General features: G+C 36.2%; 13 protein-coding genes, 4 long non-coding RNA genes, 2 other non-coding genes and 1 pseudogene across 22 annotated transcripts; 7 read left to right on the forward strand and 13 right to left on the reverse strand.

Annotated features, from left to right (window-relative positions):
- The first annotated feature begins 642 nt into the window (after positions 1–642).
- On the forward strand, positions 643–2,490 carry LOC106402073 (CLAVATA3/ESR (CLE)-related protein 45). Its single transcript, XM_013842715.3, has one exon. The coding sequence runs from the start codon at positions 1,640–1,642 to the stop codon at positions 2,129–2,131; it is 492 nt and encodes a 163-aa protein (XP_013698169.2). The 5' UTR covers positions 643–1,639; the 3' UTR covers positions 2,132–2,490.
- A 1,383-nt stretch (positions 2,491–3,873) lies between these two features.
- Positions 3,874–4,988, forward strand: LOC106402071 (60S ribosomal protein L34-2-like). The gene is made up of 4 exons (XM_013842714.3): positions 3,874–4,057; positions 4,147–4,226; positions 4,539–4,648; positions 4,742–4,988. Exons 1-4 carry the CDS (start codon positions 3,979–3,981, stop codon positions 4,833–4,835), a joined length of 363 nt encoding a protein of 120 aa, XP_013698168.1. The 5' UTR covers positions 3,874–3,978; the 3' UTR covers positions 4,836–4,988.
- On the forward strand, positions 4,370–4,461 carry LOC125589493. The gene has a single exon (XR_007325680.1). It is a non-coding gene; the product is annotated as a small nucleolar RNA snoR110 (small nucleolar RNA).
- LOC106398842 lies at positions 4,859–7,330 on the reverse strand. The gene is made up of 5 exons (XM_013839344.3): positions 7,085–7,330; positions 6,826–7,001; positions 6,466–6,748; positions 6,187–6,353; positions 4,859–6,080 (listed from the first exon to the last, which is right to left on the reverse strand). Exons 1-5 carry the CDS (start codon positions 7,264–7,266, stop codon positions 5,878–5,880), a joined length of 1,011 nt encoding a protein of 336 aa, XP_013694798.1. The 5' UTR covers positions 7,267–7,330; the 3' UTR covers positions 4,859–5,877.
- A 4,313-nt stretch (positions 7,331–11,643) lies between these two features.
- On the forward strand, positions 11,644–13,814 carry LOC106397850 (cyclic dof factor 5). The gene is made up of 2 exons (XM_013838470.3): positions 11,644–12,065; positions 12,623–13,814. The coding sequence occupies exons 1-2, from the start codon at positions 11,895–11,897 to the stop codon at positions 13,607–13,609; spliced, it is 1,158 nt and encodes a 385-aa protein (XP_013693924.1). The 5' UTR covers positions 11,644–11,894; the 3' UTR covers positions 13,610–13,814.
- Positions 13,815–13,978: 164 nt separating this feature from the next.
- LOC106399343 (putative RNA-binding protein Luc7-like 1) lies at positions 13,979–15,579 on the reverse strand. Of its 2 annotated transcripts, none has more exons than XM_013839818.3 (5): positions 15,368–15,579; positions 15,135–15,284; positions 14,889–15,057; positions 14,514–14,758; positions 13,979–14,329 (listed from the first exon to the last, which is right to left on the reverse strand). In XM_013839818.3, exons 2-5 carry the CDS (start codon positions 15,175–15,177, stop codon positions 14,184–14,186), a joined length of 603 nt encoding a protein of 200 aa, XP_013695272.1. In that variant the 5' UTR covers positions 15,178–15,284; positions 15,368–15,579; the 3' UTR covers positions 13,979–14,183. The 2 variants fall into 2 exon arrangements, with proteins under 2 accessions (XP_013695272.1, XP_048616085.1); XM_048760128.1 differs by having other exon boundaries at positions 15,135–15,280; positions 15,368–15,549.
- A 4,007-nt stretch (positions 15,580–19,586) lies between these two features.
- LOC106398840 (transcription factor MYB105-like) lies at positions 19,587–20,935 on the reverse strand. The gene is made up of 3 exons (XM_013839342.3): positions 20,500–20,935; positions 20,055–20,426; positions 19,587–19,948 (listed from the first exon to the last, which is right to left on the reverse strand). The coding sequence occupies exons 1-3, from the start codon at positions 20,924–20,926 to the stop codon at positions 19,746–19,748; spliced, it is 1,002 nt and encodes a 333-aa protein (XP_013694796.3). The 5' UTR covers positions 20,927–20,935; the 3' UTR covers positions 19,587–19,745.
- Positions 20,936–22,866: 1,931 nt separating this feature from the next.
- LOC111201908 lies at positions 22,867–25,608 on the forward strand. The gene is made up of 4 exons (XR_002654842.2): positions 22,867–23,588; positions 23,694–23,776; positions 23,882–23,951; positions 25,352–25,608. It is a non-coding gene; the product is annotated as an uncharacterized LOC111201908 (long non-coding RNA).
- Positions 25,609–42,484: 16,876 nt separating this feature from the next.
- LOC106397518 (putative methyltransferase-like protein 7A) lies at positions 42,485–45,186 on the reverse strand. Of its 2 annotated transcripts, XM_022694846.2 has the most exons (4): positions 43,469–45,186; positions 43,079–43,175; positions 42,953–43,015; positions 42,485–42,869 (listed from the first exon to the last, which is right to left on the reverse strand). In XM_022694846.2, exons 1-4 carry the CDS (start codon positions 43,556–43,558, stop codon positions 42,670–42,672), a joined length of 450 nt encoding a protein of 149 aa, XP_022550567.1. In that variant the 5' UTR covers positions 43,559–45,186; the 3' UTR covers positions 42,485–42,669. The 2 variants fall into 2 exon arrangements, with proteins under 2 accessions (XP_022550567.1, XP_048616086.1); XM_048760129.1 differs by having other exon boundaries at positions 42,953–43,175.
- Positions 45,187–57,923: 12,737 nt separating this feature from the next.
- On the reverse strand, positions 57,924–60,116 carry LOC111202258. The gene is made up of 4 exons (XR_002655155.2): positions 59,690–60,116; positions 59,260–59,610; positions 58,579–58,970; positions 57,924–58,494 (listed from the first exon to the last, which is right to left on the reverse strand). It is a non-coding gene; the product is annotated as an uncharacterized LOC111202258 (long non-coding RNA).
- Positions 60,117–60,577: 461 nt separating this feature from the next.
- On the reverse strand, positions 60,578–65,001 carry LOC106398837 (annotated as a pseudogene).
- A 5,210-nt stretch (positions 65,002–70,211) lies between these two features.
- Positions 70,212–71,453, reverse strand: LOC106397396 (NAC transcription factor 29-like). The gene is made up of 3 exons (XM_013837981.3): positions 71,142–71,453; positions 70,782–71,062; positions 70,212–70,692 (listed from the first exon to the last, which is right to left on the reverse strand). Exons 1-3 carry the CDS (start codon positions 71,308–71,310, stop codon positions 70,324–70,326), a joined length of 819 nt encoding a protein of 272 aa, XP_013693435.1. The 5' UTR covers positions 71,311–71,453; the 3' UTR covers positions 70,212–70,323.
- Positions 71,454–80,061: 8,608 nt separating this feature from the next.
- LOC106397115 (protein argonaute 7) lies at positions 80,062–83,739 on the forward strand. Its single transcript, XM_013837671.3, has 3 exons — positions 80,062–80,560; positions 80,965–82,189; positions 82,267–83,739. The coding sequence occupies exons 1-3, from the start codon at positions 80,218–80,220 to the stop codon at positions 83,642–83,644; spliced, it is 2,946 nt and encodes a 981-aa protein (XP_013693125.1). The 5' UTR covers positions 80,062–80,217; the 3' UTR covers positions 83,645–83,739.
- A 4,617-nt stretch (positions 83,740–88,356) lies between these two features.
- On the forward strand, positions 88,357–90,641 carry LOC125588514. Its single transcript, XM_048759893.1, has 5 exons — positions 88,357–88,483; positions 88,588–89,228; positions 89,310–89,551; positions 89,660–90,196; positions 90,386–90,641. The coding sequence occupies exons 1-5, from the start codon at positions 88,357–88,359 to the stop codon at positions 90,639–90,641; spliced, it is 1,803 nt and encodes a 600-aa protein (XP_048615850.1).
- On the reverse strand, positions 88,803–88,909 carry LOC125589531. Its single transcript, XR_007325712.1, has one exon. It is a non-coding gene; the product is annotated as a small nucleolar RNA R71 (small nucleolar RNA).
- An 11,516-nt stretch (positions 90,642–102,157) lies between the features above and the next one.
- On the reverse strand, positions 102,158–105,940 carry LOC106401650 (probable protein S-acyltransferase 22). 2 transcript variants are annotated; one of them, XM_048760131.1, is made up of 10 exons: positions 105,722–105,940; positions 105,415–105,612; positions 105,233–105,346; positions 104,632–104,991; positions 104,480–104,548; positions 104,316–104,387; positions 104,105–104,233; positions 103,940–104,020; positions 103,686–103,874; positions 102,158–103,227 (listed from the first exon to the last, which is right to left on the reverse strand). In XM_048760131.1, exons 2-10 carry the CDS (start codon positions 105,454–105,456, stop codon positions 102,517–102,519), a joined length of 1,767 nt encoding a protein of 588 aa, XP_048616088.1. In that variant the 5' UTR covers positions 105,457–105,612; positions 105,722–105,940; the 3' UTR covers positions 102,158–102,516. The 2 variants fall into 2 exon arrangements, with proteins under 2 accessions (XP_048616088.1, XP_013697650.1); XM_013842196.3 differs by having other exon boundaries at positions 105,415–105,460; positions 105,722–105,933.
- A 440-nt stretch (positions 105,941–106,380) lies between these two features.
- LOC106398834 (cell division topological specificity factor homolog, chloroplastic-like) lies at positions 106,381–107,000 on the reverse strand (the record flags this gene model as incomplete). Its single annotated transcript, XM_022693968.2, has 1 exon — positions 106,381–107,000. A coding segment is annotated over one exon (594 nt), but the record flags the coding sequence as incomplete, so codon positions are not given.
- Positions 107,001–109,687: 2,687 nt separating this feature from the next.
- LOC125588611 lies at positions 109,688–115,880 on the reverse strand. Its single transcript, XR_007324743.1, has 2 exons — positions 113,899–115,880; positions 109,688–111,506 (listed from the first exon to the last, which is right to left on the reverse strand). It is a non-coding gene; the product is annotated as an uncharacterized LOC125588611 (long non-coding RNA).
- A 12,463-nt stretch (positions 115,881–128,343) lies between these two features.
- Positions 128,344–130,296, reverse strand: LOC125588612. The gene is made up of 2 exons (XR_007324744.1): positions 128,904–130,296; positions 128,344–128,691 (listed from the first exon to the last, which is right to left on the reverse strand). It is a non-coding gene; the product is annotated as an uncharacterized LOC125588612 (long non-coding RNA).
- An 845-nt stretch (positions 130,297–131,141) lies between these two features.
- Positions 131,142–133,253, reverse strand: LOC106397603 (chorismate mutase 3, chloroplastic). The gene is made up of 6 exons (XM_013838218.3): positions 132,919–133,253; positions 132,110–132,335; positions 131,957–132,043; positions 131,705–131,848; positions 131,530–131,622; positions 131,142–131,450 (listed from the first exon to the last, which is right to left on the reverse strand). Exons 1-6 carry the CDS (start codon positions 133,071–133,073, stop codon positions 131,211–131,213), a joined length of 945 nt encoding a protein of 314 aa, XP_013693672.1. The 5' UTR covers positions 133,074–133,253; the 3' UTR covers positions 131,142–131,210.
- Positions 133,254–142,284: the final 9,031 nt, after the last annotated feature.

Here is a 142,284-nt window from a genome sequence, read left to right on the forward strand (position 1 = left end):
GCGGGCTATGAGGCACAGAAGAGGCTGAACCAGCAAATGATGGAGATGATGCAGAGGATGTACCCGAACGAGGTGTTCCCGAACGTGCAAGACTTTTTTTCAAAAACTCAGAATGTTTTATTTTTATTTGTACAACTTTGAATATTATCTAATATGTTTTCAATTTTAATTTTAATTTTATATTTTCGAATTTAAATTTCAAAAAAAAAAATTTTTAAAAAAAATAATTTTTTTTGAAATTCCGAGGAAATGAACCCTCGGAAAATTCCGAAGAATGAGTCCCTCGGTATTCCGAGGAAATGTTTGTCGGAAATTTCCGAGGTCTCCGCTCCTCGGAATTTCCCGATGAAAATTCCGAGGAACATTTCGTCGGAACTTCCGAGGATTGGACCATCGGAAAGTCCATCGAAATATCCCGAGGAAGTTCTCCCTCGGTATATTCCGAGGAGCTTTCCGACGAACTGGTGGTCTTCGGAGTTTCTTCGGAAATTCATTTCCTCGGAATTCCGTCGGAAATTTCCGAAGGATTTCCGAGGAAAAATGAATTTCCGAAGAGTTATTTCCGAGGACTTGTTTCGTCGGTATGTCGTCGGAATAACGTTATTCCGACGACATACCGACGATTTTTTCCCTCGGTATGTCGCTGTTTTCTTGTAGTTACTCTGTTTTACCTTTGTTTTACCAAAGTTTAATACTTTATATGAGTAGCTTGCTCCTGTAGGCTGTGGTAATGGAATAGTACCAACGGTTTGCACGGCCCACGGCTCCGGTCTTCTGTGTTCCTGCCGTTTAGCAAAAAACCCAACAAAACCACTTTCCTTAACAACAAAGGAATTATGACATAACAAGAATCCCACAACGTAAAAGGGCGTAAACTTGAATGATTAGTGTAGAACCCATTGTCTCATAAAGTTAAAAGGCATTTTATATTTCCAAGTACCAATTGTGAATCAAGTAAGAAAGCATTTGATGGGGTGAATATGCCATATTTGAAACCATATAAAAAAAGAAACCATGAAACCGTAACGTAACTTTTTCATACTAGCAATTATGAGTTGGCCTATTGGTTAAAACTATCTGATAACAGCTTAGAGAATTTTGGAGGTCACATATTCATGCTGGGAAGGGTCTATGAGCCAAAAAACTCCTAATCATTAGAAAAAACCTTTGTCATGTTGTTTTTGTTTTTTCATAGGTTATAACCAAAGCTCTTGATTGAGCTAGGCAGTTTGTAGATGGTGAGTACAGAGAATCTCACAAAACGTGTTCACTGCAAAAGAGCAAGTGTTCATAAAAGTACTACAAGACGTGGATAGTTAAGGAAGGTCTCTCAGAAACCCCAAATTGGCCAATTATCAAGTCAAGATTGTTGGAATCAATGGAATGAGAAGGATATTGGTTAGACAAAAAGCAAAGGACAAATGTAGAGTGATGTAGGGAAACCAATGAAGAGAGATACTTAACTTCTCTTTTGTACAATCATTATCAGATTCTTCCAATAACAGCCTTAATCTTACTTAGATTTCCAAAGCAATGTTTTGTTTAAGTGAATCTATATTCCCCAGGGACCCACTGTCCTTTTGCACTTTTCAAGCTTCTCCCTCCAAATCCCAATAACTGATATATATCTACTGGACACATGAACTCAGAAGGGATACAATCTCATTCTCATTCTCATTATCCCAAACCCTCTCTCATTTCTTTGAAGAAAAAAATAAAGATACTCTTAGATTCTTCTTGTCTCCATATAAGAGCAGATATGATGGGTTCCAGTAAAAGGATGATGTTTTGTCTTCTTGTCTGCATAGGATTATTATCAGACAACAAATATAAGGTCTCAGCGTTGAGTAGAGAGTTTTTCCTCAAAGAAACACAAGGAGACAAAGCTGGAGTTCATCCAGGTGATATTGCTGAGCTGAAGAACATGGATATTCATTTTAGGTACAACCGTGAAGAACACGGAATCCTCAGCGAAAATCGACGCATTCTTGGGGAGGTTAACAAGGATAAAGTTAAAGCTGAGAAGATGCAAGCACAAAAGAATCAGACAAAGGACTCATTGCAATCAAGCAAGAGACATGTAAGACGAGGATCAGATCCTATCCACAACAAATCGCAGCCATTTTCTTAACTGGCACAACAAGAATGAGATACAAGAAAAAGGCAGTACACTATAGAAATGCAAGAGGAGGAAGAAGACGAAAAGGCGCAATAATCAAGCTGGAGGTAGGCTAGTTGGGTTTTTCTTGCAAGTATAGATTTGATAGAACACAGAATATTGGCTAATGAAGCCATCGTGGTATGCAGAGCAGCATGATCTGTTCAGATACACCAGGATAACACATGATTAGTTTTTTTTTCAACATATTTCTTTGGACTTTTTTTTTGCATTAGTTATAAGTTTCTCGATAAGTTTTCTTCTTTCTGCATTGCTTTGAATCCACACAAAAACATATCTCATGTGTATACAATATCTCAAAGTTTTGATCATCTGTAACTTCACTGTGAAACCTCTCTCTGGACTTAAAAAGGTAACCACTTCTGTCTTTCTAACAATACCAACAAGTAAAATGAGTATCCAGGAAAATACAAACCGCCTCATATATCTTCAGGAAGATCTAGATGTGTGACCTTACCAGAGATAAATCATTATCAGCTTAATTTATTCGTTAGCCCCAGTCTATAAAGTAAATTATTGGGGTCTATTCTTTAAGGTGTTTCGCTCTAAACTCTCATCAACAAACATTGGGATAAAATTATTTTAGTCTGGTTTGTATTAGTAATGTAATGTTTTACCACCTCGATTCTAATTTGGTAGTATGCAAATTTTCTGCAGAAAAACAATAATTGTTATAATTAACTGGTAAGTAACGTTTATGGCGTGGATAACTTTCTTCAAACTTCACAAGATAAAAGCGATGATGTGTGGGATAATTTTAAAAGTAAGGAAAAGCTCAAACCTCAACCATATGTTATTTGTGCATATGTATACATCTAATATAAATTTGTCTGAGTGGTAACAGAAGAACATGGTTTCTTCCATTTGGATAATCAAAGCATCTCTCCCATTTGGCAATGCTTTCTCTCGACCAAGCGGTGCTTCTGATAAGCTAGTTAACTCGTGTGTTTAAATTGTTTTTTTTTTTTTTTTTTTTTTTTTTGACTAAAAAAATTGTTGTATTGTCTGCTACTGTTTTTGGTGTTGCCTCTTTTCCTATTCTCTCGTTGTTTAACATTTTCGGTCTTATCCGTTACTAATTATTCCTGTAGTTCAGTCAAAAAAAAAGTTTGGTATAAAATTTAATACAGGAAAAAACAGAAGAGCATATGGTGCAAAATACAAAAATAAATATGCTTGAAGTGGAATATACGAATTATATTAAAACAAACGGTGCATAACACATGGAACAAAAACGGCTTAGAAGCATTAATAAAAACAACCTTAATCAAACAACTACTACCACACCTAGGCTCTGGGAAAAGAAATCTGATATCCAAACAAATCCGAACAAAAAGTCTGAATCTAGAGTCCATTTCTGAAATGTAGAAATATCGGAATGGATCCTATAAAAATGTATAAAATATGTAAGTGTTATTAGCCGAACCTATAAGAAGCTAAGTCTGAAAACCCGATCCGAACCCCTGATCCCATATGCTTAACCACAGCGTCCAACCATTTACAAGGAAGAGAACAGTACGTGGGACTAAACCCGGGCCTTAACTCGTCATATATGGGCTTTATAATCTCTAGAAGAAGCTAAGAAGAGGAGATGGACTAAGATGTAAAGCCCAAACAAGCCCATAATCTAAAACAAACTCACGAATTGCGTCCGTTGATTAATCAAACTCTAAGAAGATCTGATCCGTCAGATCTAGGGTAATAGGGTTTTGGAAGTGGAGAAGGCTTTATATACATCTATTAGGTTAAAACAAGCCTCCTCAGCGTGTGAGCGAAGAAGCTGCGGGAAAAAAAAAAGAATGGTTCAGCGTCTTGTATACCGCTCGCGTCACAGCTACGCCACCAAATCTAACCAGCACAGGATCGTCAAAACCCCAGGTCTGCTTAATCAAGAATCCCTCTTCATCGATCTATATGATGCGTAAATGTTAAATATTAAATCTTGAATTATTGTGTTGATTTCGCAGGTGGTAAGTTGACTTATCAGACCACTAAGAAGCGTGCAAGTGGACCCAAATGCCCCGTTACCGGCAAGCGTATTCAGGGTGTAAGTCTTCTTTTGTCTGGATTTGAGTGTTGCAAATGAACTAGTTTGGTTTTAGTGTAGTCTTGGTTGATTTGTTCGTGTGCTTATTGACGGTCTTGTGCTGGTTAGATTGAATCCAACACCAGGACATAACTTTATCATAAGCTACATTTAGTGCCCATCCTTGTCTTTTCAAAGTTGTCTCCTTTTTTTTTTATATTAAGGACATTACTGTTTTACTTGGTGGCAGAAACTTTAATCATCTTCCAATTTGATACATGTCTTGTTCGATGCCTAGTTCTAATTTGTTTTTTTTTTTTTGTGTTTGTTTAGATCCCTCACTTGAGGCCTGCTGAATACAAGAGATCTAGATTGTCTAGAAACAGGAGGACCGTGAACCGTGCCTATGGTGGTGTTTTGTCTGCTTTGGCTGTTAGAGAAAGGTTAGTTCTTGTCTCATTTCTGTAACATGGTTTTTGTTCTTTGAATAGAAGGCAGTTTTATATGTTCTAACTGATTTTTTTTTGTGTTGACAGAATCGTTCGTGCTTTCCTTGTGGAGGAGCAGAAGATTGTGAAGAAGGTGTTGAAGCTTCAAAAGGCTAAGGAAAAGGTTGCTCCCAGGAGCTAGATAATTCATATTAGCTTCTTTTGGAAAAAAAAAATGTTTAATGGATCTGTTCTAGCAAATGGTACTGGTTGCAGAAGTTGAGGGAAATACTTATTGTTATCCGTTGAGTTTTGATTCTGAAGACATTTCTCAAATATTGCGTTTTGTTTTCTCTTTCACGTTATCGTCTCTCAAATGGGAAGTTAAAGCTGCTTGTCTCGTAAGGCGCAACAGCATCATCTATGAGGCTGCACACAAAATACCGACCTCAACGCTTTCATCGGTTATTGTGTCTGTAAATTTTGATACTAATAATTAACTAAACTTGTTTGGTGTACAAACTAATACATGCAAAACAAAAACCAAATGGTATAACAAGAAGTCAATGATGTATATAAACGAATTTGAAACTCTCAGCTAATTACCCCGTGAGAAAGAAAGGGAAAATGCAAACCAGGCTGGTTTCTGATTGAAAACTACATCTCCACGACACAAGTGATAGTTCTTCTTCATCTTTTCCTCTGTTTTTCTGGGAAAGTTCCCATGGTTTCTCATGTCATCAGTCATCACTGTTCTTGAGAGTTGAATTGTTGTTTCATGAACATCATTTCAATGTGTGATTCATTTATTTTCATCGATTACGTTTTCCTTTATCATTCCCATATTTGTTGTAACCAACACTCCTGTATGTTCAAAGTGAATGCAACGTACATCTTTAAGGGAAAAATATTTGTCTTACAACGACAAAGACGTCACTATCATATTATCGATATCTATCCGATTAATTCTGTTTACCAACAACCATTATGGTAGTATTTTATTACGGTGTCGGATCCCAATTTTTTATGGATTTTTTCTTTGTTACCGGGGTCGACCCCTAATTGTTGTGATGCTTAGTTTAACAAAGCGCAAAGGGGAGTTTTCTTTAAAAAAAACCAAATTTATAGGAAAAATTCAAATTGTGCTTAACAAAAACAATGGAATTCTAAAAGTAATGAAAATTAGAGCTTTAGACCAACTCTGCCCTAATTTATTAATGAAAACAGCCTAGAATCTAATTTATTTAACTTTCTGGTGTTAATTGAACCCAGTCCTTTTCAAGTGGATCCGCCTCTTTGAAAGAGTATTTGGTCTCAGAAACAACTTTAAATTCGATCTCAACTTTAAGCGCGTCTTCCTTGTCCAAGTAAACCTTTGGAAGTTCTGCTAAAGGTAAGAACTGAGCCCAACCCCAAGCCGGGGTTTGTTCTGTGTACCACGTTTCCACTGCGAGTAAAAAATTATATATCTCAGTAAATTATCTGTAGTCTGTTGTTTAGTTAGGTTAGTAAGAAAATAGAAAAAAACAATGTAACTGCGTTTTAAAAGATACATGGATATTCAAAGTGATAGGATCCAACTGGGTTAAGAACTCGGAAACGTGCTTGCACGAAAATCTTCTCATCAGCTTCTGGTTTATCACTATCGGCTAAACACAGAAAAATGGATAACCATTTTCCATCTGCTCCTAAGGCTCCCTTCGGATACAGCGCTAGAACCCTACATAACATTAAATATTATGAACTTGTTAACATTCATATGCACAAACACAAATATATATATGTGTCTGAATACATAGCACTTGTTATTACAATATAATAGATACTCTCACCATTCCTTTCCTCCCCTTGGAAAACTGTTTGATTTCTGGACATCCTCTTTCAACTCAGAAAAATCTTTTATAGTCCAAGAGAACTTAGGATCAAAGTATTTCTTAGTAAAAGAGAGGACTTCCCAATTGGTAAGGGATGGAGCAACAATGACATCAACACCAAACTCACATTGACCTCCCTCAAAGATGTAACCGTTGTCAGGGTTATTGAATGTAACACGTGGAAGAACTTGCTGCAAGCCCCACCTCGTTTTAAGTTCACTGAACGGTTTTACTCCCACATCTGAGAACATGTATATATATTGGTGACTATTATATGTGAACTTATATATATAGAGAGAGAGCATGCATGTAGCTTACCTTGAATAGTAAAGTACTTGTTTTCTTTCTTGTTATAGACAAAGAAACGAAGTTCCGCAAAAATCTCTGTAGGTGGTGTGAATAGCATCAAGCTTTCGCTATCTATTTCCACGTACATGGAAATAAATCCTCTCACATTGTCTTCTCCGTTCCCTTTTGGGTATATGATCAGTCTCCTGTTCTTATAAACAATGTTACATTAGCTTGATATATAGTGTGTGTTTATGGTGCTAAAAGACCAAATGAATAATCGTCGTACCAGTTATATCCACCATAGGTGAAAAGACGAGATTGGTATTTATTATCAGATAAGGCAGTCGACTTCTCAAGTTCGGAGAAGTTGTGAATCTTAAGGGAATAAGACGAAGGAGGATGCTCTCTCCAGTGCTTCACAATGGTAGAAACTTCTGTTGAAGCTGCGGTTGACGAGTTTGAACCCATTTTCAAAAAAAGAAAAATATTTGGTAACTTTCTTTCAGTTATTATTTAAAGTGAGAAACAGAAACTGGAATTTTCTGTGTATTGAATGAGGAATACGATGTTTCCTATATACAACTCTAGCTCCCAAGATATAGGAGTATCCACACTAACACAAGACTAGTTAACAGATGCTAGAATATCGAGAATATGACAACTACATGAAGGATATTCTTATCCCCAATCGGTTTGTGTAACCGGATGTAAACCCAACTCCAATATTATTCAACGTCGAATGGCAGAGGCCGCTGCCGAGAAATTGGGGAATCAGGCTGCTTCGCTCGAAGCTCGTCTGCGAGTTGTGAGTAATGAGAGGAAATCGGCCCTCGAGCAAGTTTCCGTTTTGGAAGCGAACCGCGACCTCGGCGAGACCTCTTCGAACTAGATTTTTTGGTATGGGCTTCAGCTCCCTAAGGCCCATGTCTTTGGTCCACAGAACACCGTGCAGCTTTTCGTCCTACCTTTCTTTCTTGAGGTCGAGTGATCTAAACCAACAACAAACGTACCCATGTACAAAAATGGACTTTATTGATGAATAGAATCGAATACAATAAGTTGAACTAGATCGAATTACACAAGTGAGATCGAATATATATACAACATAAACGATCATATTCCAAAAGTATAACTTATCAAGATATATCTTAAAATTTTATCGGAATCATCTCTGACTGACCTCTTAAGTATATCACAACAATAAAAATAAAAAGTATCACAATATGATATTTACAAAAGTTCAAGAAAATATATTTCACAACAATAAGGTTTGGAACTTTGGATTTTATATATGGACTTCACTTAACAAAAGTGAAAAACAGTAACTAGAATAATTGAATTATATAACAACTCCATGCATGGTCTTGACCCAAAAAAAAAAAAAATAATATATATATATATATATAAGCGCATGGTCCACAAATGTATCCAACAAGATACAATGGGGCAGAAAGATATGGCTAGGCTGGGCGTTCGGGTCTTCGGATCGGGTTCGGGCCGGTTCCTTTCGGGTCCGGATCTTTTCGGATCCTAAATATTTAGACCTAATAGGTACTTAAAAATTTTCGGTTCGGGTTCGGGTCGATTTTTCTCGGATCCGGATCGGTTCGGATCTATAATTAAAATACCCATAAAATACTCGTAATTTTTTGGGTCCATATCAGGTCCGGGTCGGGTTCGGGTATTTAGGATCTGAAAAGTACATGATATATCCAATTCCATCAACTTTAGTTGAATATTTGTCATATATATCTAAAATTTTTACAAAACAACTTAAATGAAACTATTAATAATTAAAATAAAACATTTTAAAACTCTAAATTTTACATTTTAAAGCTTTATATTACTTTAAAAATGTTAAAAAATAATAACAAATGTTGTTAACAAAAGATATTTCAACTAAATCATAAATAATATATATAAAATAGAACACAAAAACATCATAGTTTTAGATATACATGTTTTTAAGTCGGGTAAAAATCGGTTCTTATCGGATCGGGTCTATTCGGGTCGGTTCTTTTCGGGTCTGGGTCTATTCGGGTCGGTTTTTTTCGGTTCCGGTTTTTCGGGTAAAAAAAATTTAAACCCAAAAAGTACTTGTAAATTTTCGGTCCGGTTCCAGATCGGATATTTTTGGGTCGGTTCCGGTTCGGGTCTTCCGATCCAGGTTAAAATGCCCAAAGCCTAGATATGGCATCCCAACACTGTATGTTGAAGTTCTGTAGTCCACTTCAGAGGAATCTCTCAGGTATTCTCGCATCTGCATTTCTTGTAAGTTTTTTATTTAAATGTATGTTGAAGTTCTGTAGTCCACTTCAGAGGAATCTCTCAGGTATTCTCGCATCTGCATTTTCTTGTAAGTTTTTTATTTAAATGTATACTTGAAATCATTATTCAAGTATTATCTGTCACAAAATATCAAAACACGAAATGTCACAAAATATCAAAACACGAAACCATCATTTCGTTAGATCACGACTAATAAGATTTCCTGGAATGGGGTTTTTAGCGGAATATAAGAAACCGTTTTTTTACTTTTAAATAAAAAAACTAAGAATCGATTTTTAAATAACCAAGAACCGACTCATTAATCTTGCTTTAAACTTAAACGTACACAAAACACAATGTTCTACATTAAAAGAAAAGGAATTTTAGAAGGAAAAAGTAGTCATAGGAATTTAAAGAAAATATTATTATGATATTATTTTCAGCACTTTTGAGAATACCGTGGAAGCACATATTTCATGATCAGCATTGTTGATCCCGATTTAGTATATTTGTATTCCCATACTAGTTAATAAACAACACTCAATCCGTTTCTGAAAGTAAAATTTTATAGAGTTTTCACGTTTATTAAAAATATAATAAATATTTACAATTTAATTTATAATTTATTCTTCAATACGTTTTTCAATAACTATCCACCAATAAAATTTAATCAATTCAAATTCATAATTAATGTTTCTCAAAATTATACAAAAATACCTTAAATTTATAGAAAAACTATTTTCGTGGAACAAAAACAAACTCAAAAAAATCTTACTTTCGGAAATGGAAGGAGTATAAAACTTAGCAGAGTTGTTTTGTAAGTATAGAAACTTAAGAATTCACAAATAAACCGAAAAATCAGAAAAATAATTGCCAAAATAAACAATCCGCTTGAAAAAGTTAGAAAAATGCTGTGTGGGTGCCTAAATTTTTGTATGTTGCTTTCTGGAGGGGACCATAAGCCTTGATTCTTTTGATTGTTTTGGGGGCTGGTTGTTCCTCGCTTAAGATGTTATGAGCCTTTATTCTTTGAGAGGACTTCAAGAATCTTATTCAAATTTCAATGCGCCTCAATACGAAACTGCAGTTGGGCCTCCATAGTTTTGACTTTTTTCGTTTTCGTTTCAAGGGCCTATAATATTAACCCCTACCCCCCTATGCCCAGGTTTATGGTTTTGGAAATACGAAGTCCATCCTCAAAATTAGGAGCCTCCTCGCTTAAAAAATCACATTCTCAGAAGCATTTTGTTCCAAAATTCCGAGGGGAAAATGGTATATGAAATATGATATAACCCTTTTTATGTTTACTTGCTTCTCCCAAACAACAGAAAGGAATTGAAAAATAAAACTAGAAATCATTTGTTTATCCAGATCAAGGTTTTCCATAGGCACATAGCCGTGATATAGTTTTCAAATCATCGTCTTGTTTTTAAACTAAAGACTAAAGTACAGTCGTATTCACAAGTATATGAAAACATTGGACCTTAGAATTAACAAATGTTATCCATTTTCATAATGTCAATCATTTTCGTCGATCACTTATTTGTTCTTGCTTTTTCTCCTCACTGCACATCGGAAAGTAAGCACGCAGGCATAGTTGAAGTTTGAAAAATACGAAAAACGGCATAGGAAGAGACAAGACGATCCAAAAGAGTTAATGGGATAAGAGAAAAATGATATGGTCCAGTCTTATCTCATTACCTGGAAATCCCATGTGTCAGTCACTACCAGAACATAGTTTTTCTGACTACCACAGCTTTTCAACAAATTTTTATTAATTAATTACTTTACTTTTTAAAGAGCACAACGATGCACCTCTTGGATACACTACACTACACTACACTACACTACACTACACATCAACTTCTTTTTTTTTTTTGGTCAAAAACACTACACATCAACTATGTTCCTCTTCTTCGGACACCTGTTGTATGTTTATTGGTCACATGCGTGACTACAACAAGATTCTGGCAGACGAACATTTTAAAGAAAATGGACCGATCCGCACGTGCTTTATTATAGCTGACGTGGGCAAAGAATGTAGGGTGTTTGGAGACGATGTGGGGCCTGTGCCACGTGTTACACAGCTTGGCACTGACAGGTTATGCCTTGTCGGATTACGTCCACTCTGTTTTTTTTAACAGCCACATCTTGTAATCTATTATAAATATATACAAAGAGCATTGATCGGCAGAAATTGTTAACCAAGACTATGCATACATACGTCAATAATAAATTTGTAACGTCGAGTTTGGTTTATTAGTATGAACTTGAGTTAACAACCAAGCAGTCAATTCATAGGTGTAAACCCTTTTCTTCAAATGCTTTTGTTTATTAGTATGACTTTTTCATATACTTACATCTGACTTTTACCATTTGCTTACGTTTCTCTTTTTCAATGCATTTACGTCATTAATTTTTTTTCAGACACAATTTTTTTAATAAAGAATTAATTTTTTTTATAAATATTCTGAAAATGCTTTTTTTTTTGTGTGTTAACCAGACACCAAGAACCAAGTGTTTCTCTTTTTCATTAAATAATAAAGAAATCCGACGTGGCAAATCTTTATAGCGGCACTAGAACGGGGAATCAAAAAGAGCGTGAAACAGATCTTTAAAAGCCCACTTTGTAAAACAACATGTGGCTCTCGAAATTTCACAGGTCTCTCTCTCTTTCCTACGCACTATCGGTCATTTAATACCAAACCTCAACCCCTTGTACTCTCTTCATATTGTCTTTTTTATTCCTCAATCTGATTAAAAAACAGAGAAAACGATTCAAGACCAACCATATTTCTAGAGGAGCTGGATCTCTTAAGTTGAAAAAGATGTCTAAATCTAGAGATATAAAGTTGTTTGGTACGACAATTACATCTCTTTCATCTGTGAATCATTATGATCCGTCGCCGTGGCCCGCAGCTCATGGTGGTTCCGACCAGAGCAAGGAAGCTTCTTCGTCTTCCTCGTCTTCTTGTTCTCCCTCTATCAGACCAGACAGGGTATGTCACGCGAGTTCTTGTCCTTTTTTCTCTCTTCTGTTCTGTGTTAAAATAACTTATAACGAACTGAGATTTGAATCAAGTTTCGTTAGGTCAACTTGAAAAGTTTTATAGGCAAAATTTAGAGATCATAGGATCAACTGACACTTGGAGCGGATTTATTATTACACGTAGCTGTTTCGGACATAGGAACCAGAACTGGTTTTGGGCATAGAACCAAGTGAAATATTCGTTAAAGGCAGCTTAAATATAATCATAAGCAACCAATTTATTTTTAAAAGTTTACCCAAATCCTTGCTATTGTTTAGTCTTCAAAATATTTGGGTTGGATTAGGAGTACGGATTTCTCGGCTCGGAACTTGTTGATTATTAAAAATATATACTGAGCCTGGCTAACCTGGGGGTTCAAGAGTAGCAAATTTAACGGTCACCATTTTTACCATGCATCCATTACTAATAAAAGACAAGAATTGGTTATTTGCTTGACTTTTTTATAACCCTAACACATGGCTATTGGCTATTGCTAAACCCTAATCAAAATTCTGCAAAACTTTCAGGTTCTCGCTGCCAAAAATGGGCAAGAAAATAGCAGATTCAAGGATCCTTACACATTATCCCATCTTAACGAACCGCCAAAAGCAGCATCTGAGATTTTATCACCAATAAGCTCCAAGACTAACACCGATCAACAGAGCGAGCTCACAACAACAAGTACATCAGCAGCTGATAAACCAACAACTCTCAAGAAACCGGACAAGATACTTCCATGTCCGAGGTGCGAAAGCGCAAACACCAAATTCTGTTACTACAACAACTACAACGTGAGCCAGCCACGTTACTTCTGCAGGAACTGTCAGAGGTACTGGACTGCTGGTGGATCCATGAGAAACGTCCCCGTTGGCTCTGGCCGCCGCAAGAACAAAGGATGGCCTTCTTCGAACCATTACTTGCAGGTCACTTCTGAGGACTATGAGAATAACAACAACTTGGGAACGATCCTCAGTTTCGGTTCTTCAGAATCCTCGGTTACAGAGACTGGTAAGCATCAGCCAGGAGATACAAAGATAACCGCTGATTCAGCTTCTCAAGAACAAAGAACCCGTCAAGGGTTTCTTCCTCCGCAAGTAATCTTTCCGAATAATTCTTCCCCTTGGCCTTACCAATGGAGTCCAACTGGTCCTAATGCTAATTTTTACCCTATACCTTTCTACTGGGGCTGCACGTTTCCTGTATGGCCTACCTCAGAGACTCCACCATGTTTAGGGAAACGATCAAGGGATCAAACTGAAGGAGGAATGAAAGATGCTACTACTATAACAAGAGCAAGAGTGGTTTCAGAAACTATTAGCATTAGCGAAGCTACTAAGAGCACGGTGTGGTCGCCAAAACCAGAGAGAAAAACAGAAGGATTCAGTCTGTTCAATGGATTTGAGACAAAGGGTAGTAACAGAAGAAGCTTGGTCCCTGAAACGTCTATCAATATACAAGCAAACCCTGCAGCGATGTCTAGATCTATGAACTTCAGGGAGAACATGCAACAATAATCAAGCACTGATATAGTATACATAGATAAAAATATTCATGAATTCTGAGAGATTTGATTAAGCTAATTGTTACCTTGCGAAAGAAGGTAAAGCTGTGTAGATCATTTGTTGTTTCAAACTAAGACCAGATATAATATGTTGGAGTTGTAAATATTTCTCTCCATTGTTGTGTTGAAGTTGCAACATATATTGTTTTTGCCCATTATCTCCATTAGAGCACAATTATCCTAGAGACCTTAGATGAGTCTCTTATTTTTTTTTTAATACTTTTTGATTGAAAAATGAATTAAGAGACTAGATTAAGAGACCCGAAAATTTACATGCTCCATTGCAAGTCTCTTATTTAAGGGTTCTTAAAAAAAAATTTAATTAAACACCAAATTTTTTTAATTTTTCTTATTAAACTTAAACTTTTTCTTAAGTAATACTAGTTTCATTTATACAAGTTTCTAAGACATGTGAATACTAGTACTTACAAAAACATACAAGTTTTGAATGTATTCAAAAACAAGAAACGATATGAAGTGTAGCTTTGAATGTGATGATATCACTTTGTAAACACAAGTTCAAGCATTCAATAAACTTGAAACTGGTTCAACTGCCTTACCACAGACATGGAGCTAAAACCATCAGAAGCTGCCTCTGCAATGAGAGTTGAACTCTCTTTAACAATAACGCCACCGTCTTTGTCTGCTTCGGGCAGAGGAGGAGACATATCTTCTGCAATTGGGCAAATCAGTCAATAGCACGAAACTTTCAGTGAAGTACAAAGCAGAGAATGTATATATCTTATCAAGCAATGAAACCTAAACTCTTTAGCCTTTGACCAAACAATTTCAAATCTTAGCAGCCTAGAGAAGAAACCAATTTGAATTAAGAAAAGTAATAGGAGAGTATAACGCACCAACTTTTGTCCACTCATCAATCTTCGCCACTTCGTGATGAGACAAAGCAGGCATGCATCTCCTGTCCACAATCTCAAGTATCTTCTCTGTTCTCCCCAGATGCATCGCAACTTCTCTCACCGACGCTTCTCTCACTTCCACCGCCGTCACCACACACTTCATCCCAATCACCTGCGCTGCGTTGCAAAAGCATCCCGCTACTATGTCCGACTCCATTCTCTCCACATTTTTCAACAGAACATCTCTGAAATAACCAAAGCCAAAAAACACCAAAACTTTGACTGATTGAGATTCCAATCTAACAAGAAACGATTCAGATTCCGAAAAGTCACGAAATCAAATCAATATAGTGGAGTATTCGAATCGAGTCTCACCTCTCTTTGAGCTGGGGATCATGAATCCTCAACCAAGCACCAAGATCACTTTTGGTGTTGACGAAGAGGTTGTGGGGACAAAATCGAACCATGTAGAATGCACAGACCTCTCTGTCATCCCACTTAATCTCCTTGAATCCTCTTCTCTCTTCGTCCGTCAGATTACCAGCTGCAAAATTGGTTTCTTAATTGGCTGATTCAAACACGAAATCTACTAGATTGATTGCTATTTGAAAAACAACTCACCTGCGCCCATAAGTTCGTCCAACAGAGCTCGTTGAGCATCCATGGCGGATTACGAAGAAATCGAATTGAATCCAGAGGAAGAATTAGGGTTTCGTTCACTTCCCACAACTCACTCGGATGTCCATACAAACACAAATTCTCCTTCTCTAGCTACACAAACAAACAAAAAAAAATCAAATCTCCCAAACAAAAAGGCCAAAACTTTCTTGTCCTAAATGCTAAACCGGACTTACCTGGATTGCAGAGGAAAGGAGATGAAAAGATTACACCGAAAAAGTCCTACTGCTGCCATGGCTTCTTCTTCTTTCTTCCTTCTTCGCGGTAGAGAGAGCAAGAAGAGACCGTCTCTTCTTTTGCTTGATTAAGAGACGTAGTTTGAGATAATTGCTATTTTTTATTTTTTTTTTAATTCTAAAAACATTAAGAGACGGACTTAAAAGACCCGGTTAATGATGCTCTTATATATCTGCCACGTTGGGGAAGAACACACGAACTTACAATTACGTTTTTGCCCATTGTTCCACCAAATAATTTATATACCTAACGTCTCGACCCCTCTGGTTACTAATGCATGAGAGAACACAAAGGTTTTAGATCATTAGAGCATCATTATTGGGAGATTAAAAGTTAAAAGTTAAAAGTTAAAAGTTAAAAGTTAAAAGTTAAGAGTCAGGTTCTTATATTCCGCTAAAAACCCCACCTTAAGAATCTTTCAATAATTATGCTCTTAGCTTGTAAGTATATTGTACTTAGTGTAAATGGGTCAACTTAGATTAACATAAGAGATAAGGAAAAATGGAATACTAAACCAAAGAAAAAGAACAAAGCAGAGCATCTTTCACTTTCATTCTCGTATTAAGAACAACAAAAAAAAAAAAAAACAATAATCCAACCCCTACTAACACCGAAAAAGCCTAAAAAGAGCATAAAGTCTGGTTTTCTGAAATAATAATAATAATTCTCACTTTTTCAATGTCCCTTTCCTTTCTTTTTCATATTCACTAGTATTATTGCAAATCTCTTACTAGTATTCATTTTTGTATGCTATGTTCCTTAATTTCACTCCACTTTTAAGTGTGATATGGTTAAAACAGCTAATGGTACAAAACAAAGTACGAACTTCCCATTAATCAAGAGCTCTGTTTTGACCTCTTCATAAGCTGTATGAACTCTCTAAATGCTGCATACACATACAAACAAAATTATACATTTTATTTGGAAATCTGTAAATTGACAATCTCACAATTATTTTGACACTAAAGATAATGCAATTGACATTTTAAAGGCTTTTTATTTTAAAATTAAATTAAAAGTACATTGCAGTGGTAGGAATCTGGTATGGATGTTTGGCTATCTATTTGGATTCGGTTCAATTTTTTTTTCAGATTCTAGATTTTTGTATTTTACATATATAATAGATCAGTTTAGTTTATATTTTTGTGAACTCGGTGGGATTTGAGTGAATATTTACATCATAATTATGGGTTCGGTTTGGATTCAAATATATATATTTGAGTAGATCCGATTGGGTTCAAGCTTATACAATATTAATGTATTAATCCCTTAGAGCAACCTTAACGCTCAGAACCTCACTTTGGCTTCTAAAAAAAAATTAAAAATAATATTTTAATAAATTTTGTTTAAATAATTAAATTATATTTATTTTAAAAAATCAAAGCAATTTAAAGTAGACATATGAAATTTGAGTATGAGATGAGTTTTTTAGAAGCTCTTTATTGAGGATCATTTCTCAGTTTCTCTTTCCTTTTTTAATTTTGGATTTTTAACGTTAAAACCCCTCAACTAAGTTTGTTTTGGGTAAAAACCCTCAAACTAAGTATTTAATGAAAAAATCCTTAAACTAACGTTATTTAATGAATTAAACCCTAGCAGGTCATAATTACCATTACTACCGGTAAATCTTTAATTTAGGAGTTTCTACATTAAGTAAACATAGTTGAGGGGTTTTACCATTAAAAATTTTAAAAACAAAAAAAATCAAAATTTTATAATATTATTTAAAAATTAGTAACTTTTTTTTGACAACATAAGCGAGAACTAAGTAACTGGACCGCGCGGTTCAGAAAGCCAAACCGAAAGTATTGAATTGATATATAACATAGCTGAAGGAGAACTCCTTGCACCACTTGCAAGCTTGTCCGCCATAGTATTTTGTGCTCTTGGAATATGTCTGATCCGGAAGTTAGGGAAGAAAGTCTTATTGCGTCTAAATTCTTTATATAATTTTTGTTATATTTTTTCGGTTTTTACATTTTTAATTTATACATATATAATGATGATGTTAAAAACATATCAAACTCATATATTTACAAAAAAAAAAATTAAAAATGCTAATTTTGAAAATTTAAGTTGCTAATTTTGAGATAATATTATAAAATTTTGATTTTTTTATATTTTTAATGGTAAAACTCATCAACTATGTTTACTTAATGTAGAAACCCCTAAACTAAATATTTACCAGTAGTATTGGTAATTATGACCTGTTATGGTTTACTTCATTAAATAAAGTTAGTTTAGAAGTTTTTACGTTAAATACTTAGTTTGGAGGTTTTTACCCAAAACAAACATAGTTGAGGGGTTTTAACGTTAAAAATCCTTTAATTTTTATCTTTATGTATAATCTGTAGAAATTCTATGAAAAGTCCTTGTTGGAGTTGCTCTTAAAAGCATACTGACGTATACAACTATATAGTATCTTGCTTTAAATATATATATATAGTATCAGGAAATAAACTAAATGATTAGTACAAAAATAATGAGTAGATGGAGAAGGAGACATTGGGTTGATGAGATGCATAAGTTAGCTAGTGATACACTAAAATTGGATCTTTATCTACTGTCAAGTTAACAGTGATTCAATTCCAGAGGACCAGTTCACACTTTATCTTTATGGGATCAAAATTTAGCTAAAACGAAGTGGTTTTTTTAAAGAAGTAAATATCGTAAAGAACAGGTAACTAGATTAGGTTGTTTCGGATTGATTTTAAGGCGCTAGTCTAGGGTTTCTTCTTCAGTATGGAAATCGCAAGCCAAGCAATTATTCAAGTTCAGTTTATAACAAGTCTAAACTCGGATCACTCAGGTTGAATCAACCCACTATCGTGGTATTGATTCCTTTACAAATCGGCCTTGATGCCTAAACTCTTTTTTGGATCAAGACACGATAGCAAGCTTTAGAGATCAAGTCCGATAGGTTCATCCTAATATCTACTCTCGCTGACTAGGGATGCAAGGCTCATTCAAATCATATCAAGTTATCAATTAACGGCTAGCTAAATTGATTAACCCTAATTCATGCACTAAGTGATCAGTTTGATGCAATTGCAAGCAGTAAGAACATATATGAATGTTGACAATCTTAAGATAACTTATTTAAGCTTCAGCTCACGATTCCAAACTCTAGAACCCTAAACTAACTCGGTGACTACTCAGACATAACACAAGAACAGAGAAGCATGATTTCTGAATAATACTGCATATAATAGATAATAGAAATCAGAGGGTTCAGGATAATTTTCTCTAGGAGATAGATGGAGCCGTCTCCCTTACAAGTAGAAAATCACCAAAATCAAAGCTCTCAGGGCTTTTCTTGCGTAAAAACTAAGGTAGGTATAAAATAATAGATAGAAAACTATATATATAGGAGCCACAGGCGGCTATTGGAAATAAATAGGAAATCTAGGGCAAATCCCGAAATATTTGGAAACTTCCTCTTTTTTCTTATCTCTTTCGCTGGAGCAGGCACTCAGACTGCTCCGGTCGGCTGTTCCGCGCGAAAGACTCCAAATCATACTTTTCTCTCTTCTTTTCCTGTAGCTGGTTCATTTTCAATCAAATTCTAGACCTGTTATGACTCGGAATGGACTAAAAAGACTCGATAAAACCTTGAAAACTATTAGTAAAACATACGTATAATGTGCCAAAAACACAATATATCAGCTAGCATAAGAATCAATGAAAGGAGAAAAGGATTTTGCTTGGAGGGAACGAAAAAAATGCAATGGTGTGAGAATAATTAAGAATAGATGTTTGGACACTTTTTGTTGCACAATCTGAGGCTGTGAGCCTGAATCTTGCAAGTTGTGTGACCTCATCAATATCGCATGGTATTGTTAATTTTCTGCATACTCCAAATAAATACAAACGTACATTATTCTCTTTAACTTGACTTCTCTATGTCAGATCTCTCTGTTACTTTCCTTTTTGTCGCTTCTTAGTTCCACATCATCGTCCCTTCTTTAACATATGTCACCTTCCCCTTCATATACGAAACATGTTGTTACTACTCTCACTCCACATTAATGATGGAATGCAACATTTTCTTATAAGTTACAGAGCTAGTTAGAACTATAAAGTGGTACATGTTTATAATTCAAATCATCTTTTCTTTTGAAAGTGAGACAATTTGGCATAAGCATTAAATCACCAAAGAGTGGTACGTGCGTAACAAACACGGCTTTAAGAATGTTGCATGGGACTAGTTAAGGACAAAATTAATCAATTAATTAACGCGACAAAACTACATTGAATAGACTTGGATCATCTTATACTTTTGCTAACTAACCTAATCTCTCTTGTTCATGATGATGATCACACTGTCCCCAAACCAAGAAAATCGAAAAAGTGTGGTTTCTTCTGCTCATTCATGCCCTCACCAAGCATCTCACACTTCTCGGTTTGGTTTAAAAAATCGAATGTAGTAGCCTCTCGTGTCCGTGCAGAGTGGTCGTCCACCATCATTTGGTTTTCAAGCATTCCCAACATCAACGGGCTCTCATTTCCATGAGCATAACCTATAAACGTTACAAAACAAAAGGAATATATACAAAAACGCATGCACTTTAGGATACCAAAATTTCAAACAAAACCAAATTAAGGAAATAGAGGACAATCTCAAACCTGGGAAGCAAGGAATTGGTAACATAAGGTGGTTCTTGTCATTACTAACAAGGTGGATCGTATCTGACCTAGAAGGATCAAAATCATTGCAAGAGTACTGAGGATTAGGGTTACCGAGTGGCTTAAGAGGAATCACCGTCTTCCTCCTGCGGTAAACAGAAGATTGTTCTCTAAACCTGCGAGCCATTATAACATGCCAATGGTTCTTCACAGAATTATCAGTCCTTCCCGGGAAAAACCTTGCTATCATCGCCCATTTGTTACCATAAAGATTATGAGCTTGCATTAGCCTCTCCTCTTCTTCCTCACTAAAGGCTCTCCTGTTTATCCTGGGGTCTAGTTGGTTAAACCATCTAAGCCTACAACTTTTCCCTGCTTAACAGTAACACCAAAAACATCAAGAGCTTAAATCTGGAGAAGCTGATAAAGAGAGTATTTTACTTACCGGATCTTCCTTGGAGCTTTTCGGCGATGAGGTTCCAGTTTTGTGGGCCGTCGAGGGCGACTAGTTTCTTCAGCTTAGCATCTTCAGCCGGTCTCCAATGTCCTCTCACCACCGAAGCTTTTGACGAGTGTCTAAAGCTTCCACAGACTCTTGTCTCTTTCTTGCTCCGCTTACCGTAATTACTTTGATTAGGGTTTTTAATCTCTTCTTCTCTATGACTTGCATAGGAGTGACCACTATGCTGATAGTTGCTAATGTCTAAAGAGAAATAGCCACATGAGGCAGTCTGATCCATCCAACGGCGATGGTCTTTCGACATCACAATGTTGTTGTTGGTTAGTGATGAAGTTATCTGGAAGAAGAAGAAGACGGGAACCGATGTGATGGAGAGAAATGGCACGTGAGCAGGCTGTATCTCCATCCTCATTGGAGGAAAAGATGTGGTGATATTAAATACTATTTCTGATATTTGTGTGATATTATTACGTACGGCTGTAGCCTATGTGCGTGTATGTGTATATGTTGTGACCGTATTTGCTGACAAAATGTTAAGTTAGGCAACTGTTAAAAAGTTTATGGACTATCACGAACTGATTTGATAGCTGATGCAGATTCCTAATTTCCTATATAATCAAATCTGCATCACGAACTGATTTGATAGCTTATTAATTAAATAAAGTTTTAAAAAATTCTAGCTTTTTTAATTTAATGTAATGTGTACATAATATTATCTATTGTTTTAAGTTATAAGCAAAGCAATTATCCAGAAAAAAAAAGTTTAGCAAACATGTATAACAAAATCTTCATTAGAAATTGATAAAACGTCGTCAAAATATTTTAACCATATCTTTAAAAACTGGCCAAAAATGTGAAACCGTAAAGAGATTGAAAGTAAGATGTGTTTGCCTGTTTCGGAAAGTGAAAGAGATACGGAAAGTTGTTAAACATCCGTAAACCGCTTTTTAGCTCAACTTTGCTATCGTTTTGGTTGTCTCTAACGAAACATCAATGTTACGTACTAGTACCTACTATGATTGCTTGCTGGTCAAAATGTATTGTAAACCAACATGGTTAACTGACTGAACCATTATTCTGATATCTAGTTTATTTAAACCGTAGTCAATGTGGAAAACGGTTAGTTTCATCTCACGTGTGAGGAGCAAGAAAGAGACACTTCGAAGAAACCTAAGCTCATTCTCTTTATGGTCTGTCCACTTTCTTTTTCCCGGCTTCTATGGATCTTTGTTTTCAACTTTTTTTTTCTTTTCCAAATTTCACTTAAATGCCACTGACAATGACAATATACATTGATTTGTTTCCATGGCTTTATAAAGAATGTGGGAATACTGTTAAGGGTGAAACTAAACATATGAAATAGTCACAACTAACTGGCCACATGTGATTTGACTCTTCTGTCTCTTCTAACCACGATCACTTTTCTCAAACACACTTCACCTATCCTTTCACTAACCTCTCCACATTTCTCGCTCTCTCTTCAATTCAAAACCCTATCTCTTACTTGGCGGATCTCTCCATAACATGAATGTGATTTTATTTTTCAACATGTGAATGTGATTATGTTCAGAATAATGAAGGCCGGTTTCTAATAGAGATCACTTCACGAATTTCAAGTTTCAACTTTGGATCTAACTGGTAAATTTTTTAAAAATAATAGAAGGGAAAACGAATAAGGAAAAAAAATGAAGAATAACAAAATAATAAAAATGAATGGGAATTATTGTTCTTTTCTTTCCTAAATTTGGTGAATAATAATTTTGTTATATTTTTCTCCACAAAGAAACGAAATAAGAAAGAATGGAAAAGAAAAAAAATATTCTTTATAAATAATGAAGAATGATGTATACACTGATAGAATGTTTGGTTTCACTACTCGATTCTGAATCTTTATAGTTTAACATAGCCTTTGTTAAGAAAAACATAATTTAATGTTTTCCTCATTTCCTTAATCACCATTCAAGGCTTTGATTTACACTAATTACCCAACCATCTATTGCATATACGCAAGTCGCTGCATAAATTCTTGTGAAAAACAAAGTCGCTGCAATAAATAATTTTGCAAGGGATCTGTTAGAACCTTAATTCTTAGAGGATAATTAACGGGGTTCTTAGGGTAGAATTATTAGCGAAATATAAAAAATCGTCTCTTAAATTTTAACTAAAAATGGTAAGAACCGGCTCTTAAACCGGCTCATAAATATTTAAGAGCCGGTTCTTAACTTTTTTAAGAGCCGATTTTTAGTTTTTTTAGTTAAAAGTTAAGAGACGGTTTCTTATATTTCGCTAAGAATTCCATCCTTACAACCCTCCCATTAATTATGATCTTAGAGCATGATTTTTGGGGATTCTAATCCAATATCAGACAAATAAAAGATAATAAAAAACAGAAAAGCAGGAGAGAGAAAGAGGGAGAGCATCTCGCAGATCATACTGTCAGATACACATATCTAGTTTATTGTCCACAGACTGATTTTTTCTTTAAAAAATAAAATTTAATTAGGTAATTTAGTTTGTTTAAAATATTAATATTCCGATGTTTTAAGAAATCCATGCAGTTTCATACCAATAGTGTTGCTCTTAGAGCACGTTCAACGCGGTCTCTTAAGCCCATATTTAGCGCTTAATACGCGACTAAAAGAAATGAAAAAAGACAAAACCCGAAGGCACGTCTAAATTAAGAGCGCGAAGATACGTATGTTAAGGGGCATGTGTTACACAATTATTGGTTTGGGCAACGGTGGAGACGCGCTTCGTTCCATCTTCTTTCTTTCTCTCTTTCGGTTTCTCTCATCTCGATGACGAGAAAGGCGATTCCTCTGCTGTCGGTGTCTCTTTTCTCGTCGACTCTTCGGTGACGTCTCCTCTCGTCGAGGAAGGAAAAAGGCGACGTCTCTATCGCTGGCTCTGCTCGACGAAGGATGACGACGATTTCTCCCCCTCTTTGACTCAGTGGCTCTCCTCGGCGATACGGAAATGTCTCTCTCGAAACGAAGGAAAACGACGATCTGTCTATTGGCGGTTCTCGGAGACGCAGATAAACGCCGCCGAGTGTTGTTCATGGGAATCAAAAGGTAAAAATCTGTTCATTTGATTCTGTCTTTTCGTCTTTCACTTATGCATGTCTTAATCTTTGTTATGGTTGTTGATTTGTTTTTTAATTTGTTTCTGTGTTTTAGTGGGAACATGGATGGATCAAGACACTCGGGGTGGCTCTCTGAGACGAAAATAAACGGTGTATGTTGCTCAGGCGTATGAAACGGTAAAACTTTGTCCATTTCTTTATGTCATTGAGTCTTCCAATTATCCATGAATTAATTGTTCTTTCATTTGCTAATTTATTTTTTCATTTCTTTCTGTCTTTGAGTCGGGAGATGGATGGATGAAGACGCATGATCCAGGTTCGCCAGACCAAAGGCGTACGCTTGTTGATAGAGGTAAACATTTATCTTTGCTCTGTCCAATAGAGTAAAGCATTGTCTTGTTTGAAATGAATTGAATCCTCAATAATTAATGCTTTGCTTAGTGTTGGGTTTGCGTTGTGTTTAGGTAATAAATTGATGGTGTGTTTTGATATGGTGTAGTATCTGCCCGAATGTGTTTGATTATGGTTTTGTTTTGTTAATGAATTGATAGATATAGATGGTGTAGTGTGATGAATGTGTTAGGAATATGTCAACTCGGTTTGATAGATATAGATGGTGGTTGTGATCAATGCGTTTATCATTCTCTTTCTTCTATTTTAAACTGTTTCATTCTCCTCTTTCTTGAATGCAATTAACTTCTTGTTCTTCTCTTCTCACTTCGCCGCCTCTGTTTTTTTAGCTTCTCTCTTCTTTGATCTTCGGAAATGGATCAAAGTATTTCCTTTAGCTACAATCCATTTACGCAGTCATCAAACTTTGTTGGATTACTTAATAGTCAACAAAGTATTTCCTTTGGTAACTATGAAGATAGTTCACTATCTTCATCTCAAGTTCCTACTCTAGTCACATATGATGTTGGTGAGCGTCATGAACGAAGGAAGTGGACACCCAATGATGATGTTCTGCTGATCATCTCGTGGCTCAACACGAGCAAAGATCCAGTTGTTGGCAACGAGCAAAGGTCAGGCTCATTCTGGACGAGAATTGCAGCCTACTATGCCGCTAGTCTGAAGGCTGCTGGCTCCGAAGAGAGAGAGCCTGGTCACTGTAAGCAACGCTGGCACAAGATCAATGACTTGGTCTGCAAATTCTGTGGATTGTATGAAGCTGCTACAAGAGAGAAAACTAGCGGCTGCAATGAGAATGATGTGCTGAAAAGAGCTCATGAAATATTCTACAACAACGAGGGAAACTCTAAGAAGAGGAAGGCTGGTGATGGTGCAGATTCATCAAGCTCCCAAGCTATTGAACCAAAGCGTCCCGCGGGTGTTAAGGCAGAAAAGGCCTGTGGGAAGAAGACTATGGTAGAGTAGAAAGCGCTGAAAGAGTTTGAGAGTATGTGGTCCATTAAACAGCAGGACTTGGCAGCCAAGGAAAGGTTGTCGAAGATGAATCTACTTGACTCTCTTATTGCAAAAAAAAAGCCTCTAGCCGACTATGAAGAACCCCTAAACAAGAAGCTCATCAGTGAATTAATGTTTAATTAGTTTAAGAATTTTAAATTTTAATTAGCGTAAGTGTGGTTTAACTCTCTGTTTGCTTAATGTTTAACTCTCTTGTTAGAAATGTTTAATGCTTCTTGTTCTTGTTAGAAATGCTTCTTGTTCTTGTTTGAAATGTTTAATGTTCTTGTTCTTGTTAGAAATGCTTCTTGTTCGAGTATTGATGATTAGTTTAACTCTCTGTTTCAGGTCAAGACAGTGTGAAATAGTGGAGCATTGGGAGTGGAAGTATCACGGAGTGTCTATGGTCTTGGAGTCTTGTGTCACGAGTCTTGGTATCTTGTATCAGTCTTGTGTTGGTTGCTTGTGTCAAGGAGTGTTGTATCAGACTTTGTGTTGGTTGTAGTTTAACTCTCAGCCTTGGAGTATTGTGTTGTAGTACTTGTGTCACGGTCTTGTATCAGACTTTGGTTCTCTATATTAAGTAATGTTGCGTTGAAGTTTTATTCACAAAAAAATAAACCAACTCATATTATCTCATTCTCACTTCCAAAAAAAAAATAAACCAACTCGTATTCTCTCATTCTCACCAAAACAATTATCAAAATTGGCATCTTCTTCTCATAACACATTTAATGGATCAACTGATGATACTTTTGATCAATATTTTGATCAACATTTTGATCAACATTTTAATCAAACGTTCGAGAATTTTTCCATTGATTATGGTGATCAAGAAAAAGACAGCAAAAAAAAAGAAAAAAAGAATTTATATCGAAAGGAATCGTGAAGAAGGTGATGTGCGTTTATGGAATGATTATTTCAGCGAAACCCCAACATATCCTCAAAATCTATTCCGACGACGCTTTCGAATGAACAAGCGATTGTTCATGCGTATTGTTAATCGACTCTCCAATGAAGTTCAATTCTTTCAACAAAAGAGAGATGCTCTCGGCATGCATAGTCTCTCTCGACATCAAAAGAGTACAACAGCCATTAATGTCTTGGCATATGGTAATGCGGCTGATGCGGTCGACGAATACCTTCGACTCGGTGCATCTACTACTCTGTCATGTTTGAAAAATTTTATGGGCGGAATAATTTCTTTATTCGGTGAAGAGTACCTAAGAAGACCAACACATGCTGATCTTCAACGTCTACTTGATATTGGTGAGTATCGTGGATTTTCCGGGATGATAGGAATCATCGATTGTATGCATTGGGAGTGGAAGAATTGTCTCACCGCTTGGAAAGGGCAATATTCTCGGGGTACTGGTAAACCAACAATCGTTTTAGAGGCAGTTGCTTCATATGATCTCTGGATATGACATGCGTTTTTTAACCTCCAGGTACCTTAAATGATATCAATGTTCTTGATCGTTCACCTATTTTTGATGACATAATAAATGGTCAAGCTCCGCAAGTCACATACTCTGTCAATGGAAGAGAGCATCATTTGGCTTATTATCTCACCGATGGTATTTATCCGGAATGAGCAACTTTTATCCAATCAATTCCATTACCACAAGGCCCGAAAGCAGTTTTATTTGCTCAACGTCAAGAATCTGTCCGAAAAGATGTCAAGCGTACTTTTGGAGTCCTGCAAGCTCGCTTTGCCATTGTTAAAAATCTAACATTTTTTTGGGATAAAGTCAAAATTGGGAAGATTATGAGAGCTTGTATCATACTTCATAATATGATAGTAGAAGACAAACGAGATGGATATACTCAATTTGACGTTTCAGAGTTCCAAGAAGCAGAAGACAACGAAAGTTCACATGTCGATCTCACGTATTCTACATATATCTCTACAAATATCGCCAATATGATGGATGCTCGAAGTAGAATTCGTGATAGACAAATGCATCAACAACTGAAAAATGATTTGGTTGAACATATACGGCAAAAATTTGGACATGATCAAGACAACAACTGAGGTGTGATGCTTCTTTCAAATTATTCTCGTTTATTATACTAATCTTTGTTTCATGTTTTTATTTAAAAATCAATGTTTAAAATGTTATCTTTACTATGTTTTATTTAAGAAATAAAATTTTTTATAAAAAAAGTTTATTAGTTTTTTATTTCTAAGAACCCTTAATTAAGAAACTAGCATTGGAGCACATTAAATGTTACCGTCTCTTAACTAACTCTCTTAGTCCACAATTACTATTAAAAATTAGTTAAACTACCCTTAATGGGTGTTTGGTTTGAACATGCTCTTAGAGTTTTCGCTAAAATATTATTATTCATCACGTTGTAATCCAGTTAGTATCTCCCTTCATAACTTATGCTACAAAATTTAAAATCAAGACAAATAAACTTTTCTGAATTAATTGGGCATAGAGACTAGGTTTAGGACAGATCCGAATATCCAGGAAATTTAGGGTATCCAGATCCAGATCCGGATTAGTCGGATCCAGATCCGAATCCGTCGGATCCGTGAATTTAATATCCGAATCCGGATTTGTGGTTTCCGGATATATGGATTTCGGATATCCGTCTCGATATTCTATTACCCGCGGATATCCGGATTAGGATACGTAAAAATAATTAAAAATAATAATTTTTTAAAACTAATTTTTTAATATAATAGATAAATTAAATATGTATAACTATATTTATATATGTCTATACTATTGTAAAAACTAAAATATAAGATTATAAGATTAATTCATGTATAGATATTAATATATCAAATATAAAAATTATTGAAATTTAAAAATTTAAAATGTTTTAAAAATACGGATTCGGATCCAGATATCCAGACCTAAAATTAAAATATTTGGATCTGGATTCGGTTTGGACGGATCCAAAATTTTACTATCCGGAATCGGATCCAGGCATCCCGGATATCCTATTTTCGGAGCGGATCCAGAGCGGATCTCGGATCAAATCCGAATCTCAGATAATAAATTCCCGGCCTGAGACTTCATTTTAGCACATGGTGGTACTCAGATAAAGTCATATAAAAACAAAGAAAATAGGTGAGACTTTAAACTTAAAGTAGATGTTTTCTTATTTGACCATAAAGTTCAGTCGGCAGAGGAATAAATAAATATTGGGATAATAATCTCAGGTTCAGAATGGTTGCAGATTTGTACAGTCCATATGCAGATTAACAGAGCACGTCCTATGCTCTAAACCATAATATTTATTACATCAATTATTTTTTGAAAAATCTTGCATCTAATATGAATCATGAAGTGGATGGTCCATAACATAGACCATACAAGATTAGAGTCGATTGGAGGTTTACATCCAACCACATGGAAGACCCATTCAACCTTAGTCTTTATGAGTTTGACCATGTCATTATGTAGAGTATCTTTGTAATCAATTCTCCATTTGACTCCACCTTGTATGAACCACTATATATAGTGGTGTAAACAATAAGAAATACACAACACATTCTCACAAACCTTCTCTCAAATCTTAACACGTTATCAGCACGAAGCTCTCTCCACCTGAGCAAGCTCTCCGCCGGCGACCTCCTCTCCTCCGGCCAGCCCCACGCCGGCCACTTCTCCACCTCTCTCCACTATCCGCGGATCATCTTCCTCTCTCTCTTAAGGTGGTCCATTCAGAATCCTTGTGGTGAAAAAGTAAAATAATCTAACCCTAAAATCTAAGAACACCACATATCTGAATTTTGATTATAAAGATCTATATAAATCTGAATTTTATATGAATCCTAAAACTTATAAAACAATAGAAATCTATAGATATTATAAAAGATAAAAATCTGTAGATCTAAAATCATCTCAAATATTAATCTTGAATCCATGATCTATATGAATCATGATTCTAAGAACCTTTTGAATCATAAACAAAATTATTGAAAGATTGCAAATCCCCTTAGCTAAAAGCCATTCATAAAATCGGCTGCTCCTCTCTCCTTTTGTCATCCATGTTTCCGGATTTGATGAAAGATTTAAAAAAAAAAAAAAAAACCCATGATTCAATCCTTTGATTGACCTAATTACCAGATGTGAAATCATGAATGTATAATCTGGCCTAATAAAAAACCCCATCAAAATCCTCAATCCAAACTGATGTGATGTTTGCCAAATAAAATCGGCCATTACACACATCAAACTTTTTCTCTTGCTTGGTTTCACAACCAGCAAAATCCAATATCCAAAATTCAAAAAAAAACTAAAAATAATAATAATAAATAAATAAAACAATCATGATCACCCTAAAGCCAAAATCGTTTTTGATCATTTGTGATCAGTCAAAATCAGAATAAATGAAATATTAAAACCCATAAATGAAAATCTTTGACCATTGATGTCTGATTTTGAAAACTGAAATTTTTTTTGAAAAACTTTTATGATTGTTTAAATGAAAATCTTTGACCATTGATGTCTGATTTTGAAAACTGAAATTTTTTTTTGAAAAACTTTTATTATTGTTTAAATGAAAATCTTTGACTAAAGTAAATATTTATTTCAAATATTATAAACTATAATCAAGTTTTTAAAATTAGTATATCATATAATAAATTTTAAATACTTGTTTTGAAAACATTTGATTATAAAGTTATCATTTGATCACATAGTTATTATTAAAACCAACCTTGAAATCGATTTTTATGATTTAATTTTATTAGTGATGATTGAAAAATATAAAAACATTTCATACATTCAAAAACCCCATTGATCATCTTATTATGAATCCTTATCCCTTTATGGATTATTTGATTCGGATGTCGAAAATCAACAATCTTGAGTATGTTACCCTCAATCTCTCCGGAGACAATTACCTTTAATAGGCACTTGACACCAAGATCATCTTGAAATCCAAAAACCTTGGTGCTTGTATCACTGATGGCAATGAGTCATCTGAGAAGGATAGATACAGCGCGATCTTAATCATACGCCATCACCTTGCTGAAAGTCTCAAAGACCAATACCTCACTGTTGAGAATCCTCTGGAACTTTGGACAGAACTGAAATCAAGATATGATCACCAGAGGACAGTGCTCTTACCAAAGGCCCTATATGATTGGAGGAACCTAAGGATCCAAGACTTTAAGTCTGTGGATGAGTATAACTGGGCTCTATTCAAGATAGTCTCAAAGTTGAAACTGTGTGGAGCGACTATCACTGATGCTGACATGTTAGAGAAGACATTCTCTACATTCCACACAAGCAATGTTTTACTTCAGCAATAATACCGAGAAAAGGGTTTCTCCACCTATGCAAATTTGATCTCTTGTTTGTTGCTGGCTGAGCAAAACAATGAGTTACTCATGAGGAATAGTGTGATGAGGCCTCTTGGTGCTAAGGCATTACCTGAGGCACATGCGGCCATAGAGCCAAAAGATGAGTCTCCAAAGAAAGAGTCAAACCATGGCCGTATGAGAGGCCGTGGAAGATGGCAAGGTCGTAACTGTGGGTTTCAACCACGTGAACATTGGTTTCAACCACGTGACCGTGGGTTTCAACCACGTGAACACCTTGGTCGTAGCCGAGGCCGAGGATATGGCCGAGGTAATGGCCTAGGGTATCAACCTAGCCGTGGGTATAAGTCCGACTTCAAAACCCATGGCTCGACCAAATCTTCTTGCCATCGGTGTGGGATGACCAATCATTGGGCCAACCGATGCAAAACTCTCAGTCATCTTGTTAAACTCTACCAGGAGAGCATAAAGGGAAAGAACCCTGTGGCCCATTGGGTCCATCATGATGATGATAATGATCTCGACCATGAGTATGTTCAAGCCCATGACAATGATGATCAGACTGAATTTGAGACTTCAGATATCCTTAAAGAGGCCAATTAAGATTTCGACATCATGTTGCTTTTGTCTTTGCATTTCCCTTTGGCTTTATGTTTTTGTTCTACTACTTTGAAATAAAGTCTATCTATGAAATAAATTTGATTTTATATATCCAGTTAAACTTCCTAAGAACATTTAAACAAAGCCAAATAAAACATTCTTATACTTAAGAAATGTCTAAGATGATGATCCTTGTCTATTTTTCAGAAATGAAAGAAGACAAGAACATGCTAGTGGTGGATAGTGAATCAAGCCACACTATATTAAAAGACAAAAGATATTTTGTTAACCTCACCCTAATAAGTGCCAATATCAATACTATAGCAGGCACAGCCAGTCTTATTGAAGGCCATGGCCAGACCCACTTAATGATGCCTAATGGCACGCATCTAGAAATTTCTGATGCATTATATTCTCCTAAATCAAAAAGAAATTTGTTAAGTTTCAAAGACATTCGTATGAATGGTCTACATGTTGAAACTAAGGGCGAGTGAAAGAAAGAATTCCTTTTGATTTATGAAAATGCCCAAAGCAATAAGAAAGTCCTAGAGACTATCCCTGCTATATCTATGGGCCTTTATTGTGCCCATATAAACTTCGAGGTTAGTGTCACAATGACTAAAGAGTTCAGAGAAGCCTTTAACCAATGGCACGACAGGCTCGGCCATCCTGGTTCGGTTATGATGCGTAAAATACTCTTGAACTCAACTAGCCATTCCTTGAAAGATAAGAAAATTCTCCCTAAGAGCTTCCGATGTGTTCCATGCTCACCAGGGAAATTAATAATAAGGCCATCACCTGTAAAGGTGATTAAGGAAACATTAAACTTTCTGGAAAGGATTCAAGGCGATATATGTGGACCAATACAACCACCTTGTGAGACATTTTGATATTTTATGGTCCTCATTGATGCATCGACCAGATGGTCGCATGTTTGTTTATTATCCACTAGAAACCTGGCATTTGCTAGATTACTGGCCCAGATCATAAGACTGAGAGCCTACTTTCCAGATTTTCCACTTAAAACTATTCGTCTTGACAAATGCTAATGAATTCAATTCCCAAGCTTTTAATGATTACTGTATGTCCATGGGGGTAAGTGTGGAACACTCTGTGGCACATGTACATACACAGAATGGATTGACCGAATCCTTCATTAAAAGAATCCAACTCATAGCTCGACCATTACTCATGAGGTCGAAGCTTCCAGTATCAGCTTGGGGACATGCGGTATTACATGCTGCTGAATTGATACGCATAAGGCCATCTAGTGAACACAAATATTCTCCATCCCAATTACTCTCGGGTCATGAGCCAGACGTGTCCCATATCAAAACATTTAGATGTTCTGTGTATGTTCCTATTGCACCACCACAGAGAACAAAAATGGGACCTCAAATGAGGATGAGAATATATGTTTTTTGACTCTCCCACCATTATTAAATATCTTGAGCCAACAACAGGAGATTTGTTTAAGGCCAGATATGCAGATTGTCATTTTGATGAATCGGTATACCCAACATTAGGGAGAGAGAATAACAAGCTGGGCAAAGCAATAAAATGGAATCAAACATCCCTATCATGGCAAAATCCTCGGACTCAATCATGTGATTTAGAGGTCCAGAAAATAATTCATTTGCAAAAGCTAGCTAATCAATTGCCTGATTCCTTTGCTGACCCAAAAAGAGTGACTAAGTCCTATATACCAGCTTGTAATGCACCAATAAGTATTGATGTCCATGATGGACACAATCAAGTGGCTACAGAGTCCAAAGCACGTCTCAAACGTGGTAGACCAATTGGTTCCAAAGATAAAGGACCTCGGAAATTAAAGAAAGGTGCAAAAGAAACTGAGGTAATAGATTGTCCAGACAAGGCCGAAATGGCCATGCCTAAGGTACCAACCAATGAGACTCGGGACGCCGAGCCTTATGGTACTGAAGGTGCTAATGATGAGATCTCAATTAATTATCTTATGTCTGGGACAAGATGGAACCGAAAAGATGTCGACATCGATTATATATTTGCTTATAAAGTAGCCCTTGATATGATGGACTTAAATGAGGATCATGAATCCACGTCTATTCTAGAGTGCACTCAAAGATCTGATTGGCTCAAATGGAAAGAAGTCATAAACGTGGAGTTAGAATCATTAAAGAAAAGGAATGTCTTTGGATCGATTATCCTGACGCCTTCTAACATTAATCCAGTGGGATATAAGTGGGTATTTGTGAGGAAGAGAAATGAACATGTTGAAACTGTAAGATACAAAGCACGGCTTGTAGCACAAGGGTTCTCACAAATACCAGGCATCGATTATGAGGAGACACACTCCCCTGTGGTGGATGTAACTACATTTCGCTTTTTAATAAGTCTGGCCATCAAAGAAAATTTGGATATGCGGTTGATGGATGTTGTAACCGCATACCTTTATTGTCCACTGGATAATGAAATATATGAGATTACCAGAGGGTATTGAGCTTAAAGCTAACAAAGGTTCTCGAGAAGAACAGTGCATAAGGCTGAACAAATCCTTATATGGACTTAAGCAAAGTGGTCGAATGTGGTATAATCGTTTAAGCGAATACCTTGCCAAAGTAGGCTATAAGAACGACCTATCAGTCCATGTATCGTTATAAAGAAGTTTGCAAACAATGGATTTGTTATCATAGCAGTGTATGTTGATGATTTGAACATCATTGGAACCTCTGGGGAAATCGCCCAAACAGTTGAATATCTCAAGAAAGAGTTTGAAATGAAAGACTTAGGTAAAACCAAAGTCTGTTTGGGGTTGCAACTTGAGTACATGAAAGGAGAAATCCTTGTGCATCAAATGGCATATACTGAAAAAGTACTCAAGAGATTTTATATGGACCAGGCTCACCCATTGACCAGCCCAATGGTCGTGAGGTCCCTTGATTTGGACATGGACCCATTCGGTCCTAAGAAGGACGATGAGGATGTCCTGGGTCCAGAAGTGCCATACCTCAGTGCCATAAGAGCATTAATGTATTTGGCTAGCCACACTAGACCATATATATGTTTTGCCGTAAACCTCCTATCAAGATTTAGTTCTTGTCCGACCCAAAGGCACTGGAACGAAATTAAACATATCCTACGTTACCTACAAGGAACTAAGGATTTGGGTCTATTTTATACCAATGAAACAAAAGATGGTTTGGTAGGCTTTGCAGATGCAGGCTACTTATCTGATCCACACCATGGTTGGTCCCAAACTAGTTATTTGTTCACTCATGGTGGTACTGCTATATCATGGCGTTCCATGAAACAAACTATAACAGCCACTTCATCTAATCACTCAGAAATTCTTGCCATGCATGAGGCAAGTCGTGAGTGTGTATGGTTGAGGTCTATGACCCAACACATCCGATCAGATAGTGGAATGGTCAAGGACAATGGTCCGACCATCATATATGAAGATAATGCTGCTTGCATTGCTCAACTCAAAGACGGGTATATCAAAAGTGACCGAACCAAACATATTCTACCCAAGTTCTTTTTTACTCATGAGTTGCAGAAAGCTGGAGAGGTCAACGTCCTTCAGATCCGGTCTAGTGAGAACTCAGCCGACCTCTTCACCAAGTCATTGCCCACCAGCACATTCAGGAAGCTCACGCAGCAGATTGGCATGCGAAGACTCAAGGACCTTCGGTGATGTCCAAATCAGGGGGAGTAATGTGTGTTGTACTCTTTTTCCTTTCTCTGGTTTCCCTTTTACCACATTGGGTTTTGGGTTTTCCGGGAGAGGTTTTAATGAGGCAATATTAGCATGTTACAAGTCCTATATGGTTATGGCATCCAAGGGGGAGTGTTATGATTCATGAAGTGGATGGTCCATAACCTAGACCATACAAGTTCAAGACTAGAGTCCATTGGAGGTTTACATCCAGCCACATGGAAGACCCATTCAACCTTAGTCTTTATGAGTTTGACCATGTCATTATGTAGAGTATCTTTGTAATCAATTCTCCTTTTGACTCCACCTTGTATGAACCACTATATATAGTGGTGTAAGAAATAAGAAATACACAACACATTCTCACAAACCTTCTCTCAAATCTTAACAGCATCAATAAAAACAGCCTTCTTTTTCGCTGTTTAATCAAAGTAGTCTTTTGGAGTCGCGTGTAAGGGAGCCCCGACGTCCGGTGGCGCGTCCGAGCGCGTACCGGCGCCGATGGCTCCCTTCCTTTTCATTTCGCTCAAGTCTTCGAGTGGTTGCTCCGATCTATCGTTTCTCTCCGACATGCTGGCGGATCTGGGTTAGGGTTTTGCTCCGGGAAGAGCTCGGCCCTCTGCAACTCTTCTTCCTCTGGATTCACGGCGAGGATGTAGGATAATCAGATCTCCAGTTCAGCGTCGTTTTGGTCCGGGATGTAGAGAATCCCATAGCTCTAGCATAGCCGATAAAGATCCTGGATTGTGGAGGCTTTTTCAGCTCTGTGGCGCCGGCTAAGCTTCTGGAACGTGGAGGCTTCTACAGTTCCACTGTTGCCGGTTTTGACTCCGGGGGGGGGGGGGGGGGGGGGGGGGGGTAAAGGTGTCTTGTGCCTTGCGTTGCCGGCTTCTGGCCCCTTAGTACCGTTCTAGGGTTTGGTTCTGTTTCTTTCAATTGTTTTTGTGTGGTTTATTAGTTAAGTGAATCTGGTTCGGGTTTGTTGGATGAGATCTCGTCGGAGGACGATGGAAGCTCTCCGGTGGAAAGGGTGATGTTTGAGCGAAGCCTTCTCCTTGGTGTCTGTGTTGAACTATGGCGGATGAGATCTCGTTTACGATTGATTCTCTCCGAGATTATACGCACTTGGGAGGTTGGCGGTCGCGGTGAAGACGGTGTGGAGTTTATGAGTTCCGGTGTGGCTCGGTGAATCGGTGGGTGGTGTGGCTCGGTGAATCGGTGGGTGGTTCTCCGGTGGTAGTCGAGGCGGAGGTGATGCTGCGGTTCGCGATGGAATGCGGCCGACATCTCTTTCTCTCTTGGGCTTAGGGTTCTGTCTTGGGCTTGAGGTTTTTGTGTTTTTCTTAGCTGGTCTTTAGCTTGTTGGGCCTTGTAAGCATGTTGGGCCTTTGGGCTTTTATTAAATAAACTCTTGATGCGAAAAAAAAAATAGATGTTAATATGGATTGTTACATTTTATCAAAGGGACTACCTATTTAACATGAATCAATAACACTTTACCAAATTGAGTAGTATTGGACCGGTACCTTTACAAAAAATTATGGGCTTTTTGCAAATATGACTCAAAACTTGAAGTCAAACACAAAACTAACCCATGTTTTTTTAGAATTTTGACTTGCCTCTTTCACCCCTAAAGTTTAGAATATTCATGAAAATGCCATCACATTTCTTTTTTTTGAAAATGCTTATTTTACTCTATCACCGTCATCTTTCTCAGTTATTCACAATATTGCCATTGCCATCAATACACCAACCATCATGAACAACCAATTTAAAGCTCTTAATGCACCTAAAAATCGATTTACACTCTTTCTTTATCAATTCTTATGAACCAAAAACAACATCTCTTTACTTTCTCTCCACATTCATCCCAAAAAAATCCAAGATTTTGATTCTAAAAATTTTATGGTTCATAGAGCCATTTAAACTTACGATTCTTGGTGGTTCACTTTTGTTAGAGATTCTTGGTGTTTGGAGAAGACTTTTGTGTGCTAAACAAGTTATCTCACCGGTTGAAACCATGAAATTAGTTTTTTTTCCAGATCTGTTCTTCCAGACGACTTCCGGGAAAGTCGTCCAGCTGTAGACGACTTACATGGAAGTCTTCTTGTCAATGCAAAGGTTAATTTTGCAATTGACTTTTCAATGTGTTTTTCTAGACGACTTACATGGAAGTCGTCCATCTTTGTTTGTTAAAAAAAAATCGAGATGACTTCCATGTAAGTCGTCTAAGGTAAACGGGTTAGTTTTGCATTTGACCGAATTGTGTCAGAAATTTAACTTTTCCTAGACGACTTACATGTAAGTCGTCCAGTAGAAAATTAAAAAATCAATATTTTGTTATACCTAGACGATGTAAGTCGTCTCAGGTTAGTTTTGCAATTGAAAAATAAAACAAAAAAATTATTTTTGTCTAGACGACTTACAAGGAAATCGTCCATCAAACGACTTCTACGAAAGTCGTCCATGATTTTATTCCGAGAATCTGGTCAAACCTTGCTTATCTTGGACGACTTCGTCTAGGTATAAAAAAATATTAATTTTTTAATTTTCTACTGCACGACTTACATGTAAGTTGTCCAGGAAAAATCAAAATTCTGACACAATCCGGGTAAATGCAAAACTAACCTACTTTCCCTAGTAATTTTTTTAACAAACAAAGATGGACGACTTCCATGTAAGTCGTCTAGGTTAAAAATCATTTGCAAAACTAACCTAAATGGACAAATTTCTAGAAGTCTACCAGACGACCTCCGTGGAAGTCGTCTGCGTCAATGTTTAATAAACTTTCATTTTCTCTAAAACTATAAAGACTTTTTAATTTTTTTTTTGTTAATTCATGTATATTAGTCAATATTGGGGCTACTGAATGAAATTTATAACTTAATTGGTGATATTTATAAGGTTACCAACATTCATGCTTAGTAAAGTTTCTAGCTAATTGAGAAGACTTCTGTGGAAGTTTTCTACGTTAGTTTTTGTAAATTTGTTAAGTAAGTTTAAGATATGTTTATTTAGTTTTCAAAAGTGTTAAGTAACTTCAAGAATATCATGTAACATGGTTTAATTTGTCTTCTCAGATCATAAGAAATACTTTTTTACCTTATGTATCTAATGAAAGTGTTTTAACTTTGAACTTATGTAATGTTTTATCTTTTGTGAATTTGACTAAGTTTTCTTGAGATTTTTTCTCCCTTAGTTGTAATAAATTTGATTAATTTTTTTATGTTATTGTGTTTTGCTATTGAAGTTGTATCAATAACTTCAATTATGTCAAGTAATTTTGGCAAGATAATGTCGTGGAAATGAACATATTGACCAATTTTTTTCATTAATATCTCTTCAAATTTACAAAAAATCACAACTAAACGAGTACACATGCAAATCACAAAACATACCACAAACAAAACCATTATAGATCATTCCTCTACAAAGACAAGCTTAGACTCCACTTGATATGGAAGAAGACCCCGTCAGAAGACTTCCTGGAAGTCGTGTGGAAGACTTCGTTGAAGTCGTCTGGAAGACTTCCTGGAAGACTTCTTTGAAGTCGTCTGGAAGACTTCCTGGAAGTCTCCTAGCGCATTATATTTTAGAAGACTCCCGAGAAGACTTTCCATAGGTCTTCCAAAGTCTGATTCAGATCTGAAAAACATGTATATCAAACCCAGATGTGTAAAACATGCATATCATATCAAAAAAACGTTCAAATGGCTTTAAAACAGAGAAAATAAGTGGAAAATTAGATAGACATACTTTTATAGAACACACAAACTACATATCCAAGTGGAAGATGAGAACCATCTGATTAAAACCTGCAACAAAAAGATAGATTAGTGAGAAAGACATGAGACAAAAACGAAAAATTCATATAAAGTTTAGTGTTTTCAAGTCAAAGAGATTAGAGTGGGTTTGAAGAGTTTTAGTTTGGAAATAAGTATGAATTTTATGCAAGAGGAGGTTACTAAATGAAGAAAAATCAACATAAGAACTTACCAAAACGCTCAGATCTATTATGAAAGGAGGACATGGGAGAAGACTCCGTTAGAAGACTTCCTGGAAGTCGTCTGGAAGTCTTCTAGTCCAGAAGTCTTCCAGAACTGAAAAACCTGCATATCCAAATCCAGATATGAAAAACCTGCATCTCGAAAAACGTTCAAATGACTTAAAAACAGAAAAAATGAGTGGAATATTAGATAGATCTACCTTTATAGAACACACAAAAATACATATCTAAAATTAATAAATCTACATTAAAATGAGTGGAAGATGGGAACCATGTGATGAAAAACCTGCAAAACAAGATAAACTAGTGAGAAAGACATGAGGCAAAAACAATAAATTGATATAAAGTTTGGCGTTTATAAGTTCAAAGAGATTACAGAGAGGTTGTAGAGTTTTAGAACGAGGAACATACCATTTTTGTTGCAGCCATTTGAGAGGAAGAGAGAGAATGTGTAAAAAAAAATTTATATATGGAGACAAAAATTCCAATAAGGTTAAATATTTTCGATCAGAAGACTTACTAGACGGCTGACTTGTACGTCGCCCAAAAGACTTCAATATTTTTAGCAGGAAACTAAAATATTTTTAGCAGGAAACTAAACTATTTTTAGCAGAAAACTAAAATATTTTTAGCGGGAGTTAGAAGACTTCCCAGACGACTTACATGTTAGTCGTCTAGACCCTAAACATAACCCCTAAACTAAATTAACTAACTAAACACTTCGTAAAATTAAATTAAACTTAAAAAGTGTTTACTATACACGAAAATAATCACATGTAGATAAAAATTTAATTTTTCAAAAAAATATTTAAGCTTTCCAAAATCTAACCCTAACAATACATACAATACTACAACATATGTTGCAAAACCCTAGACCAAATAATATCATGATTCGCTACTTTCACTCATCTATGTTGAAAACAATTCAATTTTATTATATCTTAATTTATATCACTGAAAACTGTTTATAATTACATGATTTTAATTTTTCGCTTATCAAAATATTTTTTACAAAATTTATAAATTATTTTTAAGATCAACTATACCAGACGACTTCTGTGGACGTCGACCTGAAGACTTAACAGAATCTCAGAAGACTCAGAAGACTTAGCGGAGATATATTCGTAAAAATGAGTTCTGTTTTTTTGTTTGGTCATAAGGGGTTGACTGTAATTTCACAAAGCTTTTGGGTTACTTTTGCATTTGATTTAAGTTTGTATATATTTTTGCAATCAAAATCAAGTTTTGAGTCATATTTGTTAAATCTCCCGAAAATTATAATGCAATACGCTCAAATAAAAGTATGTGTCTTATTCTTCATATAATTTACAACTAAAACTATCGCATTAAATCGTGATGTTCAACGCTCAAATAAAAGTTTGTGCCTTATTCTTCATACTATAATTTACAACTAAAACTATCGCATTAAATCGTGATGTACTAAGTGATTGTTTATTTGCCAATGCTCCGAACTGAACAGAATCAGACACGCAATTGCACCATGCACTTCCTCCTTTTGTCATTTTCCTTAAGTCATCTGTATTAGTATTAAATATTATTAATTTATTTGAATCAATAAGATGTCTTCAGTTTCACCGGTGTTCCCTCATTGGTAAGACACTGAAATAAGTTGGTGTGGTGAAATTTTCAACTAATGTTGGGAAAGGAAACAGAATTCAGAAAATAAAGATGCACAGGATCCCGTTAATATCAACAGAAATATATTTTCAAGTTTACTGTGGTTAACATATTCGACCCCATGGCCCGATTTTGGCGTACGATGTCGAACAAACAGCACGTGCATGCTACTCATTTTACTATAGCCACTTACACGCGCGTTGCTCCATTATATGTCGACAATTTCAGAGCAGATAGTGAGTGTGACACAGCCAATAGTAGCTAATTTAATAGGCTTGCTTGGGCCTTGGGGTCCGGATAGGCATAAATCCTCATCAATATACTATAAGAAAATTCATTTGTTCAACAGAATTATTATGTTTATATATAAGCGAAGTAAATAGAAACCAAAATAATCGTTGGAGTTTATCAATTTCATGAATTTTTACAAGATTTTTCTGAAGATTATCAACGGCGTATAAGTTGATACAGTACATCTTTTTTATTCCGAACAATTTGTTTTATTACAAGTTACTGACCGTTTATGCTTTTGGCTGAAAAATACAAAACAGTTTACTCTGATTGGATTTAATTGCATTTATGGTGGACCTTGGACATTAAAAGAGGATGGTAAGGGCATCTGCATCAGTGAACTCCATGGAGAGTTTACACAGTTTTCGAAAAAAAAAATATTGAAATAAACAAAAGCAATGAACCTGCATCTTGGGAGTTCACTGCACTGAACCTGGATCATCACTGTAGCACGGACCCCACGACACGTGGCGGCCCGCGATTGGTCCGATTAATATTTTTTTTTTAAAAAAAAAGAAAACCAAAATCAAACAGGAAAAAAAATAATAATAAAAAAATACTTTGTGAACCCTTTTGATAGGGTTCACTAACGCTGATGCTCAAATGAGTGAGTACTGTATAAATGAACAAGTGAATTAAATGAAAGGGAGTGGAGATAACACAATGTTCTCATATTCAGCCTAGACCCACAATCGAATCGATAAAACTGGCAATATATAATCCGATTTGGATTTTTAAAAAAATCTGTTAATTAAAATCTGATAAAACTAAAAAAATAATTGCTAGTAACATGAAAATTTTACCTTAAAAGCACACAGATTAATTTCCAACAATTTACCTAATTTAAAATTTAACCAAAAAACATCAATAAGAAGAATTCCATTAAATGTGACCTCTTTCTCATACTTTGCCATCCCTGAAGTCCTTCACCAACCGTAAATCTCGAAATACCAATCTGGCTTTGGAGGACGCAGTTTGTTCAAGCTAATAGAAAGATATTTAGATAATCAGATTAAATAGCCATTCATCTTCTATGATTTAGCAGCAGAGTTCACTACTAGCAAGTAGCAACGAGACATGGCTGAGGTTGCATGAAGGACCAAGGAAGTGAGGCCAGTAAGAGAGGCGTTGGCATAAAACTCTTTGTCGGGCGGTGTCCTAATTAATGGTAGTTACTCCATTCGGAGGTTGGTTAAGAAGAATCTCTCCTAAATTCTCGTAACAGAAAACAAAGCAGAGAGATAAAAGAGAAACGATGGGTTAGAAGGATCGAAGCGTAGAATGGAGAGATTTGAGGAAACGGCGTCGTAGCTTGTCCTAGGGCAGAACTGTCACTGTTGCTCAAAAGCACTAGCAAAACGAACTTAGAACACACGTAGCTTTCGCCTTTCAGGCAAATTTCTCAGCCCTTTCCTTTTAATTTTCTCATTTATATATGTAGCAAATTGAAACTAACAGTTCCTACAAACAAGGAAGCAAAATTTAAACATGGAATTGAGGAAAATGTGAGACATGAATGAAGCAAGTATAACAAAAATCACAACAGCAGCCCTGGAGGAAAGTACTGATTTTGGTGTAAAAAAGCTTGATTAGAGAAAAAAATGGCTGTTAAGGCTGTCAAACCTTCCAAAGCCATGAAAGTTTTGACACCAATCGCAACTCATAACAGCAGCCCTAGAATTTGAAGAATGCATAATTTGTTGTATTTAATTTCTCTCTAAACTCTTTGATTGCACAAATTAAGAATATGGAAACCATTTGAACTCCGTATCTCTCCAGAATATGGAAACCATTAGGCGACTGAAAGTAAAAAAAAAAAACAAAAATAAATAACGAGTTCAGATGTCAATGTGACATCCTACATCTCGCCAAAAACATTCTGAAACAAGAATGGAAATCTTGAAATTTGACTAGCTAAATTTTCTTTAATTTTTTCAGTCTCTAATCTCTATTGCTTTTGCATTTTATCAAGACAGAAAGTTGATTTGATGAAATCCAACCACTACACGGCTACACCATAATTATTTTAAGGAGTCCAAGAAAATTGCCACAAATTAACAAGAAGTTGCTTAATACAAGAGAGTTCTGAAAATATAATTTAGCACACGATCATGAAATTACACACCTTTTGCATCTTACTTGCATAGTTACTTATACGCAACTCCATAAACATGAGGTCTAATTATCCAAGGGAAGCTATACATTGCCGGAGTGTTGATCTCAGCGCCACCACTAAAACCAGCACCGGCAATGTATAAGCCGGTGTTTCTTGTCAGATGACATCCGTCTGCAACCACTTGCTGTAGTGGATCCAATACATTTTGGACATGCCTGAAAAAAGTTCCATCTGCACCCCAAAAACACAACTTTTGGATTAAATTTGTATAACATATTGATTTCTAGGCCTATGATGTGAAAATGTGGTTATACCTTCAGCCGCTACGTGCTCGATGAACAGAAATATCCCACCCGGTTTCAGAACCCGCTTGATCTCTGAAAATAATACTTGGTTGAAGATATTATCAGATGATCTCTTTTGAGGTTTATGGGAATTACCTTGAAGTGTTTGCTTAACATCTGGGACAGAACACAGGACAAGTGTTGAAATGACTGCATCCACAGAGTTATCATCTAATGGTATAGCTTCTCCTACCTGGTGACAAACAAGATCAATAGAAAAGTAAGATCAGAGGATTGTAATGGGAAGAAAGGTCTCTGATATAGACATATGACTATGGGTAGTTGAATTAGGGTACAATTAGAAATATTTAACTAATAAGTTTTGCTATCTTTAATATATAAATTATGGTTGATTAAGATAACTTTAATCTCCAAAAAGATTAAGGTTAAGAGGAGGCTTATCATAAATTTTCAGTTTAATTATTGTGTGAATAAAAAGATTCATATCAGCTCACAGTCAAACATTTTATGTACCACACGACTTACTCCTTGCATGAATCTAAAGTTTTCAGGTTTCAGTCCGGCTTCTCTAGCAGCTTCGCAAGCGTACTTTTCCATTTTCTGATTTGGGTCCATACCGAAAACGCAGACGATTTCATTACTTGCGTAGTACTTCAGATTAGGACCTGTACCAACACCAATCTCCAGCACTCTTTCTCCTTTAGCAGTCAGATTATTATTAGGATAAGTCTTAACTATATTTAGTTAATCATGGTTTAATTCTGGTTCTTATCGTTATAGGCTTATTCTCTTGTATAAATACTCAGCGTTTGCTATTCTAATAAACAACACAAAGTACTTCTTTAAACACTTATATGGTATCAGAGCAAAAAGATTCATAAACCCTAATTTTTTTCTTCTACCCCAAGAAACATGGCAGACGCTATGTCTTCTACAAATATATCTTCTTCTAATACTACTGCTCCTTCGGGAATATACTATCTACACCCTTCAGACAATCCTGGATCTTTAATCGCATCGGTTTTGCTCAAAGGAGATAATTATACAGAATGGGCTACCGAACTCTCCAACTCGATTCAAGCAAAGCAAAAATTAGGTTTCATTGAAGGAACAGTTGACAGTTCCGAAACCTTTTACGGAACCGGATCTCTCTCGATGGCAAGCTACAAACTCAATGATAGTCGGTTGGATTAGAACATCCATAGATCCGAAGATTCGTTATACTGTGACGTTTGTTCCAGAAGCTCATAAATTATGAAATAATCTTCAACGCCGTTTTTCCGTTAAGAACGGAGTTCGTATTCATCTACTTCGTGACGAGATCAATACATGCCAACAGGATGGTCAGACGGTGATCGAATACTTTGGCCGCCTCGCGAAACTCTGGGAAGAACTAGACAATCTCAAAACTCCTCGGTTGTGTTCGTGTGAAGCGGCATCGGAAATAGAGAAAGAAAGAGAAGAAATACGCGTTCAAAAATTCCTTTTTGGCCTCGACGAATCGCGTTTTCGAAACATCCGATCACAGATCATTGATGAGGATCCTCTACCAGATTTAAACAATGTCTACTCCAGAGTAATCCGAGAAGAGTAATATAATAACTCTGCACGGTCTAAGGATGTGAAAACAGAGGCAATTGGTTTTCATGCTCACACCGATACACCTCCGGTTGACTCTCTTCAATCTACAGCCGTGACAAATCGCTTCAGTGATCCTAACAGAACCTGTACGCATTGGTCTCGGAAAGGACATGACAAATCCAAATGTTTTCTTCTTCACGGGTTCCCTGACTTGTGGTATGAACATAAAAATACCTCCTCTTCAGGGGGTTCTTCCTCTGGTTCGTCTCAGCGTGGTCGAGGAGGAAGGTATTCAAACAACGGCAACCGTGGCCGTGGGCGCTCCAATTCAGTTAGAGCGGTTTCAAACAATACAACTTCAACCAATTCAGCAAATCAACTAAGTGATCCAATCGGTCAGATAACTCAGCTTCTACAACTACTTCAAAACTCAAAGTCGACCATATCAACGGAGAAACTATCCGGTAAACCAACACTCAAAGATGTCATTATTGACACTGGAGCCTCTCATCATATGACCGGAGATATCTCATTACTTAAGGATGTGGTTGATATTTTGCCTTCCTCGGTCAAGTTTCCAAATGGCTGTGGCTCGCAAGCAAGCAAAAAGGGCACGCTAGTGCTCAGCGAACATTACTTATTGACTGATGTTTTATATGTTCCTGATTTTAATTGCACACTCATCTCTGTGTCGCGATTACTAAAGCAAACTGGATGTATTGCTATCTTTACTGATACTTTATGTGTCTTGCAGGGTCGTTTTACGAAGACCCTGATTGGAACGGGTGAAGAACGTGAGGGGGTCTATTACTTTACTGGGGTCACAGCAGCACGAGTACATCGAACTGAGTTAAAGAATTCTTCAACATCAGAACTATGGCATCGACGGCTACGACACCCATCTTATAGGGTTTTATCGGCTTTACCGGTTTTAGATAGAATGGTTTTTGATTCAGAACAAGCTGAGTCTTGTGAAATTTGTTTTCGTGCTAAGCAAACAAGACAAGTTTTTAATGATAGTTTTAATAAAGCTTCTGCGCCTCTTTCTCTAGTACATTGCGATGTTTGGGGACCCTATCGTACTACTTCTTCCTCTAGTGCGAGATATTTTCTTACTATTGTCGATGATTTTTCCAGAGCAGTCTGGACCTACTTGATGTTAGAAAAATCAGAGGTTGCTCAGTTGCTTCGCGAGTTTATTGCCTTGGCCGAACGTCAGTTTGGGAGGCAAGTTAAAACAATTCGCTCAGATAATGGATCAGAATTCCTTGTCCTCAAGTCATTCTTCAGACAACTTGGTATTGAACATCAGACTTCATGTGTTGATACTCCTCAACAGAAAGGACAGGTTGAAAGAAAACATCGTCATATTTTAAATGTGGCCAGAGCATGTCTTTTCCAGGCATGTCTACCGGTCTCATTCTGGGGAGAGAGCATCCTTACTGCAGCTCACCTTATCAATCGCACACCTTCTCAAGTCTTGAAAGGGAAAACACCTTACGAAGTCTTATTTGGCAAGAAACCATACTTTGATAAGCTACGTGTCTTCGGGTGTCTATGCTACTCTCATCGTAAGGCTAGGGATAAGGATAAGTTTGGTGATCGTAGTCGCAAGTGCATATTTGTTGGATATCCTTATGGTAAAAAGGCATGGCGTTTGTATGATCTTACTACTCACGAGTTCTTTGACAGTAGAGACGTTGTCTTCTCTGAACAAAAATTCCTTGGTGTTGACTCTGAAGAATATGTCTCTCCACCGCTTAATACGTATGATCTTAGTATTGATGATTGGTTGCTACCACCTCCTCTGGTTGAGGAGCATGCTGCTTCTACTGATCAGTCACCTCCTCCGGATCAATCTTCTCCTACACAACCAACGGAGACATTGTCTCCAACGACGACGACTGTGCCTGCAGCAGAGCCATCGTCTCCTTCGAATGAGGTTGTTCCATCCTCACCGTCTCATGTATCTCCTGTGAACTCGGATATTAAACCCTCTGGATCTCCTGTGAACTCGGATATTGAACCCTATGGATCTCCTGGTATTCCAGAAATTCTTGGTCGTGGTCAGCGACATAGGACACCTTCTGTTCTATTGAAAGATTATGTTACTCACTCTGTTTCTTCGACCCCCCCTCACGTTCTACCACCTTCGGATCAAGGGTCTTCACTAACGGTCTCAGGTATGACTCCATATCCCATCTCAAGTTATGTGTCTGATCATGCTTTCTCAGATACACATAAAGCTTTCATGGCTGCTATCATCAATGATGACGTTCCGAAGAGTTTTAAAGAAGCTGTTAAACACAAAGAGTGGAACGAGGCCATGTTTAAAGAGGTGGATGCTTTTGAAGTGACTGATACTTGGGATGTCACTGATCTCCCACCGGGCAAGAAGCCTCTACGCAACATGTGGATCTACTCCAACAAATACAATGCACTAGGTGAAGTTGAACGCAAGAAGGCTCGCTTAGTTGTTCTTGGTAATAATCAGACAGAGGGAGAAGACTTCTCGGACACGTTCGCACCAGTGGCTAAATCAACTACGGTTCGTATTATTCTAAAGCTTGCTGCAATGAAGAACTGGATTGATCACCAAATGGACGTCAGCAACGCGTTCTTACATGGCGACCTTGACGAAGAAAAATATATGAGGCTACCGCTAGGTTTCACTTGTTCGGATCCTAACAAAGTATGTAGGTTGAAGAAATCTCTATATGGCTTACGCCAGGCCCCGCGGTGTTGGTATTCTAAACTCGAAAAGGCGTTGCATGGTTTTGGTTTCTCCAACGAATATGTCGATCAATCCATGTTCTCCAAAGTCTGTGGTTCTACTTGCATACATATTCTTGTCTATGTAGATGACTTTTTCATCGCTTCTAATGATGCCACTGCTCTTCAAGAGTTTAAGGACTATCTTCAAAAGTGTTTCCGCATGAAAGACCTTGGCAAGCTAAAGTACTTTCTTGGCTTCGAGGTGGTGCGTAATGCTTCTGGTTTCTATATCTCACAACGCAAATACGCGCTTGACATCATAGCTGAGACTGGTCTGCTCGGAGCTAAACCGTCTCCTGTTCCTATTGAGCTCAATCATCAACTTGGACAGGCTCAGGGAGCTCTGGCAAATACACAACAGTACCGGCGACTTGTAGGCCGTCTGATATATCTTACTAACACACGCCCGGACCTTGGTTATACTGTTCATATTCTCTCGCAATTTATGCAGAAACCGCTTCTACCTCATTGGGAGGCGGCTCTCCGAGCTGTCAGATATCTCAAGGGCACACCTGGTCAGGGTATCTTCTTGAACTATAATGATGATCTTCAGGTGAGTATTTACTGCGATTCAGACTTGTCTGCGTGTCCTCGTACGCGACGTTCTTTGAGTGCCTATATCACATTTATTGGTGAATCTCCGGTGTCATGGAGAACAAAGAAGCAAGATACTATATCTCTTTCATCTGCAGAAGCTGAATATCGAGCTATGTCGGAAGCTCTCAAGAAGTTAAAGTGGTTAAAAGGTTTTCTAGGGTCGTTTGGTTTTGATCATTCTACTCCGATGAAACTATTTTGTGATAACAAGTCTGCCTTACACATTGCTGCCAATCCAGTGTTTCATGAGCGTACTAAACACATTGAGAGGGATTGTCATCATGTATGTGACGCTGTCAAGGCCAAGATGATCACTACTGAGCATGTTACTTCCAAGAATCAGTTGGCGGATGTTCTTACTAAGGCCTTGCCTCGTCCTCAATTTGAGAATCTTATGTCCATGTTGGCTGTTCGAAATCTCACAATTCCAACATGAGGGGGAGTATTAGGATAAGTCTTAACTATATTTAGATAATCATGGTTTAATTCTGGTTCTTATCGTTATAGGCTTATTCTCTTGTATAAATACTCAGCGTTTGCTATTCTAATAAACAACACAAAATACTTCTTTAAACGCTTATAATTATCGAACAATTTCCTCTTGTAACCGGCGATCTTATCAATTAACACACAAACACAAAACAAGAAACTCTGGTTGTGAATTGAAACCTCAAGAAACGGATTAAAGAGTGATGAATCCATGTCATAAGACTGACCTCTGCTTCATAAGATCGCATTCCTGTGCTCAAGAATCAAGCAAAAAGCTCCTTGTACCAATCTGGCCTCTGATGCTGAAATGTTCCCAAAACATCCTAGTGCAGATAAAATTTACTCAATAATACATTTTCCCCACATATCAAGTGAAATGGCTCTAAAAAATATTATGTTCAATCAGAGTACCAGACTTGGCATTTGAAGACAACCCGTTAAATCTTTGTCCCAAAAGAAACATATTCTTTACTCGTAATCGAGTTAGGTTGCTACACTCAAGATGTATCTAGAAAAAAGGATAAAAAGAAATATAAACCACCTTGGATCGCGAAGCATTAGGAGAATAGATGGGAAGCCAGGGCTTCGTCGGGCTAGCTGCTTCAAGGAAATGTTTTCTTCCACATGAACAGCCTGAAGGACTGTGGCTTTTTAGATTGTCCGCACGAACAGGATCTCGTGAAGCTCTAACTACTTCGCGAGGCGGGTATTTGAGCGACGAAACCAGTGAGAAAGGCCTTGAAAACACTCAAGTCTTCATCATCATCATATTGGCCACAACAATCATACAAATCTCAGACCAAGTATTTATGTGAATCCAGGATTGACTTAAATCTTGGTGCACCAATAAAATACACATTCCTTATGTCTTTTAGAAAAATGTGTTTAGTAGATAAAAAAATATTTTATAAAGAAAAAACAAGAATATCAGATTTTAAAGTTATACAAATAAATATTTACAAATTATAAATTATTCATTCATATAATCAATATGTAAACTCTACCTGTATATTCTTTTTAAGTGTTTTTATATATTGATTGCTTTTGTTCACAGCACTTTACAATTATCTCTGGATTTCTAGGAAATCTAATCTAACCAAGCACATGGAACTCAACCTCGGACGGTGCAGACTGCAGAGTTGTAAATTTAAAACTATACAATAGTTATCTTATACAAAATTTGACCCAAAAAAATTCAACAAAGACACTCATATATCATTATTAAACTTATCTGTTCTACATATATAAAATAGACAATAACCATTATTTAAACTTTTTTTTCTTAACATCATTTAAACTTGTTGTTTTGAATTACCATTTAAACTTGTTTATATCATTGAATATGTACAATCATCATGCAGGATCATCGTCATAGCTATTTATCTAACTAGTCGTTTCAATATATTTCTCTAATATATTAACACACGTTTTTGTTTTCGTATTTTCTAAACAACGTTTATGTAAATCCTCTCACTACAAGAAAACAGCGGTATTCTGACGGACATTCCGACGGAAAATGAAATCTTCCGAATTTCCCGAGGAATTTCCTCTGAATATACCGACGGAATTCAGAGGAAATATCAATCCGTCGGAATATTCTTATGAAATACCGAGGAAAAATGTGTTCCTCGGAAAAACCGATGAATTCCGAGGAAATAATATTCTTATACTCGATCGATCGATGCGTTTTTGGACATATATCCATCGATCGATCCGTTTATAAAAAAACGTTCGAGATTTTGTTCATTCAATCTATTGGATATCCACATCGATCGATGGGATAATCTAATTGACCGATCACATTGTTACGCTTTGGTCCATCTTGGTGATCGATCGATCCATTTTGGGATCGATCGATCACATTGTTACCCCAAACCCTATTTCCTCGGAAAAGCCTCGGAATATTCCGAGGAAATTCCGAGGAACACTTGATATACTCGATCGATCGATGCGTTTTTGAACATATATCGATCGATCGATGCGTTTATAAAAAAACGTTCGAGATTTTGTTCATTCGATCTATTGGATATCCACATCGATCGATGGGATAATCTAATCGACCGATCACATTGTTACGCTTTGGTCCATCTTAGTGATCGATCGATCGATCACATTGTTACCCCAAACCCTGTTTCCTCGGAAAAGCCTCGGAATATTGCGAGGAAATTCCGAGGAACACTTGATATACTCGATTGATCGATGCGTTTTTGAACATATATCGGTCGATCGATGTGTTTATAAAAAAACGTTCGAGTTTTGAAACCCCAAACACTAGTTCCTCGGTATTTCCTCGGAATATTCCGACGGAATTCCGAGGAAATTCTGAGGAAATAGGGTTTTTAAACCGAAAACAACGTTTTGCGGTTTGAATAACACTTATATAACCCTTATTAAGTGTCTTAGACTGATTATGAAGTCAAAAATTTGTTCCTTACCTTATAATAAACACTTTTCCGATTGTATGAACGAAAACCCCACAACATAAGAGAAACACTTATACACTTTAATGAACGGTAAAGAGAATACTTTCAATTCGTTTTGAAATTTGTTATTTCATGGTTTATGCTCATCTATACAAAGAATCCTCAATTGTATGCATTACAATTGTATAAGAAATGAAATACGGCAAAAAAAATTGATGTTTTGAAACCCCAAACACTAGTTCCTCGGTATTTCCTCGGAATATTCTGAGGAACAATATAAATTAATAGAAATACATGCACAGGATATTCTTTTTCCTCGAATTAATGAAAGTATTCCGAGGAAATTCCGACGGATATTTAAGTGGCCGTCGGAATTTCCTCGGAATATTTTCATTTAACCAGGCAAACAAGCCGCCAAATATTTCGCGAAAATTGAAATTGAAAATACTGAGGGAATTCCGACGGAAAATATCCGTCAGACCCAAGGTTTTATAAACTCGAAACGCATCTTCTTCCCCATTTCTCTCTTCTTCCTCTCCGGCGATCTCTCTCTCCTTCCGGCTTTCTCCACCTTCTCTCGCGACGATCTCTCCGGCGAATCCTTTCCATTCCCTTACAAATCATGTAAGGACCCTATCCCACTCTCTTAGGTCCTATTTGTTAGGTTTTTAAGTAGATTTGATGATTTTAGAAGTTTTTTGATAGATTTTTGTTAGGGTGATTGGGTAGGATTGTGATTTGTTGTGTAATAGGTTTAGAATTGTGATTTGGTTGTGTTGAATTGATTTAGAACTTTTTTTATAAATTGTTTATTATTTTTGTATTTACAAAACGTTTTTTTCTATATAAATTCGATTTTACAAAACGTTTTTTGTATATAAATTCGATTTTTGGATTTATAAAAGATGATTTCATATTTATAAAAATATTTATATTTATTAAAACTAATATTGTATTTATAAAACATTTTTTTGATTTATAGACACTATTTTTTTATTTTTTTATTTATAAAAACAATTTTGAAATATACAAACCGTTCTTTGTATATAAATTCGATTTTTGGATTTATAAAAGATGATATCATATTTTAAAATTAATTTTGTATTTATAAAATATTTTTTTGATTTATAAACACTATTTTATTATTTTTTGTATTTATAAAAACTATTTTGTATTTATAAAAAGATGATTTCATATCTATAAAAATATTTATATTTATTAAAACTAATTTTGTATTTATAAAACATTTTTTGATTTATAAACACTATTTTATTATTTTTTGTATTTATAAAAACTATTTTTGTATTTATAAAAAGATGATTTCATATTTATAAAAATATTTATATTTATTAAAACTAATTTTGTATTTATAAAACATTTTTTTTATTTATAAAAACTATTTTATTATTTTTTGTATTTTAAATATGTTTTCTATTTCAATTTTAATATTATATTTTCGAATTTCAATTTTAAAAAATAAATTTATAATTTTTTTTTTAATTTTGGAAATATTCCGAGGAAGTTTATCCCTCGGGATATTCCGACAACATCTTCCTCGGAATATTCCGAGGAATTTCCGACGAACTTGTGGTCCTCGGAATTTCCTCGGAAATTCATTTCCTCGGAATTCCGTCGGAAATATCCGAGGGATTTCCGAGGAAAGATGAATTTCCGAAGAGTTCTTTCCGAGGATTTTTTTCGTCGGTATATCGTCGGAATAGCGTTATTCCGACGACATACCGACGATTTTTTTCCTCAGTATGCCGCTGTTTTTTTGTAGTGTCTCTTTCGTTTGAGTATAATAATTTACAATTTGGCAAATGATCCTGGTTTCTGATTGGTATTGTTCCACATCAGTTACGCAACGAGAAAGATTAATTAAGTTATCTTTTTAGTACATTATATATGTGTACCTAAAGCTCATTAAGTAAGTTATCTTTTGAGTATAATATTGGTGTGTACATCTGTCACATGCGATAATATATATACGCAATGTCTCCTTCGGATGGGATTTTTTATTCATTAATTTTCATTCAATTCATCGTTTATTTCAATTCGATCCAAAAATTCAGATTTATGTAAATCTTCGAAACAAAGCAAATATTAAAAATCATTATCCGTTAAAAACAAAACAAATTAAAAATACTAAAAAAAATTGAGTTGGATATCCGCTTTGCTTCGAATTCTATACAAATAGATGAATACCTATAATTAAATAGAAAATTTTATGTATACTTTTATGTAATTATCATTTTGGCATATAATTTTATTTATAGAATTACTTATAAAAGTTATAAATTAAGAATTTGGAATATAATTTTTGGATATCCTTATCTTTTCGAAGCAAATCAAATCAAAATATTAAATACCTGTAATAATGGGTATTATTCGATCCATACCCACCCCAGTGGCGGAGCCAGCTCTATGGGCGGTGAGTCATTTGACCCAGGTGTATTTCAGGTAAAAACTTTTTTTTTGCTTATAGTTAAGAAACAAAACTGGAAAAATATTGCAAAAAATATGTTATTGACCCTTATGATTTATTTCAATTAGTAATTTGACCCTCCTAAAGACTTCCTCTAGCTCCGCCACTGACCCACCCTACTCTTTTGGGAACCCGACTATTGAAAATGGCATCGGTCTTGAAGATTAAAGTAAGTTATCTTTTGAGTAAAATAATTCGTCTGTACCGAACACCACATTTTGTCACATGCGATGTCTCTTTTGGGAACCCTTGAAGATGTGCTCGCGCTTGAACATCTTGGGTTTTGAGCTGTACTTCGGACACTGAGGGGATGTATTCAACTAGGAGTTTGAAACGATTTATATTAAAATGATAAATCTACTGTTATTCAAATATGAATTTAAAAAAATATTTTAAAGTTCAGTATTATTGAACTTATCATTTCGTAAAAAACTCTGAATGTTTGAAGAGAATTCTTTAGTTATAAAAATAAAAATTTAAATCTCATTGTTTTAGATGAGATTCTAGAGTGTTTTAACAAAAATCACACCAAATTTTTCAATCCCCCTACAATCTTCTACAAACTCATTAAAAGTCAAATCACTTCAAATTACATATACACCCTCCTTAACCCCCAAAATACATCTCAATAATATAAAATATAATTGATATTATTACAAAGCTTTTATGCTAAAATATAAAAATTAATTTTTATTTAATTATTATGGTCTGCCGATGACCCGCAAGTAACCCCCGCATACCCGAACAAACGGAGTGAATGCCTATATACTAAATTTTATGTGAGTTATGCAAATCAAATTTTTCTGACAAAAAAAATCGCTAACCAGTCATGAAAAGGGGGGGTCGATCTGACCCGCTTCCCCGTAGTACACACAAAATGCTGCTAGAAGAAAGATAAAAAAGAAAGAAAGTATAAACTACCTTGGATCGTGCAGCATTAGGAGAATGGATGGGAAGAATGAGATCCGTCGGGCTAGCTGCTTCAAGAAAATGTTTTCTTCCACATGAACATAAACTTGTTGATGAAGAGCCTGAAGTAATGTGACTTTTTAAATTGTCCGCACGAACATGATCTCGTGAAGCTAATTGCTCTGCGAGGGGAGTATGTGAGCAAGGACACCAGTGAAGAAGGCCTTGAATGCACTTGGGTCTTCATCATTATCATCATAATGGCCATACAATCTTAACCTTAAACCTCTAGCATTGTCCCCACATTTATAGTCTTATCTAGTCTACAGGATACCTCCAAACGCTCGATTTGTGTCACATGCGATAATTCATGCGAGATATGCATTCGGAAACTTTGAAGATGGGCTCCGGCTTCAATATCATGGGCTGTACGTAAGACACTTAAGCACCCAAATATCCTTATACTAGGTAATAATTTATACTAGAAAATAATATGCCCCTTGCGCCTAATGTGATTATTAATTTCGTTATTTTTGATAAAAAGACATTAAATCTGTTTAATCTGGATAATGGTTCGGTTTTAAGTTTTTCTTTTGGTTTTTAATCTTCTAAAATATAACTATTATTTTTAATTAATATTCATTTTAGTTTATTCGGTTAAAATGTTTGATTTTTTGGTTTTTTCTGTAAAACCCAAAAATTAATATTATTTGTTTATTTTCATGTTATGAATTTTAGAAAGTCGTCATGTCGAACCAATGGTTTCATATAATAGTTTCTAAACAGATAATAGTTTAAGAAAAAGAAAAGAAAATTATTAAGACAAATCATTTCACTACAATTTGGTCGGTAATGAAAGAAGCATTAAGAAAAAATAGTTCAACTTTCAAAAAATTTAGATACTTCAGTTGTGGTGAATACTTAGTTACAAAGTGCTCACATCAAGGTGCACATGTATATGTATGTAAAAAGTATATAGAAATAGTTGACAAATATATTGTTAATCAATATTAAATGATATTTTTGTTCAAAATAATACATGAAAGATAAAATTAAAATTCATTTAAAAAAAAAAAGGCCTTGGCATTAGTCATTTTTTCATATAAAGAAAATAAAATTGTATCCGTAAATAGGGGTGGGCACGTATCGAATATCTGGGTATTTGGAAGCATTCGTGTCGATTCGATCTTTAGCCACTTAGATATTCGGTTACTTAGATATCCAAAATATTTTAAAATTTTAAAGAATATCCGATTTGATCCGTAAATAAAATAAAATTTTAAAAATAATTGAATTTTTTTAATAATAACATTTTATTAAAAAAATAAAACATAATTTAACTTTTTTAATTCTAATACCTAAAATAATAAATTTAATTCATAAAAATATTGTAAAACTGATATAAAGTATAATATATATAACACATATATATAATTCTTTACATATATGTATATATATGCATATAACAGATCGAATTAGATATTGGTTCCTAAAAATATTGGTATTTTTGATTTGCTTCTTTTTGGATATTGTATTTTAGTATTTGATTTGTTTCGTAGAGTTACGGATATCTAGATTTTTTTTGTTCAAATCAAAACGGATAATGAATCGAATCAAAATTTACGAATAATTCTGTTCAACTTTATCCGTAAACAATAAAAATAATATATATATATAGTTTGGCTTTTGATTCGTTATCTATTTTTATTCGAACCGAAAAATCCACAGTTTTATTGGAACCATGTATGTGAGTTTTATATTTAAAAAAAAAACGCAAAGTACATAGTGTGAACACATTTGTGAATATAGTGTGAACGCGTAAACATATTTTTTATCAAATCATTGTGAGGCTGCCACGTGTCTATTATAATGTGAATGCATTTATTATAATGCTTCTCTTTTAATTTATAAGAGATATTAATTGAGAAACATTACAAAATTGTTTTGTAACGTGTCACCATGAAAATGAAATTCATAATTTTTAAAGAAATAGGTTGGTCCAACTTAACTTATATTATAATTTTTATTAAACTAACTATTAAATTGATAAATAGTGTACAAAAGAATATTTTCGCATTTTCTTTAAATAAAAGCTACAGAATTGCCTAATATGGTTAATGTATATATGACAATTAATGATTACGAATAATAAATATTTGATAATAATTTTTGTATCTCAGCTATTTTTTGTTTAATTTTATATTATTAAAATATATTAAACAACCACATTAACCATATAATAAAAAATATTTTTTTCTTATACGTTATATTTTGAATTTTTAAAACGACTATATATTATTAAAAACGTTAAATGTCTCACACTAAGATTTTGTGATCAAGGTTTAACTTTTTTTGGTAATAACAAGATACAAATGATCATAAATCGTATGAATATGAAGTCTCATTTACTAGACATTCATATTATATATTAATATAGTTTAAAATTAAAGTATATAACATAGAAAAATATTTAAATATGATAATTTCTAAATTTGTATTGAAAAAGTATTGAAACCTTAATATTTTAAGTTTGAAATTTGTATTAAAAAAATCACACATTATAAATTTTGTGTTTATCATAAGTATGAATTTTCAATAATAAATATTTATATTAAAATATACTATATATCTATGTTCATGTCATTGCAATTTAGTTATATACCATATAAAATAAATAAAATGATTGTTATGACTTATTTACCAAAAAGTATCGTAAATAAACAAGATGTATTGTTTTGATTTTTGTCTTTACTCTAATTTAATTATATACTTAATACGTAAATAAATACAAATAAATAATAATAGATAAAAATTAGTTTTATATATAACATTTATCTCGCGCCTGCGCAATTGCGCGGATTGCTTAATATCTCAATAATTTAAGATAATCTAAACGTAACACAACATCAGCCATATCCAAAGATCATATGTCTTTCGTTCTCTCTGTATATATACACACTTATGTACCTTTCGATGCAACATGTTCTAAGAAGATGAAACTTTCTCCTGGTCTCAGCAACTCGCTTGATTTCTAAAATTATCATATAATATATATAAATATTGCACATCATTTTTATATTATAAAATTTTGATTATTAAATATTTTCAAATAAAAACAGTTGAATTTATTGGGATTTAGATAATTAAACAATAAAATAGTCGTTAAAAGTAACTACAGTTTTTTTATCTGAAAAAGGGAACTACAGTTTAGTTTTGATCTCTACGAAAAAATGAAAAAAAAAATTCTATTTAATAAAAAATGATTGTTTATAGTGAGAATAACCAGAGCGTCTAGTAAGTTTCATGAGAGAAATTGAATGTTGTTTATTAATTATTTATCATCATTTAATTCGTAACTATACTTGTTTTGTCAAAATTTTATACTTAGCATTACATACATAAATGTACATATGTGTGGGATACAAAAGTGGGGGGCCCCACCAATAAGGGGGCTCCATGCAAATGTTTCGTAACACTCTGTTCAAGCCCGGCTCTGCCTGAAAAGGGTTGGTTTATAATATGTTTATGCATAAATCAGCTATGATGCTTTTATTACTAGGAATAAAGAATTTACCTTTGAGTGACGTCACCGGGGCGGATCTAGAAAATCATTTAGCATGAGACATGATATATATAATAAAAAAATATTAAAATATAAATAACTTAAATGATATTATTTAGCAAATTAAATTATATTAAAATTTATAAAAAAAATTATATTAATCATTAAAACTCACATTTTTATTTTTCCAAGTCATATGAAAAGGTAAACAACTTTTCTAATTGTAAATAATTTAAATAATATTATATAGCACATGATAATTTCATTATGAAATACATTTATTTATTTTATTACTTATTTTAATCTAAATATTAAAAATAAACTTAATAAAACAACTTGTTAGAATACCTTTATATGAATTATAGTTTTCACTTTGTCAAAAACTAATATTAGGAAAGGGAAAGAATAGTAAAACAGAAAGATAGTTTTAGGTAGCAAAAAAAAAGGAAAAAGAATCGAAAAGTGTAGATAATTATGAAAAACACACAGTATTTCGTGGGATGCGAACCGAGCTGGGTGGGGCACAGTTGAGCTATTTCAAGCACCATCAGCCGTAAAAGCTAGCGATTCCATTGGTACATGAAATTTGTACAAGGATTTAATTTTATTAGTATGTGGCTCATGCCCCACTCTCCCTGTACGTGGGTCCGCCCCTGGAGACAGAACATAGAGCAAGTGTCGCAACGACTGCATCCACGGAAGCATCATCTAAAGGTATAGCTTCTCCTACCTAGTAGCAGACAGAGAAGTAACATCGGGAGATTATGAAAAAGACACTGTGTATGATGCAAACAGATAGTTAACCAACACTTACTCCTTGCTTGAAACTAAAGTCTTTGGGTTTCTATCCTGCTTTCGCAGCTGCTTCGCGTGTGTACGTCTTCATTTGGGGATTTAGATCCAACCAAAGTAGAGTTATATTCACGTTAAGAGCAACGTAGTTATCTCAAATTAGGATCTGTTTCAATACAAATCTCCAGCACCTTTTCAGCTTTTGCCTTTAGTTTATCAAACCGCCTTAACCTTGAAATCACTAATCACAACTTTGAGACTCTTGTGAAAAATCAGTCAAAAGAAGGATGCAAAACCCAGCTCATAAACATACATACCTCTTTCCAATAAGATTGCCTCACTGAGTTTAAAACCAAGGAGTTAAACAACCTAATATACCTCCGGCCTCTGCGTATGATGTTCACCTGGAGCATCCTGATGTACATACCAAATTCTTAACACTATCAATATCTCTTCTGATACAAGAAGTCACTCAGATCAAGAAATAAACTTCCAGAAGCAACAAACTTCTGCACAGTCAAGATCTTATGAAAGCTATTGAGATAAGGATGTCATTAGATTACAGTTAGGTTACATACTTTGAGCCATGTTAAGCCAAGAAGGAAACAACAGCAAAAGAATAAACCACTATAAAGCTTATTATGTCACGTTCACATTTAAAAGTCTTATATAATTGCAAGACAAAACAAATTGACTCCGTTACCTGAAATGCATCTTTGTGTCAGTACTTTTGACCACAAAAGCACTGTAAAGAACAGACGTAATCAAGACGGTAGAAAGAGGAGGGCGCTGAGAACTTCGAGGAAAGCAAGTATTCTAGGAAACACCATTATTGTTTTGTTTTGCTCCTCGAGAGATCTCTGAATGTTTGATCACAATCTGTTGTTGTCTTTTGCGTCTGTTGAACTTTTCTCTTTGGCTTGACCTCTCATCTCACTCTTCTCACGGCCAGCCCCTCCATCATCTTTGTTACTCTGTTTTTGTTCTTAGTTTTTGTCTTGTGTTTTTATCATCACACACTCAGACGCTCTTTACTCTCTCGTTTATGTTTGTTCTTTAGTATATAAGAGATTAGTGTCAAACCGACCAGAAACAAGGAGAAACACAAACAAAAAAGTGAATGTTCACTTTACCTGTGGTTTTAGGCAGAGGGCTTCTAACGAACGTTTTGGATTTTGTCCTTTGTGGGAGATCAAGTGCACCACCAGATCGGAAGTTGAGTTTGGTTGGAAGAGCCGTTGTCTTTGACCACCCTTTCAAATTGAAACGAGGAAATTTACAACAATTTTCAATAGAGTAGGGGAGCACCTTCAGACTTGAGCATCCACTAAGATCCGATGTATCTAGATAAGTGGCATTCCCAATAGAATCAGAAGATCCACCAGACTTGAGCATAGGGATATCAAATGGGTTTACTGACCATGCATGGGTTAGCCAGGTCCAAAACCAAATGGTCTGACCATATTAGATCCAAAAATCAAAGTTGTCCAATTGGACTGAAATCCATTAACTCCCAAATTAGATGGACAAAACCATTTGAACATGGGCTTCTAATAAACCTAAAAAATATAGGGTTTTCTAAGTTAAGAAAAAATTTGAAAATAAAAATCAAACCTCAAAATCATGTTTTACCGCCAAAACCTCAAAATCACGTTTTTCCGTCAAAACTGCAAATTACGTTTTCTCGCCAAAACCACAAAATCAAATTTTCCCGCCAAAATTGCAAAATCATGTTTTCCCACCAAAAACATAAAATTATGTTTTCCCGCCAAAAACGTAAAACACGCTTTCCCGCCAAAAACCACAAAATCACGCTTTTCCGCCAATACAAGATCACGTTTTCCCGCCAAAACCGTAAAACACAACCGTAAAAACACGTTTTCCCGCCAGAACCGTAAAATTTTGTTTTCACGCAAAAAACCGCATAACATGTTTTTCAACCAAAACCGTGAAATCACATTTTTCACGCGGCTATTTAAGCTATATGCTTTAATGTTATATAAAGTCTTGTTAAATATGAATTTTTGTATGTCAAACTTTAATTTTTAATTGGACACCGCGGACCACCCATTTGGAATGATTCATTTTGGGTTTGGACGATTTGGACTTTGTGCAATTTGGATTTTAACAAATAATGTCCAATAAACTGATTTGTCCAATTGGACATGGACAGCCCAATTGACATCTCTTGAGCAATTACTGAGAACCAATTCAAAAAGATTATTGACACTCCCAACAGAGGATGCGAATTCTGCCGAGTGTGAGTATCCATCGAGAAGCGATACCTTGGATTTAGTGTCAATTACAATAGGGGGGAGTATCTTCAGACTTGAGCATCCACTGAGATCTAACCCCTGGAAATTCTTGGCATTCCACATTAAGGGGCTCTGGACTAAACTAGAGAAACTCTGGAGATTAAAAGTGTTGAGACTAGTGATGTTCCATACACAAGAGGGGAGTTTCACCAAACTTGAGCACCCAGCAAAAAATATCTTGACATTAGGAATATTCTCAACAGAGGAGGGCATCTCCACAAGATTATTGCAATACTCGATATTCAATATCAAGAGATTAGTTGCATCCCCAACTGAGAAGGGTAGTTCCACTAAACTTGTGCAATAACTGAGATCCAAACTCAAGAGATTAGTGGCAGTTGAGAGATCAGGAAGCTCCTTCATCTCTGAAGAATGACTCAAATCCACCCATTTGAGATTTTGAAGAGGCTACGCAAATAAAGACAGCATATGAGTAAAATTGAACATGCGGTTTGGTGGTGAAAACATTAACAAGAATATACTCAGACAACATGCAACCAAGCTTGAATAAAAGTTATAAAACAGATTTTATATTTCAACAGAAAACGAAAATTTAGTTGAGAAATAATTACTCACTTGAACTTCTTCCCACGGCTTATTTAGCTTGCTGTTACGCATGTTTAATTCGACGATGAACTCTGTACTAAACCTAGAAGGCAAAGATGTGGCCGGAAAGTAATCCCAATGTAGTAATTTAAGTTTTAGCGATAGGTATTTCAGATTCTGTAGAGAGTGTAATTTCCTGTCACTATTATCATCAAATCTTGAGTAGAATCTTAAAAATTGGAGATTACACATTCTTTTGAAGGTTATGTCGCTTATATAAAATTCTCCGTTGATCTCAGATAAGTCAAGATCCATGCCTACAAGGCTTCCACTTTCCTGCAAAGGGACAAAAGATGAAATAAGAGTAAAGATGGTTAGTTAAAATAATGAATTTAGTTTGCAGGGAACAAAACAACAAGGAATAATGTGAAAACTTACTGTTTCATTAGTGAGCACTTCACAGATATCTCTAGCATCAACCAGAAATTGACGTTTTCTAGGCTCATAAATAGACTGGCTACGAACAATATCTCTACCTAGTTGTACTAGCAGATTATGCATCTTTATAAATCCATACTCACGAGAGATTAGAGATCTTTCAGCTAAGATGTGAAGCCCATGACTCAAGTCCAAGAATGTCCTCCCAAGATGATCTTCTAGTGTCTGAATGCTTTTAAGATTGAAAAAGCAAGCTATATAAAGAAATAAATCTTTATCTTCATTGCATAAGGCGTTATAACTAAACCTTAAGATACTCTTGATATCGTCATGAAGCCTACTCCTTAACCTTGGTAGTGCATTGATCCACTCATGCTTGGACATTCCCCGGAAGTACCAGCCCATTACCCTTAATCCCAGTGGGAGTTTTCCAGAAAGGTTTGTAACTTCCAGCGCAAGCTCCTCAAAACCATCTTCAGGACCAAAAGCATATGTGCAGAAGATTTGAAGCGCCTCTTCATCAATTGGATAATCCACCTTGTAAACATGATCGATCCCATGTGCTTTTTAAGAGTTTTTGATCTTGCGTTGTAATGATCATTCGACTTCCTTGGCCAAACCATTCAGTTTTGTCTGCCATGGCTTTTAACTGGACTAACCGATCCACATCATCAAGAACGATAAGCACTTTCTTGTTTTTCAACCTTTCTTGTGCCACTCCCAAGTTACCTACTTTCAACTCCTTATGGCTGAATGTCTTAAGACAAAAGCTGTTCTTGTAACTGCAACATGTACTCATAATTGTCGAGGTAATTTCTAGTATAACCTCCTTTTAAACTTTCCACGAAAGCAGCATGCGTGAAGTTACTACAAAGCATTTCATATAGAGCCCTTGCTATACCTGCAATCCCAACTAAGGATTCAAAATAGTTCGATGGAACAGAATCATTCAACACGTTTGAAACGTCAACAGCAATTTTTTCAATCATCTCCGCTTCACTACACCTAAAAACAGAGTCAGATCAAGAACGCATCTATTACACTGTCATGAAGACTAAGCAGTTTCAAAAAAAAAGGTAGTGGAAACCAAGAAGGCTAACCAGTAGCGAGAATGCTCTCCAGCTATTGTAGCCACTTCCGCCAAAGCTTCTCTCCATTTGCTAGTGTCCTCCTCTGTTTTACCGTTACAAGTATTTTCAAAAACTTTCCTCAACTCTCCGGCTTGCTTCTTCACATCAGATGGATCGACTTCATAGAAAACGGGCATCACTGTTTGACCAAACGCTCTTCTTCACTCAGTAATCTCCACCAACTCGTTTAGGCACCATGTCGAAGAAGCGTAGTTCCTGGAGAGTAAGACGATCGCAACTCTCGAGCCTCTGATAGCTTCTATGAGTTTTGGACCGATAGACTTGCTCCTCTCGATGTTATTATCGATGAACGTGTCGATCCCCCTTCTGCGAACATCTGCCCCGTGGAAGCTTGGAAAGACATCATGTATCCAGTTGCGAGGCAAAGACGAAGGATAAAGAGCCATGAAAAGGATCCAACTCTCAAGTCAAGTCTTTCTTGTGTTAAATAAAAACTTCATGTATAGATGCAAAGGGAGACTTCTATGCCAATCTTTGATGTAGTACCACAAGAACAAGAAACCTTACAAGGATTTATTGAATTGATTAATAATATAGCAGAGAAAACAGTTTTAAATTTTTTAATGAAGTGGTTAAAAAGTTGACTTACATAGTTTTTCTTCCACCACCAACCCCGCAAAAAGGTTGAGGCTTGAGAGACTCCACTTCTGGGTAAGCTCACAAGGGCCCTTTAGTCTCTACTTGATCTATTACTGTAATCTTGGGCCTCTTGTCTAAGCAAGGTTGTTCAGATGAGTTAGTTGTGTAAAGAATCAATCATTAAGAAGAAGTTTGACGGGTCACTAAAAGCAAACCATTTGCAAATTGGCCTTGTGATGTTGTTTGTTTTGCTCCCCAAGAGATCTCTATATGATGTTGTCTTTTTCGTCAGCATAGCTGCCTCCATCATCCTTCAAGTTGGTATTTTCAACAGCTGATGCGCAACATTGGTGATCATCTAGAGGTTCGTTGTCGTCAGCTTCTGATTTCAGACAAATGCATTGAATGACTTGAGTTGATATATGTCAAATGGTATCAAGAAAACAAGGTTGTGAGTTCATTTATCTTAAAAAAAATTAACGTTGCCTGAAGATAAAGCCATTCGTCTTGCTCTTGGTTGGCTGTTGCGTGAACAGATAGATATTAATAACAAAGAAACAAATGGAGAAACAAAGAGAGCTTTCAACTTAACCTGTAGTTTTGGCCGGAGAGCTTCCAAAGACCCTTTTTGCTGATTACAAATGGCAAATTCAAGCTATTAGCTTCTTCTTTTATTTTTTGCTGTGCATTACTTAATTTAATTGATCTTTTGTAAATTGCACACCACATAGAAAGAGACAGTAGCAGGAAAACAAAGAGAACACACATGGCCCTTGAATGAAACATGAAGACATCTGAATCAGCTTTCTCTAATGTATCAAGGTAGATAACAGTATTAAAACTAATACTTCTATGGTGAAAACTAAAGCTACCTTAGATAGATATCAAAGGAATCTTCTTAGGCATTTTCCTACAGTTAATCCCAACAATTGCTCAGGATCATACCTATTAAACTATAATGATGGACTCAAACTGAACAATCCAAGATTGCCTCACACTCAAATGATGGCTGATTATGATTCTCCATTTCACCTGAAACCTTCTTGATATCGTTTTTGCTCAGCTGGAGTATCATCATCTAAACAACAAGTGATTCGAAATAAAGAGTCCACTGACGGAATCATATCTAAGAAATTGATGCAACTCTAAATCACACTTGGAAATTTCCATTAACAATCTCGACACACGAGCAGCCGCGCATGATCAAACAGATAAGAATTCAATAAGAACCGGAAGCAGATTTTAGTGAGACTATTTACCTGGAAATGAAAAGGTGGATGATTAACGCCGGCTAACCGTCAGGATATTCCGACGAGAACAAAGGCGATCTGGTTTTGTATTTGTAGGCCTGGGCATAAAATCCCTAACCCAAAATCCGAACCGAACCCGAACCAAAAAATCCGTCGAAATATAAAAATATCCAAACGGATCTTTGTAGGATGGTATAAAAAATATTCAAACCCGAACCCAAACAGTTAACCCGAAAAATCCAAAATTGATAGTCAATAAATATTTTGAAATATATATAAGTATTTCAATTACTAAATGAGAAAAAGACAAAAATAGCACTAAATCAAGTTTATGTTCCCAAACAAGCAATCACGGTCAAAAGTCACAAAAATAGCACTTAATGTTTTATCAAAAGTCACAAACTTAGGGTTTAGAGTTAAAGGATGGGGTTTAGGATTTAGGGTTTAGGGTTTAGGGTTTAGAGTTTAGGGTTTAGGGTTTAGATTTTAGGGTTTAGGGTTTAGGGTTTAGGGTTTAAGGTTTAGAGTTTAGGGTTTACGGTTTAGGGTTTAGGGTTTGGAGTTTAGGGTTTAGGGTTTAGAGTTTAGGGTTTAGGGTTTAGAGTTGAGAAATGAGGTTTTGGGGATAAGAATTCAAATTTTGAAAAATAAAAAAATTAAAATTTTCAAAGGATAAACTTAGAAAGGTGCTATTTTGGTCATTTTAGTTTTTGAGTGCTATTTTTGTGATATAAACTTAGAAAAGTGCTATTTTGGAGATTTGCCCTTATTAAATTCAATATTTGTGGTAATATGATATATAAAATATAAATATTAAATTTTGATAAATGTTTAAAATACATAATTAGTTATAAATAATTATTTTATAATCTGTTCATTGAAATAACAAATCTATTCTCTATAAGGCAATGAATGTTGTTGACAAATGTTTGTTTACATGTTTGATCTAATTTTTTATTGTTATTTTATTAATTTTATGTGTGATAAATTAAGAGAAAAAAACAAAAATAGCATTAAATTAAGTTTATGTTCCCAAACTAGCACTCAAGGTCAAATGTCACAAAAATAGCACTTAATGTTTTATCAAAAGTCACAAACTTAGGGTTTAGAGTTAAAGGGTGGGGTTTAGGATTTAGGGTTTAGGGTTTAGGGTTTAGAGTTTAGGATTTAGGGTTTAGGGTTTAGGGTTTAGGGTTTAGGGTTTACGGTTTAGGGTTTAGAGTTTAGGGTTTATGGTTTAGGGTTTAGGGTTTAGGGTTTAAGGTTTAGGGTTTAGGGTTTAGGGTTTAGAGTTTAGGGTTTAGGGTTTAGAGTTGAGAAATGAGGTTTTGGGGATAAGATTTTAAATTTTGAAAAATAAAAAAATTAAAATTTTCAAAGGATAAACTTACAAAGGTGTTATTTTGGTCATTTTAGTTTTTGAGTGTTATTTTTGTGATATAAACTTAGAAAGATGCTATTTTGGAGATTTGCCCGTAAATTAATATTTATTTAGTTTAGATGTTTTTCTTTATGTTTTGTTTTAAATTTTTGTTTTTTTATTTCGGTTATATCTGAACCGAACCGATATAATCCGAATGGTATTTTAAAATGCAATACAATTTTGAACCGAATCTAAAGTGTTATTATCCGAACTAGATCCGTATTAATAAAATTTTAGTATGGGATTTAGGATCATAAATCCAAAAATCCAAAAATTCAAAAAATCCGTAAACATCCATGCATTTGAGCTCCACGCACGATGTGATGACGGCGAGTCGGCGACGATGACTCAGCTTAACGCAGCAAGTGATTCTCTCTCGGGGGAAACGATTTGGGCTTTAATGGGCCTAATATTCCGATGTACATCAAGATTCCATTACTCTGGATCACGTTCCAACTGTAGCTTTCGTCGCCATTATTCTATTTAGTAGTTTTATTGATTGTGATTTGTAAAGTTGGGATACTATTCTTAATGAAGTTGTGATTTTAAATTCAAATTTTATTATTAATTTAAATTTAATACTTATGATATGAGAAGTATATCATATTCCATCTACCTTGAAAAGTAGTTTAGTCATCACATAGATTCTGTCAAAATTAATATCAATTCTCTTTATTTTTTAATATAAGATTTTTAACGTTAAAACCCCTCAACTATGTTTGTTTTGGGTAAAAACCCCCAAACTAAGTATTTAACGTAAAAGCCATCAAACTAACTTTATTTAATGAAGTAAACCCTAACAGGTCATAATTATCAATATCACCGGTAAACCTTTAGTTTACGGGTTTCTACATTAAGTAAACATAGTTGAGGGGTTTTATCATTAAAAATAAAAAAAAAATCAATTTTATAATATTATCTAAAAATTAGTACATTAAATTTTCAAAATTAGCATTTTTTTTTTTTTTTTTGTAAATATATGAGTTTGATGTGTTTTAACATCAACATTATATATGTATAAATTAAAAATGTAAAAACCGAAAAAATATAACAAAAATTATATAAAGAATTTAGACGCAGTAAGACTTTCTTCCCTAACTTCCGGATCAGACATATTCCAAGAGCATAAAATACGATGGCGGACAAGTTTGCAAGTGGTGCGAGGAGTTCTCCTTCAGCTATGTTATATGTCGATTCAATACTTTCGGTTTGGCTTTCTGAATCGCGCGGTCCAATTATTTAGTTCTCGCTTATGTTGTCAAAAAAAGTTACTAATTTTTAAATAATATTATAAAATTTTGATTTTTTTGTAAAACCCCTCAACTATGTTTACTTAATGCAGAAACCCCTAAATTAAAGATTTACCGGTAGAAATGATAATTATGACCTGCTAGGGTTTAATTCATTAAATAACGTTAGTTTGAGGGTTTTTTCATTAAATACTTAGCTGAGGTTTTTACCCAAAACAAACTTAGTCGAGGGGTTTTAACGTTAAAAATCATTTAATATATATATATATATAGTTTTAAACCAAAATTAAGATATTATTTTTAAAATATAATATATAGATTTGATAAAGTTAAACAATTATATATATATATATATATATATATATAATTTGATTGATTTTACTATATTTAAAAATGCAGAAATTATATAAAAATGTGGAAATGATTTATATTTTAAAACAAAAATACACATCTAAAGTTAGTTATAAACAAAGAGAATATTATTATATAAGAGATTTGGATCATTCTGTTTGGGGTTGATTGGAAGGAGTTGTATCTTTGTATTTTTTATGTAGAATTAAAATTGTAGATTTTTTTGTTGTGGTTGTGAATAATTTTGATATAAGATTTTGGCTTTAGGTTTGAAAAGATTTAATAACTTACATATAAATTTCTGAAGCCATGGTTCAAAATGAAAAATTCTAAAGCCAAAAGTAAGTGTTCTAGATCTATTGTTTTATACAACCAAAAATAAAGAAAAATGAAAAAAATCTAACTTTAAAAAAAAAGTTTATGCTTTAAAAATAATTTGGAATGTAAAAAGATTCTACGGCATTTTTAGAGCACTTGCCAATCGACCCCTTGATAAGCTTTGAATCTAAACAATAAGGATTAAAGATTCGAGATATTGATCTCTTCGTGATCAGCCTATGTTTGTTAGCAATCTAACAATCTTTTGTAGAAATGGTTCACTTTTAGTGCGTTCTTTCTAAAACAAGTCTTAGTGTTTTGGTTTTCTAGATCTATTGTTTTATACAACCAAAAATAAAGAAATATGAAAAAAATCTATACCTTTGAAAAATCTTTTATGCTTTAAAAATAATTTGGGGTGTAAAAAATTTCTACGGCATTTTTAGATCATTTGCTAATCAACCTCTTGATAAGTTTTGAATCTAAACAATAAGGATTAAAGATTCGAGATATTGATCTCTTCGTGATCAGCCTATGTTTATTAGCAATCTAACAACCTTTTGTAGAAATGGTTCACTTTTAGTGTGTTCTTTCTAAAACGAGTCTTGGTGTTTTGGTTTTCGTAAACGTATTTTGGTACATCAAAACCGGTCAAAGCTGAAATCAGCCAAAAGGACCCACATTTTTATGATAAGTGCCTTTCTATCCATTATGGTTTGAGTCTGCGCAGACCGAATCAAAGTGTGCGGTTTAAAGTACGTTGATGACAAGTAACATTCGTTGTCTAAAATAAACGACAAAGATAAGTACGAATCAAATGCAATGCATCTGGCGTAGGTTCATCCACACGTCATCGACTTCTGTCGTTCCAAGCTAGTCGTTCCAAGCTAACGTAATCTTAATCTCTCTTTATATCCTTTTCAATCATCAAATAATACAAAATAGTTTTTGTTTATTAGTTAGTATCATGTTTGTTGAAACTATTTTTTGAACATTATCAATAAAGTATTCATATGTAAGTTTTATTTGAATGAGAAATGGAGGTATAAAGTATGTGATTTGAGAATCTTGTATAAAATAGCAAATACATACATTAGATATTTGATCTTGAATTTGGGTTTTGATTTTTTTAGTTGGACTTCATGTTCATTAATTTAAATCAAATATATGTTGATCTTTTATATTGATAAAATATAAAAAAGAAATCCATTTTAAAGTATATTATTTAGTTTGATGGTCAAACAAAATAATTTTACTTTTTAATTTCTTGGTCAAAATGTGAAATAAATTCACATAATAATTGACAAAAATTAAAGACTCCATTAGTGCACCATGAAAGTTTCATTTTTTGTGTTGAAAAATGAAACTTGTGCTTCTCATGATTTTTCTATAAAAGGGTTTGCTAGCATTATAGAAAATACACACATTTATACAATCAAGAAACATTTCTCCCACTTTATGCTAGTATTTTTTTTTTTTTTGAGTCTGAGAGTACATCACAGAAACAGGGTCGATAGATTCTGTTTTTCGGTGATGGTAAATAGAAACAATGTTGCAGTTGTATCCTGGGAATCTTAGGACCATGAAACCGTCACACTACGGGGCGTTTAAAGATTTAAGGAAAGAGATTAACTATCTCGACTCTGCAATTCTTCTTTATTTTTATATTTCGGTATTGAAATTTTAATTTATGTTCTTATTATTCTTTATAAATATCAGTTGTGCTATGGTAGTAAAATAAAGTTCCTAAACTCTTAAATCTTTAAATATTGTTTATGCTTTTGCATTAACAATACTGATACTGATATTTGTTAAAAGTTTTGTTTTTAAGAACATGTTAAAGATTTAAGGAAAGAGATTAACTATCTCGACTCTGCAATTCTTCTTTATTTTTATATTTCGGTATTGAAATTTTAATTTATGTTCTTATTATTCTTTACAAATACCAGTTGTCCTATGGTAGGAAAATAAAGTTCCTTAGTGTTTCAAAAAAAGTTAGTATAATGTAAAAAAACTCCATGACTCCGCCTATCATACGCTGAAACAGCTTCATTTTATAATTAAACATGTTTTCATTTCACATTCAAATGGGTCTTTTTTACAATTTTCATGTACCAAATTAACTTTCCAAGATCTCTTTTCACCACTAAAACTGGAACGTCATACTAGCCTGACGATGATGGTTCAAGATCTCGTCTTGGTTAACCTGTAGATCACCAAACCATCCAGACTCGTTCATGCCGTTCGAATCAAAATGTTGAAGATCGAACGGTGTTAAAATGTGAGATATGGGTCCCATGTAATCCATTTCTAGCAAATGAGCAAGCGAACACGTTCTTGGAAGTTTTGTCGACGTCATCATCATTATCTCTTCCTCATTTCTTCTTTCAGCTTCGTTTGTAACAGCTGCTAACGTCTCATCGATTTGCACATCATCCATGGAACCCTCTTTTTCATCTAGAAGCTTCCTTGCTCCTCTCTTCTTGTAAATCCTACATAGTACCCATTCATCTAACTGCAAAAAAGAACATAACATTATTGACAAACAGTTTATAAAATGAACACATAAGTTGTTGTTGTTGTTGTTCAGTTCTCTCTCCTTACCCTCATTGAACCCTTAAGTTTGGTTGATGCTTTACGTGAATCGTGGAGACGGTACTCATGCATGATCCAGTCAGTTTTGATCCCTTTGGGAGGTCGGCCTTTGTAGAAAACGAGAGCTTTCTTGACACCCACGTTACTCGAACCACTATGAATTGCTTTGTCTGTACCGGTTGCTTTCCAATAACCCGAAACAGCAGCCCGGTTCGGTCGGACTCCGTTCGGATACTTTCGCTCTCTCGGGCTGAAGAAATACCATTCGTTTTCTCCAAACTCTGTTAAATCTGTAAGCAAGTAAGAGAGTTAACATCAAAGCCAAAGCCAGAAATCTACAACTGAGAATATAGAATAACCGGGTCGAACCGGGTAATTGCCATGGGTCGAACTTGTAGATATCTACTTCTGGGATGATGGAGACAGGGCATGGCTTGGACATGGTCTGGTTTCGGAGATAGTGAACGATGAGCTCTTCATCGGTAGGATGAAATCTGAATCCTGGAGGGAGTGTAGTAGAATTGGAGTTTATTTCCATGATCTTAGGACAACTAGAAGAATCTAATGAAACAGGAAGTGTGTTTTTCTTTTTGTGTTTGATGTTTTCAAGGTTTATGAAATGTTAGAAAGGCGAGAAGGTTGGGTTTATATGCTTGAGCTTTATGTCGTTTAGTGTGCGTCACTTCTTTCTTATTGGTAGGTACATTGCCATTTAAATATAACTAATCTTTTCCTAGGAATGTCCTATCCATTATCTCTAGTCGCCTATTGCTTTTCTTCCATATAATATTGGGATTATATAAAAAAATTGAAATGGGCATCGAGAGCAGTCACGGTTAAACAGCTTAAAAAGGAATTTGAGTTAAATAATGTTTTGTTTCATGATAATCATGTGATCTACAAATTAAATTAAAGAATAAGTTGACCCTAAATAATTATGTTATATGGTAATAAATCCAGTATTTACTTATATGGAACATTTATTGTAAAGGGTCTTCTTCATAGAAAAGAGAGATATGAGTTATGACTTGTTTGGTTGCATTGAGTCTGCTTGACCACTGACTTGTGTGGTTGCATTGTATGGGCTCTACTATTAGTATTTAGGCGAATCTCCACTTCAAGCAGAAGTATATTCCTTTGTTCTATTTCTCCAAATATTCGTTCTTCATTCATCTTCATATTGCACTGCATGCATACTACATACATACTTTAGTATTTATTTTTACTTTCGTTTCTTGTAAATTATTTTGATTCCCTCTAGTTCTGCAAAAATTTAATTAATATACTTTTTGTTTGAAAAAAAATCAAGATCTAAGTCATATTTTAAAACTATCATTTTATTGAATTTATATCTAAAAGTAGATGGGTTCACTACAAGAAAACACAAGTTTAGCGAGGAAACTTAACGAAAAAAACTAATCCTCGTAAATTTACGTCGATTTTACGAGAAACTTACGAGGAAATATAAAATTAATGTTATTTCCTCATAAAATAACGACGAAATCATTTCGTCGTAAAGTCGATGTAATGTCACGTGGCTTTTACGAAAAAATACGCTTTCGGTCGCCTTCTTCTAGTGCACCATCGGTTCCTCATGTGCCTCCTATGATGGCTCATCCGACGATGCCTCTTCCTGTGCCTCCTCCGATGGCTCCTCCGATGCCCGCCGAGATTCATCCCGATTTGATGGTGCCTCCGAGTGCTCCTTACTCGCAGTACACTGTCGAGGACCTTCTCGGTCAGCCAGACAGAGAAGGTTTACCAGTTATAGACCCCGACAGACCGGACGGAACTTTGTGGTATGTTACATCAATTTTTTTTTTAATTCTTTTAAAATTCTTTTATAACATTAATAAATAATTTATACTTTAAATTTGTTTTTTCGAGTTTGGGGTTGACGGATGTCTTGCATCGGACGTAACCGACACGATCAAAGGTTACTTCTCCATGCCACATCCGAACTGGAAAAAGACGCCGATCTACGTCAGAAAGACGTGATTCAAAATTTACGCTGTAAGTTACTATTAATTAATTACATATACTTTAATTTTTTCATGATTTATAGATATATATATATATATATATTTTAAACTAATTATTAATTTAATTTTTTTTACAGCAAAAATATCATTGGTCCATGGGGGTCAATGAGAGGGTGAGGAAAGCGTTTTACGCGAAGGCGAAAGTTTGCTTGTTGGACACGGTCTCCAACTGGAAGGATGACTGGATCGTGAAGGGATATGAGCGTGGTAAACCCGCTGAGCTCACCACGGATGTGTGGGATGGCCTCATCCGTTATTTACGGGATCCTGACGCCATTAGAATCGCCCAGTCTTGCTCTGCCTCCCGTAACACGGTAGATGAGCACGGCCACTGGCCGATGCTTCACTCTACGGGCCAAAAATCCCACGCCGGTGTCCGTTTGGAAATGGTAATTAAATATTTTATTTAATTATTTTTTAAATATATATATATATATATATATATATATATATATATGTTCTAACTTTCTTAAATGTTTTTTCGGCCAAAGAGACGGGACAACTCCCGTCTCTTTTGCAACTTTATGAGAGGACCCACAAGAACAAGGCGGGCCAATTTCTAGATGGCAAGTCCGAGCAAATCGTCAACGACTTGGTTGCTCGGGTTGACGACTGCTAGACCCAGCTGACCCAGCAGTCCACCGACGGATTACCCGTCACCTTATCCACACTTGAAGTGGATAGGATTTACGAGGAGGTAAATTTTTTTATTATTCATTTAATTTAACGTTAAATTTTTACTAACAATATTTATTTTTTGTTTTTAAGGTTGTCCCTAAGAAAAAGGGACGTGCGTTGGGGATTGGTACCGTCAACGATGTTCCGAGAGCGACATCATCTTATGGTCAGAGACGAGATGAGGAAGTCACTAAGCTGCGTAACGAGTTGGCCTCGACAAAAGCTGTGTTAACAGCTCGTATGGGTGGAGTCGAGGGCTTCTTGGACGTTATAGCGGCTACAAATCCGGAATGGGAGTCCATGTTGAGGAACATGCGACAACAACATCTCATTCCAGGCGAGTCATCCGGCACACATAACGAGGCGGATGTTGCGAGGAGGAGTGAGAAATTCTACCAGGCGATGAACGACCCTTAGTTCTTTTTTTTTCCGGTTGTTGTATTATAAATTCAAAACTTATTTATATATAAAATATTTTCGTATTGATTTTTATTTTAAATTATAATTTTATTAATAAATTAAATAATTTTAATTATTTTTTAATTATATTTTTAAATTCTGTAAAATAAAAAAAATGAAGTAAATTCGTAGCTAAATTACGACTTATTTACGTGGAAAGTTTATGAGAAAATGACGAGGAAGGTTAAACGAGTATTTTACGAGGAAATACTTTCGAGATATTTACGTGTATTTTACGAGGAAATACTTTCGAGATATTTACGTGTAATTTACGAGGAACACCTTTTGAGGTATTTACGAGGAAATATAGCGACCTCCTTACGTGGAATGATTACATGGTATTTACGACGAAATGATGTACTTCGTCTTTACGACGAAATGTTTTCCTCGCTAAGTTACGACGAATTGGCGAGGAAATATGCGTTACGACGAACGAGTAACGACGAAACGTGTTTCCTCGCTAATTTTTTGTAAAACCTCTTTTACGACGAACTCACGAGGAATACCGCCGTCGTTAATCTCATGTTTTCTCGTAGTGGTTATCCTTTTTGTTGTTGATTAAAAAGTATAAGCGTTAACATATCTTATCCCGTTCAAACTTGTATAATGTGACTGCTGAAAAACAAGTGATTTAAAAAAAAATCTAGATAATTAATTATAATTAAATATTATTTATTTTTCAGGAACAAAACTGATAATTATATGAATCCAATTCCAAAGATGAAGTACTAGAGAATTTGTTAGACAACAAAAAGAAAGAACAAAAGAGTGTGACCTTTCTTTCATATTTTGGAAAATAAGCGTGGCACAGAATAAGGCTTGGAGGTCCACTTTGTCTGTCCTTGATGACGTGTCGTTCAAAGTCATTCAGGATATGGATTGTGGAGGCCATATACACCCACGCGCCACGGTGGATTTATGATAAAAACATTAACTAGATGTCACTAATTACTCTCTGCTCTTATCTAATAGTGTTATTACCACTCCTTAATTGGACGATTAAATATTTGTTTATTACATTTGTCAAGAACTACAGACGCTGGGTTCAGATTGAACACACGTTTCCTGAATCTGATTATTTGATTACTTAAAGATGGTAATGAACATTCCAGCCTAAAGTAAGAAAGAAGGGGGGAAATCAAAATTATGACGATGATTACCAAGATCGTGTTATAACTAATTGGAGTAGTGAAAATCATGTTATGAGTTCTAAACAAAATAACAAGAGACGATGCTTTTTAGGCTGAAGACACAAATCACACAACTTCAAAATATAAAGACATATATATGTTATGAATCATAACTTATGATGATGAGGATAATATAGTCTGACGAGGCCAAGAAAAATATTCACGTAGTGGAGAATTTATACAAATCTTCCTCGTCGCTGTCTGTAGCTCATTCTTTGTTCTTGGATTCTCTCCTGACTTCAATGCTTATGGAGCCATCTTTGTTGATTTAGGGTTCTCGTTAGTGTTTGCGAACGTTATTATTATATGCAACACAACGATTGTTATCTCGATTCTTGAAGATGTTTCGGGTCCACGAGCGTTTGTGAGAGCAAATGATCTGATCAAAGGGCAGACTCAGGTTGGTTTGTTGATATTTCTAGGGTCAACGATTGGGTTGACGTTTGTGGTGGGCTTGTTTGAGCATAGACTAAAGATTTTGAGTTATGGAGATGGGGCTTCTAGGGTATGGGAAGGTCCACTTCTTGTGGTGATGTATTCATTTGTGGTGTTTGTTGATAGAATGATGAATGCTGTCTTCTATTTTAGCTGCATATCTTATAGTATGGAGGCCGTGGAACTCGGCCCATTATGGAAACTGTGTCTCAAGATTTGTCTCTTCTCTAAGAATGTCCTTTTTTTTTGGTAAAAATGTTAAAGTATTATTACCAGACTTTTTCATTTTTGACAGAGTTTACAGAGATAACAAAAAACAGATTTGCAAAATTTAAACTAAATAAAAGAACCTACTAAGAAAATGAGTAAATGAAGGAACAAGAAATAGGACTTAGAACTAGACACCACCAGAGCAATGATGGACCAGAGGCAGAGGAATGAGCGAAGTGAGGAATCAGTTGCGCGAGCTACCGTAGAGAAAAGCGCCCTCAAACCTTGAAACACACGGCTCCTGCAGCTTCTCTAAGAATGTCTTTTAGTTTCGTTTTAAGTTTTGTTAAAAATACGATCTCTTTGGCTGCCCATTCTTGGGAGATGTTAACATATTAATCATATTTGATTCGCTCAGGCTCAAAATTATAGCTTTGATGTTGTATCCATGTAAAGGGACTGAAGTTTGATTGTCCTCCTAAAGAGTCATAAGAATAACGTAATTTTTTGCAGATGTATGTACCTCTTCTAATAGTTATATGTAATCATAACACATTTTGGGTCATACAAGTGGGGAGAGAGAGAGAGAGAGAGAGAGAGAGAGAGAGAGAGAGAGATTCAAGCCATTACAAGGGAATTTATCATAATCTTTGTACACAAATTGCTGCGTATATTAGATGATTGAGAATTAAAGCAACGATCCATTTGTTCCTCTTCATTCTTCTTGACATGGCCGTCAACACCACCTTGCTCTTGTCAGTGGTCTCATCCAAGTTAGGCTCATACACATGGATTCAGTAAATAGTCTTGACCTCTATAGTTTATAGTACTATAGTGGGTATATCTGAGCGATTCAAGAATGTATATGGAACTAACTCTCGGTGTGTTTTGCGGCTCCTTAAGTGTTAACAAAGAGAGACAAGGAAGATCAAAACGATCCAAGAATGGCTCAGTTTTGCAATAACTTGGTCAGTGTATACCAAGATATCTAGCCCCATTAGTCCTCTTTTCTCTTCGACTTCAACTGAGGTTTGATTTCTTCTAAACAAGCTTTTATTTGTACACACATGTGCGCATATATACTTCACTTAGCACCTCAAAACATTAGAGACATATAGAAACTCGATATCAATTTATTTGTATTATTAGTCCTTTACCGAACCGGTCATGAGATGACGTGGTTACGATATCATAAACGAGCTGTATATTCTTCTGTTCAGCATTAAAGGGGGGGGGGGGGGGGGGGGGGGGGATAACAGGACTAACATTACACTCTGTTTCTAAACCTAGTAATCACGACGTAAAACAAGCAATAATTATGCTTTCACTTTATACAAAACGATGATTACTTGTGTCCTAATCATGTCTCTTAGCAGGTTAATACTAAAACTAAAACAGGAGTGGTAATTTGTTTTCTTTGGCAAACATAATTTGGATGGGAATTGACACAAGGGTTAAACCCTAAATAATTTTATCCTATCTGAGAAATATAAAACATATATAAAGAAAATAGTTGCAAAGATAATTTGTTTTCATAGAAATAGGTCTCCAGAGATTATCTGATTATGTAACGTTACACCATCTTTATCGGCTCTTGTCCAAATCAAATATTGGTAAATGGAATGACGGGTCATCTGATATTGGTTAGAGCGATTGGACCTTGATCTTTGAGTATTAATATTAATTTTAATTTTGGTAATTAGTTCTATTTTTTTTGTCCTGAACTGTACCAGAGGAGGCGTCTAACAGTGGAATTATGATTTTCGATAAAAACACCAAAGAAAATAGAAGAACAACATTTGTAATTTTAAATTGAGTGATATAATAGTTTTTTTTTTTGGTAAAAAAGTGATATAATAGTTGAGTATTTTTAAATGATTAGTTATAGGTTTAGGGTCACGTTAAACATATTTTCCCGTCGACATCACAACATTCCCATGATTCTATTTTATTTATTAAAAAATAAAATTTAGGTGCAGTTATTTTGACTGGTAAACTTGTTTAGAGTAAAACAGTTCACACTATTATAATCAGCATCGTATTTTTCATCAAGTGTTTTAGTTATATTAGCAACAAATCTTCATATAAAAAAGTGAAAATATACCGCAGATAAAATAAATTTATATAATTTTTACTTTTTATTCTATTTTTAGTTTCTTTAGTTTAGCAAACAACCCCGAATAAATAAATCATCGGATTAACGGCCTTGATTACAAAATAGTTTATTTTATTTCTTAGTCACTTACCAGATAGTTTTATACAAAAGTTAAAGCCAAAACTATATAATAATAATTAATTAATTGATTAGAGGTAGCTATTTGGATTAGAAGTGGAGCAAATTTAGGCCAAAACAATGGATTTGTAGGGAACTTTTAGCTTTGACCAAATCTCTTTGGTCCCAGTCATAATCTTTAGTGTTCCATTACACAAAAGAAACTCTTTGAATCTGACCATATGTACTAAAAAGTTTCCATCTAAAATCCATCGAGTCTCTATTTTTCTTAAAGCGTTACTTCATTATTACGGCACCAACAAGAATTGATACAGATATCATTCAAAACATAAATATCGATATTGAAATGATGTTTTAATACCACTGTTTATCGTTAGCTCTTTGAAGATAAATAATTATTCAAGGAGATAAAATTAGTGGGACCTATATAATTGTGGGATGGGTTTTGGTCACCATCAAAATGAAAAAAAGCCAAAGGCACTTGAAACTAGTTGCTTTCATGTAATAATACTATTGCATAGTTGTGAAAATAAAATATGAATAGTAAGATTCATTAATCTAACTTCTGATAGTGTTTCCATTTCTTTTTTCCTTAAAAGATGGTCGATTAATTTTTGTTGCGACAGTGTGTTTTATGTTATCTGGCTATAATTTTGCATGGACCTCGAAAAACATGTAAATTGTTTTTATATAAAAACATTTTCGGAAAATATGTGTATTGTGTATTGGTGAAAGAGTCCAAAGTGTCTATTATTAATGAAGTACTGTACCAAGAAAATAGTACCAAGAATAAATAATTAAATAGAATGGTCCCCATAACTCGATTTTAATGAGTGTATTATTGGTCAATTTTCGTAGCAAAAAAACATGTGTGCAACTTTGGGTTTACGAAACTATAGGCCTATCTAATCATTTACCCGTTAGAAAACCATATACACTTTCTAATATAATCGGTAGATTTACACCAAACAACTCTTTTTTTCACCTGAAAGAAGAGTAAAGAATTGGATTACGATTACAACCTTTGACTCGAACAAAATTTCTCAAATCAACTTACTCCTAACCCCTCTTTGGGAACGCGGTAGGCGCTACTCGGGCGGTCGGGTTGGACCTAGCGCCTAAAGAGAAAATCGGAGATTAATCGGAAATTACGCGGAGCAGAATTTTTAGATGGTTTACTATGTTATAAAACATGTTAATCTTTAATTGTGTATAACATTAATACATTTTCATGTTTAAGATTGTATAAACACACACAAATAGAATATATAAACTTAATATAATGTAACTTTCATCAAAATTATGAATATAAATGATATTTATAAAATTTTAGATCAAATAAATAAATAAAAATATTATTAAAAAAAAAAAATAGATTAGGTGGTCAATTAGGCGGTCTAGGCGGAAAAAATCGGATATCCAATTTTTAAAACCGATTTGGCATAAATCGAGGCGGAAGAGTGACGCGTAGCACCTAAGCGGCTAGGCGGCCGATTTTTAGAACAGGGCTCCTAACTAGTTTTGGTTGATTCATATCCTGGCACGTTCCATTAGCTCGGATTCAAAATCCTCGAAAATCTAAAGCCGTTTTCAGCAATCAACGAGAATCATAAGGAGGAGAAATTCAACCGTTCTCAAAATTTCTCAAATCAACCAAACAACTTTTGTTTATTTTTTCTTTTCAAATTCGTTACATATAAATTATGTTTTTGAGTGAGAGTGATTATACAGTATACTATACCTCAATCAATAACTCTGACCTGTGTGTATACAAAATCGTTATCAAAACTGTTCTATTACTACCAAAACTACTTCGTTTTTTTTTGTCATACAATTCAAACACATACTAGTATGTTTATAGATTTAGTTAAGATTTTAGTTGCAACCAAAATTTCCTTACTTAAAAAAAAGACTTTTCTGCTGGCTCTTTTCATAAATTTTTTTGTTTAAGAACAATTTGAGCGTATTTCTGACATCATAAATAGAAACATTTTTTAATGAGACAGGGCAGAAAAAGATAACAGAGGAAGACACTTTGACCTTTCCCTGAACAAAAACCAGACAAACCCTTTCTGTCTATCTGATATAATAAACCACACTCTTCTTCTTACCTTCTCTTCCCTCTATCTCTCTCTCTTTTGCTTTTCCTCAAAGGTCTTTCTCTCTCTCTCTCTCTCTCTCTTCAGTATTCTTCATCGATGGAAGAAAAAACCAAGAATCATCACACTAACAAACACATCCGCAACTCCAAATCAAGAACTCCTCTTCTCCACAAGCCTCCTCCTCCTTTTCACCATGTTCACACAAACCCTCTTCTTTTTCCTTCCTCTTCTCCCCACCAAAGTCTCAATCTTCTATCAAGCAGTATCCACTCTAGCTACTACTACTACTACTGCTCCTACTCTCAGTTCCACAACACTCTTCCTCCTCCTCCTCCTCCTCCTCCTCTCTCTTTTCATCCTTCTCCTCCATTACTTCCTCTTCCTCCTCCTGAGCAAAGATTCTTCAACTCAATCTCCAAACCGCTCTCTCTTCCTCCAGGTGACCACACCATCATTCTCTCTTTTTAGCTACTTTCTTGCATGTTTGTAGGTTCTTTTGTCTGAAGGGTTTTCTCCAAGAACTATGTTCTCCAGATTATTACTATTATTTTATATTTTCTTATTGGACGAGGTTTTCAAGGCTAACTCCGTTTCCCCACACTATTGCTTAAATGTCAATATGGTCCTCCTCCTCCTCTCTTTTGTACTACAATAATAATACTCACTTTTTTCTTGAATGTTCTTTTGTGTGTTAATGTCTGAAAACTTTTACATAGAAAGAAACACTCTGTCTGCTTAAATACTGTACTAATTTAGTTGCATTTTTTTTTTCTTCTGAAAAACGAAAATTAAAGTCTTATTTGACTTTGACTCACCTTCTTCACCATCTCTGTAATAACACAGTTGTGGAGAGAAAGCAGAAGAAGCAAGTTTTTGAACATAAAAACAACAGTAGAAACATCAAAGTGATCAGTGGGTCCACAGAAGCAGCATTAGTGGTTGCTAAAAGACCCGACTCTGGTGGTCAAGAAGGCTCTGTCATCTACCTTCTGGCCAACCATTTTCTTGTCAAGTTTGATCCTTCACAGAAGATTTACCATTACAACGTTGACATCACTCCACACCCTTCAAAAGAAATCGCTCGGCTGATCAAACAGAAGCTCGTGGAGACAGAAGGGGAAGATAGCTTCTCAGGTTCTGTTCCAGCTTTTGATGGTAGGCAAAACATTTACAGCCCTGTGGAGTTTCAAGAAGATAAGCTCGAGTTCTTTGTTAACATCCCTATCCAACCCTGCAAGACTTTGTTGAAGTGTGGTGGTGACTTGCGTGAGAAGCAACCTCAGAAGAAGACTGATAAACTGTTTAGGGTTAGCATGAGGCTTGTGTCCAAGTTTGATGGAAAGAAACAGAGTGAAAGGTGGACTCCTCTGCCTCAAGAGTACATTCATGCTCTTGATGTGATCTTGAGAGAGAATCCAACTGAGAAATGTACATCTATTGGAAGATCTTTTTACTCAAGCTCCATGGGTGGATCCAAGGAGATTGGAGGAGGATCCGTTGGACTCAGAGGGTTTTTCCAGAGCCTTAGACAGACTCAGCAAGGTTTAGCCCTAAACATAGACCTCTCAATAGCAGCATTCCATGAAAGCATTGGGGTAATAGCTTACTTGCAGAAGAAGCTAGAGTTTCTCAAGGATCTCTCTAGGAACAAAGGCAGAGAGCTTAGCTTGGAAGAAAGGAGAGAAGTGGAGAAAGCTCTTAAGAACATAAGAGTCTTTGTTTGCCATAGGGAAACTGTTCAAAGGTACCGTGTTTTCGGGTTAACAGAGGAGATCACCGAGAGCTTATGGTTTCAGGATAGAGATGGGAAGCAGTTAAGGGTTATGAGTTACTTCAAAGATCATTATGGTTATGAGATTCAGTACAAGAGCTTGCCGTGTCTTCAGATTAGTAGGACAAGACCTTGTTACCTTCCTATGGAGCTGTGTGTGATATGTGAAGGACAAAAGTTTCTTGGGAAGCTTTCAGATGATCAAACTGCAAAGATTATGCAAATGGGTTGTCAAAGACCTAATGAAAGGAAAGATACTATTGATAAAGTCATGTCAGGACCGGTCGGTCCATCAAGGTACACTCAATTAATTGTTCTTTGTGCCCTAAAACATCAGTTAGGGTTTAATCTTTTTGCTTCTTTTGTTTTAACAGTGGGAACCAAACGAGAGAGTTCAACTTGGAGGTCACTAGAGAGATGACATTGCTGAAAGGAAGAGTCCTTCAGCCTCCAAAGCTGAAACTTGACAGGCCAAGGAGCCTTGTAGTTAAAGGAACTCGATGGGCTTTGATGAGTATTGGAGGCAGCTCAGATCAGAAATCTACCGTTCCAAAGTTCATACACGAGCTTACTCAAAAATGTGAGCACTTGGGAGTCTTCCTAAGCAAGAACACAATGAGCACAACCTTCTTTGAACCGTCACACATACTCAACAACGTTTCTCTTCTCGAGTTGAAGCTGAAGGAGATTCAAAGAGCAGCATCAAGCAATCTCCAGCTGCTAATCTGTGTAATGGAGAGGAAACACAAAGGGTATGGAGATTTAAAAAGGATAGCAGAGACAAAGATAGGAGTTGTGACACAGTGCTGCTTATACCCTAACATCACTAAGCTTAACTCTCAGTTTGTTTCAAACTTGGCTCTCAAGATAAACGCCAAGATCGGTGGAACCATGTCCGAGCTTTACAACTCAATACCTTCTCACATCCCTAGATTGTTTAGGCTCGACGAGCCGGTGATCTTCATGGGAGCTGATGTAACGCATCCTCATCCGTTTGATGATTGCAGCCCTTCTGTTGCAGCTGTGGTCGGGAGCATAAACTGGCCTGAAGCTAACCGGTACGTCTCGAGAATGAGGTCTCAGACTCATAGGCAAGAGATCATTCAGGATCTTGACGTGATGGTCAAGGAACTTCTTGAAGATTTTCACAAAGCCCTAAAGAAGCTTCCGAATCGGATCATATTTTTCAGAGACGGTGTGAGCGAGACACAGTTCAAGAAAGTCCTCCAAGAAGAGCTTCAATCCATCAAAGCCGCTTGTTCTAACTTTGACCATTACAACCCGACCATCACTTTCGCCGTGGTCCAGAAGAGACACCACACGAGGCTGTTCCGGCGCGATCCTGTCTGCCGCCACGAGAACATCCCTCCGGGAACGGTGGTTGATACGGTGATAACTCATCCGAAAGAGTTTGATTTCTATCTTTGTAGCCACTTGGGAGTGAAGGGCACGAGCAGGCCAACGCATTACCACATCCTTTGGGACGAAAACGAGTTTACTTCGGATGAGTTACAGAGACTTGTGTATAACTTGTGTTACACTTTCGTGAGGTGCACGAAACCTGTTTCTATCGTGCCACCGGCTTATTACGCTCACCTTGCGGCGTACAGAGGAAGGCTATACATCGAGAGATCATCTGAAACTAATGGAGGGTCCATGAATCCATCTTGTGTCTCTCGAGTGGGTCCTCCCAGGACGATTCCATTGCCTAAATTAAGTGATAATGTTAAGAATCTCATGTTTTACTGTTGATTTATTATAAAAAGCTATCGGTTACGTTTCAGTTCGTCACATGTTACCAATTATTGAACTTCAAAAAGCACAAACAGTGAGTTCTACTTTTTTTACGTAACTCGTTCCTAAAAAGAACAAAATAATTTTAAAGTTCTTTTTGCTATTTTGTTTTGTTTGCATGCTTCGTGACGTTGATCATTTAAGGGAGAATTTGCTCAGTAGCGATAAGGGAGAATTTGTTCAGTAGCCAAATTTCGAATGAAAATTAAAAAAATAGCATTGATTTTGACATTATTAAATAACTAGGTTTTATCTCATTTTTTCCGGTTATATCCTATTCATTAGCAAGTTTCCGGTGAAAAAAAAGAGAGTGCATGCGTTGTCACTTGGTGTTATAGATAAGAGTAAAACACCATTATTTTCACCTCAACTAAATCAGCTAAAATAAATAAAAAATTAATAAAAAGTGTATTGCATACCACTCAAGTAGTATATGAATCTAACTTCTATATACTAAACTTTATCCTAACCCCACCCCAACCCCTAAATACTAAATACTAAATCTAAAACCCTAATCAATAAACCCTAAACCCAAATATAAACCATAAACTCAAATATAAACTCTAAACCCTAATCACTAAACCATAAACCCACATATAAACCATAAACCCAAATAGAATGGAACAAAATAAATAGCATAATATATATTGATGAAATTATGAACCCTAAACCCTAAACCCTAATATAAGCCATCAACCCAAATATAAACTCTAAACTCTAATCACTAAACTATAAACCCACGTATAAACCCTAAACTCAAATAGAATGGAACAAAATAAATAGCATAGTATATTTTGATGACATTATGAAATGTCTTTGATTCCATAGAATAAGTTAATGCTGGCCCCAACTATAACCACTCACTTTCTAAATACTAGCTAAAACCTAAATCCTAATCACTAAACTCTAAATCCATATACCCTAAACCCAAATATTAACTTAAGAAAATTACAAACTATATTTTTAAACAAAATAGAAAACTCTTTAGTAATTGTCAAGTGGAATGGAACATGCTAAAATAGTATTGTCAAATAGAATGGAACATAATAAAATTGTCAAATAGAATGGAACAATATTGCAACCGTGACTTACAGTAGTTAAAATTATTTTTCGCAAAACGTACATGGAAAGTCGGCAAGAGTTCGGTCATATTGGCACCGCGCCTAGAATTGCTCGTCGCATATGTAGATTTTCGAATCTCCAATGCTTCTCGTCCATCACTGCTAAAGCCTTTGCAAAAATAGACTACTTCTTCTCAAATCTATTATGGATTTACCAAATAAAAAAATAATTTACAAAAGGTAAGTGAGCGTTGGAGAGCCACAAATTACTTTTGTTGTTAATAATTAATAATAGAAACTGTTTTTGTTTGCAGATTTTGCCGGTAGGATAGAAAGACAAAATGACAATATTATATAAAAGCCACACCATGTATAAGTGTATTAGGAAAAATGACCATCTAGCTAATTAGTGTTTCTTCATAGCTATACAGTCCAATTTCCAATCATTTAAGTTTCTACAATCACAACCAAAAAAAACTTTATGAATGTCAGCTTTTGTTTTTTTGGAACGTTTCAATAATATCGAAATGGGAAAATATCATCAACACCAAGACTTCAATCATATTAATTTAATCACATTTAATATCAAATCAAGACCAAAAATTCAACCAAGCACTCGGAAAACTATAAGAATTGCAATCTGTAGGGACTCAAGACCAAATTATTGTCTTTTTCATTTAAGTTCAAAGTGTCATGATTCAATAGAAACAATTATTTTTTTTGGAATTAAAATTGAAAATACCAAAATTAAATGCTCTGAAATAAATAAAGCTTTGGGAGTTTGGAAAGGTGAGAGTCCCAAAAAGAAAAAGAGAAAAAGAGAAAGGACAAAAGAGTAAGAGGTGAAAATGAATAGGTTGCAAGTTGGATGAAAGTGAAGTTAATGAATGGGCAGAGAGTAGCAGCAGCAGAAGAAGCTATAACAAAAAAAGGATAATATTAATTTTCGAAACAGTAACAGCAGAAAGGACCAAAGACAGAACACATGATTTTTATAACAATGAAAAAATTGAAGAGTGTGAAAAAATTGAAGAGTGTAATTTAACAAAAATTATTTAAATTCTATAATTTATCTAAAATCATGTAAAAGTTCATTAAAATCAAATTACTTTTTTTTTTTGCTTAAAATATCAAAATAACTTCAAACCCCCATATTGAGTATACCCCCTGAAAGATTTATCATTTGAAAAATTCATATCCTTCTCTATTATCAAATAATGAAAAATTCTTAATCACTAGACAGTCTAGACTACACGAACTATTCTTAAATTTTACTTTCTGAGATTCATGAATACCAGTAAATACGAATGAAAAAATGGAGCCAACATAATAGAGAGTTAGTTTCTATGGCCAGAGAAACAGAATCATTGCATGTCGTCTGTATATAAAATATCTCATCAACCTACATGATCCAATCCCATAATTGTCGACTTCACACTATGATCCAATAGTTCACATTTGACATTACTGTTTCCTAAAAATTCAGGTGCTACATTTATGCATCTAGCTAGGTTCACACTCAAACCTAGGTTCACACTCAAACCTATTAGTCCATTCTAGACTATCCTGTTTTTAAGTTTCAGGCTCTATGAAATATAAACGTTGATCTGCTGGGTTCATAGTGTTGGTTCGATGGGTCATTGGGCCAATATGCTGCAGATTATACCCTTTTTCACTTCTAGACCCGCCATGCTTAGGGCCGACACTAATTTCAAGTTTTTTTTCTCATATGTTATTTCGTGTTGATTGATATCTTGCATATTTGCATTGTTTTAAGTCCCAATTTCACACATAATGATCATATAGATTAGGAATTTATCATCTTTAGAATCCATATTGCATTCATATGTCCTAATCAGGTAGTGGAGTGTCCTATGGAGTAATTGGAAGTGTTTAGAAGCACTATGGCTCAAGAAGAAACGGAAAATGATGTTAGTTCGAGTTCAAGCGAGCACAACTCGGGTTGAGCCAACGTGGGTTCTCTTACCCGCGTCAAGGCGTCGAGAAGAACAGAATGAAGAACTCCAACGCGGCTTGGATGACGCGGGGTCGAGTACCCGCTCGCACAAGCTAGAGGAATCATCGAAATCCAGCGCGGGGAGGATGACGCGAGCTGGTGTCGATCGTCTCAACCCGCGTCACGAAGAGAAGGGACCGAGGAGTCACGCGGGACGGAGCCACGCAGGATCGACTACCCGTGCGCATGACGAGAGAGTAGCCTCGACAGTCTGACGCGGGACGAAGGCCGCGGGTTCCATTACCCGCGCGCATGACGGAAAAGATCGACAACGGTCTGACGCGGGACGAAGGCCGCGGGTTCCATTACCCGCGCGCATGACGGAGAAGATCGACGACCATCCGACGCCGGTGGTGTGACGCGGGGTATGCCCAGTCGCTCCAACCCGAGTCGATATTTATCCTAAGTCGAATTTTAATGTTTTTAAGGGCTTTTAAGACTTTTTAATGGAAACCATTAGATTTTCCAAAGACATATAAATACTCTTGTAATCCCAAAGTTGGGATCTTATCTTGTTTTCTCTATCTAATCACAAAGAACTTTTAGGTGAAAGATCTTATCTTGATCATTTTCTTTTGTGATTGTTTGATTATTGAGATCACTAATCATGACTAGCACCAAATCATCATTGATTCTTGGGCTCATCATGAAGAGTAGTGTGTAGTCATCTTTGGATTCATGGGTTAGGGAGACTAAGGGTGATTAAGCTAGATCTAAGGTGTTCTAGTATAGATCCATCTTGTTCCTTGCTAGTAGAGTGCTTTTAATGCAACTCTAGAGTTGGCCTCTCTAAAGTTGAGCTCTAGGCATTTCATGTCTGAAAGGTGTTTGATGAAATGTCTGAACCAACTCTCCTAAGCTTTTAACATTATTTACCAAAGAGATTTGTTGTTAAAGGTGTTAAGATGGCTAGTAGACTTGAGATTAATGATTACTTAGATAACATTCAACCAAAGAGATTTGATGCTTGAGTTATCTTAGTAAATGAACATTCATCTAGAGATAGAGTTTGTTTAGGATGGTGTCTAGGTCTAAGGTAGATAGATTGGTTGAAAGTTAACATCTTTAGATTGAAATTTGATCACCCAAGGTCAATTCCTTTAGCCCGTGAGTTCTCTTATCTTATAAGAAAAAAAGCTTTGTCCTTTATTGTATTTTAGTATCATTCTAGTTCAAAAATCATCTCACCAATTGATAGCACTTAGATTAAGCATGGTTTTGCATTCTCTTTGCTTTAGAATCACTTAGAACTGGTTTGACATCCTTTATTCTACAACATTTGATTAAGAGCCTTGAAACTCCTATCATCAAATTGGCGCCGTTGCCAAATTCTAAGTTGATTGTGACATTGGGATTTAGTCATTTGCTTGAGACTAAGTCAATTTTTGTTTAATTGTGTTATTGCTTTTCTTTCTTTTTTCTCCCTTTGGATTTCAGGTGTATGAACACAAGGAGCAGAGGTCCAACAAACCTAGTTCCAAGAGTTGAAGACATTAGAGCACTTGAGAGGGAGATTGCAAGACAGAGAAGAGAAGTAGAGCAACAAGCTCATTTGCAAAGGTTGGGGTTTGATATGGAGAATCTGCCTCAAGATGGTGATGCCCAAGGAGGCATTGATCCAAGAGCTGATCACCTTCGACCACAGCGCCAACCACAACACCCACCACGCCAAGCTCGCGCCATTGGAGCCTATGATCAACCTCACATTAATGGTCATAGGTTAGGAATCAGAGCACCACCAGTGGAGAACAACAACTTCGAGATCAAGTCAGGGCTGCTCAACACCATAGAGAACAACAAGTATCATGGTCTTGTTGCTGAAGACCCTTTTGATCACTTGTACAAGTTTGATAAGTATTGTGGCTTGTCCAAGACAAATGGTATTTCTGAAGATGCCTTCAAGTTGAAGTTGTTCCCTTTCTCTTTGGGAGACAAGGCACACCAATGGGAGAAGACTCTTTCAAGTGACACTGTCACCACTTGGGAAGAGTGTAAGAGAGCTTTCCTAGACAAGTTCTTCTCTACTTCAAGGACAGCTAAGATCAGGAACAAAATCTCTGGGTTTCAACAGAAAGGTCTAGAAAGTTTCAGTGAAGCATGGAAGAGGTTCAAGGGCTATTGGTCTCAATGCCCTCATCATGGTTTCAGCAAGAAGAGTTTGCTTAGCACCTTCTACAGAGGAGCTCTACCACAGTGCAGAAACAGGCTTGACACTGCCAGCAATGGTTTCTTATTAAGGAGAACCGAGGAAGAGGCAGAGGAACTGGTAGAGAACATGGCTAAGAGTGACTCGGTCTACAGTGAGGAGCATGATAGGGTCAACAGAAGTGATGATCAACAAACAAAGAAAGAGATCAAGTCCTTGCAAGAGAAGATGGACTTGCTTCTTTCCAACCAAGCTAAGCAAGAGCAGATGAACTTTGTGGGTGGTCCTAATCAAGAGGTTCCTCCCAAGATCAATGAGGTTGATGGTTTTGAAGGCCAAGAAGAGCTGTGCTTCATCAACAACAATGGTTCTTGGTACAGGAAGGAGCCTAACTTTCAGTACAACAACTACCAGCAAAGGTCCTACTCTAACAACCAGCAAGGAGGATACCAACAAAAGCAAAACACTCAGCAAGGGAGCTATCAACCTAGACAAACCACCCCTCCTGGTTTCAACAATAACAACAATCAGTCTACTCAGGCTCAAGGAAGTTCTTCCCAAGCTCCAGCTTCAGATACAAGTGTGGATGCAATGTTCAAGAAACTCTTGGATTTTCAGGAAAAGAATGAGAAGACAATGGGGTATGAGTTCAAGAACATTCACTCCAAGATTGATGGAAGCTACAATGAGCTCAACAACAAGATCAGACATTTGGAGAACCAGTTTGCTTCAATGAATTCTCAACCAAGTCGCCAACAAGGGGCATTACCTGGAAAGCCAGAGCAAAATCCCAAGGAAACTATGAAAGCAATCACCCTACGGAGTGGTAAACAGTTATCTCCAAGAATTCTCACCAAAGATGGTGAAAAGCAAGGTGGGGAGGTGGCTATCAACATTGATGATGAAGTGGTGATTGTAGATGAGAAGGTTGATGAAGAAATTATAGAAAAGATTGTTGAAGCTAAGGGTAAAGGAAAGGTTGGAGAAGAGAAGAGGACAGTGAAACATGGTGAAACTGCTACTCCAACAAAGGACTCCTCTTTTGTTCCTCCTCCCTATGAGCCAAAGCTACCATTCCCTGGAAGATTCAAAAGACAGCTATTGGAGAAGTACAAGGCACTCTTTGAGAAACAAATGAGTGAAGTTCAGATCATAATGCCCATCATTGATGCTTTTATGCTGGTTCCTCAATACAGAAAATTCTTGAAAGATGCTGTAGCTGCAAAGAAAAAAGAGATGGAGAGCATGATGATCCTTACCCACGAGTGCAGTGCCATTATCCAGAGGTTAGATGTTCCAAGGAAGCTAGTGGATCAAGGATGTTTCATCTTACCTTGTGCTCTAGGACCCATGGTATTTGAATGGTGTCTTTGTGATCTTGGGGCTAGTGTCAGCTTGATGCCTTTGTCTATTGCAAAGAAGCTTGGATTTACTCAATACAAGAAGTGTAAACTCTCTTTGGTGTTGGCTGATAGATCAGTGAAGATTCCTGTTGGTATTTTAGAAGACCTCCCCTTGATGGTTGGTAACTTTGAGATCCCTACTGATTTTGTTGTGTTGGAGATGGGGGAGGAAGCCCAAGACCCTTTGATCTTTGGAAGACCATTCTTAGCCACCGCAGGAGCTATTGTGAATGTTAGACAAGGAAAGATTGATCTTCATCTTGGACAAGGGAACATTCTTCACTTTGACATCAATGAAGTGATGAAGACTCTCTACAACATGCTTTAACAATTGAGAGAGAAGTCTAAGTGATTGAGAACAAAGAAAGTGATGCCTATGTGAAAATGTTGGATTCTCACAAGGGGATTAGTGGTGAAGGTCAGAATGAGGAGCTTACATATGAGGCTCACCATGCTTCCTCGGCCACTCAACAAGAGAACCTCCAAGAGGATGATTGAAGTGAACTCAAGGCACCAAAAGTGGAGCTTAAACCTCTTCCCCATGGTGTAAGGTACGCTTTCCTTGGCCCTAATGAAACTTACTCTATCATAGTGAGTAGTGAGCTTAGTGAAGATGAATTGTCTAAACTTTTGAATGAACTTAAAAAGTATAGAAAGCCAATAGGCTACTCACTAGATGATATTAAAGGGATATCACCTTCTTTATGCATGCATAGGATACATCTAGAGGATGAATCTATGACTTCTATAGAACATCAAAGAAGGTTGAATCCCAACTTGAATAATGTTGTTAAGAAAGAGATTCTGAAACTCTTAGATGCAGGAGTAATATATCCTATTTCAGATAGCAAATGGGTGTCTCCTGTGCATGTTGTCCCAAAGAAGGGGGAAATTACTGTGGTAAAAAATGATAAGGATGAACTAATACCAACAAGAACAATAACAGGACATAGGATGTCCATAGATTATCGAAAACTTAACTCAACATCTAGAAAAGATCATTTTCCATTGCCATTCATTGATCAAATGCTAGAGAGACTTGCAAATCATCCCTATTATTGTTTTCTTGATGGGTATTCAGGGTTCTTCCAAAACCCCATACATCCAAATGATCAAGAGAAAACGACTTTCACATGCCCTTATGGTACCTTTGCTTATCGAAGGATGCCATTTGGGCTATGTAATGCTCCAGCCACTTTCCAAAGATGCATGATGTCTATTTTCTCTGATCTTATAGAGGATGTTGTAGAGATATTTATGGATGACTTCTCTATCTACGGATCTTTGTTTTCTGCTTGTTTGTCCAATCTTAGCAGGGTCCTCAAGAGATGTGAAGAGACAAACCTTGTGCTGAATTGGGAGAAATGTCACTTCATGGTTAAGGAAGGGATTGTGCTTGGACACAAGATTTCAGAAAGGGGGATTGAGGTAGACAAGGCCAAGATCGAAGTGATGATTGGATTATCTCCACCAAAGACGGTTAAGGACATTAGAAGCTTCCTTGGTCATGCTGGATTCTATAGAAGATTCATCCAAGACTTCTCAATGATAGCAAGGCCAATGGCTAAGCTTTTATGCAAAGAAGCTGCATTCAACTTTGATTGGGAATGTCTGGAAGCATTCAAGAAGTTGAAAGACAAGCTAGTTAGTGCCCCCATTGTGCAGCCACCAGATTGGGATCTCCCCTTTGAGATCATGTGTGATGCTAGTGACTATGCTATGGGAGCTGTTCTTGGTCAAAAGAAGGACAAGAAGACTCATGTGATCTACTATGCGAGTAAAACTCTTGATGAAGCCCAAATGAAGTATGCTACAACTGAGAAGGAGCTGCTAGCCATTGTCTACGCCTTTGAGAAGTTCAGAAGCTACTTGGTTGGGTCAAAAGTCATAGTCTACACTGATCATGCTGCATTGAGACATCTCATGGCCAAGAAGGATGCTAAGCCAAGACTGTTGAGGTGGATCGTGCTGCTACAAGAGTTTGACCTTGAGATCAGAGACAAGTCAGAAGTCGAGAATGGTGTAGCTGATCACTTGTCTAGACTGAAGATAGATAGTGGGATCCCTATTGATGAAGGGCTTCCAGAGGAACAGATCATGGAAATTGGAGCAGTGGTAGCGGTTTGTGAAATTGGAAAGAAGCTTGAAGAGGTGAAGGCAACTGAAGAGAAAGGTCCTTGGTATGCTGATCTGGTGAACTACTTAGCTTGTGGAAGAGATCCAATGAGTCTTGACGGATATGCTAAGAAGAAGTTCTACAAAGATGTGAATAGATACTATTGGGATGAGCCTTACCTCTACATCCTTTGTAGAGATCAACTCTATAGAAGAGTAGTAGCTGAAGAAGAAGTCGAAGGGATTCTCACACACTGTCATGGATCATCTTATGGAGGTCATTTCGCTACTTTCAAGACTGTCTCAAAGGTGTTACAAGCTGGGTTTTGGTGGCCTCATATGTTCAAGGACACTCAAGACTTTGTCTCTAGGTGTGATTCATGCCAAAGAAGAGGGAACATCACCAAAAGGAATGAGATGCCTCAAAACCCAATTCTAGAAGTGGAGGTGTTTGATGTGTGGGGTATTGATTTCATGGGACCATTCCCATCATCTTTTGGCAACAAATACATTCTTGTAGCTGTTGACTATGTCTCCAAGTGGGTAGAAGCTGTAGCAAGTCCTACCAATGATGCTAGAGTGGTGATCAAGATGTTCAAAAGCACCATCTTTCCAAGGTTTGGAGTTCCAAGAGTTGTCATCAGTGATGGAGGCTCCCACTTCATCAACAAACTGTTTGAAAGTCTTCTCAAGAAGAATGGTGTGAAGCATAAGGTTGCAACTCCCTACCATCCTCAGACAAGTGGTCAAGTTGAGATCTCCAACAGAGAAATTAAGTCTATTTTGGAGAAAACTGTGGGACTACAAGGAAAGACTGGTCTATCAAGCTAGATGATGCACTTTGGGCTTATAGGACAGCTTACAAAACCCCTTTAGGAACCACACCTTTCAACCTTGTGTATGGAAAGGCTTGTCATCTACCAGTTGAGCTTGAATACAAGGCATTATGGGCTGTTAAGTTACTGAACTTTGACATCAAGAGTGCCAAGGAGAAGATATTTCTCCAACTCAATGAGCTTGATGAGATTAGACTGGATGCTTTTGAGAACTCAAAGATTTACAAGGAGAAAACCAAAGATTTTCATGACAAGAAGATCTTGAAGAGAGAGTTCAGTGCTGGAGATCAAGTGCTTCTCTACAACTCTAGACTGAAGTTGTTTCCCGGGAAACTCAAGTCAAGATGGTCCGGTCCTTTCAAGATCAAAGAAGTTAGGCCATGTGGGGCAATTGTGTTATGGGATAAGAATGGTGGAGACTTTACAGTCAATGGACAAAGAGTTAAGCTCTACATGGGAACCACAATAGAGGAGAAAAGAATCTCGGTTTCACTCTCCGACCCCATCACCGCCTAGCCAAAAGGAAGCAAAGTCAAGCTAGTGACATAAAACAAGCTCACTTGGAGGAAGTCCCATGTCTATCCTTGTACATACATACTAAAAAAAAGAAAAAAAGAATGAATCTCACGCGGGGAGATCCCACGCGGGTTCCTCTACCCGCTCGCACGAGTTTGGTTGGATACGACGTTCCGACGCGCCCACGCGGGTTGCCTTACCCGCATCGCTTCGTCGATGGCTCGACGCGGGATGGAGTCACGCGGGTTTCTCTACCCGCTCGCACAACAAACACGATCGAAGACATTGTCGCGTGGGGAGCGCAACACGGGTCCCGATGTCTCCTTCTACCCGCGTCACTCGGGTCTAACCCACTCAGGTATGGTTTCTAACCCTAAACCCAACCCGTTTCACCCCTAAAACTACCCTACCCCGCGTCTCTCTCTTCCATTCCTCATCTCACTTCCACAAAACATCAAAACTTCCCTCACCAAATCACCCACATCTCACTCAATTCTTCACCAAATCAATCCATTCTTCTTCCTAAATCAAAGCTTTCGCCCCTGTAGTCTATTTTCTTGTTTCACATCTACATTTCCTTTCATCCAAAACAAGGTATTGTATCCTAAAGCTCAATTTCGTAGGTCCCATGAAACCTAGAAATTTAAACTTGAAATTTGATCCTTTTCTTGCTTGATACTTGTGAAATAGACTAGGGAAAGCTTATATATCATGTTGGGTTGTTGATTCTATGGTGAAATTGAGTTAAATTTGAACTTTGAAAAATTAGGGTTCATGAGAATTGGGGATTTTTCGAAATTCCTATAATTCCATACGACTTTGGCTAGGTTGGGTTAGTTAAGATGTCTGGGAACCTCATTTGATAAGTATCCACTTGAAGAACTCATTTGATACTTAAAATTTGCTTAAAAGTCTTATTCTTTGCTTGTGATCATCTCTTGTAGCTTTCTATAAATAACTTGTGTGCATTGTGCTAATTAGCTTTAGCTAAGTGATCATGAATTGAATTCACATTTGCATTTATAATGTTTCCTTCTTCCATTTGCTTATCCTTTTCCAAGGTTTGAAATTTTCAGGTACAATTGGGGAGAAAAGATCAACAAAAGATGGAAGCTGAGAAACAAGAGCTTGCAAGGCAAGAGACTGCTAGACATGGGAAGTCTCTATCCTCAGTATCTACTCCGGGAGGAACTTCTAGGCAGCAAGTATTGGCAGCAAAAAAGAGAGAAGGCAAGGAAGTCGCCATTGCTGATAGTGTGGATGCTGGTGGTAGAAGGTCAGCCCATTCCAAAAGGTCAAAGGAACCGAAAGGCAAGGGGGTAGCTCTTCCCCAAGAGGAGGAGAATGAAGACATCACTGAAGAAGACCAAGCCCCGCACAAGCGAGCCAAAGTGTCTACGGGAAAGAAGGTCGACACTGAGAGGGATAGAACCAAGACACCAACTGAAGATGAGCTATATGGGCATTTGAAGAATGGTGTATTGTGGCCTCCAACTCGATTTGCAGATATCAAGATCATGGAAGAGTTGGAGATAGGTGACGACATCAAGAAAATGTTGGAGCACATGAACATGCAAAGCTTCTTCACTATGGCCTATCCTACCTACGAAGAAGAGTCTTGTCAGTTCTTGTCATCATTGGTAGCTACTTTTCACACCGCCAAACATGTGAGGCAAGGATGGGGAAAGATCAAGTTCAAAGTCCATGGGAAGGTTTACAACATGACCTTCAAGGAGATTGGACAAGCTCTTGGTCTTCAGGATTTGGAGGAATCTTCCATCCCTATCCTATATGATGCCCTTAGGGAGGAAAGCATGGCTAGAATGGTTTGGAAGGTGTTGGCGGGGAAGACTCGCAAGCCAAGCCGTGACAAGAATTCTTCCATTCACCACCCTTCCGTGCGCTATCTCCACCGGTTAATTGTCCACACCATCTTTCCAAGAAAGGAACTAGGCACTGTTAATGATGAGGAGCTACAACTTCTTCACCAAACCGTTCAGCATTATGCTAATCCCTCTCAGTTGCCTTTGGTCGATGCTGACTTCTACAAGAACTTTGGCATGGTGGGATTCTTTGTGAAGCGCCTCGTCCACTACAAGGAATGGGCTTGGACAACAAGTGACTCAGAGCCTCAGGTTGGCATTGGTGGTATGATAACCCTTAGAAGATAATCCAACTGGTCCCGCCTTCTTAGACGGAAGCTACTTGAAGAAAGCTCAGTACTTCAGTGGACGGTTCAATGGAACTTGCGTCTATTCTTACATACAGTCTACACGAGAGGTTGAAGTGCTTCTCCCAAACACCGCCCTGACAACCTTGACTTTGCCTGAAGCTATTAGCTTTGATATTGGGAGTGAGCACTTCCTTGGTCCCCATGGTCCTCTAGGCCCCATACGATCTCCCAAGAGGAAGAAGACAACAGATAGATGTGGTGTTTTCCAAGAAGAAGCTTCCGGTCTAAACTCCGAGCTCCTCTATGGTCCTCCTCGTTACTACTTTGAGCAGCATCCGGGAGCTCTTCCCCATGGACCCCTTCGCCAGGCTCATGAGCATATCAGCAAACTCCAACGATGGAACAAAGCTCAGGACAGAACAATCTTCAAGCTCAAAGACAAGTGTAAGGCGTTGAGTAAGACTGTGAAGAGGCAAGCCGAAGCTTCAGCTCAGTTCATGAAGAAGGTAGCTGATATACTGACTAGAGGAGCTGTAGCGGGATGTTCATCATCAGACTTTGACTTCCTTACCCCCCAGCCTCAGCCTTCAATTGGTCCTTTAGCACTCAGACTTCCCGCCACTGAGAAAGAACTGGTCCGCCAGAAGAGAAACCCACCAGCTCAACAGTCCAACTCAGGAAACAAATCTCCATCCCTTGCCTCTACAGATGAGGAAGCTGACACCGAGGATGAGGCATCGGCCTCCTCCCACGCTTTATAAAGAGGTACTCTACCACTTCCCATTGTATATACCAGTTTTTCTTTGCATTTCTTTCTCTTTTTGATATCTCCTTCAACTTCCTAACACAGAGACTGTGTGAACTAAGTTTGGGGGAGGTATCAAGTATTTGATCACGTTTTCTTTGATGATTTGAGTCTCATGCATTGCATAGTACATACATATATGCATAAAAAAACATGTAGTTGCATCACTTGCACTTTTAGGATTGAGTCTAGAACATATAGGTTGCATTCACTTGCATTGGGAACAATGATTTAAAATGCCTTGCAAAGAACCCTTGTCTAGAACTCAAAATGACATCCTAGTTAAACATATCAAGTAGCTTAAGCATTTCTTGAAAACCTTGCACGCTTCGAGCCTTGAAAACTCTTCTTGAAACTTGTTTGCTTGCTTGATGTTGGCATTGTTCTTGAGATCAGCTCCAACCCGAACTTGGCTTGAATGAACTTAATCTCTCTTACATATGGGCATTTGCATACTTGATCATGGATCTCATACACATTTGGGTTATCTTATTCCTTTATATACCAATCTTTGTTAACCCAAATGACACTCCATACACTACAACCCTAGCCATTCTTTAAGACCAAAACATTTAAAATTGCATGAGTGAGGCCTCTTTTGATAGTTTGTCATGTGCAAAATCTTGAGAGAATTGGAGGCGACATAGATTTGTTCTCGTCTCTTGCTAGCAAAATGAGCTAGCATTTGGGGATGGTGAGAGGGGTTTGTGTGTTCTAAATGTTAATAACTTGGGTTTTGGAGAGTGAGAAAGATGAGAGAGATGAGCAAAAGAGATTAAATAGAAATGAAAACTCTAGGGATAAAGAAAAGATGAAGCTCTTGATTATGCAACAAAGAACCTTCCCCCTAATAAAAAAAATAATAAAAAAAAAAGAGAAAAAAAAATCAAAGAGAAGTTGGGGAAGGGAATGAAAAAGAGTTAGAGTTTGCAAAGAGTGAATTAAAATCCCTAGTAGTTGAGTTAAAAGAAAAAGAGAGTTGTTCATTGGGTGAGTGATGTGAGGGGTTTGCTTTGATTTTGAGATGATGATAAAAAGGGGTAGAACTTGTGATTATAACAAAAGAGGTAGTATGATGAGAATGAATCTATGTATGCATGAGTTGCTTCTAATCTTAGATAAATTTTGCATAATGATCAAGCTCCTTGTTTTTGAGTGATAACCACTTTGAAATGATGACATTTGAACCTTTCTCTCTTCATTCATATTAGACCATCCTTACCTAGCCAAATGATTGAGATCATGTGCCCATTTGTGAGAATTCACTGTGTGTGTGTGTGTGTGTGAATCAATGTGAGAGCTGGTTTAAAGAACTTGTTGATTGATGAGTATTGCAACTTGTGTAGAGGCACATGGAGTATTGATAGGCCTAGAGAAGCTAGAGTATAATAAGAGAGTTGCTCATGCTATTTGCTATGTTTCCTTAGGATGTTAAGTTGAGTACTAGGGAGTGTTACTTTTGGCTATGAGTTCCCACCTTCAAACCTCTTTCCCTTATGAGTTCTTGCAAAGTCACTTGAGGACAAGTAAAGAACAAGTTCGGGGGAGTTGATATCTTGCATATTTGCATTGTTTTAAGTCCCCATTTCACATATAATGATCATATAGATTAGGAATTTAGCATCTTTAGAATCCATATTGCATTCATATGTCCTAATCAGGTAGTGGAGTGTCCTATGAAGTAATTGGAAGTGTTTAGAAGCACTATGGCTCAAGAAGAAACGGAAAATGATGTTAGTTCGAGTTCAAGCGAGCATAACTCGGGTTGAGCCAACGCGGGTTTTCTTACCCGCATCAAGGCGTCGAGAAGAACAGAATGAAGAACTTCAACGCGGCTTGGATGACGCAGGGTCGAGTACCCGCTCGCACGAGCTAGAGGAATCATCGAAAATCCAGCGCGGGGAGGATGACGCGGGCTGGTGTCGATCATCTCAACCCGCGTCACAAAGAGAAGGGACAGAGGAGTCACGCGGGACGGAGCCATGCGGGATCGACTACCCGTGCGCATGACGAGAGAGTAGCCTCGACAGTCTGACGCGGGACGAAGACCGCGGGTTCCATTACCTGCGCGCATGACAGAAAAGATCGACAACGGTCTGACGCGGGACGAAGGCCGCGGGTTCCATTACCCGCGCGCATGACGGAGAAGATCGACGACCATCTGACGCGGGTGGTGTGACGCGGGGTATGCCCAGTCGCTCCAGCCCGAGTCGATATTTATCCTAAGTCGAATTTTAATGTTTTTAAGGGCTTTTAAGACTTTTTAATGGAAACCATTAGGTTTTCCAAGGACATATAAATACTCTTGTAATCCCAAAGTTGGGATCTTATCTTGTTTTCTCTATCTAATCACAAAGAATTTTTAGGTGAAAGATCTTATCTTTATTATTTTCTCTTGTGATTGTTTGATTATTGGGATCACTAATCATGATTAGCACCAAATCATCATTGATTCTTGGGCTCATCATGAAGAGTAGTGAGTAGTCATCTTTGGATTCATGGGTTAGGGAGACTAAGGGTGATTAAGCTAGATCTAAGGTGTTCTAGTATAGATCCATCTTGTTCCTTGCTAGTAGAGTGCTTTTAATTCAACTCTAGAGTTGGCCTCTCTAAAGTTGAGCTCTAGGCATTTCATGCCTGAAAGGTGTTTGATGAAATGCCTGAACCAACTCTCCTAAGCTTTTAACATTATTTACCAAAGAGATTTGTTGTTAAAGGTGTTAAGATGGCTAGTAGACTTGAGATTAATGATTACTTAGATAACATTCAACCAAAGAGAATTGATGCTTGAGTTATCTTAGTAAATGAACATTCATCTAGAGATAGAGTTTGTTTAGGATGGTGTCTAGGTCTAAGGTAGATAGATTGGTTGAAAGTTAACATCTTTAGATTGAAACTTGATCACCCAAGGTCAATTCCTTTAGCCCGTGAGTTCTCTTATATTATAAGAAAGAAAGCTTTGTCCTTTATTGCATTTTAGTATCATTCTAGTTCAAAAATCATCTCACCAATTGATAGCACTTAGATTAAGCATGGTCTTGCATTCCCTTTGCTTTAAAATCACTTAGAACTGGTTTGACATCTTTTATTCTACAACATTTGATTAAGAGCCTTGATACTCCTATCATCATTGATTGAGAATAAATCTTCCTAGATGACCTCTCTATCAGGTAACTTTTTGGCTAGATACTGAACCAAATTATATACGAAAATTTTCGGATATTAAACCGTTATGAAGCGAAGATGGTCATGGTCCATTGGCCATGCCTTGTGACAAAGTTCACTTTGGCATCAGAGTTCAATCTCTCATCTGCTCCAAAATAAGGAGCTTCCCCTTCATGGGTTAATGGGCTAACGGACCAGTCCGTTGTGGCTCGAAGTTAACAGAAAAAAAAACAGTTATGAAAATTGAGAGGATACCTGAAACCAAAGGAAACATTAGTGGATTTTAAATAGGTCCAAAACTCTATCGAAAGATCTGGATCCGATAAAAACTGATCCAACTCGAATGTCCAAGCTTAGTCTACCTTGTACAAAAGATGATATCGGTCGGACTTTAACCTATGAATGAGCTGGTTGTACTATATAGGAACTCAATTATAAATATATGAATACGAAACAGTGTAAGTATATAAACAATGTAGTAATAGCAATAGCAATTTCATTAGTTTTTGCAAGAAGACTTTTAAAGGTGATAAATTGGGAAATCCAAGGAAAGGTGTTTGAGTCACTTAAGAGATTTCTAAAGGTACTCATTTATTTTCTAACTAAGTTAAAATCCGCGTCTTGCGTGGAATAAACATTATATATAAAAATTATGTTATATATTATATAATTTTTTTACATATTATTAAATAATAAATATATATTAAATAATTGAAAAGTCAGTAACTATTACATATATAATTAAATTGGTGCAAACATATAAATAAATTTTATTAATCCAAACAATGTTTTTTTTTCTATTTGATATGACATATAATTAAATTTAAATGATATTAACATATATATATATATAGTATATTTCAAATATTAATATCTATTAAATGATGCTTTCAACTCATATGGTTTTTTATCAACTGTATCTTTTGTCGCAAACTTTAAATTACTGATAATAAAATTTTCATTGTGGGATTAATAGTTTTAATAATTTTTTATTTTATTTTTAAATTAAGCTGTCAATATTTGTTCCAAGCTTTTATAAAAAAAAAAATTTCAAAGTAAATTTCGAAATTAAAATATTTATGTATTTTTATATAGTATATATTTTAATTTAAAATGATATATATATATATATGTATGTGTGTGTGTGTGTGTGTTTTAATCTTAATACTTATTAAATGGACTTTCTATATATATGATTTTATAATCATTTGTATCTTGTCATAACAAAAATTTTAAACAATGGATCACAAAATTTAAATGTAAAACTTTTAACAGTTTAGTAATTTATAATCTTTTTTAAAAATGTAAAATATAGAATATACATAAAATCTAAATTTTTATTATATGGTTAATGTGGTTATTTAATTTATTTTAATCGTTTAAAATTAAACAAATATGATAGAAAATACACTAATTTTTATTATTAAAAATCATTAATTTTTTATATACACTTTAGCCAGATTAGAAAATTTTGTAATTTTTATTTAAATATTAATAATGAATTTATGGTTAATTTAATAAAAAAATATTATATATTTAGATGGACCAACTTATTTCTCTAAGGATTCTAAAAATTATTCTAGTGATGATACGTTGCTACAAAAAAATATTGTAATGATTCTCAATTAATAGAATAAGGGATGGGAGTCAAACACCTTTGCTTCCACCAGCTTTGTAGTATTCTTAATTAGAAGTTTGACACCATCACAACCGTTCAAGCTTTTAAGTCTTCCAAAAAAAAATTTATTTAGCTCAGAGATCCTTGAAATCTTCAAGTATTTTAAAGGAGCATTCATCACATAATGATAATCTTAATGCTGTGTTCCAAAAATTTCTACTATAATTTGATCGACTCCCTAACACGGCTGTGTGGAACTGTGGATATTTATGCACCTTTAGGTTTTCAAGATTAGGAGAGCGAGATAGAAGGTTAACAACTGATTCATGCAAAACTCCTCCCAATCATGTTTGTTTCAGTATCCATTGCATTACATTTGTCCAAACTAATTTTGAGATCGAAACACTGTAGAACTAGAGCATTATGTGAAAGCAAATACCAGCAAACATCCTTTGAGAATGTCCTGAGTTCATAAAAAAATTCATGAGTTTGGGAGCTATAGAGAGAATAGATGGTCACTTAGAGATGTTAGGGAGCGTTCAGGAGGAAAAGGTTGCGTTAGTTTTTTTTTTTTTTGATTTCATATTCTCCATCGCTAATTCTTGTTGTCCCGCTATAAAGTTTATTTTTGAGCTTAAATTAACGGAGAACAAAATATGAATTGTGCAACTTGACATTTTTTTTCAGACAAAAAAACAAAGATTTTTTCTAACATAACATGAAAAGAAAGTTCTGGTCAATCCCTAAAAGATCATATGTTCAAACTGCTCTCATTGCCTTAAAAATAGCAAATCTCAAGAATCCACAGAAGCCTTGTTCTTGTCTCTCTCCTAAGAGCTCCTTGTGAACACTGTAAGATCCCCCATATATCATTTGTATGAGGATGTTGTTTTCTCTTTGATCAATTCATTTGAATGTGACCAGCCACCTCAAGCATTTTCAACTCTTAAAAGCCAAAACTAGGGTGATTACTTCTCATCTTGATTTGTGGATGTTTCTAGAAGGAACCTGATCACTGTCTTCACCACCAGATGCATCATAGCCATCACTTGTAGACCTTGACAGTGTCATCATCATCATGGATTGCTGTTGTTTTTGTTGTTCTATCTGTTGATTACTCATCAGACCAACAGCTGAAGAAAACCCATCGAGTTGCATTGAATTCTCTGCTTCAGACGAAACTCTAAAAGGGTGAATGTCATGTGAGTCTTCTAAGCTGCTCTCTGGTGAAGATGCAACCATAACACCACCACCTGACCCTGACATCTCTCGGCTTGTCTGAAACGCGCTTCTTGCTTCTAGCTGAAGAGGTGCTAGCCCTGAGCTAGCTGCTCTACTCTGAACATTCATTAGTGGTTCTGCTGGTAACCGTATGCGCTTAGATTGCCTTCTCTGCTGCTTCCCGTTACTATTAACAGCTTCAAATTTTGCAGGGAACATTCTACGGCCACTGCTGCTTGCTTCTAACCCAACAAAAGGGTTTTCACGTCTAGCCAAAGGCTGGATGATCTTGGATTTCTTCCTCGCTTCTGCTGCTGCCTTTGAGACTTCTTCTGCATTGAGACGCGCTAGAGTCCATGGACTTATCTTCACAGGTTGTTTCTTCTTCTTGACGTGTTCCTCAGCTACTACTGTCTTCTTCCCATATGAACTTACAGACGCATTCTCTGGAGGAACTACATCAAACTGCATACAGAAACCACACACATAAACACAATAGAGCAAATGATATTTTATATAGGCCTGCGGTTTTTAACCAAACCTAACAAAATTTTGGTTAGTTCAGTAATGAGTTCGGTTTTAATTGAGCAGGTTTATAAAGAAACTTCGATTTTCTGTTCGAGTTTAGTTTTTCAAAAAAAAAATTAACAAAACTTTGAACCAAGCTAACCGAATTAACCAAACAAATCAAAATTACCCGAATTTAACCAATTTTTTAACCAAAACCAAAAAATTTGTTTTGTTTCGGTAAAATTTTGAAAAACCGAACTACTTGAATACCAAACCGAACTTTTTCCGGTTCAACTAAGTGAGATTTTGGTCGAACCGAACTATCCGAATTCCAAACTACCTGAACCCGTAGGCCTAATATTATACAAGGTACAAGAAAATCTGGTGAACAGTGAGGTGAAGAAGCAAGATACCTGATCCTCAACAAACAGACGCGGTGGAGTGCACCAAGCTCCACGGTGAAATGCGTTGAAGGAACTTGCACTGCTTAGTCCAGTGAATGAGCTGATCATTGACATTTGAGGGCTTTGCTGACCTCCACCAGCTTCAAGCTCTTGCTCTTGTTCCCTAAGTGCAACTATGTAGTCGTATGTACTTATCCCCTGTTTGAGAAAATTGGTTAGTAAGATAATAGTTCTTGGCATGTCCCTTAACATTGGAAAGCAACCTTTTTAACGAGAAGAATGTGGAAGAAGAAGAGCTGAGCAAGCGGTAGCGTTGCCAGCATTGCTAATAGAGTGCAAACTCCCTGCAAGAGACAAGAAAGAAACCTTCATATCGTGCATTCAGGAGATAACAGTGAAGAGATCAGTTGTATAAGAAGATAACTTACAATAACTATAACAAATGGAACTAGCGAAAAGCTGCTTCCCAACTTTAAGGCAATGTCTACATTAAACTGGTTCCTTCGGAGTAGACATAACACCAGCACATAAATTCCAGTTGACCATTGCACTATGAGCTGCAAGATCAAGCCCACAAAGGAAGAACAATTCAGAGCATCTTACGGCAGAGAAAGAAACAGAGAGATGGATGCTACCTACCAAAAAGATAGCTGATACCATAAGGCTGAAGAACTTTCTGTAATTCCGCTTGCCAATGCAGTTGTTTATCCACTACACAACACAATTCCATAAGCAAAAGAAGATAAAAAAAAATTAAAATGGAATGAAAGGGTTGAAACAAATCAGGCAAATCCTTTTAATACCCTGCAGTGATGATCAAAACTGTCCACACATTTGTCACAAACTCTGCAATGCTTGCTGTATTTGAAGACCTGCAAAAGTAAATACATATTAGTCCATACCAATCAGAAGAGATGGTAATCAACAAGTTTGTGAATTCAAATGTTTACCGCACCTCAACTTCACACAGAGTGCAATAAAACATCCCATCCTCACTCGTCTGCTGCTCAGAAGATTCACCTCTTCCACTGCAACAACCACAGAGCAGTGCACAAGGAGAGCAGAGCAGACGCAGGATAGACGATTTTTGTGATGACTCCAGTTTCTTGCTAGTTCTATTTACTTGATCCTGGACACATGTGCTGTCATGAGACTTGGCACCACCTGGGGTTGATCCACAGCCATCTTTTGTATCTTTTGATTGAGTAAATTTCTCGTTTTCAGGAACTTTAAGGTACTTCTTTGACCGGAAAACTCCACGGTCTGCAGGATCTGATGCCGCACACCATATATACAGTCCAACCACACATGTAATCTGTAAAGAAAATGCCACTAAGTTCTTGATAAGTGAGGCTTCTAAACTCTTGATAGGACCAGATCAGGAACTAACTAGACATGTTAGATTGTGGAACCAATGGAACTAGAAAAACAACATATAAACGGCCAACAAGTACACAATTTTGATATACTAAATCTTCATCCATAAAGCAGAAAAAAAAAAAAGAATCTTAAAGCAAATTTGATATTAGAGAGCAAAGCAAACAACTTTAGCTTACCAGAGGAGAGTATATACCCATGGCAATGTACTGATGAAGCTTGCTCCCAACAAAAGGAGCAAAGAAGACGTAGAAAGCAAACCCAAGAGCCAAGAACACAGCAACAGCCACCACCTACCCATAAAGTTCCAAACTTTCACCTCAAAATCAAAATCCTTCAAATAAATTTTAGCCAGAGTTACCTGAAGAGGATGGTAAGGAAGTTGCCACCCATGTTTCCTCATTTTCCTGCAAAATCCAGATGTAGATCGAAGGAAGTGACTCAAGTCAAATAAACATAAAAACTTTCCCTTTTCACATTCTTCTTCTCCAAAATTCTAACATTTATCTTCGTTCACGGACTTTCCCTTTCTTTCTCTCTCTAGGAAGACATTTGACCACTGAGTGCAAAGTAAATAAACCAAAATATCAAATAGAAACAAACAGAAAAAAAAAAAAAAAGTATAAAGACTCTTCCTTTTGTGGTAACTATGATGCTCTACTATGTACCTTGTGTGCAAAGCTTTGAGCTATGGTGAACCCACCATGGAAGGGAGAGGGGAAAAGAGTTATGATTGAAAAGCAGTAACCCTTTTCTCAAAGGCCAAATCATGTGTCACAGTCCTGTTGCTGGCAAAAACAGTAACACTTGTGTTTTCTTTCTTCTTTTGTTTATTTGTCATAACTCTTCCCCTCTCTATTTTTTTTTCCTTCTTTTTTACTTTTTTTGCCCTCTGATTTTTCTTACATTTATATTCTCACCCCCCAATACTTTCTTCGGCTTCTGTAGTCATGAAATGAGCATAATTAGATTTTTTTTCCAGATGTAATTGTGATTAGGTAGCCTAATGTTTGACATAAACATAGCTCGGACCAACCATGGGAGCTGTATCAGCAACGGTTTCGACTGAGAGAGCCACTGGGCGTAGCAAAGGATATGGTTTTGTTAGGTTTTCAGATCTTGGCCAGATGCTGCTTGCTGTGGAGCGTATGAACGGTGTTGAGTGTGTCAGATATGCCTATGAGAATTGCTCCTACACGTGGAAACTAAAACTCTCTCTTCTTCTTAATACTTTGGAGTCTCTTTGTTTCTAGCCTAGAAACCTTTCCTTCTTAGTACTTTGGATTGATGATCAAAGAGAGTGTGATCTTGTTTTTGTAACTTTGAATAATGAAGAAGAGTTTTTTGAAGTTTTTAAATACACCTTATTACTCTGGAACATAAAAAGTCGAACCTGACATCCACAGAACCATCAAGCGTATCTTTGTGCTCCACATTGGTTATGGATCCAGCCTCATCCACGTCTTGGTACTCTGCTTTCACCCTCCTAACAGGCACCGTGACCGAGTAAATAGTCCCAAGGTCACCATCAGTAGCTACATTAATCTGAACCTTCTCCTCCGACTCTATCTCCACAAAATCCGACAGCGCGTGAACAATGTTGTCCACAATCTTCCTTTTAGCTTCGTCGCTGACCGCACAACTGTCCGAGAACAGAATCATCTTGAGCCGCTGCTTCGCGATTCTCGCGTTGGAGCTTCTTCTCGACGCGTGAGATGGGAATATGATCTTCCACGCTATATTTAACCGGTCGAAGGAACTCATGTTGATGGTGTTCAAGAGGAAGCTCTCTCTACTTCCTGGTGATAGCTCGTAGTCTCCGGTAGTGGTGGTGTTCCTTGCCGAAACCTTGGCTTGACCGAGTCTGTTTTCGCCGCTGATGGATACTCCATGAGGACATTTATAGGTTTCTAAATTAGGCCATTGCTTACGAAGAAGCCCCTGAAATCAACCTTGCAAATAAAATATCAGACTAGATGATGGCATTTGTAGACTTAGTTTATATCATAAAACCGTTGCCAACAGGAATTGAACCTATGACCTCCAAGATTTTCAAAATCCAGTAGTTCTAACCACTAGACCAACTCACAACATCATAAACCTCTTCATGTAACTAAAGAAGACCGGTCGTTTCAGCTGCAACGACGTCGTTTTAGCTGTTAGTTAAAAGTAGTCGTTTCCATCGTTTCTTTGAAGATCAAACGTAGTGGTGTTGCTGAAGTGGAAACGCAGTCGTTTTCTTGAAGATCAAACGTATTGGTGTGGCTGAAGTGGAAACGCAGTCGTTTGATGAAGTGGAGAAGCCAGCTCGAGCCCTTTTCTGAAACCCCACCAGGTGACATCTTCTTCCACTCTTTGCATGCTTGTTGTTAATTACTTCTACAGAACCGTATTTGTTTTGTCTTTAGCTTTATATTGTGACTGAATGATGCAGCTTAGCATCCTATTTCTATTGGGCTTTGGTTTTATTGTTTCCTTTTTATTAGTATTCTTAATATTTAGAAAGATAATGATTAAAGACTTTAGGATAGAAGATTAGATCATGATCTTTAATCCTTAAGATCTTAGGTTTTTTTCTTATTAGTATAAATAGTGAACTCTTGATTTGTAAGAGTCACAACTTTTGAATTATTGATTAATAAACTAGAGCTTTGGTGTTAACAAACTCTTGAATCCTTACTTCTGGGCATTCTCTAAGAATTCAATGGCTTTAAGAAGGCTTAGATAGCGAGTATTCTCAGAATTCAACGATATCTTCGCATTATCGGTTACTAGACGGTACTTCCGCTCCGTTAGTTGGTATCAGAAACATAAGCATTTAGATGGACGAATAGAAGCCTTTGATATGATTCAATTTGTTTGGGTGTTTGGAGCGTATAAGACCATCGCATTTCTTGAGTTGCAACGTTCGTTCAACTCCATTATGGACCCTGTGTATCCACCTGAATTTTGTCTCCATCTACGACATATTACGGTCTTCAGCTGTGTGGCCTCTTTCTCACATGGACGTAACTGTACCATTAGTAGTCTTTCCTTCTCAGTGGCTACAAATTGAGTTGCAGTGGGGAGTATCTAAGAGGAAAGTTGAGGTTGTGCATAGTCCACGTACGGGTTTAGGTTGCATATTCGTGGCATTAATTTGTTGGAGTGACTTTTCTTGTGACTCAAGAAACTTGTGGGAGTATTCTAACTCAGACTATCAACGTGTTTGTGAAGCTGCTACATACTTTCCCGTAGTCAAGCAATTATTTTCAGTGTTGCCGTCATCTCGCACGAAGTTCTCTATGGTTGTGTGGGCTATGACAAGATCAGTGGGTCATAAGCTCATTTGTGGTGTAGGGTTAAATATTTTCAAGTCAACACATCGCCCATTACCTAACAAGAACACTCGAAAAAATTTCTTGGACGACGTAACGAGGTGCACGTTTTACGAGGGATGGGATCTTATTCATTCGGTTGAAGTCTCTTCTGAAAATCTTGACCTGCGAGGTGAGAAAAACTGCAGTTGTCCTTTTGAGAGATACATGTCAGCAAGGGGTTATTTTTGGATCATAGTCATTGCAGACAAGGTGTTTCACATGGGATTTGCAATAAACGATGGAGAACTACAGCTAGTGCAACAAAAGAAAAGCGTTTGGGCGGCCTATCAATGTGGTAGTCGCACGTTCTTTGTGATTAAAGAAGGGAAAATGTTTTCTTTGGTGAGACAATCGTGGAGTTCTTTGGCCTTAGGATCTGCGTATCCGACCGTTCACCTTTTGCCTTCCGTCTCATCCTTACATAAACTACACCTGAGAGTTTTAAAAAGAGAGTTTGACATCGTGCTTCTCATGAATCTTGAGTTCGTCGTGGTTATCCTCGCCGCTAGTAGTGAACAAGTGGACGTTACAGTGGTTCATGTTCAATCTCCTACAGTTCAAGTGGAACCAATCGCTCTTGGGATTGCTCCGGACTTCACAAGAAATAGTGCGCATGCCAAGGAGTGTGAAGGATCTTATGGTAAGCTAAAGACGAGGAAGACGGGACCACTGGAGATTCTTGGGAAGATCACTGCGAACGCATATCGTCTTCCGTTGCCCCCGCATGTACATGCAGCTGACGTTTTTAACGTCGAACGTTTGTTCAAATTTGAGCCAGGTGATGCGTTACTGTCCGGATTCGTGGACGAATCTCTCAAAGGGGGAGGGACTGATGCAGTGTAGCATCCTATTTCTATTGGGCTTTGGTTTTATTGTTTCCTTTTTATTAGTATTCTTAATATTTAGAAAGATAATGATTAAAGACTTTAGGATAGAAGATTATATCCTAATCTTTAATCCTTAAGAACTTAGGTTTTTTTCTTATTAGTATAAATAGTGAACTCTTATTTGTAAGAGTCACAACTTTTGAATTATTGATTAATAAACTAGAGCTTTGGTGTTAACAAACTCTTGAATCCTTACTTCCGGGCATTCTCTAAGAATTCAACGGCTTTAAGAAGGTTTAGATAGCGGGTATTCTCAGAATTCAACGATATCTTCGCATTATCGGTTACTAGACGGTACTTCCGCTCCGTTACTGAAGAAGTTGTGGTCTGAAACAGACCTAAGAGAAATAGTTTTCTTTATTGGTTTATGAATCTGGATGCAGGAGAATTCGAGAAGGATGGTTTATCAATCAATCAGACGGTTCTTGTAAGTACAGCCATGAACAATATAAGTGTGATCAAGAAAGGAGCCGAAGTGATCATTGCGTGAACTATGATGAGATTGTGGTGATTTCAGATGATACGATAGAGCTCTTGATGAAGAAGGTGGTGTTGAGTCTGTTGACACTCCTTGTCCTCCTTTAGACAAGGTGGTGTTGAGTCTGTTGACACTCCGGCTTTAGACCGATGTCTCATGACAAGGTATAGTTCTACAATGCAAGTAATTATATCTTTCTTGAACACCAAGAAAGTAGCAAAGTAATCAACTTAAAACCCTAAACTTGCTTTTCTCTCCAAATTTTCAGACCGAGCCATCTAAGGTCACACCATCAAGACCACAGCATGCGACCTCAGCCTCAGTTGCGAACAGAGGTGTCACCAGAGTTGGTTACAAACACGGTTTTGAAGAAGGTAAAGTTGGTAATAGGCAACAGAGTGTGCTATTCCTTTTTTCTTGGGAAACAGAGTGTTGCTAAAGGCTTATTATGGAGGTTGAAACAAAACAGAAGACTGGCCCAGCTTGAAGGATAGCTAATTAGACAGGTTGTGGTTTCAATCATAATCCTCTGCTTTTGTTTATTTTTCTCTTATGCTGAAACTTGTAGCTCTGCTAAGTATTTTTAACCAATAAGAAACTCTGAATAGTTTACTCAATAAAAACATGCCTAATTTTATTACTTTAAAAAAAATATTATAATCAAACTCGTTAAATTTTAAAAATAACTAAAGAGTTATAAGAATTTTAGGAAGGAGTTTCAGTGATTTAGTAGTAACTTTACTAAACTTCTAAAATAAAGTTTCAACTAAAGAAAATAAATGACCCTGGCGACATTTCCAGGGTTGACCAAACGTGAAAAAACCTAGAGCAAATTATGTTTCTTTCCCCACAAGTTAAAAGCAGGTTGGCTGTCACATATGTGTGAGATTTTGAGGCCAGAGTGTTCATCAGCTAGAAAACCAGGAGGTCCAGGACAATGATTCTTCAATCATTAGTCCGTGAGATGACAGTTCAAAATCTGCAAGATTCAGATGACGTCTATGTTGATCTAGTTACAGTAACTGCACTGAGGACAAAGCTTGAAACCGGTTACATCTGTTAAGGCCAATCATTTCATTTCCATTGATTGGTTATGGAATAATGGTTCTGATTGGAACTATAAACCAGCTCATTGACCATTGTCTGTAATTCCTCCTAGATGTATTGTTTTCCTGCACGCAAACATTTTCATACAGTTTATTTGGTAAATCTCTCATTTGTTTATAATATTCTTTAGTCAAAATAATTTTTTTATAAATATAACTATATAATAATCAAAGATTCAAAATAAGATAATTCATTTATTTGGTGTGTCTCTCATTTGTTTCACTTTATTTTTAACAAATTAAAATTAAAATAGAAGAATACATCTTTTAATATGTTTCAACTTGGTCAAATTTTGTTTTATAAACTTTTAATACTTAATGAGTTAATGTGTTAAAGTCGTTTATATCTGAGTAAAATGCTGTATGAATGAACCGCGCTTTAGTGGTCCAGTGGTGGTTGAACTATCTCGCTCTCTGCCCCTTCTTCGGGAGGTCAAGGGTTCGAGGGCCACCGCTGGCAGATGTTGCTCTTGAGGGTCTTCGGGCCCAATACGGACACTTCACACGAGCACGGCCACTGGTCCAATTACATGTGGCTGGCCAGCACCTCTGGATGATCCTCGGCGGGCTCCGGCGGCTCCTACGGGGGTTCACCGGACGGTCTTTGGGCGCTAGTCGGAGTCCTACGGGTCATCCGGACACCAGAGTCATCAAAAAAAAAATGCTGTATGAATGATGAAATAACCCATAAAAATCTACAATAAAAAATATCAACGGTAACTCATTTCACTATAATATAAATATTAGTTAATTTTAAATATTTTATTTTTTATCAAGTAAATATATATTTATTTAATTTTAATATCTAAAGTTTTAAAATTATTTTATAAATGATAATAAATTATCATTGATTTAATATTTTTATAATCTTTTTTATAAGTTAAAGTATATTGTAAATATAGGAATATATATTTTTATTTTGTGTGTATAGATATTTTAATTTAATTTATTATTTACAAATTAATTAATAGAATAGGTCATTTAATGATATTGATTATTTAATTTAATGTTTAATAATACTATAATTTATATTTAATATTATAAATTTTTCTATTATATGTGTCGAAATTAAATGAATATTAATGTATAATAGTTATTTGATAATCATTACAATAATATTTAGTTACTTAGATATTTATAAAATTTAGTACTCACTCCGTTTCATTATAAGTGTTACTTAAACATTTTCACACATATTAAGAAAATGAATGAAATGTATTTATGTTTTCATTAATTACATCTAACAGACCAATAATATTTGAGATAAATAAATTTATTTATTAGATCAATGCATTTTACAATTAATATTCAGCTAAAAGTAAGTAAAAATTGCATTGAAAATCTAAAACGACACTTTTTATGTAACAAAAAAAACCTAAAGTGACAATTTTTAAGAAACAAATGGAGTATTTTTTTAAAAACTGTATATTTATATTTTTTAAAGATAGTAAAATTTTATTAGATTGCCATCTAAGTAAAATATGTATATATATACATATATATATATATCTTTTTAGTTATTTTATTTCAGAAATATGCAAATATTTAGTTGAATCAATTGAATAGTTAAGTTGTTAAATGACATATTAAGGTGCATTTTTTACAACAGGACATATTAATATAAATATCTAAATTTGGTAACATCACAAAGTAGGTTAATCTTACTTCCAGATTGTATTTTGAGGGCTGGAAGTATGGGTTTTTGTTGCCTTTATTCAGGGCATGTATACAATATGAGCTATATGTAAAAAGCAAATAAAGTAAACCAGATGACTAAACCAAACGATAACCAAAAGTTATAAACCAACACTGAATCATAAATGTATTTACTGTACTTTAATTGGAAGACATGAATCACGCGTCGAACACGCACCTACCCGGCCAGAAGGGTTTTAGAGAGGAAACCAAGAGACAAACAAAGAGATGTGATACAGTTGCAAAGAGATGTGATACAGTTGCAAAAAGAAAAGACAAACATGATGTGATTTTTTTTTTGGGTTGGTAAGGTATGAGGTGGTTCGATCTTCCTCTTCTTCTTCTTTTTCTTTTTTCAAAATTCGTCTAATTACTCCAGTCCACTGAACCATGCACACATATAAAGAGATCGGTATAAAAGTATATAAGCCCAGCGAAGTTGGTGGATTTGTCAAAGGACCAGTCCCGATCTGGTTCCATCTTAGTTTGGTTGTCTGATCGACCTTGGCTTTTGTTTTTTACCATCACAGACAACTCTTTTTAAAATTTGTTCCAAAATACACTAAATACGGCTTTCGACTCCTTAGGAAGTAACGACTCTTAATATGCTGTACTTTGTTGTGTACAAGTTGTAAGAATACCCATCGTCAGATAAATTAAAAACACTAGACATGATGACTATATGAATTTGTTAATATCAAATAGGGCGACGTTTTTTACCTCAAGAGGACACGTACGATCTGTATATGCATACACTACACTCATGGTCTATGCATATGTGCAGATTCAACAAGCATGCTTAGCTATATGGAAGTCTCTCACGTCAATATATATATGTATAATAATATGTGCTATATACGTATATACAAATAAGCGTATACAGAATATGCATACTATTCAATATAGGTAAAACATGTCATTAAAACTAGATTAACCAAATGCCTTTACACGAATTCTTCTATACATCTTTAGGGCGTCATGTCATCAATTTTCAAATGCAAATTGTTCATTCATATAGAAAATCGGCATACCTAATTAGTAGAACTTTATGCAAAGAAGAAAAATACGTGTCTATATATATGAACATATAGATTTATAACTATGTTGACGAAAAGACTTATAAGCATATACAGCTTCAATCAAATTGTATGAGTATGTGTAACAGTGTGAAAAGTATTTTTTTAGAACACTCAGAAACAAGAAGTTTTTATTCATCCTGATCAATCACAAATCGATACCTAGTAGTTGACGATATATATCATCATAAGAAGGATGCAATAATGAAATAATCGATAAGGGTTAACAAAGTTGTAGAATTACGGTTTCGATGAGAGATCGAGGCCAAGGTCGAACAGACAACGAAACCAAGATGAGAACACATAAGATTGCTCACTTTGACAAGCCTTGCATCGAACCCAACCACTCTTGATCACCACCTACGTCTTCGGATATATATACCATTCTTTTTTTTTTTTGAACAAACATATATACCATTCATAGACCCATAACTATTCTTAAAAAGTTATAATAATGTAAAGAAAGTATATATATATATATATATACTCAGTCAACAAAAAGTATATATTTATGCAAAGGAGGAACCCTAGCTACTTATAGAAGAAGATATACAATGGAGGAAGAGACTCCACGCGATCAACTATAAGTTAATATGGGGTGACACCGATCGAATATCAAGGTTTTAGAGGCATTCGTAATTCGATCTATTTTGTTGTGAATAATCAACTATCCGATTTGATTCGATATGTAGGTACCCAAATATTCGGTATTGAGAATATTAAAAAAAAAAATCATATTTTTAACTGAATATTCAATTCGATCCGTACAAATTAAATATAAAATTTAAATAAATAAAAATTCAAAAATATATATTATGATAATATTTCATTACAAAAATCAAAATTATTTAGTTTTAAAAATTCTGATAAATAATATAAAAATTCGATATATAAAATATTGTAAAATTAACATAGAATATAATATTTATATAATTTATAAATAATTGATATATAAAATATTGGAAATATATGTATATGCGTGCATATAACAGATCAGATCAGATCAGATATCAGTTCTTAAAAATATTAATATTTATGATTTGATTCATTTCTTACGGATATTGTAAATCAGTATTTGTTTTGCTTCGTAAAGTTACAGATATCCAAAAAAATTTATTTGTCCAGCCTTAATAATATAACGATTATATGCCCTTTTTCAAAAAAATAAAATAATATAACGATTACGACAATGCTTGATAAACATATGGAGTAGAGAGCCTTGCACGTGCCAGCTAATCACACGAACCCTTTGTTTAATTTGTTGACTCACATTTTTTTGGAAAACAAAAGCTTTTTATTTATATTTTTTTGCTAACATATTTATATATTTATTGATCGTAAAATAAAGATTCGAAGCCAACAATGTGCGTAGTTGTAACTAGATTTCCTATGTTGAATATTGATACCAATCCCAAAAAATTAGAGCTGAATCAGCAATAACCAAATTATATATATATGTTTCACTAAGGTTTTTTCTTTTAAAAACGTTTCACCAATTAATATCGACAAAAACTACCGAACATTATGACCAAGTAATTTAGAGAAATATGGAATTTCAACTTAGGAAATTTTGTTATACCTACGCACATGCATGATGAACCGTGTCCAATCTTCATATCGATGAGACGATGGTGACCACACGATATCAGTTTTAACCAATCATATGTTTCACCAAATAATATTGATATCTAACTTTATTTTGTTTGTAACTGGATATCCAACTTTATTGATATAACAAAAGCACAAAACTACTGAAACATTGAATGTTTATCATTGAATGTTTATAGTGGTCCGAGGAGAACGCACTGCAGGACAAAAATTTGTTCACCATTCGCCCAAATTTTTGTTAAAATTAAATAAATAAGAAAAGTAAAAATCATGTGCGGGACATATTTGTTAGTGGACCACTCCCTCAACCGAAAAGAAATTAATGAAGTGTGGTTACACATATTAATGTAGATACATTTATTTTTCTGGTTTAGTTATTAAAATATAGAAAAACATAAATACATATACTAATATTTCATCTATATAACATACATAAACTAAGGTTGAACTAAAATTTAAATACGTAATACTTGGATAAGAAACTAATAATGCTAAAAATAATTTTATTATCTAGAACATTAATCTGAGCACCGAAGAATCAAACCAAAAAAGAGATTCGGTTTAGGTTTGAATCCTACCAACTATCATAGCAGATTTTATATCTCTAAAATTAAAGAATCAAAACCAAACTGAAACCGAATCAATAACTGAGTGGATATCCAAAATTTTAGATTTCAATTTATATACTTATAAATATTAACTATATTTATTTTAAAAATAATCAAATAATTTAAAAATACTATTTATAAATCAAAATATCTAAAAAAAAATACTAGAATACTTTTTATCCAAAAATATTTAAAATTCTCTGTTTTATCCAAAAAAATAATCAAAAACGCTTAAAATTTGATATTTTATTCGGAAAAAATCAAATTTGCTGAATTTAAACATGAGTTAACCGAAAAATTGAAACCGAATCGGAACCAAATGGGATCCAAGATTATGTTGGATATTAGCTGATTTCTGACTGTGTTAACTAAACTGAACTGAGTTTCAAAAAAAGAACCGAATTTTCTAAATATTCGAACTAGAGCAATTATATGATACTGGCCATAAAATCTCAAAAATACCATATTAATTTCATATATAAAATATTTTTTAAAATAAAATATATAATTATAAATTATATTAGCATCAGATATATAAAATATTTTTTAAAATAAAATATATAATTATAAATTATATTACCATCACTTATCTTTTAGTTTCTAAAATATAAATATATTATATGTATCCCGCAGTTACATTATTCCTTATATATGTTACCATTTATATTTTGTTTTGAACCGTTTATTTTAAACCATTTATTTTAAACAAACCGCAGTTAAACCGTATCGCATTATGCATTCCACTTGACCTCATCGCTCAACCCGTTTTTACCATTCGGAGCTTTATTTATTTAATTTTAACAAAAACAAAAGCAACAAAAATTTGGCTGATTGGTGAACAGTTTTTTGTCCTGCAGTGCGTTCTCCTCGGACCACTATAAACATTCACAACCGTTCTCCTCGGACCACTATAAACATTCAAAACATTATTTCGCTTTAGGGAATCAGTGTACCATGTCTTAGCTTTATTGGCAATGTTACCGTTGTAGTGTTATTCTGACATGAGTATCATGATGATAATCCTTTTCCTTCGGTATGTTGTCGAATTTAAAAAAAAAAAAATTAAATGTATTCCTCTCGAAAACATGTTTACAATAAATGTGAACTTTGATCTATGTTTTTAGTTTCTTTTTAGATAGTGAAAATGAAAACACATCTAACTATCTACTCCCGTATACAATAAATGTGGTCCTCCTCTTCCTTTCAATGAAGAGATCTTGTTACGCACCTGTCAATGAAGTGGATAAGATTTGCTGTAGGTTGATGGGCTTCTCCATGTCTCCCCCCGTTTCTTTCTTTCTTCCTGTCTGTGTTTGGTTTTATATACACGTGTGGGTATATTTTCTTTATTCGTTCAAAAGTGTTTGTGACGAGCACATATATCTTTAAGCCTAGTTAAAATAAACGAGCACAAATCATCCCTAAGTAACGAAGAAACTGATTATATGCAGATTCAGATCAATTTTTCAACGATATCTATTTAATTATAAATAGTAACTAATTAATCTCATCTGAAATGCCCACCAAACGTTGTCGTTCAGAGGGCTCGAGTTGTCCCCACCTACCAGTCTACCAATACCGCAAGCTTCCATAAACCTTCCACGTCATATTAAAATTCACCTATATTTTCATGGTACTTATTACTAATAGATAGATAGATCTAACTAAGATTCGTTCTTACATAAATTTTAGATCGAGTGACTTGACATTTTCAAAATCTACTATCTATCGCCTTTCTTACGATGTTCTCTTTCCGTTTTAGTTTAATTGTAGTTGTACCGATTTTATTTTCCTATTAAAATATATTTAGATGTATAGATAGTAATATTTTTATTTTTAAAATATACAAAATTAAATATTTTCTTAATCTGTGTACACAAATCTAAAACGATAATGAAAATGAAACATAAGAATGATACAGTAAATTTAATTCAGAATCAATGTTAATGCCATACATTGTGTAACCAGTTGCCAATCATCAGCTGGTTAATCCATCAAAGTTTTTGTGTCAGTTTATTCTTAGCGATCTCTTATATATTAAAGGAGAAATATTGTAATAAATGCATTCACACTATAATAGACACGTGTTAGTCTCACAACAATTTAAGAATGAAAACGCTGATGTGTCACGTGTAGAAAGATTCTCAGCCAAATTCTACATAAATATGTTCACACTATGTATTTTACGTTTTGTTTTTAAATATAAAACTCACATGTAAGATTCCAATAAAACTCACACTATCCAAATTTTTCGATTTGAATCAAAACAATAACGGATCGAAAGTCCAATTATACATATATTATTTTTATTATTTACGGATATGTTGGGAAAAATATTCGTAAATTTTTGATTCGATTCGTTATTCGTTTTGATTCGAACCGAAAAATCCGGATATCCGTAACTCTACGAAGCAAATCAAATAATAAAATGCAATATCTATAAAAACCGAAGCAAATCACAAATATTAATATTTTTAGGAACGAATATCTGATTCGATCTGTTATATGCATATATATACATATATTTAAAGAATTATATATAAGTTATAAGTATATATTATAGTTCATATAAATTATAGTTTATATTTTATATAATTTTTACAATATTTTTATGTATTAAATTTATTATATTAGGTATTATAATTAAAAAAGTTAAATAATATATATATTGTAATTAAATATTATTATTTGATATTATTTATAGATTTTTCATTTATTCTTAAAATTTTTATTTTATTTATGGATCAAATCGAATATCCAAGACACCGAATATTCAGGTGGCTACGCATCGAATTGATACTAATACCTCCAAATACCCGTATATTTGATCCGCGCCCACCCTTATTTACGGATACAATTTGATTTTCTTTATATGAAATAAAATTCACTAATGTCTAGACTTATTTTATTTTTAATTAATTTTATTTTAAGAGTTTTATCTTTCATGTGTTATTTTGAATAAATATGTCATTTAATATTGATTAACGGTATTTTTATATATTTACAAACCACTTTTATAGACTTTACATACCCATACATGTGGACATTGATGGGAACACATATAACTAAATATTCACCACACCTAAAGTATCTAATTCTCTTGGAAGTTGAAATATTTTTTTTAATGCTTCTTTCACTATCCACCAAATTGTAATGAAATGATTTGTCTTAATAATTTTATTCTCCTTTTCCTTAACTATTACTCCCTCTGTTCCTGAAAGTAAGATTTTCTAGAGTATGCACGCTTATTAAGAATTTAATAAATATTTATAATTTAATTTATTTTTTACTTTATTATACACTTTTCAATAACTTTCCACCAATGAAATTTAATCAATTCAAATATTCTCAATTAATGTTCCTCAAAAGTATAAAAAAGTACCTTAACAAAATAGAAAATCTATCTTTGTGGAACAAGAAAAAAATCTAAAACATCTTACTTTCGGGAACGGAGGTAGTATATGTTTAAAAACTATAATATGAAACTATTGGTTCGATATCAGGACTATCTAAAATTTATATAACCTGAAACCAAACATATAATAATAATTTTTGGTTATCACCGAAAAAATTAAAAACATCAACAATTTGAACCGAACAAACCAAAATAAATATTGATTTAGAATTATAGCTATATTTTAGGAGATTAAAAACAAAAAAAAAAACCTAAAACCGAACCGGTATTCCGATTAAACGGATTTAATTTCTTTTTATTAAAAAAAAATAAAACTAATAATCACATTCCGCGTAAACTGCTGATTATTACTAGATTATTAGAGATAAACCAAAACATGATCAAATCTAATGTAGTGTCGCAAGTGTCTTTCCAAGTAACTAGGTAAATAGCACGTGTAAGAGCCTGTTTCGTATAAATTTATATTTTAGTTTTTGAAAATTATACTTAATTTAATCGTATAATTTAATATAATCATATGTTTTTAATTACGGAAATCATTATCTAAATAGATGATGAAATTTTCACTTCTAAGAGTCGTAACTTTATATATATATATATATATATATATATAACTATTTTAGATGTTACAAAAAATACAACTATTTTAGATAGAATAGCAAACTTGAAATAATTTAGAATTTCTGTAAAGTTATTCTTTATCTGTTATATAAAATCAATTCTTATATTTTAAAGTTGTTCTTTATTTGTTATAATGAATTTATATATAAATATTTTATAACCGTTCAAAAGGCAAAACATTGATAAAAAAGAACACTTATTTTTTCTTCTCTATAGCAGAAAACTGTTTTTGAAAGATAAATGGTTTCTTCTCTCTCGATAGCATCATGTGTCGTGAATTTGTGTAAAGAGTTTTCATACTTTTTTGAATGTGGAAACTTTAACATGGAAAGGCAAAATTCAGAATTAAACTGCTACAAAAAGTTCGAAAAGCTTCCTTTTGTGATTCATGTAGAGTATACAAATGATGATTCTTGTCCAATACGTTTAGCTGGCTAATTAAACAAATACCCCAGAGTCAAGATTTTAGATTGCAAACATTTCCTCTGTACTTTCGAGTGAAACGCGACCACACTTGTGATGGTCTTGAACACGACAACTGAACGTCCCGCTGAATGAGACCAACCATCGAAACAAGATCCAACGTTGGAAAGTGTGGCTTGTGCTTGATGATATCAAACAGAGTCATTCCAAAAGTATCCTTGATGTTAATATCAATCAATTTCACAGACACGAGCATATAAACAAACTCCAAAGTAACATTCCTTGGGATTGCCAAGTGAAAAGCCGAGTGTCCCTTCATTTTGTCAATAGTTCACAACATCGCCGGCGGACTTCGAGGCGGCGGAGGGTGATAGGAAAGTTCATGATCACAGTGTGTTTTCAAGCCTCTCAAACACTGGAGTCTAGAAACATGAGATTTTTCATGATTCATGAAGGAGGTGTCACATGCATTATTTCTAACAGAGAGTAGAGATGGAGAGGCCGAGCTAAAAGTTTCATGAGATCAAGGTAGCCACTGTTGTCCGCCACGTGAAAACTCATGTTTCCTTGGTTGTCCATTGCGGCCATTATTCCACCATATGAAGCATTTAACTTTTTAACCACCTGCTTTAGCACCAAAAGATCAAAATGATGTTTATCTCTTTACTCATGGTATTTAGAAATCATTTATAAATAGTTGTAGCCAGAGAGAATTACATGAATTCCCCCTTTTCGGCCGGCTGCACGATGGTTTGTGGAGCCATACTTGTAACACCCCCGAACCGTCCTAAACATATGGTCGACCAATCGGCCAACAATCAAACAAGAACATGACCGATCGACCGTCCAACATCTAGGGTTAGAGATGAATGAGCCAACCGGCCAGCCATCAATCAAACAAGAACATGACTGACCGTCCAACCCAGCACCCATGGTCCGGAAGCGCTACGTGATGGGTTAGGGACGATCCGGTCATACACACAAAATTTACTCCACGACCTAGACCAGTTCATCCACTAACTCGTCCCGCTGCGTCAAGGCAAAAGGCTTTGCAACCCGTACCTAGAGTTAGCGTTTTCCGTTAGATCGAAATCTAAGGCTTTTCAACCTGTACTACGACCAAACGTTGTGTTACACCGGACTAGTCAAATATCAGAGTACTCAAGACGCGCATATAAAACAATTTCTTTATTGATTCGAGAAATATCCATACATTGATATAATTCGAGACCGGTCCCGGCCTAATGCCAAATCGAGTCAACTAAACACAAATCCACAATACCGTTAACAAAAGACATGAAAATCTACACCGGCGGTCCTAACGTCTGGCACCCAACTATCTGATCATCCTTACCTAAAGCGACCTGCAAAAAGGACAACAGAGTTGGATGAGTAACCTAATGTGACTCAGTGAATTATGATCCCCAACTAATAAATACAACCCCTCGCTATCCCACCCCAAACAATCTAAAGTGAGAGGTTCACCTAACAACAAATCAGTCCAATTCAATAGATAAGCAATATCAGAAATATGCAGCAGATAATAATAGCAAGATAATTAACAATATGAAATCATAACCGCTAATGACTTGCTAACCACTTAAACTCAAACTCAAACCAATCTAGGGTTCAACAACCCTCTACACCCTCTACACTATAACTAGGGCCCTATGTGACTTAGTGTTCCTCCTCTATCCTCGGCAATATCCTATCTCCCTACCACAAAGGCCAGAAGAAGGACCTTTCAACCGAACGCGGCCCACAGTATGTTCGGATCACCGCAAGACAGCCCACAATACGTTCGGGTCACTGCCGGTCACTACCCTGTCGTGCAACCACTCAGCCATAGGCCATGACCCCATCTCTCTGAGTGTTCTCGATCCAGCGAATAAGGGGTTTCCTTAAACCCGCTGGGTACAAGGTCGAGGAAACACTAATTCACCTCAAACATGCCTAGCATTGTGGGTTACACAAATGCTATATGGCCAATACATGACTAACTCTACAACACTAACAACAATATCATCACTAAACAACTCAACCAGTTAGTCACTCCCTTACCAAGAGCTGACTAACCTCAATCAACAAGCAAGAATTCAACAAGCAAGCATTCAGCATTCGCTAACTAACCAATCAACCTAACCATTAGCCTGCTACTACGATTCCCAAGCAATAACTAAGCATGCTATCAACTCAATCAACTAATACTCAACTATTAACTAATCAAACCGTTACTCGGTTAGAGCCAGCCTCCTGCCATGATCCAACTTCCAAGTAACGGGAACCTGCATGAAAACAAGTCAGCAATCAATTGATCATAACTCACAGTGTTCTTTGCCGATAAAAAGTTGGTTGATCGGAGAGGACTTTGCCAAAACCCAAGATGAATGTCTCAACTGGACTGGACTGAACTGATCTCTACTTGGGCAGACCCTCGGCTTGATCATGAAGACACTAACAGGTCAGGAAGGACTGATCTGGACTCGGACAGAACCTCCTTTAGCTCCTGGACAGTTCTTCGGACTTTCCGGCGGAGTACCGAGCAGAACTTCGACTGATCTAAAACCCGTGGATCTGAACTAACTCCGGACAGTACCTCCACTTGATCATCAAAGGAACGGACTGTCCAGGACGAATTCAGTTGGACAGAACCTTCCCTAGGCGTCGACTCGAAATCAGTATAGAGCTGACCTCGAAAACTCTCTAAAACTCTGGAAATAGCTCGGAATCACTTGCTTTCTTTTTCTACTTTTCTCTCACGTTTTTAACTTGGTTTGGACAGGTCTGGATGTGTTGAAATGAGCTGGGGTCGTGGGGAATTTATAGGAGACAGCAACCAATCAGCTTCAGGTTGGTTGCAGCCCGTGTGTCGCTTCGCATGGCTCCGGACGCATGCGCGGCGACACCTCGTGCTCCACATGTCTTTCAGTGTGGCCAAGACACATGCAGGACGCCACCACTCCTCCCAGATGTCAAGCTGCATGACTGCTACTCATGCAAGGCACCACAGCATCACACACATGGCTGGCCGCATGCTTCGGTTGCATGCGCGGAGACACCTCATGCTTGGTCGATCCACCTCGTGCTTCTACATGTCAAGCTGCATGTATAGCTTCCATGCACGGCGATACCTCGAGCTTCTGTAGACGCTAAGCTTGCTGAACAGTTGACACCACGTTATGATCCCATGCATCGAGCCACCTCGAGCTTCTCGGTCCATTGGCCTGATTTCGGTCATTCCGGTAAATTTATGACCCGCGATCAATAACGAATATTTTTCTACTCCCATTCTGATGAGCTGATTATTTTTAATAAACTCCAATCTGAACTCTGACCTTGGCGGTAAATATTTCCTGATCCTTCGGCTTGATCGGAAACTTCCATAATACCGAAATTAGAGTTTTCGTCCAATTTCGGGGTTTTCCGTCGTGCTTCTATCCCGTCGTGCTTGGTTCCAAAACATCCATCTGATCAATCTAAGGCATTGTCAAAGCATGGCCTAGTGGCATACTTAACTCATGGTTCAAACAAGAACAATCTGATCGCCCGCAACTCGACCACCACAAAGATACTCGACCATTCTCTTTTTTTTTTCTTTTTTTTTTAACGGGTTTCTACATTCCCCCCCCCCCCCCCCCCTTAATAGAATTCGTCCTCGAATTCTTAGTTGTGCAATTGCTCATCTTTACAACATTCTCCACTAGTCTACATAACCTCTTTACTCTGTCCACCACGGTTCCTTGAGTGTCCTCTTCAAGGCCTCCACAATCGTCTTCTGTTGAATGTTCGCTGGATCATCTCTTACTGTTTCTCTGCCATAACACTCTGATTCCCCATGATACGAACTTGTCCAGATTCCTCAAATCCTTCTCGATCTTCGTCTTCTCAACTACTGATGAAGTCCTTTCCCAACGAAGTCTTGTTCCTCACCATATGTCCAGTCCATACCACAACCCAGTTCTCTGTATCTGTCTCTCCTCTTTCGCTTCGGGTTTGGATTTGGCCTCGAACTCCCTCCATTTTAAGGTTTTCATCCCTTAAAGTTCCGATCAACGAACATACTTACTCGCTGCAACTCAAAAGAACACTTCACAAACAAGTTGGTAGACAACTAATCCCAATAGTCTACTAACAACAACCTAGCAATGCTAACCAGCAATCTAACAATTCTATCCAAGCAACGTAGCAATTCTAGATTCCGCTATCTCAATCCTAATTCCTAAAACCACAAATCCTATCGCTGGACGTGACCGGTTTCCCTAATGCCTTTTGTGACTCATTTTAACTCGAGAAAATATTCGAAAACCGATTAAATCATGAGTTCCGGAAGCATGGACAAAACCATGCTCTGATACCACCTATGTAACACCTCCGAACCTTCCTAGACATATGGTCGACCAACCGGCCAACAATCAAACAAGAACATGACCGATCGACCGTCCAACACCCATGGTTAGAGATGAATGAGCCAACCGGCCAGCCAACAATCAAACAAGAACATGACTGACCGTCCAACCCAGCACCCATGGTCCGGAAGCGCTAAGTGATGGGTTAGGGACGATCCGGTCATAGTCACAAAATTTACTCCACGACCTAGACCAGTTCATCCACTAACTCGTCCCGCTGCGTCAAGGTACAAGACTTTGCAACCCGTACCTAGAGTTAGCGTTTTCCGTTAGATCGAGGCCTAAGGCTTTTCAACCCGTACTACGACCTAACGTTGTGTTAGACCGGACTAGTTAAATATCAGAGTACTCATGAAGCGCATATAAAACAATTTCTTTATTGATTCGAGAAATATCCATACATTGATATAATTCGAGACCGGTCCCGGCTTAATGCCAAATCGAGTCAACTAAACACAAATCCACAATACCGTTAACAAAAGGCATTAAAATCTACACTGGCGGTCCTAACGTCCAGCACCCAGCTATCCGATCATCCTTACCTAAAGCGACCTGCAAAAAAGACAATGGAGTTGGATGAGTAACCTAATGTTACTCAGTGAATTATGATCCCCAACTAACAAATACAACCTCTCGCTATCCCACCCCAAACAATCTAAAGCGAGAGGTTCACCTAACAACAAATCAATCAAATTCAATAGATAAGCAATATCAAAAATATGCAGATAATAATAGCAAGATAATTAACAATATGAAATCATAACCGCTAATGACTTGCTAACCACTTAAACTCAAACTCAAATCAATCTAGGGTTCAACAACCCTCTACACCCTCTACACTATAACTAGGGCCCTTTGTGACTTAGTGTTCCTCCTCTATCCTCGGCAATATCCTATCTCCCTACCACAAAGGCCAGAAGAAGGAACTTTCAACCGAACGCTGCCCACAGTACGTTCGGGTCACCACGCGACAGCCCCAGTACGTTCGGGCCACTGCCGGTTGTCACACGACGATTGCGGCCCACAATACGTTCGGGTCACCGCAAGACAGCCCACAGTACGTTCGGGTAACTGCCGGTCACTACCCCATCGTGCAACCACTCAGCCATAGGCCATGACCCCGTCTCTCTGAGTGTTCTCGATCCAGCGAATAAGGGGTTTCCTTAAACCCGGTGGATACGAGGTTGAGGAAACACTAATTCACCTCAAACACGCATAGCATTGTGGGTTACACAAATGCTATATGGCCAATACATGACTAACTCTACAACACTAACAATAATATCATCACTAAACAACTCAACCAGTTAGTCACTCCCTTACCAAGAGCTGACTAACCTCAATCAACAAGCAAGAATTCAACAAGCAAGCATTCAGCATTCGCTAACTAACCAATCAACCTAACCATTAGCATGCTACTATGATTCCCAAGCAATAACTAAACATGCTATCAACTCAATCAACTAATACTCAACTATTAACTAATAAAACCGTTACTCGGTTAGAGCCGGCCTCCTGCCATGATCCAACTTCCAAGTAACGGGAACCTGCATGAAAACAAGTCAGCAATCAATTGATCACCCTGTTCAGGAACGCGCTAGGCGCTTGTCGGGCGGTCGGGTTTGGTCTAGCGCCTAAAGAGAAAATCGGAGATTAATCGGAAATTATGCGGGGCAAAATTTTTAGATGGTTTACTATGTTATAAAACATGCTAATCTTTAATTGTGTATAACATTAATACATTTTCATGTATAACATTAAAACACACAAATTGAATATATAAACTTAATATAATGTAATTTTCATCAAAATTATGAATATAAATGATATTTATAAAATTTTCGATCAAATAAACAAATAAAAATATTATTTAAAATAAAATAAAAATAAAAAAAAATAAAAAAATAAAAATAATAATAAAAAAATAGATTAGGCGGCTAGGCGGTCATTTAGGCGGTCTAGGCGGAAAAAATCGGATATCCAATTTTTTAAACCGATTTGGCATAAATCGGGGCGGAATAGTGACACGTAGCACCTAGGCGGATAGGCGGCCGATTTTTAGAACAGAGATTGATCATAACTCACAATGTTCTTTGCCGATAAGCAGTTGGTTGATCGGAGAGGACTTTGCCAAAACCCAAGATGAATGTCTCAACTGGACTGGACTGAACTGATCTCGACTTGGACAGACCCTCGGCTTGATCATGAAGACACTAACAGGTCAGGAAGGACTGATCTGGACTCGGACATAATCTCCTTTAGCTCCTGGACAGTTCTTCGGACTTCCCAGCGGAGTATCGAGCAGAAATTCGAGTGATCTGAAATCCGTGGATCTGAACTAACTCCGGACAGTACCTCCACTTGATCATCAAAGGAACTGACTGTCCTGGACTAATTCAGTTGGACAGAACCTTCCCTAGGCGTCGACTCGAAATCAGTATAGAGCTGACCTCGAAAACTCTTTAAAACTTTCGAAATAGCTCGAAATCACTTGCTTTCTTTTTCTACTTTTCTCTCACATTTTTAACTTGGTTTGGACAGGTCTGGATGTCTTGAAATGAGCTGGGGTCGTGGGGGTATTTATAGGAGACAGCAACCAATCAGCTTCAGGTTGGTGGCAGCCCGTGTGTCGCTTCGCATGGCTCCGGACGCTGCGCGGCGACACCTCGTGCTCCACATGTCTTTCAGCATGGCCAAGACACATGCAGGACGCCACCACTCCTCCCAGATGTCAGGCTGCATGACTGCTACTCATGCAAGGCGCCACAGCATCACACACATGGCTGGCCGCATGCTACGGTTGCATGCGCGGAGACAGCTCGTGCTTAGTCGATCCGCCTTGTGCTTCTACATGTCAAGCTGCATGTATAGCTTCCATGCACGGCGACACCTCGAGCTTCTGTAGACACTCAGCTTGCTGAACAGTTGACACCACGTTCTGATCCCATGCAACGAACCACCTCGAGCTTCTTGGTCCATTGGCATGATTTTGGTCCTTCCGGTAAATTTCTGACCCGCGAACAATCCCGAATATTTTTTTCTACTCCCATTCTGATGAGCTGAATATTTTTAATAAACTCCAATCTGAACTCTGACCTTAGCAGTAAATATTTCCTGATCCTTCGGCTTAATCGGAAACTTGCATAATACCGAAATTAGGGTTTTCGTCTTAGACTTACCATGTTGTTTCTTCTAAAAGCACAGTGAACAGCGCTATTCTTCATCTCCCTTTCGTTAGCTGCCAAATTCATAAGACTTATAACACTACTCAGATATTAGGAAACACTTTCTTGTTTCATTAGAACTCATTATAGTAGAAACCAAGTATAACATTCTACTACTAAAGGTAGTGTTATCAGCCTTACAACAACCTTCATGGGTTGGAAGTTTTAGCTTGCTTGATTGTTAGTTTTGTGTTGAGATTCAGCGCAAGCTAAAATATATAATCTGTGCATGTATAAGACAGTACCAGTCATGTTCATGATTTACCGAGAATAATTAGAAGTTTGGTTAAACAATAATTCTAACAAAATGAAGGATTTGTGATTAATTAATTACTAATTGTTAATTCAATGACATAAGTTGTAATTATTATGATAAAACAAGAGTTGTTTCTAAAATGTACTTTAGTTTTAATAGAATTGATGAATTACAACGGTATAAAACATAAAGATTAACCAGCCAATCTGCTACAAAAGAGCCAAAAAGCTGAAATTCTAGACATTAAACGACATTGCCACCACCTATGTCGTTGCCGAGAGAGCTCCAAACTCAAAGAACTAAAGACGGGGATCCAACCGAGAAACAACCACCATGGGGGGGAGGAGCTGAGCACACCGGAAAAGGACTATGAGTGAGAAGCTCAAAAAGAGAGCCACAAAAGCGAGGTTCCTGGAAAGAGAACAGGTCCAGCTAAAGGCAGCTCCGTCGAGACCCTTTCATGACCTTCCATCGTCCTACAAAACGGGGGGCTTACTCATGAGTCACAATGAAACCTAAACCCCACCGCTTCATGACCGTTAAAGCCGTTACACGGCTCACTGCAGTGTAGAAACATGCTACCACAGAGAGCTTGGGCGAGAAAAACCCACCACCGCTCTTGAGGAAACCGTTTGAAGCCGTTCTCAACAGATCTAGGCAGCAGAAAGCCAGAGAAGAGAAAACTCACTGTGTCGAAGAAGAATGCTGGAGAAATTCTAGCAGCGCCACCAGATAAGCAACAACTGCAGATTTATCTATTCAAAGATGAAGAGCAAGGAAATATAAAATAAAAAAGAAGAAAAAAAAACCTTAGAGCATCGGCAGTGGTTTAGTTTCTCAACGAATACCGTAGACATAAAATAATAGTATAATTTTGTATTTTCATTAAAATTTAAATAAAAAACATATTTTATTATGTCATGACATGTATCAAAAAAAATCTCTCATAGTTTCCAGAATGTTTCTTGATGAAGAGCAGTCCCTCCCCATCTCACTTGCTTTTATCCCTCTCTCTTCTTTTGTACAATTAACTATCTCTTCCCCATACTATTGATGCTGATGCTCTTAGAACACCTCCATTGGAGGATGAACGTGAGTATCACAACAAATATCAATTATAAACAATAGAAAGTGTCTGGAGAGAGAAAAATACAATATCTATGCAGAGATCTGATTTCAACATTTTAACATATCAGTTTTCCAAATGTCATCTTATTATTGATCTTTACCTTTAAAAGAAAACAAATTTAATTAAATAAAAAAAATTGTATTACAATAGTGAAAGTATAAGGAATGAGAACCTTTTATGGGGTTCACCCAATAAGGTTGCTCTTAGAATCTCATTAGCACTTGGTCTCTCTGAAAACCTGAAATATGGAAACCATCAATGATAAAATTAGACAACAACTTAAAACTAAAAAAGCATTTTGTTTGATTCTCTCCTATAAATTTCAATCAAGCACAATCATAAAACAACTATAAACTAGTTCTTATCTATCTTTTGTATAAACTTTTTTAGATTACTTCTCCTATATATATTATCATGTATCTATCACTTCTCAAAGCAAAAAAAAATCTATCTACAAAAGGTAAAATTTTCCCAAAAGATTTTTTTTTGGTAAAAAAATTTCCCAAGAGTTAGCTACTAGTTTTGTATTTTGTTGTTATCATTAGTTCATAGCGTTAATGTATTATCACTTGTATTCCATCAAATTTATTTACATTCTTTTAAATTCCATGGTAAAAAGAAAACATAAGAATTAGTCAATTGCGTTAAAATCTCATAAAATCTTTTAAAATACTACAAAAGTTATTACTTGTGAATTCTTTCAAATTCCCGAATCCAATACCAACCCCTAAAAATTCTTTTCGAGATTGACCCAAGGAGGCAAGGACAATGAACTTGTAGTCTAGTGGTTTGTACTAGTAACGTTACAGCATCATTAGAAGTTCAAATCACATAATATATATACTGTTCAAACGAATTTTTATTTTCATTAGAAGTTCAAATCACACTCTTTTTTTTTAATGAATGTTAAAATTATTCAGATAAAAAATTTTTTTTTACAACTTGTGTGACTTTCTTGTTTTGTAAAAGAAACAACTCAAAATTACTAAACCTTCTTCCAAATCTCTATCGTGAAGCAAACCATATTCTCATGGCATGAGGATATATAGCTCCAATTCTGGCCCGTGCTGAATCGATGCGGTTCCGTATGTGCTTATCAACATAAGCAATCCGTATGTGCTGAAACACTCTTATCACTTGACAATCTTAAAACTTAAAAGGCCTCATCATTATGGCTTGGTGTTAGTTGAATATTGTGGTTGTTATGCAAAATTGTGATTAAAAAAATCAACACTTAATTAATAACTGACGGAAACGTTAATATATTTTCAAATAAAGTTTTGCATTACTGTGGATGAGCAGTTGCTGCTCTTCTTCTTCGTAATCGAATACTCAATTCTTCAAAGCAAAGCTTCTCACTTTCTTTATCCCCCGAAGCTTTTCAGCGTTGCCATTACAACAACGACTCTGATTCTGGGTCAAGCTATGTGTACCAAAGCTACGACTTTGGAACAAAACAATCCTTTGAATCATTATGTTTGTGTCGTTCCTTTGGACTTTCAGTATTCAAAGCATTAAGCTTTTTGTTTTTTTTTTGTTTTTCTTATGATTTGGTCTCTTATCATTTAATGATTTTGGCAGTGTTGATCTGAAACTCTTCAAACTTGTATAGGTATTTTCATTACATTACTCGGTCGACTTCATTATCGACAAACAGTATGTCATGTTTTTGTTTTTTGTTTTTTATTTATTTATTGTGATTCTCTGTTTTTATATGCATCACAACATCCATTTTCTCCAAGAGGTGATAGCAGAATCGATGATCAGGCAACTTAACTAGCTAACTTGCGGTGCTTATGTCACATTATAGTTTTTATAAATTAAGATCAAATACAAATGATATGGTTCCTTCTTCTTTGATAAACATCAATCCAGCCTCCTAAGCAAGTACTCAATTTGGACTTCCTTTGTGAGCGGCATGATCCCTTCTCCATATAGTTTAGCAACTAAGCTAGGGTTGATTTTATAGGAAGGATCAGCAGCTCCAGTTTCTGGATCGTTGACTGTTATGTCTTGACCGAAAATTCTGGCTTTGACCTCAACTCTTTTCTTGATAACCTCTTCAACTGTTTCATACGTCAGGAGTCCCAACAGTTGTGTCCGGTCCTAGAAAAACTCAAGCCAGTTTACCACAAAAGAACATACAGATAATGAATAAAGAGAATTGCATATAGAATAAGAGTACTTGTTCTCGGATGGCTGTTTCATATGTAGCTGGATCTTCACGAAACTTGGCTTCAGCAACAAATTTACCATAGTGAATTCTCTTTGAAAGTATCTGCAAAAAGAATCAAATGAAAGTTCCAGGTCTCATATTTTGTCCATTAGTAATATATATCACATGCCAAAAAGTTTCTTGCCTGTAAACACATTGTGTCACAGAGAGCAGATGAACCACTATTACCATCGTCCCCTGGCTTGACCAGTCTGGGAAGAATGTGTTTGAAATACATGTTCCACACCTTCTTGTTGATGTTTATCGAATCGGCGCAATGATGTAGAACCTGGTTTATTCACAAGAGAGAAGAGAAAAATTGGCTTAACTTCACATGTATCATATGCATATGTAGCATCACACTATTAGAATCTTGAGTGTGATCCTTTAACTTCACCTGTGGGTATTGAATAGGGGGAAGGACTGGCTCAGGCAAGCATTGTGGGAAGAAGGGATGTTCATCTGGACTTTTGTATCTGTCCACCTAATTTTCAAGCAACACAATCAGACACTAAAAGCTAACTTTGAAGCTTGGTTTTATTTTTCCAACCTTAGCGTGAAGCTGTTCGGTTTCTCTGATCATAAACTCGACCAAAGATCCTTGAAACCCTTCCATAGTAAAAGCATCTTCGTCATATGTGTTAGCGTTGTAACGATACTGAGCTCGCTCAAGAAGGTTGAAGATAATGCTGTCCTCTTGACGAATAAAAGAGTGTCTTATGCTGTCAAGTGTCAAGCTCTCACTCGCATCCACCCGTAGCCCCCTCCTCGAGCATCTGAAACAAATTAGCCACACATAAATGTCTGTCTTACCATATTCCAGAAACTTAATCGACTTCAGCTAAAACACTATGCATTATGGAATATAATTATCATTTAAATGCATAAGAAAACGATAGTAGTTAACAAGATCCTAGGCTCTTGGATCAAACAGTAATATAGCATATTCTATATCTACTCACTTATCAAAAAAAATATGTTAAATCTACTCGAAAAATGTGTCAGCTTTTAAACAGATAATTAGATTAAATCCTGCATAATCCAGATCCAGACATGTCTTTTACCGTACAGTCAGACATAGTAAAGCCTTTTTAAAAAAAAATCTCGTTTAAAAACAAGAATTACAACGAATGTTGAAAACAATAACGGAAAAAGACAGACGAGTGTAGATAAAACCAATACTACTAGAAATTTTCGACATAGTGACGGCATAGCTACAATTTTACTATTTAGCCATGATTTTGGGCTTTATAGCCGCAATTTTTCCAAGGCTATGTTGAAAATTTCTAGTAGTATATGTATATGGCATGCATAAAGGCTTTTTCTTTCTCGTTTTAACTAAACAAGAAAACACATTACCGGATCGGTGTTGCTGGGGAGAGACGGAATGAAAGAGAGCCAGGTAGTCCAAATCTTGATTTACCGGGTAGAGACGTGACAGGTGTAGAATAATGCGCGAGACTAAGTCTTGGCCAGTTGTAAAAAGTGTGGTTAGTCAGTAGCCTAGCCTCCATCGGCGATAGAACCTTGTTGTTGTCAGTTTGAATCTGCGGGTTTGCATCCGGAGAATCACGAGAGAAAGAAGAAGTTAAGACAACAAATTAATATCAAGAAATGGGAAAGGAGAGAAAATGGGGGTGGGGATGAGAAAGAAAAAAGGACAGAAGAGAGATTCGGTGAGTAATGGAATCACAGTGCTTTAATGCTTCTTTTAAACTTTATGTTCTGTCATGAAAGGTGACTGTCCAAAAAAATAAAGGGATGTGTCTTTGAGCCATGACTTTGGCTCAGATTTTGAAACTCTCTGCTTTCTCTTGGGGGATTCTATGTTTCCACTGAAATGGAAATTTTACATGACTTGGTGATCCATTGTGATTCGAGCTTGGCACACATTGCGTTTGGTCTTAAACTTGCAAATCTGTTCGAGCCAAACTATGATTTGAGTCGTTTCATCGACCATATCATATGGTTCTTCTTTTAGCGATTTTCATTATATAGAGTTTTTAATGTAGTTTTGTGATTTACTGTAGTTGGAGGTATTTGTTTCCTCCAAGAAATTACTTTTCGACGGATTTTGGTAGTAATATGAGAAAGAAAAAAAGATAAATAATTTATCAGAGTCATGCAGGCTCATGTGCTAAAAAAAAAGGCAAATGTCTCATACTCCACTTTAGTCTTTAGATATTTAATTTTGGGTTCCAACTTTCATGTATCTACTATTTTGGTTATGTTTTTGGTTATTGTTGTGCTAGTTTGTTTTCTATCTTAGTTTTATAAAGGAATTCAACTGTGAAATATTTACTCATTTACTCTCTCTTTTTTTACGTTTTCCTTTTCTCTTGATTTTTATCGCTAATATTTAAATTCATTTGATGTTATACATTCTACAATATTAAATAAATCTGTCAAATATAACTAATAGTAGTGAATAGTTAAAATTTCATTTTAGCATATATAACTAAAATGTTCATTTCAGATTTCATATATTAACCCTTTATTTATTTTTATGTGGTTACCAATTAAAGTCTTGATTTACCATTTCGACAATACACCTATATAAATGAATGTGAGTTTCTCGCTCTCATAAATGACTGTTCCAAATCTAAGATAAAACTAACTCAGTTAAATATACAAAGTACCCACATCAGTATTGGATTCGATTTCTCCTGGGAACTAAATTATCATCACTTGGTCAGTCTGGACTTGGTTCACCTCCTGGCATTACACTACAAGAAAACATCAAAGATTCTGAGGGAAAAAATCGTCGGAATTTCGTCGGAATACCGTTATTCCGACGACATACCGACGAAACAAGTCGTCGGAAATAATTCCTCGGAATTTCTTCTTTCGTCGGAAATCCCTCGGAATTTTCCGACGGAATTCCGAGGAAACAAATTTCCGAGGATATTCCGAGGACCATTATTTTGTCGGAAATGTCCTCGGAATATACCGAGGGAGAACTTCGTCGGGATATTTCCTCGGACGTTCATCGATCGATGCGTTTTAGACATATATACATCGATCGATAGGAATATACCGACGGAACTGTTCCCTCGGATTATACCGAGGGACATGTTCCCTCGGAATATACCGAGGAACACGTTCCTCGGAATATTCCGAGGAACACGTTCCTCGGAATATTCCGAGGAACACGTTCCTCGGAATATTCCGAGGGAACAGTTCCTCGGTATATTCCGAGGGAACATGTCCCTCGGTATATTTCGAACTTTTTTTTTAAACAGATCGATCGATGGATTTATGTCCAAAAACGCATCGATCGATCGCGTGAAAAATATAATTAATTTCCTCAGAATGTAAAAAATATTAATTTTTAAAAAAAATAAAATTTCTGAAATTTAAATTCGAAAATATGAAATTAAAATTAAAATTAAAATCATATTAATTAATATTCAAAGTTTCACAAATAAAAATAAAACATTCCGAGTTTTTGGGAAAAAAAAAAATAATCTACGGGTCTGGCACGTCTGGGAACACCTCGTTCGGGTACATCCTCTGCATCATCTCCATCATTTGCTGGTTCAGCCTCCTCTGTGCCTCATAGCCCGCCTGTTGAGCCGCCATCTGGGTCTCCAACAAAGATATACGATCATCTTTGTCCTTCAACTGAGCCGTAAGTACTTCTGGATCAACAAAGGGCGGTGGTGCAGAAGAAGGAGGAACCGACCGGGTGCGACGACCCAAACCGACCAAACGTCCCTTTTTCTTTGGAACCGACTGAATAGAAAATAGCCAAATTTACAAATTTAAACAAAAAAATAAATGAATTGAACTTTTAAAAAAAAGAACTTACGGATTCAACGATTTCGTTGATTCGACACCGAGACAAGTTGGTCGAAGCCGTCGAAGCGTCATCCTCGGTTTGAAGCTGAGACACTTCGTCTACCACCTGAGTTTGGACCAGGTCGACCACGTCCCTCACAAGACCGTCATCAATCTGGCCGGTCTTCTTGTTGGTATACGCCCTCCTCATTAGGGCGAGATCATCAACCGGCTCGCCATCATTTTCTTCCGCCTTGAAAAAAAACATAAATTAAAGAAACATTAGAAATTAGAAGAAATGCACAATAAATTAAAATTCTGAAACTCAAATAATTGAAGAAAAAACATTTGAACTTACCATGCGATCTCCCAGAGTGGCAATAGATTGAGCACCCAAGTTATGCTTGTAGATGCCCTTCCCTTTACGGTCGCTCCTGCGGTTGGTGGAGTTGGTGGAAGAAGTTTCTTTCGTCTCTTCCTTATCCCAATGCGCACACAACTCCTTCCAGACCGTGTCGTTCATCGACTTTGGTACCTTTTAATATAAAAAAAAAATAGTTTATTAAATTTAAAAATAGTTTAATAAATTAAAAAATTGTTTAATAAATTAAATCGAACCTTATTGATTTCCCACTTTTTCTTCCACTCGTGGATCTGCTTCCCATAGTTGTCCATAACTTTATGGACGAAGTGGTGATAGATAAAGAGCGTCTCATCGGAATTCCAGTTGAACTCTTGCTGAAAAAAAAACACAATTAGTAAAAATTAATATTAAAGATTAAAAATATAAGTAAAAAATTAGAATACTTACCGCAAACTGACGAAACCACAGAACCTGCTTTTCGGTAGGGAAGTGAGTGAAAGTCGGATGTCCCTTGTCGAGGGCCGAATACATCATACGGTTGATCCATGCGCTGATCCCGTTCCCGGATCGGTTGAACCTAATAAAAAGAACAAACGGTTAATAATGAATCAAAATTTAAAGAAAAAAAAATGTTTAATTACCATGTTTGACCATGTCCATGTGGATACGGAGTGAGATACGGAAGATGGTCACGACCGGGCTGTTGAACCAAATCCGCAACACTCATCACTCCTGGAGGACCCGGAGGAGGAGGAGCGGGTGCAGCAGCGGGAGCGAGAGGAGCAGGAGCGGGTGCAGCAGAGGGAGATGTATGGTAGGAGCCGTGGGGCGAAGGGGAATCCTGAAAATGGGTGGAATCCCGAGACTGGCTCCCCGTACCACCACGACCACGACGCTGTCGAGGCCGGATCTGATCATCATGAGACCTGTAAATTAAAAAAAATATATTTAATAAATACAGAAATATATAAATTATTATTTTTTTTTAAAAGTCTCAAATAATTTAATCACAAAAAAATATTTATAGATATTAAAAATATTTAATAAATATATAAAAATAGTTCTAAAAAAAAATAGTTTTAATAAATAAAAAATAGTTCAATAATTACAAAAAATAGTTTTAATAATATATATATATATATTAAAAATATTTTTAAATCCCAAATAATAGTTTTTAATCAAAAAAAAGTTGTATAGATATTAAAAAATGTTTTGTAAAATCCAAAAAATCGAATTTATATACAAAATTTTTTTTGTAAAATCCAAAAAATCGAATTTATATAGAAAAATCGTTTGTAAAATACAAAAATCGATTTTATATACTAAAATGATTTTCTAAATACAAAAAAAAAAAAAAATAATAAAAAAATTATAAATCAATTCAACAAAACAAATTATTCAACTAAATCACAATTCTAAACCTATTATACAACCAAAAATCACAATCCTAACCAATCACCTTAACAAAAATCTATCAAAACTCCACAAAAACCTAACAAATAGAATCTAAGAGAGTGGGATAGGGTCCTTACATGATTTGTGTAAGAAAAGGGGGAGATCGCCGGAGATATCGTCGGATTTCAGGGGGAAATCGCCGGAAAAAAAGAGAGGAATCGCGCAGAGGAAGAAGAGAGAAATGGGGAAGAAGAAGTGGCTCGTGGTTATAAAACCTAGGGTCCGACGGACATTTTCCGTCGGAATTTTAATTTCAATTTTCGCGAAATATTTGCCCGGTAAAATGAAAATATATGCCGAGGAAATTCCGACGGATAGTAAAGTATCCGTCGGAATTTCCTCGGAATATTCCGAGGAAATACCGAGGAACAATTGTTTGGGGTTTCAAAACATCAATTTTTTTGGGGTTTTTCATTTGTTATACAATTGTAATGTATACCATTGAGGATTCTTTGTATAGATTAGCATAAACCATGAAATAACAAATTTCAAAACTAAATGAAAGTATTCCCTATACCATTCATTAAAACGTATAAGTGTTTCTCTTATGTTGTGGGATTTCGTTCATACAATCGGAAAAGTGTTAATTAAGGGGTAAGGAACAAATTTTAGACTTCATAAGTAACGTAAGACACTTTATAAGGGTTATCTAGGTGTTATTCAAACCGCAAAACGTTTTTTTCGGTTTACAACCCCTATTTCCTCGGAATTTCCTCAGACTATTCCGAGGAAACCCTTGTCTTCCTCGTAATTCCGTCGGAATATTCCGAGGAAATTCCGAGGAACTAGTGTTTGGGGTTTCAATCTTGTATGTTTTTTTATAAACGCATCGATCGATGCGTTTGTTTAGAAAAACCCATCGATCGATCACCAGATGGACGAAAGCCGTAAGAATGTGATCGATCGATTGGATTGAACAATCGATCGATGGAACAAATCTGAAGCCTTCCTCGGAATATCCTCGGAAAATCTTGTATGTTTTTTTATAAACGCATCGATCGATGCGTTTGTTTAGATAAACCCATCGATCGATCACCAGATGGACGAAAGCCGTAAGAATGTGATCGATCGATTGGATTGAACAATCGATCGATGGAACAAATCTGAAGCCTTCCTCGGAATATCCTCGGAAAATCTTGTATGTTTTTTTATAAACGCATCGATCGATGCGTTTATGTGAAAAAACTCATCGATCGATCACCAGATGGACGAAAGCCGTAAGAATGTGATCGATCGATTGGAATGAGCAATCGATCGATGGAACAAAATCTGAAGCCTTCCTCGGAATATCCTCGGAAAATCTTGTATGTTTTTTATAAACGCATCGATCGATGCGTTTATGTGAAAAAACGCATCGATCGATGGGTGTGCGAACAGAATTATAAGGCAAAACCTGACCTTTTTGGATCTAAACCTCAGAACTCTCATCCCCTCCGATTTCCCCTATAATTCCCCCCCCCTTTTTCTCTCTCTATAATCATCCGATTTGAACAATTTTGGGCTCTATTCCCCTTGATTTTTCGAGCTCTACCTGATTCCTACACTCGTTTTCACCCTAAGACAGGTATACTCCGCGAATCTCCACATTCTGAAATCGTGTTCTTGAGCAATTTTTTGGGTTTTGTGTATTTCTTATTTCCGTGTTGATTCCTTGATCAAATATGCATGAAACATATGTTTAAACATGGAATAGAACACAATTGTCTGTGATCAACGAGTTTGTAACAGGATTAGAGATGATTTACGGATTGACAATTTTTTTGAATTTGGTTTTTTTTTTATCACAACTCGATTTCGCTTTTCATTTTCATGTTGCCTTGAGTTCTTAATTGATTATAACCATGTTGAGAGCAATGATTCTAAATTAATACACATGATGATGAATCATTCTGAATAATTAACATTTAATTACCTGATCGGCCTGAGAAGCAAGAATGAAAGGATCATAATATTGCAGCTTTCGCCTCGAATTTACTGATGTAACACCAAATGCATCTGTTCTCACACCTCGATCTGGGGTGTTGTCGTGCCAATCACAATAGAAAACAGTACAGCGCAATCCAACCATGCCCAAATACTTAATTTCCAAAATCTCATGTATGTGTCCGTAGTATACATCATCTCCTGATGCAGAACAAACGCCAGCATCATAAGTCGTACTCGAACGTCTCCTCTTCTGAGTTGTGAATGCATATCCTCGAGTACAAAATCTCGGATATGACTTCACAACAAAGTTTGGTCCAACGACCATCTCACGTATCCAATCATCAAATGTTTCACCTCTGGCCAAACCAGCAGACACCTATTAATAGCACATATATATATATTATATCAATAAATGTGAATTAGTATAAATATGTGATAAAATATATTTTAATTTGTTTAAAGCACTCACATAAGTAAACATCCATCCACTAAATTCTCTCTGCTTCATTTCTTCTAGTTCGTCCTCTGTGGCGTATCTATACTCGAACCGGTTTTCTGCCATGAAAATCCTGTATATGATGACAATAATGTAATTAATTAAGATTTAAATTTCAATTTGTTAAAATAAAAATTTGTAAGCTCATTTATTTACCTCTCATATTGAAGAACGTCTTCGCAGTTGGTGAGCAAATATGTTTGCAAATGACTGCGCTCCTGCTCAGTAAGTCGACGGTCCTTTGGTTTTCCGCTAAGTCGTCCAACATCTGTGAAAATGTCTGGAACCGTAACATGATATGCTGCCCGTTCGCCTCTATCATCATGCCGAGCAGGTCTTCTGTTTTTGGTCTGAACTTCTGCTGGAAAGTAGTACTCGGCAAAGTTTGAAGTTTCTTCATTGATCATCTGTGCGACTATAGAACCTTCCACCCTACTTAAATTTTTCACCATCTTCTTCAAATGGAACATATACCGCTCATACAGATACATCCATCTATACTGCACAGGACCACCAAGTTCCAATTCTCTTGCCAGGTGAATAACAAGATGCTCCATAACATCAAAAAATGAGGGAGGAAATATCTTCTCAAGGTTGCACTGAATCACGGCTATGTTAGTCTTCAAATTTTCAATACCTTCAAGAGTCACTGATCTCGTGCATAAATCGCGGAAGAAACCACTTATCCCTGCAATTGCTTCATGAACATTTCGTGGTAATAGTTCCTTGAAGGCGAACGGAAGGAGGCGCTGCATCATTACATGGCAATCGTGGCTTTTCAAGCCAGTAAACTTTCCTTCCTTTCTGTCGAAATCCAATCAAATCTGGAAATTCCACATCGTTTGAAATCCAATCAAATAACGCATCTTTTCCCGCTGCATCAAGTCGGTATATGGGAAAAGGAGCCCTACCATTTTCATCAACATGAAGTTCTGAACGAGCACATATATCGACTAAATCCAGTCTTGACTTCAAATTATCCTTTGTTTTACCTTGAACATTAAGGATCGTGTTCATGAGATTGTCAAAAAAGTTCTTCTCAATATGCATGACATCTAAATTATGCCTTAGCAGATGATCCTCCCAGTATGGCAGATCCCAGAAAATACTTTTTTTGTGCCAGTTATGTAGTTCTCCAACAGCATCTACCGGAAAACGCTCATGTCCACCGACTTCTGGCGTCCTTTCTGCACCAAAATCTCTTAGTTGTATCTTCAAATCTTTCCCACAAATTTCCGGAGGTGGACTGTCAAACACCCTCTTGTTCTTCGTAAACAAATTCCTACTCCTACGATATGGATGATCAGGTGGTAGGAATCTCCTGTGACAGTCAAACCAACACGTTTTCCTTCCGTGTTTTAGTTGGAAAGCATCAGTGTTATCTTGACAATATGGACATGATAGCCTTCCATGCGTTGTCCATCCAGACAACATACCATATGCTGGAAAATCACTTATTGTCCACATTAGTACTGCCCGCATTTGAAAGTTTTCTTTACACGAAACATCGTATGTTTCAGCACCTTGAGCCCATAGTTGTTGCAACTCATATATTAGTGGCTGAAGAAACACATCAAGTGATCTCTTAGGATGCTCTGGTCCGGGAACGAGAATCGAGAGGAACAAAAACTCTCGTCGCAAGCACAAGTTTGGGGGGAGGTTGTATGGTGTAAGAATGACGGGCCATAGAGAATATTGTCTTCCACTCTTGCCAAACGGACTAAAACCATCAGTACATAATCCAAGGTAGACATTTCTTCTCTCATACGCAAAGTCGGGATACTTTGATTGGAAATGCTTCCACGCTTTTGCATCTGAAGGATGTCTGATCTCACCATCTGTTGAGTGCTCCGCATGCCATCTCATTGGTTGCGCTGTGCGTTCAGACAGATACAACCTCTGCAACCTTTCCGTCAAAGGTAAATACCACATCCTTTTATATGGCACTGGAACTCTTCCACTCGTATCTTTATAACGAGGCTTTCCACAAAATTTGCATGTAACCCGCTGTTCATCCGCCCTCCAATAAATCATGCAGTTGTCGCTGCATACATCTATTACCTGATACGATAAACCAAGACCAGCTACGAGTTTCTGAACCTCGTAGTATGAACCAGGAGCTACATTATCCTCGGGTAGAATACCTTTTACAAAATCAGCAATCGCATCCACACAGTCTTCAGCCAAATTATAATCTGTTTTAATGCCCATCAATCTTGTAGCAGATGATAAAGCTGAATGACCATCTCTGCAACCTTCGTACAATGGTTGCTTTCCAGCATCCAACATATCATAAAATCTCCTAGCTTCTGCATTGGGTAAATCTTCCCCTCTAAAATGATCATTTACCATCTGCTCAGTACCTACACCATAATCTACATCCGTTCTAATTGGTTCTTCTAATCTAACCGCTGGCTGAGGTTCGCTAGTACTACCATGTTCATAATCAGTTTCCCCATGATGATACCAAATTTTGTAACTTCGTGTAAACCCACTCAAATATAGATGAGTCCAAACATCCCACTCTTTAATAACCTTTCTATTTTTACAATTAGAGCAAGGACATCTTAACTTACCTGTTTTTGCTTCCGGTTGTCGGTGAACTAACCCCATGAATTCGGTTATACCTCGTTGGTATTCTTCCGTAAGCAATCTCGTGTTCGGATCCAAATGAGGTCGATCGATCCAAGAACGAAATAATTTG

The sequence above is a fragment of the Brassica napus genome, chromosome C6, assembly GCF_020379485.1.
Source record: "Brassica napus cultivar Da-Ae chromosome C6, Da-Ae, whole genome shotgun sequence".
NCBI lineage: Eukaryota > Viridiplantae > Streptophyta > Magnoliopsida > Brassicales > Brassicaceae > Brassica > Brassica napus.

Excerpts from the sequence above, each read along its gene's own strand:
- LOC106398840 (XM_013839342.3), bottom strand. The coding sequence starts at position 20,926 with ATGAGGATGGAGATACAGCCTGCTCACGTGCCATTTCTCTCCATCACA. Across the intron at positions 20,427-20,499 it reads AAAGCTCCAAGGAAGATCCG|GGAAAAGTTGTAGGCTTAGA; the intron begins GTAAGTAAAATA and ends ACTGTTAAGCAG. Across the intron at positions 19,949-20,054 it reads ACCAATTCCTTGCTTCCCAG|GTTATGCTCATGGAAATGAG; the intron begins GTTTGAGATTGT and ends TAACGTTTATAG.
- LOC125588514 (XM_048759893.1), top strand. The coding sequence starts at position 88,357 with ATGGTGATGCCCAAGGAGGCATTGATCCAAGAGCTGATCACCTTCGAC. Across the intron at positions 89,552-89,659 it reads AAGAATGAGAAGACAATGGG|TCGCCAACAAGGGGCATTAC; the intron begins GTATGAGTTCAA and ends TTCTCAACCAAG. Across the intron at positions 90,197-90,385 it reads TGCAGTGCCATTATCCAGAG|ATCAGTGAAGATTCCTGTTG; the intron begins GTTAGATGTTCC and ends GTTGGCTGATAG.
- LOC106399343 (XM_013839818.3), bottom strand. The coding sequence starts at position 15,177 with ATGGATGCTCAACGAGCTCTGTTGGACGAACTTATGGGCGCAG. Across the intron at positions 15,058-15,134 it reads GGACGAACTTATGGGCGCAG|CTGGTAATCTGACGGACGAA; the intron begins GTGAGTTGTTTT and ends CCAATTTTGCAG. Across the intron at positions 14,330-14,513 it reads TGATGAGTGGACAAAAGTTG|AAGATATGTCTCCTCCTCTG; the intron begins GTGCGTTATACT and ends GCCCAATTGCAG.
- LOC106398842 (XM_013839344.3), bottom strand. The coding sequence starts at position 7,266 with ATGGGTTCAAACTCGTCAACCGCAGCTTCAACAGAAGTTTCTACCATT. Across the intron at positions 6,749-6,825 it reads CAAGTACTTTACTATTCAAG|ATGTGGGAGTAAAACCGTTC; the intron begins GTAAGCTACATG and ends ACATGTTCTCAG. Across the intron at positions 6,081-6,186 it reads CTATCACTTTGAATATCCAT|TGGAAACGTGGTACACAGAA; the intron begins GTATCTTTTAAA and ends TTTTACTCGCAG.
- LOC106402071 (XM_013842714.3), top strand. The coding sequence starts at position 3,979 with ATGGTTCAGCGTCTTGTATACCGCTCGCGTCACAGCTACGCCACCAAA. Across the intron at positions 4,058-4,146 it reads CAGGATCGTCAAAACCCCAG|GTGGTAAGTTGACTTATCAG; the intron begins GTCTGCTTAATC and ends TTGATTTCGCAG. Across the intron at positions 4,649-4,741 it reads GCTTTGGCTGTTAGAGAAAG|AATCGTTCGTGCTTTCCTTG; the intron begins GTTAGTTCTTGT and ends TTGTGTTGACAG.
- LOC106397603 (XM_013838218.3), bottom strand. The coding sequence starts at position 133,073 with ATGGAGGCTAGGCTACTGACTAACCACACTTTTTACAACTGGCCAAGA. Across the intron at positions 132,044-132,109 it reads CCGAACAGCTTCACGCTAAG|GTGGACAGATACAAAAGTCC; the intron begins GTTGGAAAAATA and ends CTTGAAAATTAG. Across the intron at positions 131,849-131,956 it reads CCCCTATTCAATACCCACAG|GTTCTACATCATTGCGCCGA; the intron begins GTGAAGTTAAAG and ends TGAATAAACCAG.
- LOC106401650 (XM_048760131.1), bottom strand. The coding sequence starts at position 105,456 with ATGAGGAAACATGGGTGGCAACTTCCTTACCATCCTCTTCAG. Across the intron at positions 104,234-104,315 it reads TGGTATCAGCTATCTTTTTG|CTCATAGTGCAATGGTCAAC; the intron begins GTAGGTAGCATC and ends TTGATCTTGCAG. Across the intron at positions 104,021-104,104 it reads TTCCATTTGTTATAGTTATT|GGAGTTTGCACTCTATTAGC; the intron begins GTAAGTTATCTT and ends TGTCTCTTGCAG.
- LOC106397396 (XM_013837981.3), bottom strand. The coding sequence starts at position 71,310 with ATGGAAATAAACTCCAATTCTACTACACTCCCTCCAGGATTCAGATTT. Across the intron at positions 71,063-71,141 it reads CGACCCATGGCAATTACCCG|ATTTAACAGAGTTTGGAGAA; the intron begins GTTCGACCCGGT and ends ACTTGCTTACAG. Across the intron at positions 70,693-70,781 it reads AACTTAAGGGTTCAATGAGG|TTAGATGAATGGGTACTATG; the intron begins GTAAGGAGAGAG and ends TCTTTTTTGCAG.
- LOC106397518 (XM_048760129.1), bottom strand. The coding sequence starts at position 43,558 with ATGGACCCAAATCAGAAAATGGAAAAGTACGCTTGCGAAGCTGCTAGA. Across the intron at positions 43,176-43,468 it reads ACTTTAGATTCATGCAAGGA|GTAGGAGAAGCTATACCATT; the intron begins GTAAGTCGTGTG and ends GTTTGTCACCAG. Across the intron at positions 42,870-42,952 it reads CGAGCACGTAGCGGCTGAAG|ATGGAACTTTTTTCAGGCAT; the intron begins GTATAACCACAT and ends TTTGGGGTGCAG.
- LOC106397850 (XM_013838470.3), top strand. The coding sequence starts at position 11,895 with ATGTCTAAATCTAGAGATATAAAGTTGTTTGGTACGACAATTACATCT. Across the intron at positions 12,066-12,622 it reads CCTCTATCAGACCAGACAGG|GTTCTCGCTGCCAAAAATGG; the intron begins GTATGTCACGCG and ends CAAAACTTTCAG.
- LOC106397115 (XM_013837671.3), top strand. The coding sequence starts at position 80,218 with ATGGAAGAAAAAACCAAGAATCATCACACTAACAAACACATCCGCAAC. Across the intron at positions 80,561-80,964 it reads ACCGCTCTCTCTTCCTCCAG|TTGTGGAGAGAAAGCAGAAG; the intron begins GTGACCACACCA and ends GTAATAACACAG. Across the intron at positions 82,190-82,266 it reads GGACCGGTCGGTCCATCAAG|TGGGAACCAAACGAGAGAGT; the intron begins GTACACTCAATT and ends TTGTTTTAACAG.
- LOC106402073 (XM_013842715.3), top strand. The coding sequence starts at position 1,640 with ATGAACTCAGAAGGGATACAATCTCATTCTCATTCTCATTATCCCAAA.